The sequence below is a fragment of the Protomyctophum bolini genome (assembly GCF_963924005.1).
Source record: "Protomyctophum bolini genome assembly, chromosome: 11".
In the NCBI taxonomy this organism is placed as follows: Eukaryota; Metazoa; Chordata; class Actinopteri; order Myctophiformes; family Myctophidae; genus Protomyctophum; species Protomyctophum bolini.
Window position 1 is genome coordinate 1,861,430 of NC_137872.1, and position 106,713 is coordinate 1,968,142.

A 106,713-nucleotide genomic window follows, 5' to 3' on the forward strand; every position below is an offset into this window, starting at 1 on the left:
CCAAACCAAACCGGTAAAATAATAGGCTATAGCCTAACATACACAACAGGCAGCTAACCAGCTAACTATTTAAATGATTAGGCTACCTAACTCAATATAGGCTATATTGTTTGTCATATATTGTTTGCAAAAGCAAACGATCCCCGAGCTTACAATAGTCTTTTAAGTTAAGTGGAAGATAATTGTCACTGAACTATTCAACTCCAGGCTGTATAACTTACCTCCTCAAATTAGCGCTATGTACTGTAATGTTTATGAATCAATACAGAGCTGTATAGTGTATACAGGCAGGCTAACACCATGCAGGCTAACGTACACACAATTACACACACTAGCCTACTGCCGACAGGTGCTAACAGATGCTAACAGGTGCTAACGTGCTGTTCATAAAGCAGCGCCAAAACTCTGCTCTTCACGCGATGACAGCTCTGGTGCAGATGTACAGTAGCCAATCAGACGACGAGCAGCGGCATAGAGGCGGGCTAAGGCGGGCTGCTCCACTTAGACTATGGGGCTGCTGCAGCATGGCGTTGTTCATCCCATAGACTGGAGGGGCGGTGGTTCTGTACTGGGATTGGCTGCTTGGTTGTCATAGCCATTAAACGTATATGTCGGTCACTGGCCATAGCACACTGAGTTGAAAAATGTGCACCCTCAGTTTATGTTCTATGAAAAGTTATGAAAATACCAAAAAATAAAAATAAAAAAAAATTCCCCCCAGTAATAATTGTATCTTGCTCGTTGCGAGCTATCCAATTTAAAATCCCCCCACCCCCCTGGCCCCAACACATTGTAAAGCGTCTTTGAGTATCAAGAAAAGCGCTATATAAATCCCAGATATTATTATTATTATTATTATTATTATTATTATAAAATCACCTGCCCGCTGCGACTGCGCAGTCAGCAGCGCCACAGAGCTGTTTAGTGACGTCCTCTAGGCTACACCCACCAGGAAGTGGAAAGCGCGAAAAACAAATTTCTCTGTGGAGCCTACATACTAGAGACAGCAGAAAATGGACATTAGAAAGTGGTTAGGAGTAACTTAGGTAAGGTAGTAAAAATAGAAAAGACTGGCACTGCAACTATACCCGTGCGGAGGCAAGTAGCAGCACTAGCGATGAAAATAATAACACCACCGATCCCGCCGCCGGCCCCGAGCGAGCACTCAGAGACCGAAGAAATGCCGCCTCCTCTCCCCGGGGAAAAGCCCTCCACCTCGGCGCCGGTGAGCCAGCCACACCCGCTGCCTCAGCCCCGTCGCCCATACCCTGCTGCTAGTGCTGCTGGGGGTGTGCCGGTTGATTTGGGGCCGGAGAAACCACTGACCAGCACAGGTAGTAGTGCTACAATCATACCCAACTCGAACGTTTTGTAATAATTAAAAAGCACGCTCATTTTATTTAACAGAACCTGGTGGTATAATGAACGTGAGTGCCGTGGCTGGAATATTCTGTGGTTTCTGATTGCTGCCTTTTGTTATCCATGTTGTGGGAGATTTCATAATTCATATCGGTTCTAGTGGAAATTCAGGAAAACGGCGATGGAAAAATACAAAGGTTTTGCTATACATGCATCCAATGAAGGAATACTGTGCTCGTAAAGTAGCAGAGAGAGAGAGAGACACACACAGACACATCTTTTTTGTTTTTCATGGCCACATTAAAAGATAGGATTGTATAGCCTACTGTTTAATTGTTGTTTTAGAAAATGTTGTGTCTTGGCTGGGCAGCATATGGGCTGCAGCCTGCAGTTCAAATCCGTTTTGATTTAGGCCTATATTGATCATTCATTATTGAATAGGCTAAACGTTTGCACTTGACACTTGTTTGATTGATTCATGATTGAATACATTTTTCAATAAATGCTGCAGTTTCAGAAATTCAGTTTTTTTTTATTGATTAATTGGTTTGGTTGAATACTGTATTATTAACAGTTTGCAGATTGTAGGCCACCACTTAATTAAGTTAAATAAATAGGCCTATTTAACAGCAGTGCTAGTAAATGTTATTTTATTTCAGGATTCAGCTATTGCATTGTTAAATCAATCAACATATGGCTACAGGATGATAATCTACTGTTTTTTATATAAAATGTGTGCGGGGCTGGGCAACAGACTAGCTCTGGTCCATAGCTCTAAATGCGTTTCATTTAGAGCTATGTTACTCTCAACTTCCGCCGCTCGCATGAATGCAGACCAGCCTCTACTCTTTAGCGTAAATAGAAAGAACGTTTTTGCTACTCACCAAAACAAAGGCGGGTTGTGTCATTAGAAAGCCTACTTTCCTTAGTGGACGCACGTATAAATGGTACTTTTTGGCCAAAAGGGGATTTTGTTTCCACCGGGAAAAAAATACTTTTAGTTACTCCAAAGCGCCCTCTACTGATATTGCCCAGAGAACTGCCTCATAGAGAATATTTTCCCCTGGTGAAAACAAATCCCTTTCTGGCCAAAAAGTACCGTTTATCCGTGTGGTGGGGGGGGGGGCTCAGAGTGCGTCCACTAAGGAAAGTAGGCTTTCTAATGACACAACCCACCTTTGTTTTGGTGAGTAGCAAAAACTTTCTTTTTATTTACGCTATAAGAGGAGAGGTTGGTCTGATTTCGATTTGAGATTTTAAACTGAAAGTCCCATAGCCTTAACTGCGCACGGCAGAATCATAGAAGCAGTAGGAGGCTATGGACCAGATCGAGCTAGGCACAGACGAGCTCTCCATTCTTATTCTGTCAGATGACTTCTCCAAACCCCCACACAGTCCACTGTGCCTTCTAGAGGCAGAGGAATGTACAGGTCGCACCCTAGCCGTTTAATTTTAACAGCGCAATAGCTGTATGAAATGGGGGAAAAAAAAACAACACTTATTGTGCACCCTGGGAATTATTGACGGCACCCTCAGTCATTCCATTCTGTAGCCGGGCCTGGTGTGTGCGTGCGCGTGCGTGCGTGTGTGTGTGTGCGCGCGCGTGTGTCACTGTATATAGATAGATATATAATTTATATAGTGATCGATTGATCTGTCTGCCCAGATTAAATATTAATATGTCATATTATGTAATAACGGAGGGTAGCAACAGTAAGGAGTCAGGACACTTACTGCATGTAAACTTCTGCCTTCAAAGACAAGATACCTCTGAACTGTTACTGGGGGCATGACGATGAAAGATAAGAATAGAAATAGATAGAAAAGGGAGAAAGAAACAGCATGGTTGGTTGGTACAGTGGGAGCAAGAACGATTTAGAGAAGTTAAGAGATGTCACTTACCATGCCCAGGACCTTCTTTGCTCCTCCCTCCTGGCCCATCAGAAATAGCTTTCTTGCTCTTTTCCTTGCCAGCTTAATTGACCCCCTCTGCTGGTCATGTCGCCACCGGGAAACTTGCCTGCATCTGCTAAGCTTGAGCGACATGCTGGAGGAGAGGACATGATGGAGGAGAGGACATGATGGAGGAGAGGACATGCTGGAGGAGAGGACATGACGGAGGTAGAAATCACCTCAGACGGAGAGCTGCTCCGACAGCGGGGCAGAGAAACCAGGGCAGTTGCCACAGTTACCAGATTTCGCCACCGACGACTGCGCGGACGAGGGAGTCTGTCTGGACGGCACACCAGCACTGCTGAGAGAGTGTTGAAGCCAAAGGTGAGGTCAAACGCGTATCGAACAGTGAAAACGGAACATCATCGTGAATGCAGATGTGGTCTTTGTTGTTAACCCATTTTGACCTGGGAACGATTCTGCCAAATGTCTTCTAAATCCTGACTGTTTTCTTGAAAAAGCTATGTTTTTCTATGTCGGTCGTTCTCAAACACTTTCATGTCACTTTTCACGATTCTTCAAAAATGGCAGACCTAGCCCCCCATGTTGGTAACATCTTCTCCAGAGATGTCATCCAGGTTTCTGCTTGGATAAGCATCTCCTTCATAATAATTATAATAACTTGAAGTTGAATAACCTACCGGTATTCAAGAAATTGCTTAGAAAAATAATTTAAATTATATTAATTCATGGAAACGTATAATGATTCAAAACAAAATGTAGGACAAGTTAAGGGGCCCTTATAAATGGCCCCGGGACCCGTTCAAGAACACTGCTCGCTATAAACAACATTTGCATTTAATGTTAGCGACTCCTTTAGGAACGTTTAGGCCCTTTCAGTTCTGTTCAGACGAGCTGTCGATCGTCCATGGCTGACTCTCTGCAGTGTCGATCTGCATTCTCCAACCACTGACTCACAGCTTGAGCTTTGATCGCACCTCTGGTATCAGAAACTTCAAACACTGGCTGGCACCTGGTGAAACACTCACTGACACAGCATCCATTTGTATTCTATGTAAAAGTCCATGGATGGACAATATTTGTCTTTATCTTCAGTCATTTTTGACCAGTTAACACAGCATTAATTCATTGTGTGTGTGTGTGTGTGTGTATATTTATTTGGATCCCCATTAGCTACTACCTTATAGCAGCTACTCTTCCTGGGGGTCCACTCCACACATAAAATACATTACAATTACATCATATTAAATACATTTTACAAGACTGTAAGTGTTCAGAAAAAGTCAAAAGACACAGAAAAAGATAGGAGAGCGGCTACATCGCTCTCTCTCTAAAGTTTATACTGATTGTGTGTGTGCGTGCGTGCGTGCGTGCGTGCGTGCGTGTGTGTACAGTTACAGTATGCGTGTATGAGTTTAGAGTCCACATTCTCCCATCGTCCGCTGTTTGTGCTTCAACAACAAGGCCTTCAGATGTGTTCTGGCATTCCCTCTGTCTTATTAGCCTGAGTTTACAGCTTCCACTGTGGACTCACCATGCTGCCTGTACTGTCTGCCTGGCTGTCAGTGGATACAATGCGTGACCCGCCAATTAGGTGCCACATTCTGGGTTGTTTCCAAGCAACCTACATTACGGGTCCAACAACCGCTGCAAGGGATACAGAACATGGAAGCTTTGAAGTTTGAGTCTATGAGTTTGAGTCTGAGTGTGTGTGTGCGTGTGGCCGTGCGTGCAGCCGTGCGTGCGTGTGTTCGTATACAGTATGCTTGTGTGTGCCCGTGTGCGAAATGAGAGACAAATACTGAGATTGATTTCAGAATAGATTGGAAGACATTGAGAGCAATTAAACAACAGAACATACCCTGATCTCCTCCCTTCGTTTCTTTTGATCACAGGGTGCTCCATGATGTCCCAGGGACAAGCCAGTGGTCCTTGGATAGGTTCTCTGCTGAGTGATACACATACTGTAAGGTACTGTGCCTTTCTATTGCATGTCTGTCTGCCCACTGTCCTCTAAACCAGTGGTTCCCAAACCTTTTCATGTCGACGAGTAGGACCCCCAAATTGACACTAATTAGCCTGCGGACCCCCAATCCATTTGAAAAGATATGCCAGGGACCCCCCCATAAGAGAAGATTTTTACGGCTCTAGTAGTGATTCTCAACCCGTTTAATTTCAAGGTACGCCCCCAGTTTGACATGAATATTAGTCTACAGACCCCAATTTAATGGCATTTCTATCTCTGGGACCCCAATTTATATTGTGAAATCAATGTTAATTGTAACTCTGAGAGTGTACACATTTGTACAGGGTTTTAACCCTGCATATTCTGAATATCCTGCTTGCTGAATCATTCTCCATTTATATTCTGTACACTTTTATTTCTAAAGGTTTTACCACCGTCTTCTTAACCTCTATTATACCGTGGTATTGTGTTGTACCAGCTCAGTGGCCTTGTGGTTAGAGTGTCCGCCCTGAGACTGGGAGGTCGGGGTTCGATCCCCGGCCGGGTCATACCAAAGATTGTAAAAATGGGACCCAGTGCCTCCCTGCTTGACACTCAGCATCAAGGGTTGGATTGGAGTGTAAGTCCCTGTGACATACTAGCGTCATGTCCAGGGGGTGTACTTGTACATCAAGCTGCCTCACGCTACAGAAACAGGAGATTGGCTCCTGCCCCTATGGGCCTCATGGCTACAGAAACAGGAGATAGGCTCCTGGCCCTATGGGCCTCATGGCTACAGAAACAGGAGCTAGGCTCCTGCCCCTATGGGCCTCATGGCTACAGAAACAGGAGCTAGGCTCCTGCCCCTATGGGCCTCATGGCTACAGAAACAGGAGTTAGGCTCCTGCCCCTATGGGCCTCATGGCTACAGAAACAGGAGATAGGCTCCTGCCCCTATGGGCCTCATGGCTACAGAAACAGGAGATAGGCTCCTGCCCCTATGGGCCTCATGGCTACAGAAACAGGAGATAGGCTCCTGCCCCCTATGGGCCTCATGGTTACAGAAACAGGAGATAGGCTCCTGCCCCTATGGGCCTCATGGCTACAGAAACAGGAGATAGGCTCCTGCCCCTATGGGCCTCATGGCTACAGAAACAGGAGATAGGCTCCTGCCCCTATGGGCCTCATGGCTACAGAAACAGGAGATAGGCTCCTGCCCCTATGGGCCTCATGGCTACACAAACAGGAGATAGGCTCCTGCCCCTATGGGCCTCATGGCTACAGAAACAGGAGATAGGCTCCTGCCCCTATGGACCTCATGGCTCGGCAAGGCTACTTACTATTGTGTTGTTAACTTGTTGCACGTTTGGCATTGTCACTTTAAGCACAGTCTGTGTGTCTGCATGTCCACAATTTGCTGCTTCATGACTGACATGAAATAAACCACGTTGTGTCTTGGAGAAGTTTATAACTTAACGGTATAATGTCATTCCATGTTTTCCCAAAGTCTACAATATATAGCACAGCTAAATGCCTCAAGAAGGAGAAAGCTCACTCGCTGGCCTCTTCTACTGGGACCTGTTCACGCATGTAGCAGCCAGCGCACATGCATAATGTATTCTATCTTAAAGGAAGGTTCGCTAATTAACCCATTCTGCGCGGGAACCCCTTTTGGTGTTAGCATTACGTTATGCTTTAGCTATTTAAAAATAGCAGATCTACAATCTCTTGTAGGTCTGCTATTTTTTTGAAAATTCGAAGAGCGACTGACATAGAAGACATTTTTTTAGAATCTGATCTCAGGTCAGAATGGAAAACTGTCAGGATGTAGAAGACATTTTTAGAATCTGATCTCAGGTCAGAATGGAAAACTGTCAGGAGGTAGAAGACATTTTTAGAATCTGATCTCAGGTCAGAATGGAAAACTGTCAGGATGTAGAAGACATTTCTAGAATCTGATCTCAGGTCAGAATGGAAAACTGTCAGGATGTAGAAGACATTTTTAGTATCTGATCTCAGGTCAGAATGGAAAACTGTCAGGATGTATAGAAGACATTTTTAGAATCTGATCTCAGGTCAGAATGGAAAACTGTCAGGATGTGTAGAAGACATTTTTAGAATCTGATCTCAGGTCAGAATGGGTTAAGGACAACTTATACCGTATAGAAGCTAATTAACAGGGAGGGGGTTGTTGTTGCCTCTTGAGGAAATAAAAATGCTGAAAGCTGTAATGACGGTCACTTTAGAGCAGGAGATGAGTGGATGGTTTTATGATGATGAGGGTGAGAGGATGAAAAAGGATGCTCAGAGCGGGTGAAATAGAGTGCAATACATATATTGAAACATAGATCACAACATATTTACGGAGTGAGAGAGAGAGGGAGAGGGAGAGAGAGAGAGAGAGAGAGAGAGGGAGGGGGAGAGAGAGGGGGAGAGAGAGGGAGGGGGAGAGAGAGAGAGAGAGAGAGAGAGAGCGCAGGCTGCATTTTTCATTCAGTCTGAGCTCCATAGCTGGCTGTAAGTGGAATTTAATGAGACGTGGAATATTAATTCATTGGAATGGATTCCCCTCTCTCTCTTACTCCTTCTCTTTCTGTATGTGCACTGCGTACGTGCGTGCGTGTGTGCATGCGTGCGAATCACTGTGATTTTGTGCAGTGAATGTGTTTATAAATATTTGTATGTACTACTAACTAGGATATCTGTAAATGTATTTCTGTATAATGAGTACCGGTATATGTTTTAGTATGAATATGTGTGTCTATGTGCATGCATGCGTGTGTGCATGCATGCGTGTGTGCGTGCGTGCGTGCGTGCATGCATCACATGTCAACTGGTCTGACATCCAACTTGTCTTCATAAGGTGCAGACATAAAGTTCAGTGTTTCAGAGAGAGAGAGAGAGAGAGAGAGAGAATGCGCAACCTGAAATATACAGAGGCATCAGGAGGAATAGGCAAGTCAACAAGAGACCCTCTGAATGATGATGATGGAGGACGGGGAGGAGGAGGAGGAGGAGGAGGAAAGATTATATAAATGGGATGTAAAGAAAAACTTGAAAGCATTGAAAGAGAGAGAGAGAGATGCAGTCAGAGAGAGAGGGGGGGGGGGGGGTAGAATTTTGGAGGTGAACGGGTACAGGAGAGGAGAGGGAGAGAGAAGAGGAGAGGAGAGTGACAGGTGTAACAAAAACAATGTACAGACTGAGTGATCATAGTCTGGCAATAGAGAAGGGCAGACACAGACAGACCTGGCTGCCCAGAGAGGAGAGGCTGTGCTGTCACTGTGATGACGGAGCTATAGAGACAGAGTTACACTTCTTAACACAATGTAAAAACTACACACTGTGATGACGGAGCTATAGAGACAGAGTTACACTTCTTAACACAATGTAAAAACTACACACTGTGATGACGGAGCTATAGAGACAGAGTTACACTTCTTAACACAATGTAAAAACTACACACTGTGATGACGGAGCTATAGAGACAGAGTTACACTTCTTAACACAATGTAAAAACTACACACTGTGATGACGGAGCTATAGAGACAGAGTTACACTTCTTAACACAATGTAAAAACTACACACTGTGATGACGGAGCTATAGAGACAGAGTTACACTTCTTAACACAATGTCAAAACTACACACTGTGATGACGGAGCTATAGAGACAGAGTTACACTTCTTAACACAATGTAAAAACTACACAAATATTAGAGAGGAGTTCTTCCCAAAATTTGAAACAAATTTCCCAGAAGTATGACAGAAAGGGAAAGATTACCAGTCCTTCTGGGGGAACAGAAACAATGTGCAGTTTTGGCTGCAAAATATGTCAATTCCTGTCACAAGAAAAGGGACAACCAGTAGGACAACACATACAGTATGCCATGTTTTATTTTCTGCACCACCTGCTTTATTTTTTATGTCATTGATATTATGTTGTTATGTTGTTGTTTGTCATATCTGTGATTGTGCTTTGGCATCACTTGTAAAATGTCATGCCGATAAAGCCTATTGAATAGACAGAGACAGAGAGAGAGAGAGAGAGAGAGAGAGAGAGAGAGAGAGAGAGAGAGAGAAAACACGAATGGGATGATCGTTAAATAAATAAATGAATGCAAATGCTATCAAGCAGAAGAGTAGACACACTGAATATTTATTGTACAGTTATACTCAAAACAAAGACCCAGACGGAGCCACACTGTAAAATGACAATTGTTTTCGACACAATGAAGCATAAACTAGTCCATGAGCAGATCAGATGCACGTTAGAGAAAATAGTTACAGTATACATAAATTATGTTCATTACTAGCTTAAGTGTCGGGTGATCTAACTCGCTGGCAGAACGAAAACGCTAAAGGGAATCAATCCATTATTGAGCGACTCATGATGTGCCCCAAGGTCCCAGTCTGGGGTGAATTTACTCACATCTCTGTAGCTCTCAGAGAGGCCAGCAAGCTCTCAAGATGTATTCCCTGTTCTTCCTCTGTTCTCTGTTCTCTGTCAGGGGTAGTGGTTAGTGGTTAATGAGACACATCATCAAAGTTATCACTGGCATGTCAATCTTCTTTTCCCCTTTTTCCCTAGTTTGTTCCCAATTGTGTCCCAGGAATAGAAGAGAGAGAGAGAGGGGGAGAGAGAGAAGGGAGGGGAGGGGAGGGGGTGGTTATCCCATTCTGACCTGAGATCAGATTCTAAAAATGTCTGTTTGAAAATGACAGTTTTCTGAAAAAGCTAATGTTTCTATGTCAGTCGTTCTTCGATTTTTCAAAAATAGCAGACCTACAAGCTCGTAGCGCGCCACTCGGTGGCGCGCTATGAGCTTGTAGATCTGCTATTTTTCAATAGCTAAAGCGTAACATGATGCTAACACCAAAAGGGGTTCCCGGTCCCAAAATGGGTTATACACATTTCCTGGTTGTCGCTCTCTTCAAATGACTGCATCCATCACACTCACACACATTTCTACATGAGGGAACAGCACAGCACACAGCCTACCCTGAAGCTGATGATACATTTGCAATTGTCTTTCTTTGGGTGTCAGGGCCGTGTCAGCTGGCAATTGGCTATGATTACAAAAGATTGGGCCATGACTGAGAAGCTAAGAAGCCACATCGGGCCAATTGGAATCCACAATGATGTAATTAGTGTCTGCTGGAATGGAATGAGTACAGCAGGTGTAATTATATCAGCCCGTTAATAGTTGTTCGGTCTGTGTCGGTCAGTCAGTCAGTCAGTCAGTCAGTCAGCCAGCCAGCCAGTCAGTCAGTAAGGAAAGGTACTATGTTTACCTGGTAACTGGACTAAGCTCAAGAACTTGTTTACAGCCAGGCCCTGCTCATATAGAACATTTCATGGTAGTGGTTCAATGCCTTGCTCAAGGGCACTTCAGTGGTGGTAATTTAACGTGCCGGTCCGGGGATACGAACTATAGCGACCTTCCGATATCAAGACCGCTCCGCAAACCGTTCGGCCACCGCTGCCCCCTAAGTCAGTCAGTCAGTCAGTCACATATTTAGCAGCTAGCTGATCATCCTGCTGGTCCAGCCAAAAAAAGAGCGAGAAATACCTACTGGTCTATCTATAAGAACAGACCATATACAGTAGCTTATTGCAGAACAATCCCTCCAGGCTATGTGATGTAGCCTACTGTACGCAGGAGAGTACAGTACACGTATATCATGGACTCTGGCTCCTGACTGTGTGTGTTTGGGTTTCTGCCTAGATTCAGTAACAGCTTTGTTTATGTCCACCACCGTTAGCTCTTCCTCAGTGCCGATGTGTGTGTGTGTGTGTGTGTGTGTGTGTGTGTGCTGCTATTCAACTGCTGAACAGCAAATAGCACTTTATTCTTGCCCCTTTGCACATACTGCCCACTAATGCACTTTTGCTGACTTTGCTACTACTGTGTGTGATGAGTTCTCTGTCTCTAGTGCCCTGTTCTTACTCCTGTATTGAATGTTGTTGTTGTGTGTATTTCTTTGTGTGTACTTCTACTATGATCTGGCTGCAAACCAATTACCCGCAAGGCGAGGGACAATACAGCTAACCTTGAACCTTGAACCCACCCATGCGCGCGCGCGCGAGAGAGAGAGAGAGAGAGAGAGAGAGAGAGAGAGAAAGAGAGAGAGAGAGAGAGAGAGAGAAAAATACAAAAGTAAACACACACATCAAATTCTACTAAGGTTGATGTTTGGCTATATAATATGATTGCCTTTGGGGGTGGCAGTGGCTCCCAGTGGTTGTTTTTGCGATTGTGAAATCTGAGTTAACAGACAAGAGAGAGAGAGAGAGACACAAAAACAGAAGGCAATGCATTTTAGAGCTGTAGATCCATATGGAGCCAATGATCCAAGTCATTTTTTTATTAACCCATTCTGACCTGAGATCAGATTCATACGAGGTTTCCACTGGACACACACTGGTCTGATGAACCCATTCTGACCTGAGATCAGATTTAAAAAAATGTCAGTCGTTCTTCGGTTTTTCAAAAATAGCAGACCTACAAGCTCGTAGCGCGCCACTCGGTGGCGCGCTACGAGCTTGTAGATCTGCTATTTTTCAATAGCTAAAGCATAACATGGTGCTAACACCAGAATGGGTTCCCGTTCAGAATGGGTTAATGTTGAACATTTTAATTATATATTGAACATTTTAATTGAATATATTGGGCTATAGTCTATGGATTATATTTGTCCAGGCTGGTAGAAATGTCACCCTGCTATAGCTTGAGGTCTGGGCCTACCTAAAATTCTACTATCTGTCTTTCACACTCTTTATATGTGCACAAACACTGCATGTACGCACGCACGCACACACACACGCACGCACGCTCGCACGCACGCACGCACGCACGCACGCACGCACGCACGCACGCACGCACCAACAACAACAACAACCCAACACGGGTAACTTAAAGACCAATAGATCTCAATTGGCTTTTACATTATCCAAGCGCCTGCCTGGACTATGCGGGCTTGCCTGTACTGTAGTTCGACTTGTCAAGTTCATAGATACTTAAAATGTTCGGCATCTAAATAGGTTATGAAACCCCTTTAAAATGTGTTTAAGTGTACTGTACATTATATGGCCACTGAAAAGGTTACTCTACTACTGTATATGAGGACGTGGGCTATACAGGGTATAGTTTAGTCCATACTGTACATGGGGCAACTGGCGGCCCGGGGGCCACATGTGGCCCTCACCATCATGCAATGCGGCCCTCAGGTTAATATCCCAACATTGATATATTATTGATTTCAGCTAATTACTTATTAGTATAAAAATGTTATTGTCTAGTTTTTTTTTTATGTCCAATGTATTTGTATTTCATTCATACAGTTAAACTATAAGTAAATGCATTTGAAAAAAAAAAAAAAAAGTAACTTGTAACTAAAAAAATCTGGATAAACATGGACACTTTTTATCTCTTATAGTACTGGACTGATGACTATTATCTTGATACGGTGACACACCGACTGTAACTAAAGGACACTTTATTTAAGCAATAAGCCACGAGAGGTCTCAGGTTACCGTGTATGTTACACTGGCTGGGGGCGTAGGCAGACCCGACGCGCAGCCGAGGGTCTTCTACCTCCCAAACAGTGTAAAATACCCGGTAAGCTGGGGGGCCTCGAGTGGCTTATTGCTTTTCTAAAACGGTTACAAACATATAGCAATATTAACCTAATAAAACTATTACATTAACAAAAGTAGCTACGCTTTGCGCTACCAGAGCGAGCCACATCACTTCCTTGTTTTGCTCGGCAAGCATAGCCTATGTGACAATAGCGCTTGATGTATTTACGGGGCTGCCTGGAGCAACACATTCACAGTCGTATGAGCCGGGCGGTGCTTAGACGCCCGCCCGCACGGCATGTGTTTGTAAAGCAATCAAGCGCTCCCCTTCCCCAGTACAGCTGGAATCAGCTGCGAATGATATAAAGTGATTGAAGGAGTGGCTTATCGGTGGAATTTACACCGGTCACGTGACGGTAACCGCAGCCAATCAGAATCAAGTATTGGGACTACCCGTTTTAGAATCCTTTTTATCTTCATAACCAAGAAAGAAAGATCACGTCTGATGACATCATCATTATGTGATGTGTGACTTTAAGCCCGTTTTAAAAGACTCCATGGTCTGCGGTACTGTGGGGTCCATATAAGGACGGCTGTTCCACAGGCGCGCTGCTGCCCAGCAGAAGGAAGGCCTGGTCGGTCCCCCATGGTGTACATGGTTGGTATTTGGAACCTCCAGTAGGAATATATTTTCAGATCTGAGGGTGTGGGTGGTTTTCTGGAGGGTAGGGTAGGGTAGGGTAGGGAGGGGTGCCCCAGACAAACAAGTCAAAGGCACCGCTCACTTCACACAAGTGTAATTTTATTTTGCCGTTTTATGAATTTGTCAGATTTTTGAGGGGCCCTTCCTATACACAGGGTTAATGTTTGTCTTTAGTTTAGTTTAGTTTGTTTAGTAAACGCATCGACAATGAATGGAACATTTACGTCATGTGTCGTTTACGTCATATTGTCTCTTTACTGTTAATGGCGTTTAATGTTTTTGTTTGCACCGTTTGTTTTACATCACCCAATCAACATGACTGAGTTAGACTTTAATATATTAGCGCCCCTCACTTCACACGGGTGTGATTTGTATTATTTATATTTCCTTCTTTATCGTAGGCACGCTTTTATCATGTCGGCGTCGTCGGGTTGTTATTGTTGGTTGTCATGGCTGCCAGTTCCCACCTGATGTCGTGTGTGAGCTCCGACTGCTCCAGACCGTTCTGAATAACTGCCAGCTTGCATAATGTCTTGAGGCTCGGACTGAAGTCTAAGACGTACAGGTCACCAGGTGATCCTAGTCCTCCAAAGAGGAACATACGATCTCCCACCATGCATGCAGCATCATATCTCATACATCGTTCCCGGACCTTTCCCTTGGGCTCAACCTTCTTCCAGGAGAAGGTCTCTGGACTGAGTTTCCACACATCATTGTTGTTCCGGCCACCAAATATGTACAGCTCTCCATTGTAGGTAAATGCTGAATGATAGAGTCCTTCTCGATGAGGCTGTGGAGATGGTGTGCTCAGCCAGAGGTTGGTCTCTGTGTCAAACACTCTGAGGGGGTTGTACTGGTCCACATAGTCCCCAAATACAAACATCTTTGTCCAGATGATGGTGGCAGAGTAACGTCTGTAGAAGTATCTAGCAGTAGGTGGAGTTCCTCTGGTGTTAATTAAAGTCCAGACCATTGTGCTGGTGTCCAACTTGTACATGTCAGTAGTCCATCCAGTCAGCTTGGTCTGTCCTCCATGTATAAACATGACCTTCTCCATCACACAGGCTGAGTGGTCGTACCTCTCCTCTGGAACAGTGCCAGAAACCCTGGGTTTGAACCATATGTAGGCGTCAACATCAAATGCATAAAGCACATTGCAGTAAGGCCACCACCCTCCCCAGATGTAGACTATATCTTCAACCAACACAGCTGTGTGGCCAGAGCGCCTGGATGGAACCTCTAGGTGGCGTCCTCCTCCTCTTCCTGGGGTCAGCTTCCTCCAGCATAAAGACACTGTGTTGAAGACGTGAACATCAATGGGATCACTGTCTCCTCCAAAGCAGTACAGTTTGTCCTGCAGCACCACAGCTGCATGGCCACATCTCTCTGCTCCTCCTTTCAGACGGACGGTCCAGCCGATCATTCTAACATCAGGTTGTTCTTGCTTCTCTGTCCCACAATGCACTTCTGTCTCTCCGTCTCTGTCCCAGAATGCAGTTCTGTCGACCACACGGTATCTCTTATATCTCTACAGTGGTACAAACGTCATGTGACGCCTCTGGCCAATCCGTGAAGCCGGTGTGTTGCGTCATCCAGACATACAGTAGTCTATCTGTGTCCGTCACTCAGGGAAAAGGCTCCAGTTTTCAGTGTGACTCAAAAGATGGAGACCGAACCGGAGCGTTGATATATTATTGATTTCAGTATAATTACTAGTATTACAATGTTATTGTCTTCTCTTTTTTTATGTCCAAATGTATTTGTATTTAATTCAGGATTCCAATTAAAAAATGGCAAAAAAATAAATCAGGATTTAAATTTAAAAAAAAAATAGCTGATCTACAAGCTCAAAACGCGTCGCAGTGCTACGCGTTTTGAGCTTGTAGATCGGCAATTTTTTGCTACGACATTAATATGCAATGTGGTCCCACTGGAGTGAGTGTTTAAATATTGTGGCCCTCTCTCTATCGTCAAAGTTGCCCACCTCTGGTTTAGTCGGTTAATAATGCAACAGTTAGTTCTGTCATTATATTCATGACAGTCAGTGAGTCACTGATCAAACAGACTAAAAGATCAATCAATCAAAGTGTCATCACCAGCAGCCAGTGAACTGCACTGCAGATCGACACGGGTCACTGCGACCTGGCACTAGTGCACACTGATCTGTTTAAACCACCCCAAAGATAACATATCCTATGCATGCATGTGTGCAGAGAGGCGCTGGCACGCTCGCAAGCACACTCACACACGCATGCATGCAGTACTGGGAACAGACCAGGGAAAAGGGGAAAAAAAGGATTGAAATGTCAGTGAACTTTTTGATGATGTGTCTCATTAACCCATTTTGTGCGGGAACCCCTTTTGGTGTTATCATTTATAGCTATTGAAAAATAGCAGATCTACAAGCTCATAGCGCGCCACCGAGTGGCGCGCTACGAGCTTGTAGGTCTGCTATTTTTGAAAAATCATGAACATGTGGTGCAAAGCTTTGAATATATATATACTCTTTCAGAGCGAACGTTTTTAACTAAAATCTTTTGCTTCTGGGAGGAGGTGGTCCCTGACACAACACATTTTCAGATGGGGGGTCAGCGGCCAATTTCATATATTGTTGGGGGTCCTTGACATGAAATATTGAGAACCACCAAAAAAAGACATTTAAAAAAATATTTTTTTTCCATTTAGGTCAGGCCTCAATGGATTAACCACCACTACCCCTGACGGAGAACAGAGAGAGAGAGAGAGAGAGAGAGAGAGAGGGAGGAATCGTGACAGCTTTCCTCTGAGAGCTACAGAGATGTGAGTAAATTAACCCTCCTTCTGATCCAGACCGGGTCTTATGGGAACCTTTGAACCTACGTATAGGGCCAGGTTGAGTGGATCAATAATGGATTGATTCCTTTTAGTAGAGTTTTTCTTTCTCCCCATTCTGCCTGCAAATTAGACAAATTAATGATCGTCTGGCTGCAAGCTAATGAACATCCGATCCTTTCTCTATCAGTCCATTAATTCATTTGTATTTCATCATACGGTCCATGTTGTTGAAAAAGAATAGAATAAACCAATAGATTTTCTTTTCAGCTGAAAAAGATGACGCTTTCAGCTTTTTTTATTTTTTAACAATGACATGTTTTTTGCCTCTGGTGTTAAAGTCTATTTGCTCCCCAGCTTTCTCTCTCTCTCTCTCTCTCTCTCTCTCTCTCTCCCTCGTCCTTACTGTCTTTACTGTCCTCATCTGTATCAATTGAAAGTCTTATTTGTTTCTATAGAAAATGGGAGGATTGATCTGATACGTATATTTGTGAAATGTAAAATGGTGAATGGAGCATTTTTTTTCTTTATTGCTGTACTTTATGTGAGAACATCATATTGAACCTTTATTTAAACAAACCCTGTGTATTCACATACACAGGGTTTGTTTAAATAAAGGTTTTTTAAAAGCCAATTATGTCTTGTCTTGTCTTGTCTTGTCTTGTCTTGTCTTGCAGCATGTTGCGGAGACTCAGCTCTCGTTCCGTGTGCGTGGTTCTGGCGTGTGTCTCTCTGGCGCTGCACCTCCTGCTGGCTCTCTTCTGCCTCTCCGTCCTCCAGACGGCCTGCGTCCCTCCTCCTCCCTCGTCCTCCTCTTCCTCCTCATCCTCATCCTCTTCCTTCTCATCCTCATCCTCCTCGCCCTCGTCACCTGAGACGGATGTCCTACAGAGCCACCAGTCGGCAGTGGTGGAAAAAGTATGAGTCCAAATGGTTTTACTGAAGTCAAAGTATCAAGACTGCAATGTGGTTAGGGGCACGGTGGCACAGTTGGTAGTGCTGTCGCCTCACAGCTAGAAGGTCCTGGGTTCGATTCCCGCTCGGGGCGCTGTGGGTGCTGGCGGCGTGTTTCCTCCTCCGCGTCATCAGTGCCCATACATACCCGAAGGCGGGGTTGGCGAAAGGGCCTTTCTGTGTGGAGTTTGCATGTTCTCCCCGTGTCCCCTAGGGTAGGTACCCTCACATGTTCTCCACGTGTCCCCTAGGGTAGGTACCCTCACATGTTCTCCCCGTGTCCCCTAGGGTAGGTACCCTCACATGTTCTCCCCGTGTCCCCTAGGGTAGGTACCCTCACATGTTCTCCCCGTGTCCCCTAGGGTAGGTACCCTCACATGTTCTCCCCGTGTCCCCTAGGGTAGGTACCCTCACAAAAAACATGCAGTAATCCTGGTCACTAAACTGCCTCCCCCTGGCCAGCCGGGGCGCCTGATGGAGGGGAAAGGAACTGGTTGGAATAACGTGTTCCTTCCACGCGCTATACGTCCAACCAGGGAAACTCCCCCCTGTCAGGTGTAAAGGAGCAACTTGGACACTCAGGCTTGAAGGAAGCATGAGTTCAAGTCCGTTGCTCTCCCCTTGTCCCCCATATATGGGGACTAGGTTGGTCTCCCCTTGTCCCCCATATATGGGGACTAGGTTGCTCTCCCCTTGTCCCCCATATATGGGGACTAGGTTGGTCTCCCCTTGTCCCCCATATATGGGGACTAGGTTGCTCTCCCCTTGTCCCCCATATATGGGGACTAGGTTGGTGGAGGGTGTGTAGAGCCCAGGATCACATATAAGATGATTGACACAGGGGTGAAAAATGGGTTACAAAATCGTGGGATAAAAAATTATAAAAAAGAAAAGGTCCGGAAGTCAAAATGCACTTGATTAAAGGACAAAAGTATTTTGGCATCAAAATGTACTTGAAGTTCCAAAAGTATAGAAAGTATACTCATTATGCAGAATGTCCCGTTTCGAGGTTTCAAGTGTAATACAATATTTTTGAAAATAGCCGATCTACAAGCTCACAATGTGTCACGCATTGTGAGCTTGTAGATCTGCTATTTTCAAATGGCCAAAATATTCTGTCGAAGTGGTTAATGTACTGTATGTTATGTAATAATAATCAAAATCGACAAAGTAACTAAAGTTTTTTAAATAAATGTAGTGTAGAGTAAAAGTACAACTATTTGCCTCTGAGATGTAGTGGAGTAGAATTAAAGGTATTTTCAGTGATTTCACTCAAAAAACCTTAGGTTTCGTTTTTGGCTGTGGGACCTAAGCCTTTCATCCAATCAGGATAGAGAGCCAAAAACAAAACCTAAGGTTTTTTGACCCCCAGGGGTTAACTGGGGACAGGGAGGAACTCCTTGTATGGTCAGCACACTCTATAGTAGAGAGGATTATCACAACAAAACAAAAAAATAAGTGATATTTGAATTAAGTGAAATCACTGAATATACCTTTAAGTAAAAAGTACTGGAAATTGGAAATACTCAGGTAAAGTACAAATACCTCACAATTGTACTTAAGTTTACGGTACATAAGTAAATGTACTTTAAGTTTACGGTACATAAGTAAATGTACTTTAAGTTTACGGTACATAAGTAAATGTACTTTCCACCACCGCCAGTCGGCCTCACACGCTGTCATTTCCTCAGGTGACACAGAGGGTCAAAGGTCAAGGGTCCAAGCTGAGCGCGCTATTGGACCACCCGCTGTACAACGTGCCACGCCCCGCGCTGCAGGAAGACGATTGGCTGCTGAGGCTGAGGACGCCGGGGGATCCAGGAAGTAGCGCAGAATTGGGTGAAGACAAGGAAAGCGAGGCGCTTCCTGGCGATGACAGTGACAGTGATTGGTGGTGAGTGAGACACATGTGACACAGAACTATTTATTTTTTTGTATTTATTTATTCAGCTCAGTATAAAAAACAACAAAGTGAACATATAAATATGAGAAGGGTAGGGTGCTAGGCTGAGGCAAAAAAGCCCAAGGGGCGGGGCTTATACGAGGCCTCTACCTACCTATATAGATTATAATGAAACATTGTACATGAGATATAGAATATCCAGAAAACATGATTGCAGTATATAAAACATGAACAAAACAACAAAACAAAAACACAACAAGAACATGTTTAGAATTTTTGGTTATCTACATGGTTTTAGAGAAAATAATAGATGATACAAAGAAATGTAATTAAGTGATCTGGTCAATTAAGTGGGTCCTAAACTTAAGTTTGAATTTGTTAAATGAAGTAGAATTTGATGAGATTGCTGTATAGGTATTCCATAACTGATTCACCATTCATATATATATATATATATATATATATATATATATATTTATACTTATTTAACCAAGTCACACGGTGAGAGCTGTTGTGACAGAATGCCACATACATGTGTGAATAAATGTATTTCCATGTCCTGGTGTCTGTATTGAAAGTAAATGAAACATGATATAGCAAGGGAATATATAATATTGGTTAAACTATTTATCCCCGAGATGTAGTGTACGGAAAAGATGTTTTGTTTTGTGTAGTTAAACCATTTTCTGCTGACAAGGTTTGATTATCAGAATCAGAATCAGAATATCTTTGTCATTGTACAACGAAATTGATTTGCAATCCAGCTCAGTGCATTTAAAACAAAAGACATAATACTCTATATAAAATACAAACATTTAAGGCATATTGCACATTAAGTCCTTTTAGTCCATAAAGTGTCAAGTGTCAGAGTTCAAGTGTCAGTGTTTAGAGCTATGACTGCTCTGGGGTAGAAAGGGGACGCTGTGGGGAAAAACTAAGCGTGTTAGCAATAGTTCCAGGAAGTGAGGTACCAGGAACATCTATAAAAGTACAGGAAGTGAGGTGTGTCAAAGAGACTCATTGTTTTAATTTAACCATAATCTTTGTCGTATTAAATGTGCTTTATAAATACAAGTTGAGTTGAGACTCTTTGTCGTGTTAAATGTACTACAATATAAATACAAGTTCAGTTGAGTTGAGACTCTTTGTCGTGTTAAATGTGCTACAATATAAATACAAGTTGAGTTGAGTTGAGACTCTTTGTCGTGTTAAATGTGCTATAATATAAATACAAGTTCAGTTGAGTTGAGACTCTTTGTCGTGTTAAATGTGCTATAATATAAATACAAGTTGAGTTGAGTTGAGACTCTTTGTCGTGTTAAATGTGCTATAATATAAATACAAGTTGAGTTGAGTTGAGACTCTTTGTCGTGTTAAATGTGCTACAATATAAATACAAGTTGAGTTGAGTTGAGACTCTTTGTCGTGTTAAATGTGCTATAATATAAATACAAGTTGAGTTGAGTTGAGACTCTTTGTCGTGTTAAATGTGCTATAATATAAATACAAGTTCAGTTGAGTTGAGACTCTTTGTCGTGTTAAATGTGCTATAATATAAATACAAGTTGAGTTGAGTTGAGACTCTTTGTCGTGTTAAATGTGCTACAATATAAATACAAGTTGAGTTGAGTTGAGACTCTTTGTCGTGTTAAATGTGCTATAATATAAATACAAGTTGAGTTGAGTTGAGACTCTTTGTCGTGTTAAATGTGCTACAATATAAATACAAGTTGAGTTGAGTTGAGACTCTTTGTCGTGTTAAATGTGCTACAATATAAATACAAGTTGAGTTGAGTTGAGACTCTTTGTCGTGTTAAATGTGCTATAATATAAATACAAGTTGAGTTGAGTTGAGACTCTTTGTCGTGTTAAATGTGCTACAATATAAATACAAGTTCAGTTGAGTTGAGACTCTTTGTCGTGTTAAATGTGCTACAATATAAATACAAGTTGAGTTGAGTTGAGACTCTTTGTCGTGTTAAATGTGCTACAATATAAATACAAGTTGAGTTGAGTTGAGACTCTTTGTCGTGTTAAATGTGCTATAATATAAATACAAGTTGAGTTGAGTTGAGACTCTTTGTCGTGTTAAATGTGCTACAATATAAATACAAGTTGAGTTGAGTTGAGACTCTTTGTCGTGTTAAATGTGCTACAATATAAATACAAGTTGAGTTGAGTTGAGACTCTTTGTCGTGTTAAATGTACTACAATATAAATACAAGTTGAGTTGAGTTGAGACTCTTTGTCGTGTTAAATGTGCTACAATATAAATACAAGTTGAGTTGAGTTGAGACTCTTTGTCGTGTTAAATGTGCTACAATATAAATACAAGTTGAGTTGAGTTGAGACTCTTTGTCGTGTTAAATGTGCTATAATATAAATACAAGTTGAGTTGAGTTGAGACTCTTTGTCGTGTTAAATGTGCTATAATATAAATACAAGTTGAGTTGAGTTGAGACTCTTTGTCGTGTTAAATGTGCTACAATATAAATACAAGTTCAGTTGAGTTGAGACTCTTTGTCGTGTTAAATGTGCTACAATATAAATACAAGTTGAGTTGAGTTGAGACTCTTTGTCGTGTTAAATGTGCTACAATATAAATACAAGTTGAGTTGAGTTGAGACTCTTTGTCGTGTTAAATGTGCTATAATATAAATACAAGTTGAGTTGAGTTGAGACTCTTTGTCGTGTTAAATGTGCTACAATATAAATACAAGTTGAGTTGAGTTGAGACTCTTTGTCGTGTTAAATGTGCTACAATATAAATACAAGTTGAGTTGAGTTGAGACTCTTTGTCGTGTTAAATGTACTACAATATAAATACAAGTTGAGTTGAGTTGAGACTCTTTGTCGTGTTAAATGTGCTACAATATAAATACAAGTTGAGTTGAGTTGAGACTCTTTGTCGTGTTAAATGTGCTACAATATAAATACAAGTTGAGTTGAGTTGAGACTCTTTGTCGTGTTAAATGTGCTATAATATAAATACAAGTTGAGTTGAGTTGAGACTCTTTGTCGTGTTAAATGTGCTATAATATAAATACAAGTTCAGTTGAGTTGAGACTCTTTGTCGTGTTAAATGTGCTATAATATAAATACAAGTTGAGTTGAGTTGAGACTCTTTGTCGTGTTAAATGTGCTACAATATAAATACAAGTTGAGTTGAGTTGAGACTCTTTGTCGTGTTAAATGTGCTACAATATAAATACAAGTTGAGTTGAGTTGAGACTCTTTGTCGTGTTAAATGTGCTACAATATAAATACAAGTTGAGTTGAGTTGAGACTCTTTGTCGTGTTAAATGTGCTACAATATAAATACAAGTTGAGTTGAGTTGAGACTCTTTGTCGTGTTAAATGTGCTATAATATAAATACAAGTTGAGTTGAGTTGAGACTCTTTGTCGTGTTAAATGTGCTATAATATAAATACAAGTTCAGTTGAGTTGAGACTCTTTGTCGTGTTAAATGTGCTATAATATAAATACAAGTTGAGTTGAGTTGAGACTCTTTGTCGTGTTAAATGTGCTACAATATAAATACAAGTTGAGTTGAGTTGAGACTCTTTGTCGTGTTAAATGTGCTACAATATAAATACAAGTTGAGTTGAGTTGAGACTCTTTGTCGTGTTAAATGTGCTACAATATAAATACAAGTTCAGTTGAGTTGAGACTCTTTGTCGTGTTAAATGTGCTACAATATAAATACAAGTTGAGTTGAGTTGAGACTCTTTGTCGTGTTAAATGTGCTACAATATAAATACAAGTTGAGTTGAGTTGAGACTCTTTGTCGTGTTAAATGTGCTATAATATAAATACAAGTTGAGTTGAGTTGAGACTCTTTGTCGTGTTAAATGTGCTACAATATAAATACAAGTTGAGTTGAGTTGAGACTCTTTGTCGTGTTAAATGTGCTACAATATAAATACAAGATGAGTTGAGTTGAGACTCTTTGTCGTGTTAAATGTGCTATAATATAAATACAAGTTGAGTTGAGTTGAGACTCTTTGTCGTGTTAAATGTGCTACAATATAAATACAAGTTGAGTTGAGTTGAGACTCTTTGTCGTGTTAAATGTGCTATAATATAAATACAAGTTCAGTTGAGTTGAGACTCTTTGTCGTGTTAAATGTGCTATAATATAAATACAAGTTCAGTTGAGTTGAGACTCTTTGTCGTGTTAAATGTGCTACAATATAAATACAAGTTGAGTTGAGTTGAGACTCTTTGTCGTGTTAAATGTGCTACAATATAAATACAAGTTGAGTTGAGTTGAGACTCTTTGTCGTGTTAAATGTGCTACAATATAAATACAAGTTGAGTTGAGTTGAGACTCTTTGTCGTGTTAAATGTGCTATAATATAAATACAAGTTGAGTTGAGTTGAGACTCTTTGTCGTGTTAAATGTGCTATAATATAAATACAAGTTCAGTTGAGTTGAGACTCTTTGTCGTGTTAAATGTGCTATAATATAAATACAAGTTGAGTTGAGTTGAGACTCTTTGTCGTGTTAAATGTGCTACAATATAAATACAAGTTGAGTTGAGTTGAGACTCTTTGTCGTGTTAAATGTGCTATAATATAAATACAAGTTGAGTTGAGTTGAGACTCTTTGTCGTGTTAAATGTGCTATAATATAAATACAAGTTGAGTTGAGTTGAGACTCTTTGTCGTGTTAAATGTGCTATAATATAAATACAAGTTGAGTTGAGTTGAGACTCTTTGTCGTGTTAAATGTGCTATAATATAAATACAAGTTGAGTTGAGTTGAGACTCTTTGTCGTGTTAAATGTGCTATAATATAAATACAAGTTGAGTTGAGTTGAGACTCTTTGTCGTGTTAAATGTGCTATAATATAAATACAAGTTGAGTTGAGTTGAGACTCTTTGTCGTGTTAAATGTGCTACAATATAAATACAAGTTGAGTTGAGTTGAGACTCTTTGTCGTGTTAAATGTGCTATAATATAAATACAAGTTGAGTTGAGTTGAGACTCTTTGTCGTGTTAAATGTGCTACAATATAAATACAAGTTGAGTTGAGTTGAGACTCTTTGTCGTGTTAAATGTGCTACAATATAAATACAAGTTGAGTTGAGTTGAGACTCTTTGTCGTGTTAAATGTGCTATAATATAAATACAAGTTGAGTTGAGTTGAGACTCTTTGTCGTGTTAAATGTGCTACAATATAAATACAAGTTGAGTTGAGTTGAGACTCTTTGTCGTGTTAAATGTGCTACAATATAAATACAAGTTGAGTTGAGTTGAGACTCTTTGTCGTGTTAAATGTGCTACAATATAAATACAAGTTCAGTTGAGTTGAGACTCTTTGTCGTGTTAAATGTGCTACAATATAAATACAAGTTGAGTTGAGTTGAGACTCTTTGTCGTGTTAAATGTGCTACAATATAAATACAAGTTGAGTTGAGTTGAGACTCTTTGTCGTGTTAAATGTGCTATAATATAAATACAAGTTGAGTTGAGACTCTTTGTCGTGTTAAATGTGCTACAATATAAATACAAGTTCAGTTGAGTTGAGACTCTTTGTCGTGTTAAATGTGCTACAATATAAATACAAGTTGAGTTTAGTTGAGACTCTTTGTCGTGTTAAATGTGCTATAATATAAATACAAGTTGAGTTGAGTTGAGACTCTTTGTCGTGTTAAATGTGCTATAATATAAATACAAGTTGAGTTGAGTTGAGACTCTTTGTCGTGTTAAATGTGCTATAATATAAATACAAGATGAGTTGAGTTGAGACTCTTTGTCGTGTTAAATGTGCTATAATATAAATACAAGTTGAGTTTAGTTGAGACTCTTTGTCGTGTTAAATGTGCTATAATATAAATACAAGTTGAGTTGAGTTGAGACTCTTTGTCGTGTTAAATGTGCTATAATATAAATACAAGTTGAGTTGAGTTGAGACTCTTTGTCGTGTTAAATGTGCTACAATATAAATACAAGTTGAGTTGAGTTGAGACTCTTTGTCGTGTTAAATGTGCTACAATATAAATACAAGTTGAGTTGAGTTGAGACTCTTTGTCGTGTTAAATGTGCTATAATATAAATACAAGTTGAGTTGAGTTGAGACTCTTTGTCGTGTTAAATGTGCTACAATATAAATACAAGTTGAGTTGAGTTGAGACTCTTTGTCGTGTTAAATGTGCTACAATATAAATACAAGTTGAGTTGAGTTGAGACTCTTTGTCGTGTTAAATGTGCTATAATATAAATACAAGTTCAGTTGAGTTGAGACTCTTTGTCGTGTTAAATGTGCTACAATATAAATACAAGTTGAGTTTAGTTGAGACTCTTTGTCGTGTTAAATGTGCTATAATATAAATACAAGTTGAGTTGAGTTGAGACTCTTTGTCGTGTTAAATGTGCTATAATATAAATACAAGTTGAGTTGAGTTGAGACTCTTTGTCGTGTTAAATGTGCTACAATATAAATACAAGTTGAGTTGAGTTGAGACTCTTTGTCGTGTTAAATGTGCTACAATATAAATACAAGTTGAGTTGAGTTGAGACTCTTTGTCGTGTTAAATGTGCTACAATATAAATACAAGTTGAGTTGAGTTGAGACTCTTTGTCGTGTTAAATGTGCTATAATATAAATACAAGTTGAGTTGAGTTGAGACTCTTTGTCGTGTTAAATGTGCTATAATATAAATACAAGTTCAGTTGAGTTGAGACTCTTTGTCGTGTTAAATGTGCTATAATATAAATACAAGTTGAGTTGAGTTGAGACTCTTTGTCGTGTTAAATGTGCTACAATATAAATACAAGTTGAGTTGAGTTGAGGCTCTTTTACGGCCAATACTAAACCCTAATCAGACATTGATAAACCACAGAGTAGTTCAGGGGGCTGGAAAACTTTGAGATCTGGAAGAAGAAAAGTTTGGTCAAGAAACATTTCTGAGGGTTTAACTCTGAATCTGCTGTGGGCTCCTGACTTGAAGGTTGGGTGAGGAATACTTTTTTCCATTTTTGATTAATGCATTGCCTTTTCATTTGAGGATTTGTGGATTAGGCTAGTACAATCTACAATTTTGTGGTTCGATTACTTTTGGATTACCTTTGGGATTAGGCTATCTTTTTGATAGATTGCGGGACTTAAAGATTGAACATTTTTATTTGTACTTTGAAATCTTGATTGTTTTAATTTAGTGCTTAAATGCAGGAGCCTCTTCCTTCTTCCAGTGTGTCAAATTAGTTTTTTCGCTGTAATCAGACCATATGAGAAGAGTTGTTTCTGTGCTCTCGTCAACATAGGCATGGAGTCTAGTGACAAACCCAGAATCATTAGTACAGGATCGGGGTCAATATGAATACTCAAAATATCAGAGAGCGTCTCAAATATCTTAATCCAATATCTTTGTATCCGAGGGCAAAGGGCGAAGCTGTGAAGAAGATTTGCATCTATTGTATTACATTTGTCACAATGCGAAGAAATATCTGGGAATATGTTATGTCATTTTAATTTGGAATAATGGAGTCTATGTATGACTCGAAACTGGATAAGGCAATGTCTGGAATTGATAGAGCACGCATTAATTTCTTCAAGGCTGTCTTCCCAGAGCTCGTCTGAAATTGAAGTCCCCAGGTCATTTTCCCATGCCAGCTTAATAGCCGATGTATAGTAGGTAGGTTTGCCACTTGAAATGATTCATAAAGATGTGACACCCTCACGTCTGGTACTGTATTATTAAGAAGGAACCTATCTAGGGATGAAGGTGATTTTATAGTCTTTTTGCACCAGTTGGTACTATATGTGTCTCAATTGGAATTCCACCCCAGCGCCAATTCATAGGCTCATTCTGCCCTCCTTTCCTCCCATGCATGTCTTCTCCTATAGGCGGAGTGGGAGTGACGAGGAGGAGGAGGAGGAGGAGGAGAAGAAGAGGAAGGCCGGCTATGACAAAGATGAATGGACAGACGATTCCAAGTCACACCCTCTATGGCTGCGTTTCCACCTGGGCATCACTCGCTGGGGACTGTACGACCGGAAGGACCCCGTTCTGGCCCAGCTGACGCAGTATCTGGCAACGCAGCGCATTCTCAAAGCTGGTGAGTGGGAGGGGAGGGGAGGAGGGAGGGGAGAGGAGGGGAGGGGAGGGGAGGGGAGAGGAGAGGAGAGGAGAGGAGAGGAGAGGAGAGGAGAGGAGAGGAGAGGAGAGGAGGGGAGGGGAGGGGAGGGGAGGGGAGGGGAGGGGTACTTGGTGGGATGGCACTAGAATTGCATTTCATGTAGTCATAGCACTTTATAGTACACATGTATATTGTATAATATAGTATAGTATGTATAGTTGACATAGATACTCCACTGTTACGTTCTTAGTTCATACATGATTCATGAGAACTACTTTTTATATATGTGATGGGAGGGCCAAGTAAAACCAACGCAAATAATATTTACGAGAACAACACAGAAATTTGCTGCCAAAAACAACACTGCCATGCAGTGGCCTATAAATGCAGATAAAACGACACTAGTATGTAATATATGGGTCCTTGAAATGAAAAGGGTTGAGAGAATATATACAGTACAGGGCTTAGGACATCTCTTAAGCCCTAAGGCTTATGATGTCGTCCTGAGGAGCGTGGTACGGTATGCAATATGCATGCGCGGGAAAGTAAAGACCATGTAGTGAAGGTTATTTAATCCGCTCCATTCAACGCCAAACCCAAAAGAGAATTCAGGCAGTGTGTGATTTGATGGCAGGAGAAGGCATATCGATGTGTGTGTACATGCTTGCGTGCATGCGTGCGTGCGTGCGTACATGCGTGCGTGCGTGCGTGCGCGCTTGGCGAAGGATTATATCTACGAAGATCAGGCATGCAAGCAGGAGATTTAATTGTGATTTACGTCGATGTTCGATTATCTTGTCTTCCTGCTTTGGTACGAATTCTACGAAACACAAGACTGGTTCTTTGTAGTTCCAAATTAATTTGCATGCCTTCTGCTTCCAGCCATAATAAAATAACTATTTTTAGCTTCCAGCTTTTGTCTTCTAAGATAAAAATGTGTGTGTGTGTGTGTGTGTGTGTGTGTGTGTGTGTGTGTGTGTGTGTGTGTGTGTGTAGCATATAAGTGTGTCTGGATTTGTGTGTTCACATAATACTGTACACACATGTGCAGTGGTGGACTTATGTATCCAGTACATCATTTAAAACAACACTACAGTTATCTACAGGCTCACAATATACATTTTCCCTTCCGATAGAATTATAGTAGAGTAAAAAGTACTATTTGTCTTTGAAACAAAAGTGTACAAAAGTGTGAGTGTTTAGAACCCTGAGGGCTCATCATCCTGAGTGATGTGTTGTGCACTGTGCAGTGCTCCATAAAAAGAGAATGTCAATTTGTATTATTTTTTTCCTAACACTGTTTCTGTCGTCTCTGACAGTCAATAGAGAGATCACAGGAAAGCATGCACAGTACAAATAGCTTCATACTGTACTGTACAAGCATGCGTGTACAGTACGCACACACTCACGCACACACACACACACACACACACACACACACACACACACACACACACACACACACACACACACACGTGCGCGCACACGTCGCTGTGTCCTTACATGCCTCCTCCTTTTGTGCTTGGCGTAGCTTATTGTTCAAACTCCTCTCTGCCTCACGGCAGATCGGATCTTAGACACATCAAGCTTTGTTCCAAAACCTCCTGGGTTAGTCGTTCGTTTCATCCCCAATAATACAAGCCATCAGTAGAGTCTGTGGGTGTGTGTGTGTGTGTGCATATGTGTAGGTGTGTGTGTGTGCGTGTGTGTGTGTGTGTGTGAGAGAGAGAGAGAGAGAGAGAGACAGACAGAGAGAGAGAGAGGAAGCAAGAGGAAGAGCCTTCACTGCTGCCTCCAGCTCTTTACTGCTCTAAATGTAAACCGTGTTACAGAACTTGTCACACAGTCACACAGAATACTGCCGCAGTGCCGCTGGCCGTTTCTCCCAGACTGGTTTGTACGGAAGGGGAGCAGAGTTTTAATGAGAGCGCCTAGGCTGTGATTTGGACTGTAATTACGTTTTTTTAACCCACAGAGAACCTGCAGTTTAGAACCACAGTGTTGACACTTTTAGGGTATTACTGGTAGTGGGTATTGAGGTCTGCTTCAATTTAGTCTTTAAAGGCCTGACGTTGAAATAAACAAAATATATTTTTAATTTCTTTTTTTCTGATCAGTGGTTCTCAATATTTCATGTCAAGGACCCCAAAGATTATATGTAATATGCTACCGAGCCCCATCTGAAAATATGTAGTTCCAGGGACACCCCAGAAGCAAGGATTTGAGTTAAAAACGTTCACTCTGAAATAATATATATTCAAAGATTTGCACCACATTTTCACCATTTTTCTAAAATAGCAGACCTACGAGTGGCGCGCTATGAACTTGTAGATCTGCTATTTTGACCATAGGGCTACAGTATCAAGTTGGCCATACCGCCCGTGATCAATTTTAAAACAAAATGTGAGACGCCAGAGGGGTTTTATCACAAAATAACATGCCATATTTAACATCAAGGCATTTAATAGCAACTTATAAGTAAGACGCTAACCCTATCCCGTCCCACACAAGTGACACTTCTGTCCCTCAACTGAACAGTTTGGTGGTGGCGTTTCCTTTGTTTTGTGTACCTATACATACAGTACATGGGTGTTATGTATTTCTACAGAGTGAGCATATCATTGTGTTGTGTAGAGTTTCTGGGGATTCATTCTAGCCTGTGTTGGCACAGAATACCAAGCTAGATGGACATGCAAGGAGGCAGGTCTGCTGCTGCCTATGGAGATTTTCACTCCAAAATTAGATCTTTATCTACTTACTGCTTGAAAAGAAAAGCAGCACCTGTTCTTATACAGAATGATTGATTGCATAACGTTAAGAAACAGACTGCAGTAGAGGGGATTTTCTCTCTCTCTCGGAGTGGTATAAAGTTTACTTAGCTATAAAGCATTTGTTTGACAGATTTGGTAGCAGTTTCTCATAATAAACCTCTACATACAGTATATTGTAGGGCTATTTAAATGAACCTCCGTAATGTTAGATATAGTTATAAAACTGCTGTAGGGATAGTAGAACTCTGCATATATAGGCCAACTTCAACAACAATACATGTAGAGCTTTTGTACCTGCTTTGTGTGAAACGGTAAAGAGGGATCTCATTAGAGTGAACTCAGTTGGCGTTGACTGACGGATGGCATTAAACAATGGTTCTCAAATATTTGTCAAGGACACGTAAATGTAAATGTATACGTATTAGGCCACCCCCTTTTGAACAAATGTTGTGCCAGGGACCGACTAACTGACGCATATCTTTTGTTTTCGGATTCGATTTATTACATATTTCACTGTCTATACTGTAGGTGGGCAGATACCAGTGGAGAGATTGAAACCTGCGATCAGAATTGACATTCTTATACACTTCTCTCATTGGACTAACCTTTAGCTGGACTAACCCTTTTCAACACAGAAATTAAATGTCATAAGATTTTAGTCGACTGAATCTACAGGTGATTTAGTCGACTAAAATGTGTTCTGGCGGGCATTGATGCCGTCGTGAATGATGACTGATTTTTACACTCGCTGCGACGCGTTGTGAGCTTGTAGATCGGCTATTCTCAGCATGCAACTAATTGTAGAATGACTTATACTGGATCTCTTGTCCACTAGTCCCTTCCTAACATTTTAGTCTAGTTTTTATTTGTTGACGAAATTGTCAATATATTTAGTCTTAGTTTTAGTCATCATAGCTTAGTTTTCATGTACGGTAGTTTCCATTTCGTTTTCGTCAGTGGAAAAAGGTAGCCGACGAACATTTTTCGTTTTGGTTTTAGTCGACGAAAACAACACTGGTGCTTCAGTGGTTCTCAAACATTTTCATGTCAACGACCCTCTAGTATATATACATGTACACACGGTCAAAGACAAATAGTACTTTTTACTATAATTCTATAGGAAGGGAAAACTTATATTGCTAAGCTGTGACCTTAATGTATATTGATTGATTGATTGCAATATTTATTAACAGTTTTCAGAATTACAGTCTACATTTCAAGCACAAACTCAATACAAAGACTGTTAACTGTGAGTGGACGACCCAATTAAGCATTACCACTTGTTTACAACAGGGTCCACCATGTTCAATTCATTAAAACATTTAGAGACATACAAATAGACACTTCTATATATAGACAAAGAACAGAACAGGAATTCATCATAAAGGAGGTAAAAAGGGAAAATAAACATATACAGTGAGGGGGAAAAGGGGGGGTGCGGTGGGGGGGATTCAGATTTTACGGGGGCCACTTGTAGTATTGTTTTAAATGATGTATTATGATGTAGTCCACCACTGCACATTTGTACAGTATTATGTGAACACACAACTCCAGACACACTTATAGGCCGCACACACACACACACACACACACACACACACACACACACACACACACACACGCTTGCTCGGGCGTATGTATGTACGGTATGTATGTATGTGCGTGTTCTGTGACTGCTTCATCTTGATGTATAGCCTATAATGAACTAAATGAAGTACCAATAATGAGTGCATTATAAGCGTGGCGACTATATCTACTGTATCTTCATAGAGTACGTGTTGTCTTTCAGAACAGAAGACGGGAGGCACGCAGCTCAAGCTGCTCATGACCTTTCCAGACTACGGACAGGCCCTTCTGAAACCTATGAGGTGAGACATCACACTGCTATTCAACTGCTGAACAGCAAATAGCACTTTATTCTTGACCTTTTACACATACTGCCCACTAATGCACTTTAGCTGACTTTGTTACTACTGTATGTGATGAGTTCTCTGTCTCTAGTGCCCTGTTCTTAGTCCTGTATTGATTGTTGTTGTTGTGTGTATTTTTACTATGATCTGGCTGCAAACCAATTACCCGCAAGGGACAATAAAGCTAACCTTGAACCTTAACCCATTCTGACCTGAGATCAGATTCATACGAGGTTTCCACTGGACACACACTGGTCTAATTAACCCATTCTGACCTGAGATCAGATTCATACGAGGTTTCCACTGGACACACACTGGTCTAATTAACCCATTCTGACCTGAGATCAGATTCTAAAAATGTCAGTCGTTCTTCGATTTTTCAAAAAATAGCAGACCTACAAGCTCGTAGCGCGCCACTCGGTGGCGCGCTATGAGCTTGTAGATCTGCTATTTTTCAATAGCTAAAGCATAACATGATGCTAACACCAAAACGGGTTCCCGTTCAGAATGGATTGAACCCCTTGACTGACTGATGATAACACTCGTACATAATGTCCGATAACAAATACTTTTGCCAGCTGAACAATAGCAGATCTACAAGCTCATAGCGCGGCACTTACGAGCTTGTAGATCTGCTAGTTTAGAAAAGTCTTGAAAATGATGTGGTGCAAATCTTTCAATATATATATATATTCTTTCAGAGCGAACGTTTTAACTCAAATCTTTGCTCCTAGCTGGAACAACATGTGAATTACATGTGATATTTGGGGTCCTTGACATGAAATAGTTTGAGAACCACTGATATTTAGTTTTTTTTTTTTCAGAAAAAACTGCAGACATTTTGTAGAATCTGGTCTCGGTCGTAAATGGTTTAAGAAAAGCTGACCAATTAGCTGGGTGACTGCCTGGTCAGGTGACTGCCTGGTCAGGTGACTGCCTGGTGGGAGTGATGGTCAGAGAATTGATTAGGTTCTCACAGTGGGGTTGAGATCGGGACCCTCAGGGTTCCTTAAGAGGGTTCCAAATGGACCGGTACAGGTCTGTAACTCGGAGGAACCAAATGGACCCCTAAACGTAAACGGATCCATTTGGAGTGAAGGGGACCCCCCCCCCCCCACCCCTTAACAGCAAGTCGATCAATCAATTTGTCCCGCCAGTCACCTAATCATTAGGTGGCCGGTGGGGACAAATTGATTGATTGACTTTGCCGGCTGGCTCAATACTGTTCATCACACGTGTGTGTGTGTGTGCGTGCGTGCGTGCGTGCGTGCGTGCGTGCGTGCGTGCGTGCGTCCGTGCGTGCGTGTGTGCTTGCGTGCGTGTGTGCAATGTGCATGCATGTGTGTGCGTTTGGCAGGCAGTCCAGAGATGCAGAGACAAACCTCAACTTGTTCTACTTCTCAGACTTTGAGAGACACAATGCAGAGATCGCTGCGTTTCACCTGGACAGGTACAGTATACCGTTACACGTACAGTATAGGGGAGATGGGAATTACAGTATAGGAACTTACACCCTTTGCTATGATGCCAAGTCATGATTTCAACTGATACCAGATTATAATAATAATAATAAAACTTTATTTGTATAGCACCTTTCATGACATGAAATGCAGCTCAAAGTGCTTTACAGAAAAATGGAGAATAAAAGAAAAGCAAGGCAACAACATTAAGAACAAGCAGTAATGCAATACAGTGAGGACATGAATAACAAAAATAAATAAAAGATCAATTAAAAGCAATGTTGTAGAAGTGGGTCTTGAGCTGAGCTTTAAAAAAGTGATTTTAGTGTATATATTTCGATGTGATAAGCAGCATAATATCAAAGTGTAAATTCAGCTCTTGCCACAGACGGTATAGTATACAGTAAGAAAAGTAAACTTGTCTTAAAGTTGAGCCTTATCCACGACCCGTCTAATATATTGTATAAGGGATTAAGGGAAAGGATAAACCTTATGCTTGGCTGAACGCCCTTGTTTGCTTTAGAGGCAGAACGTTTTGGGAGAGAGAGAAATATAGTCCGTGTTGCAGGAGATAAGGGCTCTGTCTCTTTGATTAACCAACGTTCATACATCAACCCCAACGGCTGTGGACTATAAGAGACCACATTACTGCTGACTCCGTGCCATGCTTTATAATGTCTGGGAGCATTGTCAGGAGGCTGGGCACCACCAGTGTTGTTTTTGGCAGCAAATTTCTATTTTAGTTTTAGTCATAGTCTCTTGAATAGTTTTCACTTAGTTTTAGTAACATTTTAGTCACCTGGAATGTTCTAGTGTTTAGTCTAGTTTTAGTCGACTAAATGTCATACGATTTTAGTTTTTTGACAGGCCTTGATGTCGTTGTAATGACATATTTTACACATTTTATTCCCATCGAATATTGGCTATCAAAAGTGTTTGTGGCCCCACACATCTGACAGCTGCTTTTAATGATCAATCAATTGATTGATTGATTGATTGAAATATTTATTAACAGTTTGCAGAATTATTACAGTAAAATTGATTGTGTTCTGGTTTGGGTCAATGATAAACTCATGCAGTATAGGCTATACTTTAAATTTCTATTTTAAAGTATAGACACACACACACACACACACACACACACACACACACACACACACACACACACACACACACACACACACACACACACACACACACAGATGCATGCACGCGCGCACACATGTCAGGAAAGAGAGAGACAGAACATACATAAAAGCAAGGCTTTAACTTTTCTTCTGAAAAAAGGGGCCTTTAAGATAAAGGCAAAAATACAGCAAATAGATTTCATAATCATGTATCTGTTGTACACTATACTCAAGATTTGAGTCGGAGATAAGAAGAGAGAGACATACAGTACATAAAACATATGGATAGTAGCTTTATAAGCAAGGCTTTCGTTTTTATCTTTTTAGAATAAAATGGATTTTGTACTGTAACAAAGTTTGGACATGAAAGATTCTAATATATAATGGATGCACTTCATCTCTCTCTGTTTCAGAGTGTTAGGTTTCAACAGGGAAGTGGTGTGCACATATAGACACTAGGGGGTGCTAGAGCACCCTGTGCCCTTTTGGCAATGTGCTCTTAAAAAAAAAGAAAAAAACGTTACTTATTTTTCTTAATTTGTAGTGTGTGTGTGGACCATGGTGACATTGATCAATTGATAAAAAACCGCTTCTACTTATTTAGGTCCCCACAATCTAAAGCTATATGTTTCTATGTCAGTCGCTCTTCGATAAATAAATAAAATAGCAGACCTACAAGCTCGTAGCGCGCCACTCGGTGGCGCGCTATGAGCTTGTAGATCTGCTATTTTTCAATAGCTAAAGCACCAAAATGGGTTCCCAACCCAAAATGTGCTGCACAAGGTGCCCTTTTTTTCCACTTGAGCACCTGCCCCTCTAAATGTCTGTGCACGCCACTGCAACAGGGTGACTCCAGTAGTCTCTCTCTCTCTCTCTCTCTCTCTCTCTCTCTGTTTCAGAGTGTTAGGTTTCAACAGGGTGCCTCCAGTAGTCTCTCTCTCTCTCTCTCTCTGTTTCAGAGTGTTAGGGTTCAACAGGGTGCCTCCAGTAGTCTCTCTCTCTCTCTCTCTCTCTCTCTCTCTCTCTCTGTTTCAGAGTGTTAGTTTTCAGTAGTCTCTCTCTCTCTCTGTTTCAGAGTGTTGGGTTTCAACAGGGTGCCTCCGGTCGTCGGCCGTCTCATCAACGTCACCACAGAGGTCAAGGAGGTCACCACAGACCACCGCCTATCCAGAACCTTCTTCACCTCCCCTGGTACCGTACACACGTGTGTGTTCGTGCTTGTGCCTAATTGATATAGGCCTAGTCGTATAGCTGAGATTACTACGGGTCGATCCGTAGCATTCAACTGACAGTTTAATCACGTCAGGGTGTACTAGGCGGGCCTAAACATAGTGGGCTGTATTTTGCGTGTCTTAAGTACCAGGTCTTATTCCCTAACTTGAGTAAACTAAAGACATGGAGGCGTGGTCAATGCCATTTGGCTATTCTGAGTGGCCAAAGAGCATTGACCACGCCTCCAGGTCTTTAGTTTACTCAAGTTATAGGTAATAAGACCTGGTACTTAAGACACGCAAAAAACAGCCCAGTGAATATAAAGCCAAGGTTGGTGCAAGCAGTACAGTACGATGCTTCATGGTAATTTTATAAAAGAAACCTGTAATGGTCCATGTTTGGTGAATGTTTTGTTTGTTAGTGTAATGTGCAGGTAGGCCTACCGCCTACTGTGAGTGTTTTCCCCCTGTCTTCATGCCCATATATAGTATAGACTACTTTACTTTACTCTCTCAACACATTTCTGTCACTCTAGTCTAAAGTCTAAACTGTAGCAGGTAGTGGTACAGCATTAGCAGGACTTCAAACCCATGGTCTCTGTCTCCCTCTAGTGGGGAACGTGTGTTTCTACGGCCAGTGTGAGTACTACTGTTCCACAGAGCACCCTCTCTGCGGTCGGCCCCACGCGGTGGAGGTCTCCCTGGCGGCCATGTTGCCCGACCTGGACCTGGCCCCACGGAGGTCCTGGAGGTCACCCTGGAGGCGCTCGTACAGCCGCACCAAGCTGGCACCGTGAGTTACATTAATTATCATTCTGTCCCATTGATTGAATGATGATGCATGCGGGCTGCCATATCTGCCTGTCTTGTCAGTCCACCTGGCTGAATTCTGGTGGGCACCATTACAATAGCACACTGACACTGTATAATAATGATCACTATTATTATAATTATCAGTAGTATTATATTTATTTGGTATTCCTACTTCTTTTCCTTTCGGCTTTTCCCTTCAGGGGTCGCCACAGCACAGCGAATCATCTGCCTCCATCTCACCCTGTCCTCTGCCCCCGCACTTCTCTCACACAAACTATAACTTCATGATGACCTCTACATCCATACCGTACATCTTCTTTTTGGTCTTCCTCTCCTCATGCCTGCCAGGTCCAACCTCAACATATCCTTCTACAGATACACTCACTATCCCTCCTCTGTAGTCAGGCCCGGCACCACGGGGGGGCATAGGGGTTGTTTGCCCCCCCCTAGATCAACCTCTTTGCCCCCTTAGATCAAATAGTTACAGACAAAACAATGGTACATTTCCAGGCATTCAATTCAATTCTATTGCTTGAAAGGAAGGAAGCCAACGAAATGGTGCGCCTCTGCCCTCTATAGATATGCAAATGTGGCACATTGTCTTCTTGTCCAATACCTGCCCCCCGATTGCCCCCTCTGTCATTTCATCCTGGCGCCGGGCCTGTCTGTAGTACGTGTCTAAACCATCTCAGTCTGGCCTCTCTGGCTTTATCTCCAAAACATCTGACATGTGCTGCTTTGTGTTGTTTTTGGCAGCAAATTTTTATTTTAGTTTAGTCATAGCCTTTGGACTGAAACTTCATTTAGTTTTAGTCACATTTTAGTCACCTGGAAATGTTTTAGTTTTAGTCGAAAATTTTTTATTTTGGCCGGCCTTGATGCCGTCGTAATGAGTGTTTTTACACTTACTGAAAATAGCCGATCTACAAGCTCACAACGCGTCGTTGTGAGCTTGTAGATCTGCTATTTTCAGCATGCAACCAAGTGTAAAATGACTTATACTGGATCTCTTGTCTACTATAGTCCCTTCTTAAAATTATATAGTCTAGTTTTTATTTGTCTACGAAATTGTCAGTATATTAATTTAGTCTTAGTCATCGTAGCTTGGTTTTCATTTAGTTTCCATTCGTTTTTGTCAGTGGAAATAGGTAGTCGACGAACATCTTAGTTTTAGTCGACGAAAACAACACTATAGCTGTCCCCTCTGTTGTACTCCTTTAACCATCCTTGTTACTGTTACTCCCAGAGAGAACCTCAACGTTTCAATCAACCAATCAATTGTGGCGTCTCTGTAGGTCCCTGTCAGCCAAGAACACAACAAGCTTTGTGTTCAGAGAGAGAGAGGGGGAGAGAGAGAGAGACCAAGTTAAACTTTAGGCACATGGGATGTGCAATAAAACACAGTTCGTTGTATGGCACCTTTTGATTATGTCAAAGAATTGTCTTTTCTTTGTCACTGTGTGTTGTTCCCAGGTGGGAGAAGGACTCTGCGTACTGTGATAAGGTGAAACAGACCGCTCCATACAACCATGGCTCCCGATTGGTGGACCTGATTGACATGGCTATACTGGACTACCTTATGGGTTAGTATAAACACCTTGAAATCCACATTCCTACAGAGCATGATTCAGGATGCCATTCATTGTAATGCAACCTAATATAATGTAAACTACCTTTTCATTACCATTCAAAATGACCATAATATGGTCACAGATAAAGTCATTTTCAGGAGAGATTATTACATTCTTGGCTGTTGCTGAAGTTGGAAAGAAACATTAATATATTTATTTGTCAACGTTCAGGCCTTACGTTATAGGCTACTATTGAGGAATTTTATAATGGAATACTATACTATACTATAATGTAATTTTAGGCAGACGCATACCGGTATGCATTATATTATCATAGACATTTCAGAAAGTATTTATTTAAAGACCTTTTACGCCGCAGACAAAGCCAACTCTTGTCGTGACAAATCATGACAACAAACACAATGTTTTGGGCCAAACAAACAATTAGAAAGTAGTAATTATTTGTTTGGTCCAAAATATTGTGTGTGTTGTCATGATTTGTCACGACAAGACAAGAGTTGGCTTCGTACGACGCTTAAAAGGTCTTTAAATAAATACTTTCTGAAATGTCTATGAGGAAAATGCATTGACGCGACGCTCTATGGAGCCTTTGCATACCGGTATGCGTCTGCCTAAAATTCCATCCATTATCCCAGCTCAGTAGAATCATTGTATTTATTTTATTTGACAGGGACAAAGCTCATTAATCATTAATGTCAGTTTTTACATCAATGTAAATGGGCCAGAGTTAGCCGAAGCTACATTTCATCTGTAGTCCCTGTTGGGCAGGCTCTTAAAAAGTCAATGATAAAAGAAAGACAAAGTGTAGCGTGCCTGCACTCAGCACCATGCGTTGATGCCATGTGTGCACATGTGCAAGCACCCAACACCACGTCCATAACCTGGCCTCACCAGGCTTTCCACCGCCTCGGAGGAAAGCCTGGTCTCTGTTTCAAAAGTCTGTATGATCCCGCCTGGGGCCGGATGATGTGGTTACGTCATGTTGTAGTATTGTTTTGTAGTCGCCAGACAGGATGAACAGGCGGCGACAACTTCCTTTTCCCTCTCAATAAAAGCTCTCGCTTACGAGAGCTTTTATTGCTTTTATTCAAACAGGAAGCAACAAACAGCTTCCTGTTTGTTGTAGGCAAACCATTGCCTACAACATGACGTAAGCATATCATCCGGATCATATACCGAAATGAAATGGTGCCCAGGCTACTACGTCCATACAAAAAGACAGTCTATGAGTACAACAGATAAAAGAAAGACAAAGTGTAGGGCGCCTGCACACAACACCATGCGTTGATGCCATGTGTGCATATGTGCAGGCACCCAACACCACGTCCATATACACAATACAATAATGTCAATCATCACTAATATTATTTCCATTCGAAGGCAATATGGACAGACATCACTATGAGACGTTTGAGAAGTTTGGTAACGAAACCTTCCTGCTGCATCTCGACAATGGACGGGCGTGAGTAGTGAATTCATACTAATATTAATAAACACTCCATACAGTACATACTGTACAAATTCACATTTTGTTATGTTAATGCACCTCCAGATGGGCTAAATTCAGCTGTCTGAGTCATATATATATATTTATATTTAACGTAACATCTGTATCTTGTGATAATGTATACGTATGTCTGTTGTTGTTTGTTATGTATGTTCTACTGTTTGTAATGTCTTTGAGAGCTTTTATTATCTGCTGTAAAACCTCCATGCTGGTGGCGTATTTTATTTTGTGTGCATGCTTCCTAGGTTTGGGCGTCATTCTCGCGACGAGCCCTCTATTCTGGCTCCCTTGAAACAGTGTTGCAGGTAAAAGAATTATCTGAAATTTCATATTGATGGTAAGACTAAAACAAGAGACACATACAGTATGTTTTTATACCTTTTAAACATGGTCATGAATACTTTCTGCTTCCAGTCACTAGTTTAAAGTCTCATTTCTCATGTCATATTATTCTTTTTGCTTTCATCAGGTGATTATTTGTAAATGTTTTTAATATATAGGATCCGACGGTCCACTCTGCTGCGCCTACGCCTCTTGTCCCTCCCGGGCTTCCGTCTGAGTGACGTCATGCGGGAGTCCCTGTCCCAGGACCCCTTGGAGCGCGTGGCCCCGCCCCTCCTCTCTGACCCACAGCTCGCCGCCTTGGACCGCCGCCTGGCCGCCGTCCTGCGGGCGGTAGGCACCTGTCAGGCTCGCCATGACCACGTCCTCTACGACGACATGGAAGGATACTATGAACCGCCTGCATGACGATAGAGCACCGAAGTCCTGACGTAACTCGCTCATCCCTTCGATTCCCCTGTTTCGCGGAAGTAATTTCTCTATGGAGAATAACATGGGGTGATCTTAATATCGTCTACTATAAGCGTTGTGGTCCAAAAATAAACAAGCTGTCTCGGCGTTATTGTCAGGGAGGTGTCTCTGTATATCGTTTGCAACAGTCAGTCACTCATATATGATACAGTCTGCTTCTAGCGAAAATCTAACTAATTCAGCAGCAGTAACATTAGCGTTTTCTCTCAGTCAGTTGATTCTTCATATCCATATGAGTGAAGCGGCCGGGGTGACATGTTTATTTTTCAAACACAGTTCTTATATGAAGCAATCTAAAAATCCTCCTATGGCGATTTCAATGCAACTAAAATAATACATGAACCTGGGGACTGACGCCCTCTACTGTAAGTGACGTCAGACTTCGGTGCTCTATAAAACATATACACCTTTTCTAAACTCTTCACTAATTGTTTAATGTTGAGGATTGCAGTTCAATGCCAACTGTATGTGTTTGACAAATGGTGGCAATTAAGCAAGTATAGAGGTGGTTTGTGCAGCTATAAGGGGCAGTGGTGGCCGAACGGCAATTGCGGAGCAGTCTTGATATCGGAAGGTCGCTATAGTTCGTATCCCCGGCCCGGCACGTTAAAATTACCACCGCTGAAGTGCCCTTGAGCAAGGCATTGAACCTCTACCATGAAATGTTCTATGAGCAGGGCCTGGCTGTAAACAAGTTATTGAGCTTAGTCCAGTTACCCTGGGTAAACATGGTAACTTTGCTTTGCTTTGCTTAGCTGTGCTGCCGCCCCTCACATATGGCCATATACCGGTATATCAAATCAAATCAAGCTTTATTTATATAGCACATTTAAACACACATAGGCCATTACTTTGCAAATAGTTTTTTTTTTATTGTGTATAAGATTGTTTTCTCCCCAAATTCCTCTATTCAAACAGCTGGCCTGCATGGCAAATTAAAAATAATTCGATAGACTGGAATCAAGTTGCTTTAATTGCAACCATTGTTCCACTTTAAGACCAATAAATGATCCCATTTGTTGGAATGCGGAAGTGCTCATTCTATCTCATTGAGATAGTTCCAGCCATAGGAGTAATGTTTGGAACTATAGCCCATAGGCACTGTTGAGTGTTGTTGTATTACAATGATGTAATTACACCACTTAATAATAATAATAATAATAGCTCAAATTTATATAGCGCTTTTCTAAATACCCAAAGCGCTTTACATATAGAACACTAGGAACAGACTTTATTAATAAAAATACAATCTGATCTGTTCTTGTCGGTAAGAGATAGTGGGTGGAGACTAGTCCAATCCACTTTCGAAACGTCACCAAAAAAAGCAGGAAGTAAGGAGAAGTGGGAAGTGAAAGTACATTTGAGAGTGCGGGCGGGCGGGATCCAAACCTCGAAAACAAACAAATGATTAATGTTTTTAATGCGGAATCCGGATTTATATTCGTCGCCTGCTGTTATTCGCGCAGGCTAGTAGAATAATACAATTAAAGCTTAATATTGTAATTGTAAACAGAAAGTATATCGCGGCTCCAAATGGACCCGTTGGATTTTTTCGAGGAGGGACAACTTCTAGAGTTCCTTCACCGCAACAAGACGGAGATCTCCTTCATGGAGAAACCTCACACGTTCATCATGCAGCTCCGGGACCACAACCTGATCCGAGAGGAGAAATACAAGGTGAGATGATCAGATGTTGAATCCAGATCCAGTAGTTCGTACGTTAACTTCCTACAGTCAGATCATGTGTATTGTTAGCTCTGATCCATAGCCTTCTACTGCTTCTAAGATTCTGCCCTGCGCAGTTCTCTGGGCCATCAGTAGATGGCGCAGCGGAGTAACTAAAAATATTAGTTCCGGTGGAAACAAATTCCCCTTTTGGCCAAAAAGTACAGTTTATACGTGTGGGGGGGGGGGGGGGACTCAGAGTGCGTCCACTAAGGAAAGTAGTCTTTCTAATGACACAACCCGCCTTTGTTTTGGTGAGTAGCAAAAACGTTCTTTCTATTTACGCCAAAGAGTAGAGGCTGTTCTGCATTCATAAATTAAACTCATTAGGATTAGAGCTGTATGGACCAGAGCTAGTGTATTGTGTACTGTAGCCTACTCGCAAGTCGCAACACATGCATATAATAATAAAACAAAGTCCGCAAGACATGTGAGACAGGACCGCAGCACCTGTACGTAAGCTATATACTCTTGTGCACAGAGAGAGTATAAATGTCATCATTTTTTGTTTTACTGCCCATTACGGTATATGAAGAATTAAGACATTTATTTTGTAAAATGACAATCATCTGTGCTAACTTTTTCTGGTTAGAGGACTATGAAAAACTAGAATTTTGTTTTAGGAAAGGTATTTTTGCTTTAGCAGACTTTTTATGCAAAGCGTGGGAAAGAAGGCAGAATGTTTTGTTTGTGTAAAAAAGAAAAAACAACAAAACAAACCTGTTTCTTGTTCATAATGCAATATTGAAGCAATGATATGGTGTGTCCTGTAAGTCCATGTGGGCTGGGCGCCTTTGGTGCATGACACAAACATAAAGAAAGAATCTAAATCTAATCTGTGTGTATTCAGAACATTCAGAATAGACCAGTCAGTCAACTTAAGTTGTAGCTTGTACTATACTGATACCGGACTAGTTGTCTTGCAGACATGGTTTGTTCGTCTCTGATGATGCTGCAGAACCAGCCGTTTTCGTCCAAATACAAACCAAACCATAATGGCTATAATAATAATACAACTTTATTTGTATAGCACCTTTCATGACATGAAATGCAGCTCAAAGTGCTTTACAGAGCAATGGAGAAAAAAAAAGAAAAGCAAGGCATAAACATTAAAAAAAACAAGCAGTAATGCAATACAGTGAGGACATGAATAACAAAAAAATAAAAGATCAATTCAAAGCAATGTTGTAGAAGTGGGTCTTGAGCTGAGCTTTAAAAATGTCTACAGAGGCTGCCTGACGAATAGGCCTATAGTACTGTAACTGTTTGGACTCTGGTGTAAAAAAATATTATAATCAAAATTAAAATCTGGGTTATGGTTGGTAGTTGGACAGATATTTTTTCTTCTCCCCCCCCCTTCCAAATACCTTCCCAGATTGGTTCATAACAAGTAAAAAATAAATAAAAGAATAACTCTTGTTATTAGTGATACATGTATCATAATTGTATACTGTAATACTGCTCCTGTGTTTACTGTGTGTGCAGAAGCTGATTCGTATGAAGAGAGACAACATGAACTGCCTTTACGACGAACTGGACTGGCTGGAGCAACACACACCAGAACACATCCGTCTGTTCTGGGAGTGTGTGTTTAAGGAGAGCATCCTCAGCCGCTACCCCAAGCTGCTTATGCTGCGAAACAGCCTCATGGATGGTCAGTTCTGTGTCCACACGTGATGTTTATATGAACACTGAAGAATATCAGTGGTTTTCAACCCTTTTCACGTCCAAGGCCTATTATTTAGTCAGCATTTGAGCCACGGACCACCATTTGATGACGTTTAGCCTCTCAGACCCAAAACTAAAGAATGTTTTGGTATCGTTGACACAAAACACACACAGGGGCGGGGGTGGCTCAGGGGTAAGAGTGGCTGGATGGTAATCGTAAGGTTGCCTGTTCGAACCCTGTGGGCTCCCCCAGAGTTAGTGTCGAAGTAGCCTTGGAAACCCAGACGTTTTTATTTTCGGCATAGAGTAGCGCAAACAAGTTCTCACTCTCTGCTGATTTCTGATTGTCTGCACCTTTGTAAAATTGACATACACACGCACACATGTACACACACACGCTCCTCTCTCTCTCTGTCGCTCTAAGTAATTAGTCTCATGTCGCGCAGCTGCGCATAGTTTCTCCCGGCGGATCCTGCCAGGAGCTGCCTATGCCATAAAAAGCATAGGTGAGTTCCAGGCTAGTGTCGAAGTGTCCTTGAGCAAGACACTGAACCCCTAATTGCTCCTGATGTCCTGGTTGGTGCCTTGCGTGGTTTCTGGCTGCTGCCATCGGTGTGTGAATGTAATGCACATATCTATGTAAAGCGCCTTGGATAAAGGCGCTATATAAATGCACCATTTACCATTTACAGTTCCATGCTGTGTGTTGGCAAACGTTGATCAAAATAACAATCCTAACATTCTCTAATTGCGTAGACTTCTTGTAAATTAAGTAACGAAGAAGTCTAACAATAATGTAACTCTTGCGAGTTCTACGCTCTCAAGAGTTAAATATCTATAAAGGTGGTTGCACACCGGGCGCGTTTTTCGCGGAAAACCGATGGAGAAACGCTGTTTAAAAATCAGAATTCGTGCCCGGTGTGTGGAGACCTTAAGGGTTAATTTGGTTACCAACTCTACGTCATTTAGCTGGGGAACCCCCCCCTCAAGGTCCCCGGACCACTGGTTGAAATCCACTGCTGAAGGTGATGAAAATAATGATACTAGCGCATCATTTCTTCCATACTTCTCCATCTCCTCATCTGTATATATATATTCATGCAGGCTCCTTCCAGTTTTGCAAACTACCGCAGAAGGTGGAAAAAGTGGAGAAGAAGGAGACTCCGAAAGGTGGAGAGGAGGAGGAAGAGGAGGAGGAGGAGGAGGAGGGGACGAGAGAAAAGAAACGAGGGAAAAGGCAGAGGAAGAGGCAGAGAAGTGGAAGTGTACCTGCCGGTGAGGAGGAGGAGGAGGAACAGCCAGGAACCTCTTCTTCGTCCACCCCAGCAGCACAGAGGAAGAGGAAGAGGCCAACCTACAGTAAATACATTACACTATAATTATCACACTCACTGCTAAGTACGGGATAATGTCTCAGAGATTAAAATAAGGGTGCATTTTGCACATCACTGATGTACAGATATACATCACTGCTGTCTGTCTGTGTAGGTGGTCATTGTCGGGAGATAATTCACAGACAGGGGGTTTAACCACCCATGCAAATTATCCTGCTTATTACATTACATGGCTACTTAATACATACATTAATAAATTGACCCAAAACATAACAAAATTAGCCATTTCCTTGCTTGCGGTAATGGAAGTATAGCATAAGTGTCGCGCTGGCCCGCGTCTGCCCAGCTGCAAGGTAGTGAGTTGATCAAATAGAATCCATTTCCGGGTATTGCTTCGTCTAATTCTCGCTTAAATGTTTTCCAAAAAACAATTGAGAGCAATGTGTTGCTGTAAATGACATTGTGTGTGTGTTTACAACATGGCTGTCATGTTGGAAACGGCAGTAAATCAAGCGGGGCGCAGCAGGTGCAACGAGGGTTTGATTAGGCATCGATCGGTCTGTTATAGAGCGGAGAGCGGCCATTATCCAGAAATAACAGACCCAAAAGTAACGACAAAATGAGGTATTTCCTTGCTTAATATGGTAATGATTTGAAGGTATTGCATAAGTGTGGCTGTAGCGGCCCTCGGTAGTTGAAATGATGATAAAGATCGATGCGGTCTCAACGGGTGTTTATTTTGTTACAACACCCGTTGAGACCACATTATCATCATTTCAACTATCGAGGGCCGCTACAGTGAAAACTCACTCCGCTTTAGTCTGCTTATCAAGGGCGCTAAAGGGCTGCATGAACCAGTTGAACCTCAGGGCACATCATCAAACAGTCACAGGTACACCAAACATAGCGTGACAGGCGCTTGCTGTGCAGTGTAACAAAGTCACGCTGTCCAAACAAATGCTGGGGTGTGTCTCTTCGAATGGAATGGAATGGAAAATACTTTATTAATCCCCTCTGTCACTGACTCAGTGTGAGAATAGTATGTGTGAAGCTAGCAGCCTCAGCTAAGTGTGGTGCGGTAAAAGGAAGATTCAAAGTAAAAATGAACCGAAATACAGGAAGCTTCAAAATAAGATGAACAAAATAAGAAAAGTAAATAACAAAGCAGTTACAGTGGCACTGGCCGTCTGTCCAGCTACAGCACAGTCACCACGGAAAACAAGGAAGTGAGTTGATCAAATATAGAATACATTTACGGTTACCGCATCGTCTATTTCTCGCTTCAAATGTTTTTAAAAACATTTCTTGAGAGCAACGTTTAGTTGTAAAGGGCATGGTTTGTTTGTTTACGGGTGATGTCTCTTTTCTTACAGGGGTCCGTGGATTATTTCCATATTCTCCTAATGTAGCACGAAATGAGTTTGCCTGAAATCCCAGGCAAAGTCCATCATTTATTCAAATAAGGCATCTTCCATAGTTACATCAGGTTACCAGCATAACAAAGCAAAGCAAAGCAAAGTTCTTTGTTTACCCAGGGAAGTGGACTAAGCCAAGGACTTGTTTTACAGCCACACCCTGCTCATAGAACATTTCATGGTAGAGGTTCAATGCCTTGCTCAAGGGCACTTCAGCGGTGGTAATTTTAACGTGCCGTTCCGGGGATGCGAACTATAGCGACCTTCTGGTATCAAGACCGCTCCGCTCCGCAAACCGTTCGGCCACCGCTGCCCAACAAAGTCATCTTTCCGTAGTATAGCACATTAAGGCCAAGCGGTCCGTCATGGTCTTCCTCCGTTCTCGCAGTCCCTCCGTTAGTAACTCCCGGTTATTCTGTGTCCCCCATGCTTCTCCTACTCTTATCCTATTCTTCGTCCTACAACGGTGTCATGCAGACATACGAAAATAGTCTGACGTTTTGCGAGCCTGTTAAATCTGCTATTTTATGTATTTTTGAAAATATTTTATTTAATTAAAATATTGTATTTAGTTTATAATTAATAAGAACACAGAAAGGGGTGGTCAAATATAGCTGAGACATGGATATGAAGAATGTACCCCAAATAAAGTAATGCATTCCAAATGTATCAGCCAGAAAGACAATGTATAGCATAAGTTAAAATGCTCATGCATTCGTGAAATTTTATGTAAAATCTTTGCACCGTACTGTGTAGGTACTGGTCTTACATTTACACCATGCTGTACTGTACCTACAACAAATATTTCTACAAAGAAATATGTACCGGTAAATCCCCTCTCATTCCACTAGGTGGTGCACTTTAACCATAAACGACACATTGTTTGTATCTCAAAACATTGTAATCACTGCCGGTCTGCCTGATTCTACTAAAAGCCTAAACTTGAATGATTTCACTTTAAAACACACATTAACATTCTATAGTCTGGCTTTTGCATTCTCTCCCCAGACAGTTTTTAAGTTGCTTGATTTAATATTTAGATATTTATTTATATTGATTTGATGCAGACAAAAGTCCCCTTAAAACTAAATCTGAACCAATTTAGACTCGTTTAAAACGCTCATCCTTGTTTCTGGTGACTGATACTGTCCTACTGTAGATGTTTTATTTATTTTTTAACTTATTTTTTATTTTATTTTTCAACAAAGACAAAAGACAGAAGAAAAAATACAGTACAAACAACAACACCACAAACATACAAAAACTGAAAAAACTGAAATAAAAAAGGCATCGACATTGCGTTTCAAACTTTGCTTGTTACATTAAATCTTTCTAGGCATTCGCTATTGTCTCTCATTCCCCCATACTCTTAAATATTGTCCATTTGGACCATTTGTCCTCCATTTTTTCTTCCTGTAGCCTCAGCCTCAGTCAGTTTCTCCATGAAATGTATCTCCTGAATCAAGTCCTCCCATTGTCCCTGTGTTGGAGGTTCCATCTGTCCCCATTTTCTTGTGATAGCTTTCTTTCCTGCCGCCAATAAAATGTTTACCAAATATCTATCCTCTCCTCGAATCTGACCCCCCATCAAGCTTCCTAAATACAAAACATCACACTTCATAGGCACCTCATATCCCAATATCTTTTGTAGGATTGGAATAGACAGAGCTACTGTAGATGTTTTAAAGTGAAATTACCCCTTCAATATCAAGTGTAAGCCAGGGTCCAGTTCCAGAACAAGAACATGTTAATTAAAACCCCTCTTGCGTTCATTGTCCAGGTTCTCCTCTGAAGAAGGGAGATAAGAAGGACATCTGGACCTGGGCCCTCTATAAGGTCCAGATCCCCGTCACCTGTGGGGACAAAGAGGGGATGCTGAACAGAGCCAAGCTGGCTAAAGGTAAGCAGTCCGTGGTGTTGATGTGAGGATATCAAAGTAGTGATTCATAAACTGCCTCCCCCTGGCCAGCCGGGGCGCCTGATGGAGGGTAAAGGAACTGGTTGGAATAACGTGTTCCTTCCACGCGCTACGACGTCCAACCAGGGAAACTCCCCCCTGTCAGGTGTAAAGGAGCAACTTAGACACTCGGGCATGAAGGAAGCATGAGTTCAAGTCCGTTGCTCTCCCCTTGTCCCCCATATATGGGGACTAGGTTGGTCTCCCCTTGTCCCCCATATATGGGGAGTAGGTTGGTCTCCCCTTGTCCCCCATATATGGGGACTAGGTTGGCGGAGGGTGTGTAGAGCCCAGGATCACATTATATGATTGACACGGGTGAAAAATGGGTTACAAAATCGTGGGATAAAAAATATATATATAAAAAAAAAGTAGTGATTCATATTGAGACTGTTTCCTTCCTTCCACTTAACCCATTTAGACCTGACGTCTAAAACCCCATGTTTCTATGTTAGTTAGTTTATTTATCTCAGTCATTTACAGTACAGTACATTTCAGAATGAGGGTTTACACAGAATTACAGTTTGACTGAAAAGGTTTGGGCTGAAGCCGAAGCTTATTATTATGCCCACCTTATTAATGATTCAAATAATAGAAGGGGAAAAAAAGGAACAGAAAAAAAACAAAAACAGGAACAGTAGCGATGGGAAAACTGACTCTCTGTAGTGCTGTGCTTCTTACAGTATATACCAATGATGAACAGAAAATACATATTTAGCTTATATGTCCTTATACTAGTTACGCCCACATAGATTTAGCTTTTATTTTTTTAAAGCGTGCTTTTATATTTGAAGTGGTTGCTCACTTGTCAGTTGTTCTCATTCAAACATATTCATGTCAAGGAACCCCACATAATATATATGACAGTGGCCGTCGACCCCGATCTGAAAATATGTAGTTCCAGGGAGCCTCTCAGTAGCAAAGTTTTTGAGTTAAAAACTCGCTCTGAAAGAACATATATTGAAAGATTTCAAAAATAGGCGCGCTACGAGCTTGTAGAACTGCTATTTTTCAACAGCTAAAGCACACCGACTTCACGGATTGGCCAGAGGCGTCACATGACGTTTGTACCACTGTAGAGATATAAGAGATAGCGTGTGGTTGACAGAACTGCATTCTGGGACAGAGACGGAGAGACAGAACTGCATTGTGGGACAGAGACGGAGAGACAGAACTGCATTGTGGGACAGAGAAGCAAGAACAACCTGATGTTAGAATGATCAGCTGGACCGTCCGTCTGAAAGGAGGAGCAGAGAGATGTCGCCATGCAGCTGTGGTGCTGCAGGACAAACTGTACTGCTTTGGAGGAGACAGTGATCCCATCGATGTTCACGTCTTCAACACAGTGTCTTTATGCTGGAGGAAGCTGACCCCAGGAGGAGGACGCCACCTAGAGGTTCCATCCAGGCGCTCTGGCCACACAGCTGTGTTGGTTGAAGATATAGTCTACATCTGGGGAGGCTTTCCTTACAGCAATGTGCTTTATGCATTTGGTGTTGACGCCTACAGATGGTTCAAACCCAGGGTTTCTGGCACTGTTCCAGAGGAGAGGTACGACCACTCAGCCTGTGTGTTGGAGAAGGTCATGTTTATCCATGCAGGATTCACCAAGCTGACTGGATGGACTACTGACATGTACAAGTTGGACACCAGCACAATGGTCTGGTCTTTAATTAACACCAGAGGAACTCCACCTACTGCTACATACTTCTACATACATTACTCTTGCACCATCATCGGGACAAAGATGTTTGTATTTGGGGGCTATGGGGACCAGTACAACCCCCTCAGAGTGTTTGACACAGAGACCAACCTCTGGCTGAGCACACCATCTCCACAGCCTCATCCAGAAGGACTCTATCATTCAGCATTTACCTACAATGGAGAGCTGTACATAGTTGGTGGCCGGAACAACAATGATGTGTGGAAACTCAGTCCAGAGACCTTCTCCTGGAAGAAGGTTGAGCCCAAGGGAAAGGACCGGGTCCAATGTGAGAGATATGATGCTGCATGCATGGTGGGAGATCGTATCTTCCTCTTTGGAGGACTAGGAACACCTGGTGACCTGTACGTCTTAGACTTCAGTCCTAGCCTCAAGACATTATGCAAGCTGGCAGTTATTCAGAACGGTCTGGAGCAGTCGGAGCTCACACACGACATCAGGTGGGAACTGGCAGCCATGACGACCAACAATAACAACCCGACGACGCCGACATGATAAAAGCGTGCCTACGATAAAGAAGGAAATATAAATAATACAAATCACACCCGTGTGAAGTGAGGGGCGCTAATATATTAAAGTCTAACTCAGTCATGTTGATTGGGTGATGTAAAACAAACGGTGCAAACAAAAACATTAAACGCCATTAACAATAAAGAGACAATATGACGTAAACGACACATTATGACGTAAATGTTCCATTCATTGTCGATGCGTTTACTAAACAAACTTAAACTAAACTAAAGACAAACATTAACCCTGTGTATAGGAAGGGCCCCTCAAAAATATGACAAATTCATAAAACGGCAAAAAAATGACACTTGTGTGAAGTGAGCGGTGCCTTTGACTTGTTTGTCTGGGACAACTGCCCCTCCCTACCCTACCCTACCCTACCCTCCAAAAAACCACCCACACCCTCAGATCTGAAAATATATTCCTACAGGAGGTTCCAAATACCAACCATGTACACCATGGGGGACCGACCAGGCCTTCCTTCTGCTGGGCAGCAGCGCGCCTGTGGAACAGCCGTCCTTATATGGACCCCACAGTACCGCAGACCATGGAGTCTTTTAAAACGGGCTTAAAATCACACATCACATGATTATGATGTCATCACATGTGATCTTTCTTTCTTGGTTATGGAAGATAAAAATGATTCTAAAACGGGTAGTCCCAATACTTGATTCTGATTGGCTGGTTAATGGTTATACTGTCACGTGACTGGTGTAAATTCCACCGATAACCCACTCCTTCAATCACTTTATATCATTCCCAGCTGAGCATCTCTGTAGCTGAACTGGGGAAGGGGAGCGCTTGATTGCTTTACAAACCCATGCCGTGCGGGCGTCTATAAGCACCGCCCGGCTCATATGACTGTGAATGTGTGGCTCCAGGCAGCCCCGTAAAGACATCAAGCACTATTCTCCCGTCACATAGGCTACTTGCCGATAGAAAAAGTGGTTAAGAAAGACCACCCAATAGAAATCACTTACAATAATATTGTTGTTTGTTATTTCTGCCGTAGGCGAGAAGTGCATCGTGGTGCAGAACCAATGGTTCACGCCCTCTGGGTTCGAGGAGTTCGGAGGGAGGAAGGCCTACAGGAACTGGAAGCTCAGCATCCGATGCATGGACACCCCCTTGAGAGAACTGCTGCAGGTTTGGAACCAATTATATTATTATTATTATTATTATGGACACCCCCTTGAGAGAACTGCTACAGGTTTGGAACCAATTATATTATTATTATTATTATTATTATTATTATGGGCACCCCCTTGAGAGAACTGCTGCAGGTTTGGAATGATATGATATGATACAGTAATTTATTGTCAGTTCACACTGAAATCTGTCTTGCAGTATGCAGAACACATATACAAACATTTGACATAACACAAAGAACAAGACAATTTTACATACATAAAGACATGAAGACAAGAGCAACGTCCACCGCTTAGATTACCCGGTGGCTTCTACTACAGCTCCTGATTAAGCCTCAAGGTCGACTGGTGGACAAAGGACCTCTTTAGTCTGACCTTATTGTATGCTGGTACACCATATATCTCCTTCCTGAAGGTAGCAACCTATATTCTCCATACAACACATGCTTAGTATTAGAGGTGATATTCCTTGCTAACCTTAGGATGCTGTTATCATACGTGAATCAATGGAACACAATTTTATCATAGGTTACATGCAAATGATAGGCTAGTCATATTATCAACTCTTCAAGTCGTATACCTCCTCACAAGACTTTTTTCTTTTTTTTTGTGTTTCAGGATGGACACCTGACATGTCCAGGCTACAAAACAAATAAGGTATATGAAAATATTACTGCTGATAATAGTTTTTTTTTTTTGTGATTATTATTATTTGCAAACACGTTTTGTCTGTATTGTATCCCTGTGTTGTGTTACGCTAACCCTGACCATTACTAATTACTTTTTTTTCTTTCTTTCTTTCCATTGCTAGACCAAGAAGTCACTGTTTCGTACCGGGCGTGTTCGATGTGTGAAGAGCGTCTCTGCTGCTATTTCAGTGTCAAGTTCAGAGTCAGACAGTGGACTTGAGAACGAGGAACGAGATGAGGACGACCTAACAGATGCAGGTACTACACATAGACTTGGCCTGATTGTTATTTCCTATTGCTGCCCCCAGGCCACCTGTAATGGTAAATGTTATGATGAAGTTGTGTTTTCTTAGTTCTCCTAAGTACCGTAAATCTATGATTTACACGTTACATTTGTGTCAATCTTTATTAAGCAAACAAAAGACAATGATTTGAGGGAGAAAAAATACAAATAGAGCAAACAATCAAAAAATATATATTTGCAACCAAAAAATATATATATTTGAAAGTACAAAACCCTTAAAAAAACCCCCCAAAAATGACAAAAAAACGAAATACTTGTGTGTGTAGTAAAATGTGTTATGCTAAGCTCAGCAGGGGGGGGGTCTTACGCTGAAAGATTTAAGACACCTCTCCACTCGGAGTCTGAGTGACAGCTCCCCCCCCTCCCCGGGATGCTCAAAGCAGACCCATGGACCTGTTGTCATATTTAAAATAATATATCAACGTTCTTCTATTCACATAACCTAATACTAAAATACCACTCACTTTGCAATGGATGGCCTGATCAAATGATGGCCTACGTTGCAATCGGATTTTAGCAATAAGGAAATAGGCTATGGATAAGAGGAGAGAGGCACTGCCGTGGTCCTTGAAAACATGAAATTAAAAGGGAAAAAATCCTTTGTTGTGACGGCATGGCAAAGATCATTAAAATAGACCAACGCGTTTCGGCTATAGGCCTTCGCCAGGGTCCCATGGATGGAAACAGGCTACTCTTGAATCAAATTAATAGAAGAATGCTTTTATTCAATGCGTTATGGCGACTCTGTGGGTGTCTCCCGACTGTGCGCACACAATTTAGTTCACAAGCAATGACTTATTCTTTTTGTCACAACAGTCAGAAAGTCTGTCTGTCCATCCATCGTGCGACACACTGTACGTCCATTCAGTCAACATATATGACAACAAACAGTAGCCCTACTATATTCATTAATCCACTGCTTAACCCTACAACACTAAACACGGGTGATATTCACCCAGACGATTATTTTATGATAATGTTGTTGTTGTCTTTCAGTTCCTTCATGATGCTCAGTGACATCATAGAAGGTAGGTTTGTTTCCCTGCCCACATCCCTGGTTTTTACTACAGGCAGGTGTTTGGGTGGAATACTATCGCCATTTTATTTTATTGTGTCAACTAAATCCTCATTAATGCAAACTAGATTCAACATACTCAAGCCTGCACGCATTCTAAATATGCCCCCGAAATATTTTACAGAGCAAATGGACTGTTCCATCACCCTCAATGTCTTCCTTTCTGAAAAATAACGTTGTTGTAAAAAGATTCACGCGTTTACATATTCTATTTACAATGAGTTGCGGACGGGAGCTGGTGCCACTAGGACCCGGACGTAACGTAGCACTACGAAATGACGTCAGACTTAAATACTGAATAGCCTACCGGAGAGTGCAAGGTTTTAATTTGGCAGGGCAGAACATGCAGCTGAGCTGGGCCTTTCATTATAAACTTGAGAACGCCTGCCAGCCAGTGTTCTTCTTCTCCCCAAAATGAAGTACAAGCCAGCTATTGTCCTCCTTTCTCCCCAATCAGAGAAGGGTGCCTCTCCGTCTCGCAGCCGAGCAAGCCCCGAAAATGCCGCTGCATTCGTCGTGCCCACGGCGTCAACGTCCACCCAAACCGCCGTACCTAGCGCCGTTAAACAGGAGGTGAACCAGGAAGGACTTACTGGTAAATACCTGACAACTCTTTCAGCGCCACCTGGTGGTCACCAGTTTAGGCTTTGAGTGGCAATTCTCCCATTATAAAGAAAGAAAGAATTTTGTAATTCTATTATGCATGTAATGTGCATGATGTCATCACCCTGTACACCAGATTAGAGGAATTTTCTAAAATATGGATGAAAAAAAAAAGAATTCCCAAGGGAAGACGTCTTGTCGTCCGTCTGTGGCATCCGGTACTTAATTGGCAATTAGACGTCTTGACGTTTATGGCTACTAAACAGTTTTAAACCGGAACACAACGTTCTGTTCTGTTGTCCTGATAACTTTTGGCCTGCTGCTTTTACAATTATACTGTTAGTTAATTCTGAGGTTTGGAACGCTTGCTGTTTTAATTAGCTTTCATTACAAATCTTTTCTTTGTTGTTGCTCTGTTTATATATTTTTCTCTCTCACATCTAACCCAGGGGGGCAGTCAGACAGATATTTTGTGAAGCCACTATAAGGGAATGAAAGTTCATATAATGGCCTGTTGTGGCGCTGTCATTGGACCCAAAAAAACCCATAGCCCCATAGAGGTCCATGTATTTGGGCCCAACTTCACCTAGACTGTATTACCTTAATAAACATGGTCATGAATACTTTCTGCTTCCAGTCACTAGTTTAAAGTCTCATTTCTAATGTCATAATATTCTTTTTGGAAAATTATGGTCCCATTTATTAAAAAAAATGACCATAAAGTCGCGTATGTTCTGAGGGGCGTGGCTACCGTTACAGTCTATGAACGGGATCCCCCTCCCACTCGAGTCAAAATAAAAACCAACGGAGAAGAAGGGGGGGAAGTCCCGCCTCGTTGTCTGGGCCAGCCAATGGGCCAGCTGGGCCCAAACGGATCTGGAAAGATGTACAATACAAGGACTGACAGGCTTCATTTTACGTTCATGTTAGACCCGGGGAACACTTTGTCCATATTTTTTACAGTCTATGATCTAACCCCATATAAATGTGTGTACCTGTCTACCAGGTGAAGGAGACCAAGAGGAAGCAGGTTCAAATCTAACCCCATATAAATGTGTGTACCTGTCTACCAGGTGAAGGAGACCAGGAGGAAGCGGGTTCCAGCCGCCATGATGACAACGTTGACAAGAGAGTCTTCAATGTTAAATGTGGAGCCATGAAGGGCACATTACACAAACATCGATTTGCATCAGGTGTGTGTGCGTGTTGCTTGTGTGTGTGTGTGTGTGTGTGTGTGTGCGTGTGCGTGTGCGTGTGCGTGTGCGTGTGCGTGTGCGTGTGCGTGTGCGTGTGTGTGTGTGTGTGTGTGTGTGTGTGTGGGGAAATAGGCAGTGTACAGTGGAGAAAAACGCATCACAACACATCACATTCAGTGGCGTGCACAGATAGACACTAGGGGGTGCTGGAGCACCCCCTGCCCTTTTGGCAATGTGCTCTTTCTTAATTTGTAGTGTGTGGACCATGGTGACATTGATCAATTCATGATAAAACGCTTCTACTATATTATTTAGGCCCCCACAATCTAAAGCTATGTTTCTATGTCAGTGGTTCTTCAGTCTTTGTATTGAGTTTGTGCTTGAAATGTACTGTAATTCTGCAAACTGCTAATAGATATTTCAATCAATCAATCCACCCTGTTCCCATTGGTCCCTCTCAGGGTCGTGTGGGAAGAGCATCCGTACGGACACGCGCTGGTTCAGTCCCGTGGAGTTTGTGCGCGAGGCTCTGGAGCAGGCCGACGCCCCCTGGAAGAAGGAGATCCAGTGGGAGGGGAGACCACTCAGCGCGCTAATAGGAGAGGTGAGTGTGTCTGTGTGTGTGTGTGTGTGTGTGTGTGTGTGTGTGTGTGTGTGCTCACCACAGGCTAGTGGTCAGAGGCTTGAGGATTATAGGGTTGTCAAAGTGTAAGGCAAAGCAGCCTCGCAACATACTGTTCAATCTCCTCCATTATAGGCAGTCTTTTTGTACCCATGATTTACTTTCGGTGTCGGTAATAATATGACAGACTGAAGTGACCAATGTTGGCTGTGAATAAGTTCATGTGTTGCCTACTGTATATTCTGTACATTTAGGGCTTGTTTGGACTCCAGCACTGAGACACGTGATGTTTCGAGTGCGTAGTATATCAGAAGCAACTGAAAATATTTGTGCCCTTGATAATGTATTTTATAAATGTGGACTCAAATAAAGAAGTGTGTGTGTGTGTGTGTGTGTGTGTGTGTGTGTGTGTGTGTGTGTGTGTGTGTGTGTGTGTGTGTGTGTGTGTGTGTGTGTGTGTGTGTGTGTGTGTGTGTGTGTGTGTGTGTGTGTGTGTGTGTGTGTGTGTGTGTGTGTGTGTGTGTGTGTGTGCGTGTGCGTGTGCGTGCGCGCGTGCGTGCGTGCGTGCGTTTCAGACAAAGGCCTTGCGTATCCACTCGGTGCTGTGTAAATGCAGTCTGTGCAGACCAGAAGCCAAAGACCTGGTAAGTTGTTTAGTTTAGCTGCATCAGAAGAGACTAGACAAGAGAGGTCATGTTTCCAGTGTGTCAGAACGCGTGAATCTTTTTACAATGATGTTATTTTTCAGAAAGGAAGCCATTGAGGGTTAGAATGGGTCCTAATGCTTCCAACTCGAGTAGAATTGTTAATGTTTGTGTGACAAAAAAAGAATATGATGTGGACTTGTGGAGACAATAAAGACTATTATTAATCATTATTTTTGAAGGTGGTAACAGTCCATTTGCTCAGTAAAATATTTCGGGGGCATATTTAGTTGGTAAATGGACAGCGGTAAAATGATGATGCCTCAGATTTAGTCCGACGGAGCGTCACAGTATGACTATGGGGACACAAAAGCGACACAGAAGTAGGAACCCGGAAGTATCTCAGGACGGGGGCGCTCACGTCACTCACAGCTAAAATACTGAATAGGTGTCTGGTCTAAAATAACCTTTCCCAGTGTTTGTTTGTTTGACATTTCTTTATTTAGGAATACCCCATTGAGATACAGTATCTCGTTTTCGAGAGGCTCCTAACTACAATCGATACAATACAATACACGAAAAGAGAAAGAGAGAAACACAAAACAAAACAAATAAACAAACACAAACAACAGGGTATTACAATATGCAAGCATAATAGCAAAGAGATGGATAATTTGTTCTGTCAGATATGACAGAATTAGAGAACAGAGTACAGTTGATTAAACACAAATGTCATGGCCTCATGGGCATGTGCAGGAGGTCGTAAGGTAAGAAGACAGCGCACTTTTGAACATGTTGAAAGATGAAATTTTTCGAATATTAGTTGGTAAGTTGTTCCAGTCAGAGGGAGCTTTAAACATAAATGCATTCTTACCTAATGTATTGGAGACTATGGGAACAGAAAAATAAGGTTGAATGGAATGCCTCAGTTGGTAATTGGTGGTGGGTGGTCCATGCTGCTAATGATGAAACGGTCACTCTCTCTCCTGTGCCCTGGCAGGAGGATCAGGAGAATGATGACGAGTGCTTCGTCTGTAGGAGCGACAGACAGGAGGAGGGAGAGAGGGTGGTGTGCGACGGGCCTGGCTGTCCTCGCACCTTCCACCAGAGGTGCCACCTCCCCAACGTGGAGGATGAGCAGCTGAGGTGAGAGCTGCCAGAAGGAGATTCATTGTAGCACAATGTTGTCACTCTCTCTCAATTAATTTGAGACTTACATTTCCATATTTTTTGGCATATCATTGTATTTTTTATTACAGTATGTATATTAAAATAATTTATTCATAATTATGTTCACATGGATTAACCCATTTCTGACCTGAGATCAGATTAAAAAAATGTCTACATCTTCAAAAATGTCTACATCCTGACAGTTTTCTGAAAAAGCTATGTTTCCATATCAGCCGTTCTTCGATTTTTTTCAAAAATAGCAGACCTACAAGCTCGTAGCGCGCCACTCGGTGGCGCACTACGAGCTTGTAGATCTGCTATTTTTCAATAGCTAAAGCATAACATAATGCTAACACCAAAAGGAGTTCCCGCCCCAAAATGTGTTATAAGAGCTTGAAATAGAGGCTATAATTCTTCCTTTTCGTTGTATGACGAAAGTACCGTATATAGGGTTTCTAACCCATTTTGATCGGGAACCCCTTTTGGTGTTATAGCATCATGTTATGCTTTAGCTATTGAAAAATAGCAGATCTACAAGCTCATAGCGCGCCACTCGGTTGGTGCGCTACGAGCTTGTAGATCTGCTATTTTTCAATAGCTAAAGCATAACATAATGCTAACACCAAAAGGAGTTCCCGCCCCAAAATGTGTTATAAGAGCTTGAAATAGAGGCTATAATTCTTCCTTTTCGTTGTATGACGAAAGTACCGTATATAGGGTTTCTAACCCATTTTGATCGGGAACCCCTTTTGGTGTTATAGCATCATGTTATGCTTTAGCTATTGAAAAATAGCAGATCTACAAGCTCATAGCGCGCCACTCGGTTGGTGCGCTACGAGCTTGTAGGTCTGCTATTTTTGAAAAATCGAAGAACGACTGACATTTTTAGAATCTGATCTCAGGTCAGAATGGGTTAATCAGACCAGTGTATGTCCAGTGGAAACCTCGTATGAATCTGATCTCAGGTCAGTATGGGTTAAGTGGTTAAAAGAGCAAAAAAAAGGAATTGGAATGTATCTGAGATTGTGCATGTACACTGTACGCACAATATTAGAGGGAACAGACGCTGGTGTGAACAACACAGTCGTGTGTTTTCTTCATCTTTGTCCAATCGTGAGTGTGTCTGTTTTTTTTTCAGGGACGGTCGTGAGTGGTACTGTACGCTCTGTGTGTGGAAGATGTACGATTATCAGGAGCAAAGCACTCATAAAACAGTCCTGTCAAGTAAAATATCACGTCATCTGCTGGTGAGTATATACTCTGTCTCTGTCTGGCATTTTTTTGTTTTATATTTTCCACAATTTAGTCATTATTTAATTTACAATTGTGTGTGTAATCCCTGTCACTGCTAACCCCCCACATTTGCTTATTATGTGGGAAGGTGTTGATGAACATGCGTCTCAATTTACAATTTACAATTTAGGCATTTAGCAGACGCTCTTAATCCAGAGCGATTTACAGTACATTAAGCAAGAACAAAAAAAGCATGGGAATACATCACATAAAAAGCATTTATCATGAAACATGCGTAATCTAAGAACGTAACAGTGAAATATCTATATGTTAATAATGAAATGTATAATGAAACTATACGTCTCGATCTCCCAATATACACAATTGTTTAATGTTTATGGTCCATGCTGCTACTGCGCCCCGTACCGTACCGTTTGGTCTGGGGGAGACACCGGGAGGGCACAATGCACCGGGGAGGAACACGATATCCCATAATGCACTGGGGAGGAACACGATATCCCATAATGCACTGGGGAGGAACACGATATCCCATAATGCACTGGGGAGGAACACGATATCCAATTATCTAGAACACGTTCCATCCTTCATGGACACTATCTGCCCGTCCACTTCTTGCACGTTCCCATAACTCGGTTGTCACTCTTTGCAGGAATGTCAGTATCTTCTCCTCGCTCTGTACAGGGAAGACGAGCCTAAATGCTTCACTACAGATCCAACTGTCCATGTAAGTCTCTCATTCTCATAGGGGTTGTATGTATAGTCACTGGGACCTAAATGCTTCGCTACAGATCCAACTGTCCATGTAAAGGCTCATACATAGTCTGGATTTACGGTGGTGAGGTGACCACCGAACTACAACATGACGTCACTGAGGTGACCACCGAACTACAACATGACGTCACTGAGCCGCGGTGAAGAGCAAACCACCGCCGCCACCGCTCCAGCCCTTCTCTCTGTTTTTACTCACCACCGTTATTTCAGCTCCGGTGGTCGGCTCACCACCGGAGCGGTGGTCAGCTCACCACCGAAAATCCAGACTATGAATAGGCCTTAAGTCTCTCATTCTCATAGGGGTTGTATAGTCACTGGATTGATTTTAATTATTTTACTTGTGTATAAAGCTCTCAATGGTCTCGCACCTTCCTACCTACATGACTGCCTGCCTAAGTATGTCCCAAACCGCCCCCCTAAGGTCTTCCACTGCTGGCCTGCTCGCTTTGCCTAAAAAAAATGGCAACTAAAAAATACGGGGAAGCAGCTTTTTGCTTCTAGGGGCCGTCGGCATGGAACAAGCTCCCACTGTACCTTCGTCAGGCAGCCTCTGTAGACATTTTTAAAGCTCAGCTCAAGACCCACTTCTACAACATTGCTTTTAATTGATCTTTTATTTTTTTTTGTTATTCATGTCCTCACTGTATTGCATTACTGCTTGTTTTTTTTAATGTCGTTGCCTTGCTTTTCTTTTATTCTCCATTGTTTTGTACATCACTTTGAGCTGCATTTCATGTCATGTCATTTATCACTGGGACCAAAGTGTTGGACCGACCAGGCCAGCTAGTGGGAATAACAATGATCAGAACAGTGTGCTAAACTTCTAAATGAGAGTATCACCCCATCTCTTTATGTCTCCACCAGGTGAGAGACTACACGACGGTGGTCAAGTCTCCTATGTGGCTGGACAAGGTGGCCGAGAAACTCCGGCAGGACCGCTACCAGACCGTTAGTCAGTTTGTGTGTGACGTGTTTCTCATCTTCACCAACTGTGCCAAATTCAACAGGGTAAGAGACAGTACCAATACCATGCTAACTTCAACTAGTACCACGCTAACTTTAACTGATTTGAAGAGACAGTACCATACTAACTTCAACTAGTACCACGCTAACTTTAACTGATTTGAAGAGACAGTACCATACTAACTTCAACTAGTACCACGCTAACTTTAACTGATTTGAAGAGACAGTACCATACTAACTTCAACTAGTACCACGCTAACTTTAACTCATTTGAAGAGACAGTACCACGCTAGGGCTGACCTTAGATCACGCTTTTGATGATCGACGCTTCGAAATAAAACAATGTTGATCATCGACGCTTCGAAACCCAACTGGGGGGGGGGGGGGGGGTGGGTGTAAGGCTTTTTACAAAAGTTGTGGGGCATCTTATTGGTCTTTTATTTAACAATTAAACAGCTTTACCTCTCCATCAAATAAAAAAATATATAATCCAAACTCCTCTGTCAATTGTAAACGAACGGTAACATGAATGAACTCTTCAAGCCTGACACTTCAATCAAATGATCAATCAAATCAACCACAGTTGATTTGATTGATCATAAAGTTAGTGTGACTGTGAGGCATGGGAAAAAGCGATGCCGATGGAGAAATCCCACATAGTTAAATTACCTCATAGTCATGCTGCATGCGCTGTTGGTCGATGAAGAATTATAATCCAAGGTTTCTCAATCATATTATTATGGTTTATGGTTGAAAGTAAACCATAATAAGTAAACTTTAAGAAGAGATCTGCAGTCATTGTGCTGCAGACTGCAGTGCAGAGTGCATGAGAGCAGCTCCGCTTGCTAATTGATTTGACATTTCCGCAACTTCACTGCATGGCATTACAGTAATTAGTTATTTGCCAGCACCTGCTCCAATATAGGCCTAAATCAAACTGTATTTATATAGCACATTTAAAACAATAGAAGCTGACCAAAGTGCTGTAGGCCTACAGGCTGAAACAAGTGGAGCATCACCATCGGCGCACAAAAAGAACATAATTTAAAAAAAAAACACAGGCAAATAGTATAGGCTACATAATTACAATAATACGATCAGGTGCAATTCAATGTCAAAGAGAGAAGGTGTTTATGGTCTGGGTCTGTAGGAGCTGCTCTGCTGCATGGGAGTTCACAGTGATGGAACAGGTCAGTCTTCAGACAAGAAGAAAGATATCGCTGGCAACGGCAAAATCAGTTCTCCGCATCGCCAAAATAAATCTATAGGCCTAGTTTCATTCGTGCCATTATACTCAGCCTATGCACAACGCAGCGCATGAGATTGCAGATCTTTGAATTTTCGGTGCGCGCACTCACCATGTGAATCCAAGCAGGTCCTCACAAGTATAGGTAAAACACCGCCAGGCTCCACAAGGTTCTCAGTGCAATGGCGCATCGATAAAAGTTGGGATTTCACTAGTGGCATTATTCAGGCAATACTCAACAGATTGTTATAATTCCAAGTAATCTATAATCTGTGAAGTTTATATTTTCATTTGGGTGCAAGTAATTTTTTATCAAACATGGTAGCCTATATTTAATGTCCACTGAGCTGTGGTGCGCTTGCCTACACTCTCAATTTAGGGATTTTCCCAGCGGTTATTTTCACTCTCGTGTAGCCTACAACCTTTATTCAAATAGGGTATTTTAAAATGCAACCACACTTTCGATTTATTTTTCCTGGGACTGCAGCTGCACTTGTTCAGTTGACTTCCTTGTTGTTAACACGGGGGAAAGAGGAGGCGTTGCGAGGTGCTGCGAGGCGCGAGCATGGCGGACCAAAAGTTTAATATGACTATTCAATGTTTTATTTGAAAATCGATTCCCGTGCGTATTGATTGAACGTCGATTAATCAATTTTTTGGGGTCAGCCCTATACCATGCTAACTTCAACTCATTTAAAGAGACAGTACCATGCTAATTCAACAGGCTAAGAGACAGTACCATGCTAACTTCAACTCATTTAATGACAGTATCCTTCACTCTTCTAACTCCTGCTTCAATGAGAGGTTTTTCTGCTAGTGAATGGTCATGATTTAAAAAAAGAAAAAGGCAATTCATTGACATTTTTTCAGTTAATTGTTTTATGGTTTCCGCAGGATAATGCGGAGTTCCGGGCTTTAGGCAACAGTCTGAAGGAATTATTCGACAGTGAGTTTACCAAAGTATTCCGCATCCAACAGGACAACAACGCTCAGTGACCAGGCTGGCTTCATGGGACCTCTAGTCTGTACCCAGTCAAACTGAGGAGGCACAAATATGTCTTATCTTACTTTACTTGTATGAACAAAGTTCACAATTGTGCTTTCATCAGGTCTAAGAAAACAACTGACAGATTACAACTTGTCCAAAATGCAGCAGCCAGAGTTTTAACTAGAACTAAGATGAGAGAACATATTACTCCAGTTTTGGCATCACTGCACTGGCTTCCGGTTGTTTTTAGGATTGATTTTAAATTTATTTTACTTGTGTATAAAGCTCTCAATGGTCTCGCACCTTCCTACCTACATGACTGCCTGCCTAAATATGTCCCAAACCGCCCCCTAAGGTCTTCCACTGCTGGCCTACTAAACTAAACTAAAAAATACGGGGAAGCAGCTTTTTGCTTCTACGGGCCGTCGGCATGGAACAAGCTCCCACTGTATACCTTCGACAGGCAGCCTCTGTAGACATTTTTAAAGCTCCGCTCAAGACCCACTTCTACAACATTGCTTTTAATTGATCTTTTATTGATCTTTGTTATTCATGTCCTCACTGTATTGTAACATTCCCTGCTCCTTCTGTTCAACATTCCCTGCTGACAGGAAACTGTGCAACTGCCCATAGTACAGTATAGTACAGTATGTGCAATGACAAAACCTCCCTCGACCATGGGCCTTTTGTGTTTGTATAAATAGATCCTATGTTGTATAAATGAAATAATGAATATGATTTTTTGCATTGCATCTTCGTTCCTAAAAATGTGTTGTGGCAATAATAACTGTAGGCTATCAATCCAATCCAATCCAATCGTATTCATAGAGCACGTTTAAAACAACAAAGTTGACCAAAGTGCTGTACAATTAGGCAAAGCAAAACATAATACAATACAATACAATACAGTAATAAAAACATAATAATAATAAAATCAAACAATCAAGAGTACACATTATTCACGGTTTAAAAGCCAGGGAATAGAAATTAGTTTTAAGATGTGTTTTAAAAGCAGGTAGTGGTTGGAGCCAGCCTGACGTGGCTAGGAAGCTGGTTCCACAGTTTCGGAGCAATTACTGAGAAGGCTCGGTGAGTCGGTGCTCTCTTCTCACACACCTTGCCTTGGGGATGACATGTCTCGTTTAATATTGCTGTCTATTATAACCATAGACTGATTATAACTGATAATGGGGGCTGATACAAGTGGCATTTGACATTCTCATGGATGAATGCTGGCCCCTGCTGGTGGTAGACTGTAGTAGCAGCCTCTGACTGCATGCCAGGTCCTGCCAACAGTGAAAGTCAAATCGTTATAGCAGTAAAGTTTTTGTAAGGAAAGTAAAGGATTGGATTATTATATTATGGACATGTTTATCAATGTTCTTGTGTTGCTCTTCAGGGGAAAGTATGAAGAGCTAATTTACAAAATGTTCAGTTTTGAGGAGAATATATAATAAATATGTATATTTACCAAAATAAGTTTCTACAATTTAGATAATTCGGTTTTTTTAAAAAACTAAGCATGGTAAATTGTGACAGCTGATTGTAGTAATTGTCTTTTGGCATGTTATTTTTTTTATTCCATTTTTGTACAATAAGCCTGTATCTAGTATTGACCAAGTATGTTTTCATTTATACAAGGACTCGCATCGTGCAGCAACTAACACTTTTCTACCGGTTATAAATTGTTTTAAACTGTATATACATGTTCTGTATTTTGTGCTGGTGTCTGTTTCTTTAACTTTTTGTGTCTCATATCCATTTGCTGCTTTTAACCCATTGTAGCCTACTGCTGCTGTACTGCTAAAAAAATGTAATAAAATATATTCTATCAAACCTACAGTACAAATGTATAGTGTCGGAGCATATTGGGAGTCATAATCACTGTCATTAGGGCTGGTTCTGGAGGGGACAGGGGTGTGCAGACCCCACCCAAATGTGCGGCGATATGACCCAATCAAAAGTTATGGAGAATATTTATTTGTAGCCAATATAAAACATACCACAAAATATCAGTAGGCCTACCATTTATCAGTTCTGATTGGGTGGGCAGCATTTTTAGAGACATTGAACCATCTGAACACTGTTTGCCATAAGTGCTGTTAACCGACAGGAAGTGGCGTGCACATAAGACACTGGGTGGTGCTAGAGCACCTGCCCTTTTGCCCTCTGGACAGCAATGTGCCCTTTTTGAATGTTCATTTTATTTTTGTTTTGTACAGTATGTGGCCCATGGTGACATTGATCAATTCTGGATTAAAAGCTTCCAATATATTATTATAAATCTCACACTATTAAGGCAACCGGTGGTTCCACGCGCTCCACAAGGTGCCCTTTTTTTTCTTCACTTGAGCACCTGCCCCTCCAAATGTCTGTGCACGCCACTGCCAACAGGGTGCGGATGGAAATTGGGTTACTATTGATCAAAGAAGGAGAAGATAGATGGATAATCTGACATGATAGCATAGTTTTCTATGCATTTCGGGGGATTATTACGCTATGCGGTGCGTGCGGGAATGCACCCCCATATATCCGTCCTGCCCACCCTAGTGGGCCAGGCTACAGCCGGCCCTGCATGGTGCTCTGTCATTATGTTGGTCAGTTTATTCACAATTTACCAGCATCCATGCCTGGTAAGTCTCCCTGGTGGCTATTATTGTGTATTTATAATGAAGCCCAGATGTCATTCTTATTGCAATCTGGGAACCCATCTGCAAAAAATAAAGGGGGGGGGGGGGGGGGATTCTGAAACTATCTTGAGAGAGTATTCTTATTGTAAGTGTAACCTACTTTCAGACTACAATCTTGGCCTCTTCCCAAGTGTTTGTCATTTATTAATAATTAATCTTAAAGAACTGCATGTCCTTTCTGTCTAAACATAATGAGATGATTTAAAATATATATACTGTATATATATATATATATATATACTGCTTTGATGATATGCCTTATCTTTACTTCAGCATTACCTTGTGCAACAAATTATTGTATATTCAATTTACAGATCAAGTGGGTAAACTGTACACTGTAGTGACACTAGGGTATAGGGTTGGGCATTGACCTTTGTTCAATGGCTTTCATAGGCTGCCACATGACTCGTGTTTTTTGTGTTTAAATATCTTCGCTTTTCCTGTTTGTACTTCAGAATCAATATGGCTGAGGGAGAACGGCAGGTGCCGGCAGATTCGGGCAAAACGTAAGTAGAGGAAACAAATATTATTTAAATACAGGACTCAGTAGTTGTCAGTGTTAACTGACTTGGTTGGATCAGTGGTTATTGCAGCGTCTACATAGATAGGGAAATGCCTTTTTCTGGTGAATATATTGTCTTTATGTGATCACAGAAACGGGTTTATAACTCCAGGACAGTCAGAGGTCTTTAGTTTCCAGTAAATTAATCCGACCTACATGCATTTGACATTGTGAGCTTGTAGATCTATTTCCAAAGCAATTTGTTTTGTTTTAACAAATCTTAACGGGGGTCCCTGGCACAAAATATTTCCTGTCAGGATTAGCCTAGTATTACAACACTTGGGTGCTATCATAAGAACGAGACGTCAGTTTATTTTGTTTCTATTTTGCAATTTTGTTTGTTTTGCACAGGCTGACCTTTAGGTGCTAAGGTTAATTGCGAATCCAGTGAGCACTTACTATGAGACCTAGCAGATCCTGTCTGTCTGTCCCGCTTTTGTGCCCATATATGGAGCTGAGTGATTTGTTTGTGATTGATGCAAGTGTCTGTCCCGCTGTTACGTCACCATGACTCAGCCATAACCATATAAGGAGTCCCCAAAGCAGCTATACCTCCAAAACCCAAATATGTACGAGCTGCGTTCGCTTCCCGCGTTTGCGCGTCTTACTGGTGTGTTTGGTTGTAATTGCGAATGCAGTGAGCACTAACTATGAGACCCTGCAGATCATGTCTGTCTGTCTGTCTGTCTGTCTGTCCCGCTGTTACTCCATATTTGGACGTATAGCTGCTTTGGGGACTCCTTATATGGTTATGGCTGCGTCATGGTGACATGAGTGTGATAACTACGTTGCGTTCGCTTCCCGCGTTTGCGCGTCTTACTTGTTTTTCTGTTCTTATGGTCACTGTGAAATGTGGACATTTCTTGATGGGGGGGGGGGAGTGATTGTAAGACTGAACAGTTCCGAGGGAGAACAGGAGGGGGAGCAAGAGGAGAGGAAGAGAGGGACGAGAGAGAGCAGAAGAGAAAAGATTTCATTCATGTTTTTGTTCTTTCTTTCCTCCTTTTATGAAATGTAGACATAGGCTAACATTTAGATGTGGCGGCCATCTTGAAATAGCACCGCCATATTGTATTCTTGGATGGCTCGGTTAAAAAAGTTAAAGAGTTGACCCAAAGGAAGGTTCATGGCAAATGTCACGCTTGTATCACCAAGCGAACAACCGTTCCATTGATCTGCTATATTGCACGGATTTTGTGTGCGTGTGTACATCTGTAATCCACGTAACTCGAGAACCGTTTGCCCCACCGACTTCAAATTCGACACACACGTTCCACACCCCCACAGGGAGTGCAGTGCCCGGTCTCGAGTCGGCCGCACCCATGGTTGTCCAGAACCGCCACAAAAGGCCTTTTTTATTTGGCGGCCATCTTGAAAAATAGTGGAATATTGGATTTTTCGTTGGCTCGGTTTAAAAAGTTAAAGAGATGACCCAGAGGCATGTTCATGCCAAATTTCACGCTTGTATCACCTTGTGAAAGATCGTTCCTATTATCTTCTGTACTATCTTTTTTTTTATCTTTTTCTTTTTCAGCCGGCGGAGTAGCCTACCTGTTCTTGTTAATTTCGCTAGACAACAGTAAGTACTCACAAGTCCTCCTCTTGACGACGTTGAAACAGAGTTCAAATATTCCTCTGGGCCGGTTCTTTAGCACCGCTGCCACCTTATCTTTACTTCAGCATTACCTTGTGAAACCAATTATTGTATATTACTATACAATTTACAGATCAAGTGGGTAAACTGTACACTGTAGTGACACTAGGGTAGGGTTATTGGGCATTGACCTTTGTTCAATGGCTTTCATATAGGCCATTATATTAAAGCTGAGATTTGTGCACTCGAATGATAGGGATAGTTGGATGAACATTTATTCTCCTATCCACTTCTACAACATTGCTTTTAATTGATCTTTTATTTTTTTATTTTTGTTATTCATGTCCTCACTGTATTGCATTACTGCTTGTTTTTAATGTTGTTGCCTTGCTTTTCTTTTATCCTCCATTTCTCTGTAAAGCACTTTGAGCTGCATTTCATGTCATGAAAGGTGCTATACAAATAAAGTTTTATTATTATTATTTATTATTATTATTATTATTATCGTTTAATTTTTGGTAAATTAATGACTCATGCTTTTTGTGTTTAAATATCTTCGCTTTTCCTGTTTGTACTTCAGAATCCATATGGCTGAGGGAGAACAGCAGGTGCCGGCAAAACGTAAGTAGAGGAAACAAATATTATTTAAATACAGGACTCAGTAGTTGTCAGTGTTAACTGACTTGGTTGGATCAGTATACCGAAAATGGTTATTGCAGCGTCTACATAGATAGGGAAATGCCTTTTTCTGGTGAATATATATTGTTTGTCTTTATGTGATCACAGAAACGGGTTTATAACTCCCGGACAGTCAGAGGTCTTTCCAGTAAATTAATCCTACATGCTGTGTGTGTGTGTGTGTGTGTGTGTGTGTGTGTGTGTGTGTGTGTGTGTGTGTGTGTGTGGTTGACGTGTGTGTGTGTGTGTGTGGTCGACGTGTGTGTGTGCGTGCGTGCGTGCGTGCCGCAAATGTGTCAAGTTGCATCGTATGTGGTATAAATGCTACCCCCCAGCTTCTTTGCAACTGGATGGCAACACATGACTTTCTCAGCCATACAAATTCAATAAAATAACAGCTCCATTGCCCATATGCCATCATATCATTGTTGCTGGTGGTTCTGTTCTGTCTGTGAACAGGGAGGTTTCTCAGAGAAACTGGAGAGGTTTGGAGAGGTTGGAGAGAGAAATTTAATAAATCCCTGAGAGGGATTTATTGAATGTCCCTTGCTTTATTCATCAAGCTGCATGATGGGCAGGGATCTTCCATACTGGGCTTCCACAATGCTAATCAGAAATGTGTTTCAACGGGTACTGCTAAAGAACTGCTAGATGTTATCTTTGATGAGATATCAGGTATTTTATAACTACATTTGCTCTATTGGATCCACACTCTAGAAAGTTTACAACCCTTAGGTCTCAATGTAGATTTCGATATGAGTGTTGTTATATAAACAGATGACAAAAGACAAAAGATTACATTTGCTCTTTGCTTTATGATTTTTTTTGCATTTGATTGCATTATTGGCTTTTGTTTTTTGTTTTGTTTACTTCGTCTGTAAATAATTGTAATAACTTTTTCCTTGTGATGTTTTTCTCTTGTCTAAATGGACACTTGGTGTCTTTGGGTGCCTTGTAGTTTCACTGAGAACTACAACTCCCATGAGTTATCTTTCTAATTGAAATGTTTTGACATAGGTGTGATCAATCATCCAATCAAATGATGAACATATATTCTGTCCTCTGTCACTTTTTGATTATGCCTGAAGAAGGTCAGTAGACCGAAAGCTTGCTAATAAATCTGATTATGCGCAGATCTGAGTGTGCGGAGCTTCCCTTTATTTTTTCTATAACTAAAATTTACTGAATTCACAGAGAAAAAGCCCTTGAGGATCATGCTGCTTGGGAAGAGTGGAGCAGGGAAGAGTTCAAGTGGGAACACCATACTGGGGCGAGAGGTCTTTACGGCAGACATGAAGCTCAAAAGAGTCACTATGCAATGTGAAAAGGCCTCTGTGACCATCGCTGATGGATCCACTGTGGATGTGATCGACACACCAGGGTTCTTTGACACCGACCGACCGACCGACATGAAGGAAGCCGTCAGAGACATTCTAAAGCGTGTCAAACTCCAGGAGGGTGGACCTCATGCCTTTGTGCACGTGATCCCGTTAGGAAGATTGACTCAAGAAGATCAAGAAACCCACAAGCTGATCGAGGCCAGGTTCGGCGAGAGGGTGTGGGACTACACCATCGTCTTGTTCACCCACGGAGACCGCCTGGAGGGAAAGACCATAAACGACGTGATCACAGAAGGCGATGAGAGCCTCCGCAACTTCATACGCAAGTGCAGCGGTGGGTTTCACGTCTTCAACAACAAGAATGCCAAAGAAGACCCAAAGCAGGTGGAAGTCCTACTGTCAAAAGTCCAGACCCTGGTGGCTCTAAATGGAGGCGGCCATTACGAAACGTCCCTGTACCCACGGAAAGAGAGGAAGATCAGGGAAACACAGGAGAAAATCTTTGCAGAGAGAGAAAAAGAGATCCGCCGAGAGGAGAGAAGTCTACGGGAGCTCTACCAGGGTGAAGAGCTGGAGAAGGAGATAATGGAGATGTGGCATAAAGAAGAGAAGAATGCAAGACAGGTGGCTGAGGCCACCAACTGGCTCATGATGTTTGTCTTTCTACTCATTGCATTTGGGCTAATGGCAGTTTGTGTTTTACTGGGACCGATAGGACTGGCGATAGGCCTAGTAGGCCTATGCTTGTTCATGTACAAGCCTATGTTTGGACTAAGGGCCGATTCATACTCCTGTTTCGGCGCTGTAGTGCCGAAATGATTTCGGCTCGTCAGAAAATTTCAGTAGCACCGAAGAGCCGACTTTAGGACGGTACCCGCCCCCCCGAACCTCAAATGACGTCAAATTGCAGGCTCTACAGCGCCGAACCGACTTTTATTCGGCTCTAAAATAGGAGTATGAATCGACACAAAGTCCCTTTGAATTTTAACGTTTATATTATATAGTAGATTTAGTTAAGCATACTGGCATTTCTTCGTAAATACATACTGTAGCCTAATGGACATAGTCCATTCAGTCTCCATAACAATGACAATTATTTTACTGTATGCTATTAAAGAAAAAAGGTTTGTATGCCAAAGTACAGTAGTAGTGCAGTGCTTAAACTTTGTAACCAATAAAAAAAACAATTGTAGACCATAAAACATTGATCTCATTTGAGGATGGATGTATGGAACTGTGTGTGCTAGTGCCTCCTTGTGGCACAGCTGAGTAACATTAGTGGATGTCAGCTAATATTGTTACTCAATTGTAGAAATGTGAAAACCGTAAGTATAGACAGGCTATTTGCAACCTTAGGCTAAACAACACAAGAATCCCAAAGGTCATCGGTAGATATAAAGGATTGGAAAGAAGTCAGAGGATTTGTAACCTATGTAACGAAGCCATAATTGGAGAGGAGTATCATGTTTTGTTGGAATGTAAGAATACTGGCATTATTTCAGGCAAAAATACCTGCCACTTAATTTTTTTTACCCACCCTTCTATGTTTAAATTAATTGCATTACTAAAATCTGAAAAACAAAAAGTAATCTATAAATTGGGTGCTTTTCTGAAAAGTATTCTTCCACTGTACAAATAGGGAAAGCCTTTCCGATATGTCTATGTATGTATATCGTGTAATCTGTAATGTATTGTATACTTTCGATTGTATACTTTTATGAATCTGTGCTCCAAACCATGTGATCATGGTCGTGAGTTAAATAAATGATGATGATGAGAATGTAATTTCATGTATAATTTCATCCTGTGTGTGTATGTATGATGTGATTGTGAAGGTTTTACAATAATTAAGCATTACAAGAGGGTCCACCATGTTCAATTCAACAAAACATTTAGAGACGTACAAATAGACACTTCTATATAGTCAAAGAACTGCTGTACTGTATTGTACTATACAATTATATATTTTTTATTATTATAGTATACATTGTATAGTAAACCATATCATATATATTATTAATAGACCATTATTAGTAAACCACAACACATTATGTATAGTAAACCATATTATATATATTATAGCATTATCATCATTATTATTAACTTATTAGTATATATGAATATGTGTAGATGAATGTATATATTGTAGGCAGATGTCCCATCGGTCTGCCCTGTGCGTCATGAAGTCTTTACAGATCCTGTTCTCCTGTCCCGTGTAGCCACAGTTTCTGCAACGCCTGTCTGCAGGAGTGGTGGAGAACGACACAAATGAAGGAATGTCCGGTTTGTATAAGGAGAGACATGCAACGGCCCCTCTTAACCTGGCTCTGAAGAACCTGTGTGAGACCTTCACACAGAGGAGACTTCAGAGATCGACCGAGGTTCTCTGCAGTCTGCATGCTGAGACATTCAAACTGTTCTGTCAGGAATGTCAACAGCCAGTGTGTGTTGTGTGTCGAGATTCTAAAAAAAAGAACACACCGACCACAGATGCACACCTGTTGATGAAGCTGCACTGGATTACAAGGAGGAAGTCACTGGAAATCACTGGAGCCTTTGTGAGACGCAGATGAAGGAACAGTTTAAGAAGCTTCATCGGTTTCTACATGATGAAGAGGAGGCCAGGATCACCGAACTGAGGGAGGAAGAGCAGCAGAAGAGTCAGATGGAGAAGATGGAGGGTCTGAACAGAGACGTATCAACCATTTCACACACGATCAGAGCCATAGAGGAGGAGCCGACAGCTGACCACATCTCGTTCCTGCAGAACTACAAGACCACGATGGAGAGTCCAGCTCACACTGCAGGACCCACAGCCGGTCTCAGGAGCTCTGATAGGCCAAACACCTGGGCAACCTGGCCTTCAGAGTCTGGGACAAGATGAAGGACATTGTCTCCTACACCCCGGTCATTCTGGACCCCAACACTGTCCATCCAGAATACACCCTTTCTGATGATCTGACCAGCGTGACATGGGGAGAGATACAGAAGCTCCCTGACAATCCAGAGAGATTTGACCAGTGCGTCTATGTCCTTGGTTCAGTTCTGAGGGCTTTGATAGAAGTGGCCGAACACCTGGGAAACCTGACCGTCAGCCAGGGTCTGGGAATTAGAGATGAAGTTCATTGTGTAGACAGGCTACACTCCTGTCATCCTGGACCCCAACAACACTGCCCATCGAGGACTCGTCCTGTCTGTTGATCTGACCTGCAGTGTGAGTTATGGAGGAGGAGGGGGACAAAAGCTTCCTGACGACAACCCAGAGAGGTTTTTTGACTGGTGGCACGGCGTCTGTCCTGGGCTCCTCCGAGGGCTTCGACTCAGGGACTCACAGCTGGGATGTTGAGGTTGGAGACAACGCATTCTGTGAGCCAGGTGTGGTAGTAGAGTCTAACCAAAGGCAGAGTAGAGGCCAATACTGGGGAATAGACAGAAGTAGAAGTGGTTGTTATTATTATGCACGGTCCTCATCTGAGTTTCCAAACTCCAACACTTAGAAAAAACTATCACGGCACGGAATTTTTTTACAGAAAGTAGCTCAGAACATGTTTACGGTGGATTTTTATGAAACAAACACTTTGCAGTTTGAAAGAGGATAATTCAAGCTTTCCCTACAGCTGCACTGATGGCGAGTTTAATGTTGTTTAATCATGCAAGCAGATCGGAAAGGCAATTTGGATTAATTGACAATATTCAGACCGCAGCCATCTTGCCAGCAAGGTGCAACTTCCCATTGATTCAGATTTATTCATTCATTTAACAGAAAAGTCCTATCAAATTGTATTAAACAAACTCACCAATATTGGAGCTGTACAGAAATCTTGAATTATCCTCTTTCAATCTGTAACGTTTTTGTTTCATAAATTGCTCGTTGGATATCACTCAACAGTCCTTGTGTGCCACCTGTTTTGAACTTGCACATAATGCAGGAGGCAGCAGGATGTATTGTTGCTTTACTATAAACTAAACTCCAATACTTGTACAATCTCAGAGTTCAATTAACATTGATTTTACAATATAAATTGAGGTCCCAAAGATGCCATTAAATGGGGGTCTCTGGACTAATGCATGTCAAACTGGGTGTCCTTGAAATTAAACAGATTTAGAATCACTGATAGAGCCGTACAAATCTTCTCTCATGGGGGTCCCAGGGATATCTTTTCAAATGGGGGCTACAGGCTAATTAGTGTCAATTTAATTGGGGGTCCTTGATGAAAATGTTTGGGAACCACTGCTGTAATATTTGGAAGCACATGTCTCCTATAAGCGTTTTTGATTGATTGATTGAAATCTTTATTAACAGTTTGCAGAATTACAGTACATTTCAAGCACAAACTCAATACAAAGACTGTTAACTGTGAGTGGACGACCCAATTAAGCCTTACACTTGTTTACAACAGGGTCCACATTGTTCAATTCATCAAAACATTTAGAGACAAACAAATAGACACTTCTATGTAGTTAAAGAACAGAACAGGAATTCATCATATAGGAAGCGAAAAGGGAAAAAAAGTATATATACAGTGAGGGGAACAGGGGGATAAAAGAAAAGAAAACGAAAGACAGAGTGTAGGGCGCCTGCACACAACACCATGCGTTGATGCCATGTGTGCATATGTGCAGGCACCCAACATCACGTCCATACAAAAACATAGTACAATCCATAGTACAAAGACAGAGTGTAGGGCGCCTGCACACAACACCATGCGTTGATGCCATGTGTGCATATGTGCAGGCACCCAACACCACGTCCATACAAAAACATAGTACAATCCAGATACAAATTCAGCTTTTACAGAGGCCAGTTTCGAATTGCAGCCATCCGTAGGTGCCCTTTGAGAGCAGTTTTGAAGGAGCCAAGGGATTCACATGTCTTAATGACTGTTGGTAGGGCGTTCCACATTTTGGTCGCATAGGAGCGAAAAGAATTTAGTCCCTTGTTTGTGCCGAATCTGGGTTGTACATGGTTTGTTGCACTCCCTCTGGTGTTGTGGGTGTGGACTTCGTTTACATTAAGGAAGTATTTAGACAGGTACATGGGTATCTTGGTGGTGTATCTAATCTTGTGGACCAGACCCATTGCAAGATGCTGTACTCTGTCGTCGACCCTAAGCCATCCCAGCCTGTCAAAGTGGGCAGGGGTGAGGTGGGTTCGGGGGGTGAGGCCAAGTAGGAGCCTGACCAGTTTGTTTTGGGAGGTCTGGAGCCTTGTTTTAAGGGCCTTTGAGGTGCTGTGGTACCAGGAGGTGGATGCATAGTCAAAGAAACCTTGTACAAGGGCTCCTGTTAAGGTCTTCAATGTGTTTTTGTCGACCAGTGAGGAGATCCTGTAGAGGAATCTTGTTCTTTGATTGACTTTTTTGATTACGTTGGTGGCCATCTTATCACCGGAAAGATTGGCCTCCAGGATGGAACCTAGGTAGGTAATTTGATCCTTCCGTGTGATAATGTCATCACCAACTCTAACCAAGAAGCCATCTGCCTTTTTGAGATTACTATTTGATCCGAAGAGAATGGATTCAGTTTTTCCCAGGTGTAAGGATAGTTTGTTATCAGCGAGCCAGGTGCAGATTCTACCGAGTTCAGAGCTGAGGGTCTTTTCAACCTGCAGTTTGTTCCTGTCCGAGACCAGCAGTGCTGAGTCGTCTGCGAACAGGAACAAGTTGCAGTCACAAGCTGAAGTCATGTCGTTTACATATATTAGGAACAGTAAAGGCCCTAGTATGCTTCCTTGTGGGACGCCACAGCTCACTGGGAGGGGGGGGGACAGTGTTCCGTTCACTTCCACCATCTGTTCTCTCCCCTCCAGGTAGGATTGCATCCAGCTCACTGATGTGCTATCAAAACCAATAGCTTTAAGCTTGTTAACCAGTATGGAGTGGTTCACGGTGTCAAAAGCCTTTTGGAGGTCCAGCATGACCATGCCGCAGTATTTTCCAGCATCCACCTCGTGTTTGATGTGGTCGCTCAAATAGAGAAGGCATGTGTCAGTGGAGTGGGATGTTCTGAAACCAGATTGGAACTCGTACAACAATTTATTAGTGGCAAGATACTTTTCAACCTGTTCATAGACTATTTTTTCCATCACTTTCGAGATGGAGCTTAGAATAGAAATAGGGCGGTAGTTGCCGGGTTCTAATTTGCTCCCTTTTTTGTACAGGGGGGTTACTTTGGCCAGTTTAAAATCTCTGGGGACCTGTCCTTGTTTGATGGAGAGGTTAACTATGTGGGTGATGACTGGAGCTATGGAAATGGCTGAGTCTCTGAGAAATTTGGAGGGAATATTGTCATGGCCAGTGGCCTTGTGGGGTTGGAGGGCACTCAGTTTCTTAAGTACCTCCTCAGTTGTTACCATTGTCATTTTAAAATCATCTTTACAGACACCTAGGTTTTTGTAGAAGCCTTTGATGTGCTCTACACCAAAACGCCCAGAGTGGGAGGGCAGTTTGTTAACCAGCATTGTTGCAATGTTTGTAAAGAAGATGTTCAAGTGATTGGCTACATCAACCTTGTCAGTGATGAGGGTGTTATTTGATTTGATGTTTATGTTAGTAAACCTGGTTTTAAGTTTCTGACCACAGCCTAGTTGGTTGTTTAGTAGCTTCCAGAGCTCCCGAGGATTGTTTTTGATTTCCTCGGCTTTATCATTGATAAAGTTACTTTTGGCTGATTTGGTCATGGCAATTACACCGTTTCTTAGCTTGTTACATTGGGTTTTAAGGATGCACAGTTTGGTTTGGAGATCACTGTCGAAGCGCTTAGCTAGCTTGGACTTGCATTTAAGAAGTTCAGAGCATTTGTTGTCTCTGGCTTTCATTGCAGTCAGTATGTCCGAATTCATCCATGGCTCCGAGCGGGTTTTGACCCTGATGGTTCTCAGAGGAGCCATGTTGTTTAGTACTGTTGTAAATTTGGTTTTAAAGCCAAGCCATGCTTCTTCGACTAGTGAGCTCCTGAGCACATCGGACCAATCCAGTCTCTCCAGTTCTAGGTTAAAGGCCTCACTAGAGTAGGTTTTGAGGTCCCTAGATATGACTGTTTTGTGACAGTCAAATTTTAGTTTCTGTATTTTGCGGGTACAGAAAATCATAAAATGATCACTGAGCCCACATACAATCGTCGCAAAAAAATATTTTTACATCCATTAGACACCCCAGCATAGTAGCATTTAAAGTTGCATAATGTTGTGTTACAAAACATCAGGTCTGACGGAGAAAAACAACACATACCTCAAGGCTCATACATACTCCCGTTTGTGGATATTACGTCAGTCGCGGTGATGATCAGCGATCACCTGACCGCGGACACAGACCCATCTCTCTGTTTTTATATCAGACTAGCCTCGGTCCCAGGCTTACTTATCAGACAAGTCTTTTCACTCTGGAGTTATCACCCCCGTTCATTAATTGGTCTAGAAAGTTGGGTAAACCACAGGGAGGCGGGGTCACTCAATAAGCAATACGCTTGTTCAGTGACGTCATCCTAACCTCACGGAAAGTTGCGCAGCGGCGTTTGCGCATGCAGCACTGGCTGCACGACTGCACGGGCAGAGAGAGACACGCAGGCAGCCATTTCCCTCTCTCTCCCACGCAACAACAATCCGCGGCCAGCCAGCTGCACAGACGGCCTAATTACAACTAAGTATTTGCTTTTGGTATTGGTTTTCATATCTTTTTTTTTGTGTGTTATGTATTTATAACCAGAGCTCAGCTTGAGATAAAACTTTGTTTTGCCTCTCAATGCAATTGGAACGTGACAGTATTAGTAAACAACATGATGTGCCAAAATATACAACAGAGCGGTGGTTGTAGTAGTGGCGACGCTGCGATGATGCAGCAGCAGCAGATGCATGTGAAAATGGAAACGGTCGACGAGAATGCAACTGCGTTCGTGCTGGGCAGCCAGGAGTCGTCTGCGCCCTGCGATCAGGACAGCGCCGCTTACTGTACTTACACAGAAGCCGGAGAAGCCTGCCCGAGTCCGACTGTTGATAACCTGGAGCTGGCGGACACACAGCAGCACGCAGGCAGTACTATACTACTGTGTGAGTTGAATAACTAGTAGTAGTACACAAACATTTCATTGGTATAATTGTTGGCTAATGCTATGTAGGCCGCTATTACTTAATACTTCGTTCTAACTGGGATTGTTTTTAACAAGCAATATTAAGCCAGTAAAGAGAATACAAAGATAAGGTGCTAAACAGTTTGGTCATTTGGCTTTGGTCTCAGTTTAGGCTATAATAGTCTTGTTTTGACAAATGTATTGCTATTATTAATTGGACATCATATCTCATATACTAAGCCCTCACCAGCTGGTGATTGATGTTATTTCTAACTGTCACTGCAATACATTTACACATACTCTCTCTCTCTCTCTCTCTCTCTCTCTCTCCAATAGATCCTGTGAGCACAGAGAGGTTCTTCCCTGCCTCAGGTGATAAGAAAAACCTACTCAAAGTTAGCTCCAGATCAGTGTCAAAGTCAGAGGAATTGGCTTAAAATGATGTGTGTGTGTGTGTGTGTGTGTGCGTGTGACATGCTTGATGTAACCTTGCTGCACCATAATTTGTGTCCTTGTATACAAATGTATTTTGTGTGGACAAATAATACAAAATATATATAGTGTGTGTGTGTGTGTGTGTGTGTGTGTGTGTGTGTGTGTGTGTGTGTGTGTGTGTACTTTACTACAGTATAAAAACCATATAGTGGGCGGTTAATATATGAACTATATTGTTTCATATTTAATTTTCAAACTAAAGTAAATTATGTTAACAACAACATGCAATGCAATGTATAGTCGTCGTAAATGCTACTCTTGACTTCGACAGCTTTTAACCCATTTTGGGGCGGGAACCCCTTTTGGTGTTAGCATTACGTTATGCTTTTAGCTATTTAAAAATAGCAGACCTACAAGCTCGTAGCGCGCCACCGAGTGGCGCGCTACGAGCTTGTAGGTCTGCTATTTTTGAAAAATCAAAGAACGACTGACATTAGAAACATAGCTTTTTCAGAAAACTGTCAGGATGTAGAAGAACATTTTTAGAATCTGATCTCAGGTCAGAATGGGTTAATCAGACAAGTGTGTGTCCAGTGGAAACCTCGTATGAATCTGATCTCAGGTCAGAATGGGTTAATCAGACAAGTGTGTGTCCAGTGGAAACCTCGTATGAATCTGATCTCAGGTCAGAATGGGTTAATTCAATTTCCTGATATCTTTGAACCCCCCCCCTCCGCAGCCTCAGAGAAGACCTTCTCCCACAGCTCAGACTTCTGCTCCAAGGCCGTCATGTATCTGATCGAGGGGGTGGGCCGCCGCTGGGGGCTGTACGAGACCCGGGAACGCTCGCAGCTCTTCCAGAGCGTCCAGGATGAGATGGCGGCCAAGGGATACGTGCTTCCCGTGGAAAAGATCCGCCGCAAGTGGAACAACCTCATCGTCACCTACAAGAGGGTGAAGGACCGCAGCCGCGAGACGGGCCACGCCAAGACGTCCTGGGAGTTCTTCGATGTAGGTGGCGCTGCAGAGCTAGTAGAGTTTATTTATTTTGGTCATTATAATAACAAATCAATACAGATCCTGCTTCTTCTTTTTTTTTGCAAAAGAAACATTGCTAAACACATGCTAAATGCAAAAACTATCCCGCACATGTCATTGATTATTAATTATTCCACTGGACACACTTTGATATCTGTGCAATTACTTCAGTTATATCATGGCCTGGAGTTTAAGAGAACATTTGTGGTCAGGTGTGTCAATTCTGCTAAAATCGATTCCTCCCCTGATCTCTTGTTTCCATGTCTCTCTCTCTCTCTCTCTCTCTCTCTCTCTCTCTCTCTCTCTCTCTAGCTGATGGATGCTACACTCAGTGACACTGTTGGTGTTCAGGTCATGCACAGCAGCAAAAGTAAAAAGACGAGCAAAGCCGTCTCTGCGCCGGGCTCCGTTCCTCTGTTGAAGATCGCCGCCCTTAAACCACACGGCGTGTCGGAGCCCGGCGCCCCCGACGACATCCCCCCCTACGATGACTTCACCCGCCCGCTGTCGCCCGCCGAAATCAGCAGCGACAGAAACACCGTGCCTGTGACGTCCGTTTCCCTGGAGACGACAACGGCGCCAGAACTCAAGCCCGGCCTCATCCTCCTGAACGGTGACGTCACCACCACTGCTGGCGTACAGCCCTCGGCCGCCCTCTCTCTGTGTCCGTCACTCGTTCCTTCAGCGTACGCCACAGAAACGCTTCCTCCTCCGGCTCCTCCTTCCCGTTCCTTTGAACTGACCAACAACAACAACAACAACTCGCATCCCCCCCGTGTTAGAATCCGCAGCAGCGCCAGACTTAAAGCCCCGCCGCTCCGGCCTGTAGGCACCGCCGCGGGGGGCAGGAGGAGGGGCGGAGGAGGGCAGGAGGGCCGGGCTCCTCCTCCTCCGCAGCTGTCGCAGCGCAACCATCACAACATCCATGCCCTCTCCTCCTCCTCGCCTTCCACGTTCTCCTCACAATCCCCCTTTTCCGACCTCTATGACGCGTCGAGGACAGACGGACAGCCTCAGACGGACAGCACCTCCTCCTCCCTCCTGCAGGAGGTGCTGCGGAGGCAGGAGGAGCAGGCCGACCTGGAGCAGGCGGCCGGCCGAAGGGCCGACGCGCGGGAGAGGAGGCGCGAGAGGAGGGAGGTGCGCATGGCGGAGTCACTGGGCAGGATCGCCACGGCCCTGGAGCTGCTCTCCTCCAAACAGGACACGGTCATCGCTTTGCTACAGAGACTGGCAGAGCGGAAGTGATGCCTCCTTTACCCCTCTCCTCCTCGGTCACTTTGCTACAGAGACTGGCAGAGCGGAAGTGATGCCACACAGACAGTGGCATCCTTTACCCCTCTCCTCCTCAGTCACTTTTCTACAGAGACTGGCAGAGCGGAAGTGATGCCACACAGACAGTGGCATCCTTTACCCCTCTCCTCCTCAGTCACTTTTCTACAGAGACTGGCAGAGCGGAAGTGATGCAATACAGTCAGTACTGCCACACTGTCAAAAGAGCGGCGGACGTCCTCGGCTGCGGACAGCCGAAAAAAACGGGTTTTTAGACAGCTGGTGGATGGAAAAAAAAGCTCCACTTCCGCAGACGACTTGCGCGACGGCTTGCGGACGACATGCGCTCTCCTCAGCTTCATTCGTCCGCGGAGGTGGAGCTTAATTCCCGTCCACCAGCTGTCTAAAAACAGCTGCGCACCACGCCGCCACAGCTTCTTCTGTCCACAGCGCAAAACGGTTTTCCGCTCAGGTGTGGAAACCCGGAGTGGCATCCTTTACCACCTCTCCTCCTCGGTCACTTTGCTACAGAGACTGGCAGAGCGGAAGTGATGCAACACAGTGGCGTCCTTTAAGGCCTATTCATAGTCTGGATTTTCGGTGGTGAGGTGACCACCACCGCTCCGGTGGTGAGCTGACCACCGGAGCTGAAATAACGTTGAGCGGTGGTGAGTAAAAACAGAGAGAAGGGCTGGAGCGGTGGCGGTGGTTTGCTCTTCACCTCTCTCTGCTCTTCAGTTCGGTGGTCACCCCACCACCGTAAATCCAGACTATGTATGAGCCTTTACCCCTCTCCTCCTCAGTCACTTTGCTACAGAGACTGGCAGAGAGGAAGTGATGCCACACAGTGGCGTCCTTTACCACCTCTCCTCGGTCACTTTGCTACAGAGACTGGCAGAGAGGAAGTGATGCAACACAGTGGCGTCCTTTACCACCTCTCCTCGAGGCCGTTTTGACCCTTACTTAAATAAAAATGTAATACTTATCAATTATTTTCTAGAATCAAGCCATCCAGGATCCTGGTGATTAATTTATCATGACCATAAAACCTTTATGATAAATATTCTTTTTGAAATCTCTTTGAATATTTAATTATTATATAATAAATATGCTTTGTTTTAGCATTTTATATTTTCACAATTTCAAAAGGTGCTGTATGTATGGTATGGTCATGGCTTATTCACCAGGATCCTAGATGGCTTTGATTCTATAGGCTTAAAATCATTGATATAAATATTTTTGTAAATCTCTATGCGAAAAAAAAACCGAATGGCAGATTGTTCAGTTCAGTGGTGCCAGAAACTCACGCCCACTAAAATGGCCACGGTGGTAAATATGGGCCTTTGGCTCCTCCCCTATTTTGTATGCTGTCATTTCTGACTCGTATCGTCACTCTGGAGTGACGTTTCAGTGACTCGTATCGTCACTCTGGAGTGACGTTTCAGTGACTCGTATCGTCACTCTGGAGTGACGTTTCAGTGACTCGTATCGTCACTCTGGAGTGACGTTTCAGTGACTCGTATCGTCACTCTGGAGTGACGTTTCAGTGACTCGTATCGTCACTCTGGAGGGACGTTTCAGCTGAGCAAATGGCTCCGCTATTTGTGCTCCTTTTGTTTTTTATTGTTTTTTAAAACAAATCTCTCAAGTGCCACCACTAGCGTTCCGGAACTAAAGGGTCCACTCTTCTGAATATCTGGCTGACCCGGTTGGCAATATTATAAAACTTTGTACACAGTGTGTGTGAGACCTTGCATATCGGAATCTACAGTATAAAAACAATAAAGAACCTTGATCTCACTTTGTTATTATAACGCTTAACATTATTGTAAAACCTTCACAATCACATCATACATACACACACACACAGGATGGAATTATACATGAAATTACATTCTACAAAGTTCTTTGCAGACATTGACATAACAATATTAGCTGACATCCACTAATGTGTTACTCAGCTGTGCCACAAGGAGGCACCAGAACACACAGTTCCATACATCCATCCTCAAATGAGATCAATGTTGTATGGTCTACAATAGTTATTTTTTTATTGGTTACAAAGTTTAAGCACTGCACTACTACTACTTTTGCATACAAACCTTTTTTTCTTTATAGCATACAGTAAAATCATTTTGTCATTGTTATGGAGACTGAATGAACTATGTCCATTAGCCTACAGTATGTATTTACCAAGAAATGCCAGTATGCTTAACTAAATCTATTGATTGATTGATTTAACCCTTTCTGACCTGAGATCAGATTCATACGAGGTTTCCACTGGACACACACTGGTCTGATTAACCCATTCTGACCTGAGATCAGATTCTAAAAAATGTCAGTCGTTCTTCGATTTTTCAAAAATAGCAGACCTACAAGCACGTAGCGCGCCACTCGGTGGCGCACTATGAGCTTGTAGATCTGCTATTTTTCAAAAGCTAAAGCATAACATGATGCTGACACCAAAACGGGTTCCCGGTCAGAATGGGTTAAATATTTATTAACAGTTTGTAGAATTACAGTACATTTCAAGCACAAACTCAATACAAAGACTGTTAACTGTGAGTGGACGACCCAATTAAGCATTACACTTGTTTACAACAGGGTCCACATTGTTCAACTCTTCAAAATATTTAGAGACGTACAAATAGACACATCTATGTAGTTAAAAACAGAACAGGAATTCATGATATAGGATGCAAAAAGGGAAAAGATACTATACTACTATATAAACGAAATACAAAGGGACATTATGCTCTTTGTGCAAACATAGGCTTGTATACATTAACAAACATAGGCCTAACTAGGCCTATCGGTCATATCCCATTAAAACACAAACTGCCATTAGCCCAAATGCAATGAGTAGAAAGACAACAATCATGAGCCAGTTGGTGGCTGGATTCTCAGCCATCTGTCTTGCATTCTTCTCTGCTTTATGCCACAGCTCCATTCTCTCCTTCTCCAGCTCTTCACCCTGGTAGCGCTCCCGTAGACTTCTCTCCTCTCGGCTGATCTCATTGTCTCTCTCTGCAAGGATTTTCTCCTGTGTTTCCCTGATCTTCCTCTCTTTCCGTGGGTACAGGCCAGGGCCGTGTGGTACTGGTAATGGCCGCCTCCATTTAGAGCCACCATGGGTCTGGACTTTTGACAGTAGGACTTCCACCTGCCTTTGGGTCTTCTGCATTCTTGTTGTTGAAGACGTGAAACCCACCGCTGCACTTGAAGTGAATTGAAGTGTTTATTAACAGCTTGCAGAACTATTTCAAGCACAACTCAATACAAACTGTGAGTGGACGACCAATAAAGCACTAGACTTGTTTACCTTGTTCACTTCATAACATTTAGAGACAAATATACACTTCTAGAGAGAGCGAGAGAGAGAGAGAGCAGGTGAAACTACATGTTTAAAGTAGTTTGTCATGGACAGACTGGGAAACCGACGTTTTGCTTCCATCTAGTGTTCACCAGCAGACACTGCATGTGTCTGAAGATTATTATGGATGCAGCCGTTCTTGACAAACCTTTTCATATTATATAATTTGTGGGTCCTTATCAAGGACCCACAAATTATATAATGTATACACTGACTGTCTGTCTGTCTGTCTGTCTGTCTGTCTGTCTGGCGTGCGTGCGTGCGTGCGTGCGTGCGTGCGGCTTGTAAATCCACACTCTGACGGACCAATGACCGACGGTCTAGATCCGGATACAGTAGGCGGGGCTTATGATTTAAAATGGAGGCGCACACGGTGCATGGTAGTGTTTGGGGCGAAGCTGTTGCAAGGTAAGGACATTTGTTTGGGGACCGCATGGTATTTTAGCCAACATTAACTCCGTTATGTGTTATTGTTTAAACATTAGTGTTGTTGGAAGGACTGTTGGTTGTTTATTGTGACTCTAAAAGGACAACAATATGAGGAATGTGTTGGTACTTTTTGAGACACAAACAAATAAACAAACAGGTGGAAAGTAAATAATTACATCTACTGAAGTACTGTGGACAATATATTGTACTTTTATATTTTATTTGGACACTACTAGTTGTTTTGTAGATTTGGATTATTTTAAAAAAAATATCCCTTTGGCTACATTGGCTACACAATTTACCACTGGGCTAGCTACAACCACATTTTGGCCATTTGGAAGTAGCTGATCTACAATCTCACAATGCATTGTGATGCAATGCATTGTGAGATTGTAGTTCTGCTATTTTCAGATTAATTTTTCTTTCAAACATTTGATATGGGACATTTCTGCGTAATGAGCTACATTTGGTCATTTTTTAAGTGCATTTTGATGCTATACCCTTTTACTTTAGTACATAATGGTAAAACAAGTTGTAACTGTGGCTCAGACACTTCACCCCTTTTGCAACCAGATCTTATTTGAATGATTTTTGAGACACACTTTCCTGGGGTTTTTATGTGTTTTTAAGATATTTTAGTATTTCAAAGTGTCCATGGACTCCATGATGTCATGGACACCGGGCTCACTTCCTTCCTGAACTACAATTCCCACAATGCTTTGGGCCACTGCTCCTCCTTGTGGATAGGGGGAGGGCTGTCTTACTGAGACAACATTTAGTCCAGGAAGGAAGTGAGCCCAGTGTCCATGATGACATCATGGACTCTTTGAAATACTGAAATATCTAAAACGCATAAAAACCCCAGGAAAGTGTTTTTTGACTCAAACATCATTAAAATAAGATCTGGTTGCAAAAGAAAAATGCAAGAATTTCCTAAAGATGTGTTTTCTACAATGTATAATATCTGGATAAAGAGTAATGTTGGTGTATGTTTGTGTCTTACAGGTTGATCATGTGACCTTGGTGTCATGCGGTGACCTTGGCTGCAGTCTTCAGGAGATAGCTGGTATTGGTAATAGAGTGTCTACTCGGCTGAGCTGAAACTTATAACGGTGTCAACGAACGCTCCCTGAGATTACGAGGCGTACGGTGCTCGGGACGTATTGTGCCATACAACCTACGCGGCTCTATTAATACCGGCTATCTTCAACCGAGTGACGGAAGACCCCCCATGGTAATTACATACAGAACTTTTTAGCTTTTAGGCTTCATAAAAGAAATGGTTGCACAAGGCAGATTATAGCCCTAGAATGTGTGTAATAATGGTGACACAGCTCTGTCAGTGACTGTTATGACTTCCAAAATGTCATCCTGTAGGCCGACAACTAATTTTCTTTTCCCCTGCCATTTCAGAAAGTGAACTGGACTGGAGGTGTGAACTCTATGCTGTTGCCACTGCTGGGTGAACTCTATGCTGTTGCCACTGCTGGGTGCTGTTATCAGTGAAGGTTAGTTAACCGTCTGATTCCTGCTGCTTGTTTAAGTGGGCTACATGCTACCATACCATAGGTTGTCTTTCGCGCCATGTATAATTTCACTTAATTTGTGTGTATAATGCCAGTCCACATCACAGTTATGTGATGTTTGTGGAGGCATGTGATTTATTTATCGTTTAACATCATTTACGGGTAAAGTCTGTCCACATCCACATCACATAATGTATGTTCTCTTGTGTCTCCTCTCTATTCTTTAATAAAGTTGTTTATTTTTTCTTGTCATAGTTTTTAATCGCATTTTGCTTTATTTTATTTAGGTAATTTCTTTCTTCTTGCCTATCTTTCCCTAGTTCTTCACTAGTGTTTTATGTGATGTGGAGGTGTGTGCTTTATGTCTTGTGTCATTATGGTAGCATGTAGCCCCTTAACACTGTGTTTACAGCTTACTATGCTGTAGGTCTGTGGAAACTAACAAGAGGAAGCAAATGATGGCCGCTGTGTCATTTGCTTTCTTCGTTGGTGTGTGTATTTTGTTTAGTGCTGATATTGAAGGTAAGTGAGTGTAGTTTATTATCCTTGACTGTTGGGCAGAAACCTTGTATCTCCATAGTTCAACCTTTTGTAAATTAATTTCCTTACTTGGTCATGCTACAGTGTCACACACAAGTAGCAAATGGCCAATCTCATGAGGCAAAGATAATCCATTATTGAATATTTAACATGTAGTATTCTGTTTTTCTAATGTATCAAACCAGTGAAGTATCAGCAAGAGCTTGACTAAATAATAACATTGGAACACACATTATTATATTAATAATATTGGATCACAGTTGTTTTGGTCCAGAAAAGTAACCGTTTTGGACGTACAAGGTTTCTACCCAACCTTCATCTTTTCTCTCTTCTTTGCTTTAATAAAGTTATTTGTTTTTGTGGTCTCAGAGTTTTTAATCGCATTTTGCTTTATTGTATTGTAATTTCTTATTTCTTTCTTGCCTATCTATGACACTAGTTCTTCACTAGTGTATGTGTGACTCAGGTTTTGTCTCGCGTACAGTTTCTCATTTGGAGCTGTTTCATGTAATTTACCAGTAAAGCGTCATCACGTTAGTTCACATCAGATATGAACACAGGCCTGTTATGTGATGTGCATTTATGTGGTTTTCAAAGGTGATTTTTCACAGCAATTGCGGCTAGCTCGTCATTCTCGTCTGTTGGCATTGCGCCATACGAATTGTGTTTATTGCTGTTCATGTTGTGTACTAATGTTCATAGTATTGCTGACAAATACTGGGGCGCAAAGAATGCTGCTACCTTGTATAATTTATGTCAATCGTCCACAAATGGCATAAATTGTACAGTCTTGCCCCATGTTTCCTACATGGGACAAATAGATAGAAAAATACTTGCGCCACGAAAACCTAAAGGCCAACTGCTTGGGCAGAGACCAAGAAAATCTATTTTGTTCATGTTCATAAAGCGCTCCAAGTGCTTAAAGTGAAAAGTGCAGCAGGAAACATCTAGGTCATAAGACCATTGTTGGTGCTATATTATCAGATCTAATTTGTGAGTAAAGCTTCATTACGTAAGCCCACATCACCTATGAACACAGGCCCGGTATGTGATGTGTGTTTATGTCTTGTCTCATTTCACATTTGTGAGTAAGGCTTCATGTCATCCCACATCACATAATGAACTTAGGGTTAGGGTAGGGCTAGGTATGTGATGTTGGTTGATGTGATGCATGTCTTATAATGTGAAAGCTTCATCGCGTCAGTTAACATCACATTATGTGGTGTGTATTGATGTGATTTATTTATGCTGCCATTTGCAGCTAAAACTTCATCCATGCCGGTCAGTAGGCGAGGCATTGACGATGGGCCTATGACCCAAACGTTTTCTGATGCACGTTTCACTTCTAGCACTTTTCAGCACTTTATGAGCATGACCAAAATAGGATATTCTTAGTTTATGTCTGAGGAGTTCTTTAAGGTATTTGTGGAGTGAGTCTTCTCGTTTTCAATTGTATTAAGACATGATCATGGCTATCATTTATAGTCATGATTCAAATTGGCTATCTTTTTTTTAAATTATCTTGCCGGTCGGCAAGAGTACGTTTAAAATCATATTTTGCTAAATTAAAACTAATGACTGATTTTGGACCTGTAAATTATAAAACAAAAACTAAGGCACTGGTGTGGTACTCCTGGTTTACCAGAACGGGGTTCAACTCCCTGCGGTGCCCTCAATTTGTTGTATTTACATGGTTCATTTTCTGCTCATTGTGTTGCCTTTTCATAGATGATAACCCCCAGGTTCTTTACTGTGTTTGTACTCTCTACAGTTGGGTTACAAGTCTATTTAGGCACCAAGCCCGAAGGGACTCTTGGTCCCTTATTTTTCTCTTCTCCTTCCACCAATAATGTCAGTTCTGGCTGAACTGTGCTGTCGGGTTTCCGTGAAACTTGGCAATATGGTAGCCCTCTACTTTTTTTCTCCCCAATTCCAATCATTTGAAAATGACTATTGGCCCTGATTACCGATCACCCCATCTGATGGGGACAACCTAGAGGGCAATGCCAAACGGTGAGGACGCAAAGCCCACAACCATTGGCCAATGGGTGGCGCTAGAGCACTCAACTGAACATTCAAACTTTAAACTGGCATAGCTCATGAACCTTAATACATGAACTTATGACACATGGGCACAACATACGACACTTAAAGGACCACTTTTCAACCTATCTATCTCCGACCAAACCACACTTCCACCACACATCTCTCTATGCAAAATAAAACCTGCACACTCCCACAAAACATATAGACTACATTGCATTCGCCAAAAATGTCTTATTTACTGTTTAAATATTACTTTTCTGACCTAATAGACAGGGGGTACATGAGCACATGGCCGTTCATTCGTGCTCTATCTCCGACCAAACCACACTTCCACCACACATCTCTCTATGCAAAATAAAACCTATAGACTACATTGCATTTGCCAAAAATGTCTTATTTACTGTTTAAATAACTTTTCTGACCTAATAGACAGGGGGTACATGAGCACATGGCTATAGCCTATATGGTACGGCATACTATAGCGCGCCGTTTTTCATCATTTTTGAGGATTTGAAAAAAACGGTGGGTTATAGCCCATGTTTTTTGAAAAAAAAAAGTTAGCCTCGTTTCTCATTTTGGACCGTGGGCTATAGCCCATATCGTACGGCATACTATGGCACGCCGTTTTTCATCATTTTTGAGGATTTGAAAAAAATGAAAAACGAAAAAAACGGTGGGTTATAGCCCATGTTTTTTGAAATTTTGAAAAAAAAAGTTAGCCTCGTTTCTAATCATTTTGGACCGTGGGCTATAGCCCATATCGTACGGCATACTATGGCACGCCGTTTTTCATCATTTTTGAGGATTTGAAAAAAATGAAAAATGAGAAAAACGGTGGGTTATAGCCCATGTTTTTTGAAATTTTGGAAAAAAAAGTTAGCCTCGTTTCTCATCATTTTGGACTGTGGGCTATAGCCCATATCGTACGGCATACTATGGCACGCCGTTTTTCATCATTTTTGAGGATTTGAAAAAAATGAAAAATGAAAAAAACGGTGGGTTATAGCCCATGTTTTTTGAAATTTTGAAAAAAAAAGTTAGCCTCGTTTCTCATCATTTTGGACCGTGGGCTATAGCCCATATCGTACGGCATACTATGGCACGCCGTTTTTCATCATTTTTGAGGATTTGAAAAAAATGAAAAATGAAAAAAACGGTGGGTTATAGCCCATGTTTTTTGAAATTTTGAAAAAAAAAGTTAGCCTCGTTTCTCATCATTTTGGACCGTGGGCTATAGCCCATATCGTACGGCATACTATGGCATGCCGTTTTTCATCATTTTTGAGGATTTGAAAAAAATGAAAAATGAAAAAAACGTTGGGTTATAGCCCATGTTTTTTGAAATTATGAAAAAAAAAGTTAGCCTCGTTTCTCATCATTTTGGACTGTGGGCTATAGCCCATATCGTACGGCATACTATGGCACGCCGTTTTTCATCATTTTTGAGGATTTGAAAAAAATGAAAAATGAAAAAAACGGTGGGTTATAGCCCATGTTTTTTGAAATTTTGAAAAAAAAAGTTAGCCTCGTTTCTCATCATTTTGGACCGTGGGCTATAGCCCATATCGTACGGCATACTATGGCACGCCGTTTTTCATTATTTTTGAGGATTTGAAAAAAATGAAAAATGAAAAAAACGGTGGGTTATAGCCCATGTTTTTTGAAATTTTGAAAAAAAAAGTTAGCCTCGTTTCTCATCATTTTGGACCGTGGGCTATAGCCCATATCGTACGGCATACTATGGCACGCCGTTTTTCATCATTTTTGAGGATTTGAAAAAAATTAAAAATGAAAAAAAACGGTGGGTTATAGCCCATGTTTTTTGAAATTTTGAAAAAAAAAGTTAGCCTCGTTTCTCATCATTTTGGACCGTGGGCTATAGCCCATATCGTACGGCATACTATGGCACGCCGTTTTTCATCATTTTTGAGGATTTGAAAAAAATGAAAAATGAAAAAAACGGTGGGTTATAGCCCATGTTTTTTGAAATTTTGAAAAAAAAAGTTAGCCTCGTTTCTCATCATTTTGGACCGTGGGCTATAGCCCATATCGTACGGCATACTATGGCACGCCGTTTTTCATCATTTTTGAGGATTTGAAAAAAATGAAAAATGAAAAAAACGGTGGGTTATAGCCCATGTTTTTGGAAATTTTGAAAAAAAAAGTTAGCCTCGTTTCTCATCATTTTGGACTGTGGGCTATAGCCCATATCGTACGGCATACTATGGCACGCCGTTTTTCATCATTTTTGAGGATTTGAAAAAAATGAAAAATGAAAAAAACGGTGGGTTATAGCCCATGTTTTTTGAAATTTTGAAAAAAAAAGTTAGCCTCGTTTCTCATCATTTTGGACCGTGGGCTATAGCCCATATCGTACGGCATACTATGGCACGCCGTTTTTCATCATTTTTGAGGATTTGAAAAAAATGAAAAATGAAAAAAACGGTGGGTTATAGCCCATGTTTTTTGAAATTTTGAAAAAAAAAGTTAGCCTCGTTTCTCATCATTTTGGACCGTGGGCTATAGCCCATATCGTACGGCATACTATGGCACGTCGTATTTCATCATTTTTGAGGATTTGAAAAAAATGAAAAATGAAAAAAACGGTGGGTTATAGCCCATGTTTTTTGAAATTTTGGAAAAAAAAGTTAGCCTCGTTTCTCATCATTTTGGACCGTGGGCTATAGCCCATATCGTACGGCATACTATGGCACGCCGTTTTTCATCATTTTTTGAGGATTTGAAAAAAATGAAAAATGAAAAAAACGGTGGGTTATAGCCCATGTTTTTTGAAATTTGGAAAAAAAAAGTTAGCCTCGTTTCTCATCATTTTGGACCGTGGGCTATAGCCCATATCGTACGGCATACTATGGCACGCCGTTTTTCATCATTTTTGAGGATTTGAAAAAAATGAAAAATGAAAAAAACGGTGGGTTATAGCCCATGTTTTTTGAAATTTTGAAAAAAAAAGTTAGCCTTGTTTCTCATCATTTTGGACCGTGGGCTATAGCCCATATCGTACGGCATACTATGGCACGCCATTTTTCATCATTTTTGAGGATTTGAAAAAAATGAAAAATGAAAAAAACGGTGGGTTTTTTTTTTTTTTTTTTTTTTGTTTTTTGTTTTTTTGTTTTTTGAAATTTTGAAAAAAAAAGTTAGCCTCGTTTCTCATCATTTTGGACCGTGGGCTATAGCCCATATCGTACGGCATACTATGGCACGCCGTTTTTCATTATTTTTGAGGATTTGAAAAAAATGAAAAATGAAAAAAACGGTGGGTTATAGCCCATGTTTTTTGAAATTTTGAAAAAAAAAGTTAGCCTCGTTTCTCATCATTTTGGACCGTGGGCTATAGTCCATATCGTACGGCATACTATGGCACGCCGTTTTTCATCATTTTTGAGGATTTGAAAAAAATTAAAAATGAAAAAAAACGGTGGGTTATAGCCCATGTTTTTTGAAATTTTGAAAAAAAAAGTTAGCCTCGTTTCTCATCATTTTGGACCGTGGGCTATAGCCCATATCGTACGGCATACTATGGCACGCCGTTTTTCATCATTTTTGAGGATTTGAAAAAAATGAAAAATGTAAAAAATGGTGGGTTATAGCCCATGTTTTTTGAAAATTTGAAAAAAAAAGTTAGCCTCGTTTCTCATCATTTTGGACCGTGGGCTATAGCCCATATCGTACGGCATACTATGGCACGCCGTTTTTCATCATTTTTGAGGATTTGAAAAAAATGAAAAATGAAAAAAACGGTGGGTTATAGCCCATGTTTTTTGAAATTTTGAAAAAAAAAGTTAGCCTTGTTTCTCATCATTTTGGACCGTGGGCTATAGCCCATATCGTACGGCATACTATGGCACGCCGTTTTTCATCATTTTTGAGGATTTGAAAAAAATGAAAAATGAAAAAAACGGTGGGTTATAGCCCATGTTTTTTGAAATTTTGAAAAAAAAAGTTAGCCTCGTTTCTCATCATTTTGGACTGTGGGCTATAGCCCATATCGTACGGCATACTATGGCACGCCGTTTTTCATCATTTTTGAGGATTTGAAAAAAATGAAAAATGAAAAAAAACGGTGGGTTATAGCCCATGTTTTTTGAAATTTTGAAAAAAAAAGTTAGCCTCGTTTCTCATCATTTTGGACCGTGGGCTATAGCCCATATCGTACGGCATACTATGGCACGCCGTTTTTCATCATTTTTGAGGATTTGAAAAAAATTAAAAATGAAAAAAAACGGTGGGTTATAGCCCATGTTTTTTGAAATTTTGAAAAAAAAAGTTAGCCTCGTTTCTCATCATTTTGGACCGTGGGCTATAGCCCATATCGTACGGCATACTATGGCACGCCGTTTTTCATCATTTTTGAGGATTTGAAAAAAATGAAAAATGTAAAAAATGGTGGGTTATAGCCCATGTTTTTTGAAAATTTGAAAAAAAAAGTTAGCCTCGTTTCTCATCATTTTGGACCGTGGGCTATAGCCCATATCGTACGGCATACTATGGCACGCCGTTTTTCATCATTTTTGAGGATTTGAAAAAAATGAAAAATGAAAAAAACGGTGGGTTATAGCCCATGTTTTTTGAAATTTTGAAAAAAAAAGTTAGCCTTGTTTCTCATCATTTTGGACCGTGGGCTATAGCCCATATCGTACGGCATACTATGGCACGCCGTTTTTCATCATTTTTGAGGATTTGAAAAAAATGAAAAATGAAAAAAACGGTGGGTTATAGCCCATGTTTTTTGAAATTTTGAAAAAAAAAGTTAGCCTCGTTTCTCATCATTTTGGACTGTGGGCTATAGCCCATATCGTACGGCATACTATGGCACGCCGTTTTTCATCATTTTTGAGGATTTGAAAAAAATGAAAAATGAAAAAAACGGTGGGTTATAGCCCATGTTTTTTGAAATTTTGAAAAAAAAAGTTAGCCTCGTTTCTCATCATTTTGGACCGTGGGCTATAGCCCATATCGTACGGCATACTATGGCACGCCGTTTTTCATCATTTTTGAGGATTTGAAAAAAATGAAAAATGAAAAAAACGGTGGGTTATAGCCCATGTTTTTTGAAATTTTGAAAAAAAAAGTTAGCCTCGTTTCTCATCATTTTGGACCGTGGGCTATAGCCCATATCGTACGGCATACTATGGCACGCCGTTTTTCATCATTTTTGAGGATTTGAAAAAAATGAAAAATGAAAAAAACGGTGGGTTATAGCCCATGTTTTTGGAAATTTTGAAAAAAAAAGTTAGCCTCGTTTCTCATCATTTTGGACTGTGGGCTATAGCCCATATCGTACGGCATACTATGGCACGCCGTTTTTCATCATTTTTGAGGATTTGAAAAAAATGAAAAATGAAAAAAACGGTGGGTTATAGCCCATGTTTTTTGAAATTTTGAAAAAAAAAGTTAGCCTCGTTTCTCATCATTTTGGACCGTGGGCTATAGCCCATATCGTACGGCATACTATGGCACGCCGTTTTTCATCATTTTTGAGGATTTGAAAAAAATGAAAAATGAAAAAAACGGTGGGTTATAGCCCATGTTTTTTGAAATTTTGAAAAAAAAAAGTTAGCCTCGTTTCTCATCATTTTGGACCGTGGGCTATAGCCCATATCGTACGGCATACTATGGCACGTCATCATTTTTGAGGATTTGAAAAAAATTAAAAATGAAAAAAAACGGTGGGTTATAGCCCATGTTTTTTGAAATTTTGAAAAAAAAAGTTAGCCTCGTTTCTCATCATTTTGGACCGTGGGCTATAGCCCATATCGTACGGCATACTATGGCACGCCGTTTTTCATCATTTTTGAGGATTTGAAAAAAATGAAAAATGAAAAAAACGGTGGGTTATAGCCCATGTTTTTTGAAAATTTGAAAAAAAAAGTTAGCCTCGTTTCTCATCATTTTGGACCGTGGGCTATAGCCCATATCGTACGGCATACTATGGCACGCTGTTTTTCATCATTTTTGAGGATTTGAAAAAAATGAAAAATGAAAAAAACGGTGGGTTATAGCCCATGTTTTTTGAAATTTTGAAAAAAAAAGTTAGCCTTGTTTCTCATCATTTTGGACCGTGGGCTATAGCCCATATCGTACGGCATACTATGGCACGCCGTTTTTCATCATTTTTGAGGATTTGAAAAAAATGAAAAATGAAAAAAACGGTGGGTTATAGCCCATGTTTTTTTAAATTTTGAAAAAAAAAGTTAGCCTCGTTTCTCATCATTTTGGACCGTGGGCTATAGCCCATATCGTACGGCATACTATGGCACGCCGTTTTTCATCATTTTTGAGGATTTGAAAAAAATGAAAAATGAAAAAAACGGTGGGTTATAGCCCATGTTTTTTGAAATTTTGAAAAAAAAAGTTAGCCTCGTTTCTCATCATTTTGGACCGTGGGCTATAGCCCATATCGTACGGCATACTATGGCACGCCGTTTTTCATCATTTTTGAGGATTTGAAAAAAATGAAAAATGAAAAAAACGGTGGGTTATAGCCCATGTTTTTTGAAATTTTGAAAAAAAAAGTTAGCCTCGTTTCTCATCATTTTGGACCGTGGGCTATAGCCCATATCGTACGGCATACTATGGCATGCCGTTTTTCATCATTTTTGAGGATTTGAAAAAAATGAAAAATGAAAAAAACGGTGGGTTATAGCCCATGTTTTTTGAAATTTTGAAAAAAAAAGTTAGCCTCGTTTCTCATCATTTTGGACCGTGGGCTATAGCCCATATCGTACGGCATACTATGGCACGCCGTTTTTCATCATTTTTGAGGATTTGAAAAAAATGAAAAATGAAAAAAACGGTGGGTTATAGCCCATGTTTTTGGAAATTTTGAAAAAAAAAGTTAGCCTCGTTTCTCATCATTTTGGACTGTGGGCTATAGCCCATATCGTACGGCATACTATGGCACGCCGTTTTTCATCATTTTTGAGGATTTGAAAAAAATGAAAAATGAAAAAAACGGTGGGTTATAGCCCATGTTTTTTGAAATTTTGAAAAAAAAAGTTAGCCTCGTTTCTCATCATTTTGGACTGTGGGCTATAGCCCATATCGTACGGCATACTATGGCACGCCGTTTTTCATCATTTTTGAGGATTTAAAAAAAATGAAAAATGAAAAAAACGGTGGGTTAAAGCCCATGTTTTTTGAAATTTTGGAAAAAAAAGTTAGCCTCGTTTCTCATCATTTTGGACCGTGGGCTATAGCCCATATCGTACGGCATACTATGGCACGCCGTTTTTCATCATTTTTGAGGATTTGAAAAAAATGAAAAATGAAAAAAACGGTGGGTTATAGCCCATGTTTTTTGAAATTTTGAAAAAAAAAGTTAGCCTCGTTTCTCATCATTTTGGACCGTGGGCTATAGCCCATATCGTACGGCATACTATATCGCGCCGTTTTTCATCATTTTTGAAGATTTGAAAAAAATGACGAAATGACAAAAACGATGGGTTATAGCCCATGTTTTTTGAAATTTTGAAAAAAAAAGTTAGCCTCGTTTCTCATCATTTTGGACCGTGGGCTATAGCCCATATCGTACGGCATACTATAGCGCGCAGTTTTTCATCATTTTTGAAGATTTGAAAAAAATGACGAAATGACAAAAACGATGGGTTATAGCCCATGTTTTTTGAAAATTTGAAAAAAAAAGTTAGCCTCGTTTCTCATCATTTTGGACCATGGGCTATAGCCCATATCGTACGGCATACTATGGCACGCCGTTTTTCATCATTTTTGAGGATTTGAAAAAAATGAAAAATGAAAAAAACGGTGGGTTATAGCCCATGTTTTTTGAAATTTTGGAAAAAAAAGTTAGCCTCGTTTCTCATCATTTTGGACCGTGGGCTATAGCCCATATCGTACGGCATACTATATCGCGCCGTTTTTCATCATTTTTGAAGATTTGAAAAAAATGACGAAATGACAAAAACGATGGGTTATAGCCCATGTTTTTTGAAATTTTGAAAAAAAAAGTTAGCCTCGTTTCTCATCATTTTGGACCGTGGGCTATAGCCCATATCGTACGGCATACTATAGCGCGCAGTTTTTCATCATTTTTGAAGATTTGAAAAAAATGACGAAATGACAAAAACGATGGGTTATAGCCCAAGTTTTTTGAAATTTTGAAAAAAAAAGTTAGCCTCGTTTCTCATCATTTTGGACCGTGGGCTATAGCCCATATCGTACGGCATACTATAGCGCGCAGTTTTTCATCATTTTTGAAGATTTGAAAAAAATGACGAAATGACAAAAACGATGGGTTATAGCCCATGTTTTTTGAAATTTTGAAAAAAAAAGTTAGCCTCGTTTCTCATCATTTTGGACCGTGGGCTATAGCCCATATCGTACGGCATACTATGGCACGCCGTTTTTCATCATTTTTGAGGATTTGAAAAAAATGAAAAATGAAAAAAACGGTGGGTTATAGCCCATGTTTTTTGAAATTTTGGAAAAAAAAGTTAGCCTCGTTTCTCATCATTTTGGACCGTGGGCTATAGCCCATATCGTACGGCATACTATATCGCGCCGTTTTTCATCATTTTTGAAGATTTGAAAAAAATGACGAAATGACAAAAACGATGGGTTATAGCCCATGTTTTTTGAAATTTTGAAAAAAAAAGTTAGCCTCGTTTCTCATCATTTTGGACCGTGGGCTATAGCCCATATCGTACGGCATACTATAGCGCGCAGTTTTTCATCATTTTTGAAGATATGAAAAAAATGAAAAATGAAAAAAACGGTGGGTTATAGCCCATGTTTTTTGAAATTTTGAAAAAAAAAGTTAGCCTCGTTTCTCATCATTTTGGACCGTGGGCTATAGCCCATATCGTACGGCATACTATGGCACGCCGTTTTTCATCATTTTTGAGGATTTGAAAAAAATGAATAAAACGGTGGGTTATAGCCCATGTTTTTTGAAATTTTGAAAAAAAAAGTTAGCCTCGTTTCTCATCATTTTGGACCGTGGGCTATAGCCCATATCGTACGGCATACTATGGCACGCCGTTTTTCATCATTTTTGAGGATTTGAAAAAAATGAAAAATGAAAAAAACGGTGGGTTATAGCCCATGTTTTTTGAAATTTTGAAAAAAAAAGTTAGCCTCGTTTCTCATCATTTTGGACCGTGGGCTATAGCCCATATCGTACGGCATACTATGGCACGCCGTTTTTCATCATTTTTGAGGATTTGAAAAAAATGAAAAATGAAAAAAACGGTGGGTTATAGCCCATGTTTTTTGAAATTTTGAAAAAAAAAGTTAGCCTCGTTTCTCATCATTTTGGACCGTGGGCTATAGCCCATATCGTACGGCATACTATATCGCGCCGTTTTTCATCATTTTTGAAGATTTGAAAAAAATGACGAAATGACAAAAACGATGGGTTATAGCCCATGTTTTTTGAAATTTTGAAAAAAAAAGTGTTTAGATTACCCCACCTGAAACTAATCTATAATACGATATGGGCTATAGCCCATGGTCCAAAATGATGAGAAACGAGGGAACTCTTTTTTTTCAAAATTTCAAAAAACATGGGCTATAACCCATCGTTTTTTTCTTTTTTTCATTTTTGTCAAATCATCAAAAATGATGAAAAACGGCGCGCTATAGTATGCCGTACGATATAGGCTATAGCCCACGGTCCAAAATGATGAGAAACGAGGATAACTTTTTTTTCCAAAATTTCAAAAAACATGGGCTTTAACCCACCGTTTTTTTCATTTTTCATTTTTTTTAAATCCTCAAAAATGATGAAAAACGGCGTGCCATAGTATGCCGTACGATATGGGCTATAGCCCACGGTCCAAAATGATGAGAAACGAGGCTAACTTTATTTTTCAAAATTTCAAAAAACATGGGCTATAACCCACCGTTTTTTTCATTTTTCATTTTTTTCAAATCCTCAAAAAATGATGAAAAACGGCGTGCCATAGTATGCCGTACGATATGGCCTATAGCCCACGGTCCAAAATGATGAGAAACGAGGCTAACTTTTTTTTTTCAAAATTTCAAAAAACATGGGCTATAACCCACCGTTTTTTTTCATTTTTCATTTTTTTTCAAATCCTCAACAATGATGAAAAACGGCGTGCCATAGTATGCCGTACGATATGGGCTATAGCCCACGGTCCAAAATGATGAGAAACGAGGCTAACTTTTTTTTTCAAAATTTCAAAAAACATGGGCTATAACCCACCGTTTTTTTTCATTTTTCATTTTTTTCAAATCCTCAAAAATGATGAAAAACGGCGTGCCATAGTATGCCGTACGATATGGGCCTATAGCCCACGGTCCAAAATGATGAGAAACGAGGCTAACTTTTTTTTTCAAAATTTCAAAAAAACATGGGCTATAACCCACCGTTTTTTTTCATTTTTCATTTTTTTCAAATCCTCAAAAATGATGAAAAACGGCGTGCCATAGTATGCCGTACGATATGGCCTATAGCCCACGGTCCAAAATGATGAGAAACGAGGCTAACTTTTTTTTTTCAAAATTTCAAAAAACATGGGCTATAAACCCACCGTTTTTTTTCATTTTTCATTTTTTTCAAATCCTCAAAAATGATGAAAAACGGCGTGCCATAGTATGCCGTACGATATGGGCCTATAGCCCACGGTCCAAAATGATGAGAAACGAGGCTAACTTTATTTTTCAAAATTTCAAAAAACATGGGCTATAACCCACCGTTTTTTTTCATTTTTCATTTTTTTCAAATCCTCAAAAATGATGAAAAACGGCGTGCCATAGTATGCCGTACGATATGGCCTATAGCCCACGGTCCAAAATGATGAGAAACGAGGCTAACTTTTTTTTTTCAAAATTTCAAAAAACATGGGCTATAACCCACCGTTTTTTTTCATTTTTTCATTTTTTTCAAATCCTCAAAAATGATGAAAAAACGGCGTGCCATAGTATGCCGTACGATATGGGCTATAGCCCACGGTCCAAAATGATGAGAAACGAGGCTAACTTTTTTTTTCAAAATTTCAAAAAACATGGGCTATAACCCACCGTTTTTTTTTCATTTTTCATTTTTTTCAAATCCTCAACAATGATGAAAAACGGCGTGCCATAGTATGCCGTACGATATGGGCTATAGCCCACGGTCCAAAATGATGATGAGAAACGAGGCTAACTTTTTTTTTTCAAAATTTCAAAAAAACATGGGCTATAACCCACCGTTTTTTTTCATTTTTCATTTTTTTTCAAATCCTCAAAAATGATGAAAAACGGCGTGCCATAGTATGCCGTACGATATGGGCTATAGCCCACGGTCCAAAATGATGAGAAACGAGGCTAACTTTTTTTTTCAAAATTTCAAAAAACATGGGCTATAACCCACCGTTTTTTTTTCATTTTTCATTTTTTTTCAAATCCTCAAAAATGATGAAAAACGGCGTGCCATAGTATGCCGTACGATATGGCCTATAGCCCACGGTCCAAAATGATGAGAAACGAGGCTAACTTTTTTTTTTCAAAATTTCAAAAAACATGGGCTATAACCCACCGTTTTTTTTTCATTTTTCATTTTTTTTCAAATCCTCAAAAATGATGAAAAACGGCGTGCCATAGTATGCCGTACGATATGGGCTATAGCCCACGGTCCAAAATGATGAGAAACGAGGCTAACTTTTTTTTTCAAAATTTCAAAAAACATGGGCTATAACCCACCGTTTTTTTTTCATTTTTCATTTTTTTCAAATCCTCAAAAATGATGAAAAACGGCGTGCCATAGTATGCCGTACGATATGGGCTATAGCCCACGGTCCAAAATGATGAGAAACGAGGCTAACTTTTTTTTTCCAAAATTTCAAAAAACATGGGCTATAACCCACCGTTTTTTTCATTTTTCATTTTTTTCAAATCCTCAACAATGATGAAAAACGGCGTGCCATAGTATGCCGTACGATATGGGCTATAGCCCACGGTCCAAAATGATGAGAAACGAGGCTAACTTTTTTTTTTCAAAATTTCAAAAAACATGGGCTATAACCCACCGTTTTTTTCATTTTTCATTTTTTTCAAATCCTCAAAAATGATGAAAAACGGCGTGCCATAGTATGCCGTACGATATGGGCTATAGCCCACGGTCCAAAATGATGAGAAACGAGGCTAACTTTTTTTTTCAAAATTTCAAAAAACATGGGCTATAACCCACCGTTTTTTTTCATTTTTCATTTTTTTCAAATCCTCAAAAATGATGAAAAACGGCGTGCCATAGTATGCCGTACGATATGGCCTATAGCCCACGGTCCAAAATGATGAGAAACGAGGCTAACTTTTTTTTTTCAAAATTTCAAAAAACATGGGCTATAACCCACCGTTTTTTTTCATTTTTCATTTTTTTTCAAATCCTCAAAAATGATGAAAAACGGCGTGCCATAGTATGCCGTACGATATGGGCTATAGCCCACGGTCCAAAATGATGAGAAACGAGGCTAACTTTTTTTTTCAAAATTTCAAAAAACATGGGCTATAACCCACCGTTTTTTTCATTTTTCATTTTTTTCAAATCCTCAAAAATGATGAAAAACGGCGTGCCATAGTATGCCGTACGATATGGGCTATAGCCCACGGTCCAAAATGATGAGAAACGAGGCTAACTTTTTTTTTCAAAATTTCAAAAAACATGGGCTATAACCCACCGTTTTTTTCATTTTTCATTTTTTTTCAAATCCTCAAAAATGATGAAAAACGGCGTGCCATAGTATGCCGTACGATATGGGCTATAGCCCACGGTCCAAAATGATGAGAAACGAGGCTAACTTTTTTTTTTCAAAATTTCAAAAAAACATGGGCTATAACCCACCGTTTTTTTTCATTTTTTCACTTTTTTTCAAATCCTCAAAAAATGATGAAAAACGGCGTGCCATAGTATGCCGTACGATATGGCCTATAGCCCACGGTCCAAAATGATGAGAAACGAGGCTAACTTTTTTTTTCAAAATTTCAAAAAACATGGGCTATAACCCACCGTTTTTTTTCATTTTTCACTTTTTTTCAAATCCTCAAAAATGATGAAAAAACGGCGTGCCATAGTATGCCGTACGATATGGGCTATAGCCCACGGTCCAAAATGATGAGAAACGAGGCTAACTTTTTTTTTCAAAATTTCAAAAAACATGGGCTATAACCCACCGTTTTTTTCATTTTTCATTTTTTTCAAATCCTCAAAAATGATGAAAAACGGCGTGCCATAGTATGCCGTACGATATGGGCTATAGCCCACGGTCCAAAATGATGAGAAACGAGGCTAACTTTTTTTTTCAAAATTTCAAAAAACATGGGCTATAACCCACCGTTTTTTGTCATTTTTCATTTTTTTCAAATCCTCAAAAATGATGAAAAACGGCGTGCCATAGTATGCCGTACGATATGGGCTATAGCCCACGGTCCAAAATGATGAGAAACGAGGCTAACTTTTTTTTTCCAAAATTTCAAAAAACATGGCTATAACCCACCGTTTTTTTTCATTTTTCATTTTTTTCAAATCCTCAAAAATGATGAAAAACGGCGTGCCATAGAATGCCGTACGATATGGCCTATAGCCCACGGTCCAAAATGATGAGAAACGAGGCTAACTTTTTTTTTCAAAATTTCAAAAAAACATGGGCTATAACCCACCGTTTTTTTTCATTTTTCATTTTTTTCAAATCCTCAAAAATGATGAAAAACGGCGTGCCATAGTATGCCGTACGATATGGCCTATAGCCCACGGTCCAAAATGATGAGAAACGAGGCTAACTTTTTTTTTCAAAATTTCAAAAAACATGGGCTATAACCCACCGTTTTTTTCATTTTTCATTTTTTTCAAATCCTCAAAAATGATGAAAAACGGCGTGCCATAGTATGCCGTACGATATGGGCTATAGCCCACGGTCCAAAATGATGAGAAACGAGGCTAACTTTTTTTTTCAAAATTTCAAAAAACATGGGCTATAACCCACCGTTTTTTTCATTTTCATTTTTTCAAATCCTCAAAAATGATGAAAAACGGCGTGCCATAGTATGCCGTACGATATGGCCTATAGCCCACGGTCCAAAATGATGAGAAACGAGGCTAACTTTTTTTTTTCAAAATTTCAAAAAACATGGGCTATAACCCACCGTTTTTTTCATTTTTCATTTTTTTCAAATCCTCAAAAATGATGAAAAACGGCGTGCCATAGTATGCCGTACGATATGGGCTATAGCCCACGGTCCAAAATGATGAGAAACGAGGCTAACTTTTTTTTTTCAAAATTTCAAAAAAACATGGGCTATAACCCACCGTTTTTTTCATTTTTCATTTTTTTCAAATCCTCAAAAATGATGAAAAACGGCGTGCCATAGTATGCCGTACGATATGGGCTATAGCCCACGGTCCAAAATGATGAGAAACGAGGCTAACTTTTTTTTTTTCAAAATTTCAAAAAACATGGGCTATAACCCACCGTTTTTTTTTTCATTTTTCATTTTTTTCAAATCCTCAAAAATGATGAAAAACGGCGTGCCATAGTATGCCGTACGATATGGCCTATAGCCCACGGTCCAAAAATGATGAGAAACGAGGCTAACTTTTTTTTTCAAAATTTCAAAAAACATGGGCTATAACCCACCGTTTTTTTTCATTTTTCATTTTTTTCAAATCCTCAAAAATGATGAAAAAACGGCGTGCCATAGTATGCCGTACGATATGGGCTATAGCCCACGGTCCAAAATGATGAGAAACGAGGCTAACTTTTTTTTTTCAAAATTTCAAAAAACATGGCTATAACCCACCGTTTTTTTTTCATTTTTCATTTTTTTCAAATCCTCAAAAATGATGAAAAACGGCGTGCCATAGTATGCCGTACGATATGGCCTATAGCCCACGGTCCAAAATGATGAGAAACGAGGCTAACTTTTTTTTTTCAAAATTTCAAAAAACATGGGCTATAACCCACCGTTTTTTTCATTTTTTCATTTTTTTCAAATCCTCAAAAATGATGAAAAAACGGCGTGCCATAGTATGCCGTACGATATGGGCTATAGCCCACGGTCCAAAATGATGAGAAACGAGGCTAACTTTTTTTTTTCAAAATTTCAAAAAACATGGGCTATAACCCACCGTTTTTTTCATTTTTCATTTTTTTTCAAATCCTCAAAAATGATGAAAAACGGCGTGCCATAGTATGCCGTACGATATGGGCTATAGCCCACGGTCCAAAATGATGAGAAACGAGGCTAACTTTTTTTTTCAAAATTTCAAAAAACATGGGCTATAACCCACCGTTTTTTTCATTTTTCATTTTTTTCAAATCCTCAAAAATGATGAAAAACGGCGTGCCATAGTATGCCGTACGATATGGGCTATAGCCCACGGTCCAAAATGATGAGAAACGAGGCTAACTTTTTTTTTCAAAATTTCAAAAAACATGGGCTATAACCCACCGTTTTTTTCATTTTTCACTTTTTTTCAAATCCTCAAAAATGATGAAAAACGGCGTGCCATAGTATGCCGTACGATATGGGCTATAGCCCACGGTCCAAAATGATGAGAAACGAGGCTAACTTTTTTTTTCAAAATTTCAAAAAACATGGGCTATAACCCACCGTTTTTTTCATTTTTCATTTTTTTCAAATCCTCAAAAATGATGAAAAACGGCGTGCCATAGTATGCCGTACGATATGGGCTATAGCCCACGGTCCAAAATGATGAGAAACGAGGCTAACTTTTTTTTTCAAAATTTCAAAAAACATGGGCTATAACCCACCGTTTTTTTCATTTTTCATTTTTTTCAAATCCTCAAAAATGATGAAAAACGGCGTGCCATAGTATGCCGTACGATATGGGCTATAGCCCACGGTCCAAAATGATGAGAAACGAGGCTAACTTTTTTTTTCAAAATTTCAAAAAACATGGGCTATAACCCACCGTTTTTTTCATTTTTCATTTTTTTCAAATCCTCAAAAATGATGAAAAACGGCGTGCCATAGTATGCCGTACGATATGGGCTATAGCCCACGGTCCAAAATGATGAGAAACGAGGCTAACTTTTTTTTTCAAAATTTCAAAAAACATGGGCTATAACCCACCGTTTTTTTCATTTTTCATTTTTTTCAAATCCTCAAAAATGATGAAAAACGGCGTGCCATAGTATGCCGTACGATATGGGCTATAGCCCACGGTCCAAAATGATGAGAAACGAGGCTAACTTTTTTTTTCAAAATTTCAAAAAACATGGGCTATAACCCACCGTTTTTTTCATTTTTCATTTTTTTCAAATCCTCAAAAATGATGAAAAACGGCGTGCCATAGTATGCCGTACGATATGGGCTATAGCCCACGGTCCAAAATGATGAGAAACGAGGCTAACTTTTTTTTTCAAAATTTCAAAAAACATGGGCTATAACCCACCGTTTTTTTCATTTTTCATTTTTTTCAAATCCTCAAAAATGATGAAAAACGGCGTGCCATAGTATGCCGTACGATATGGGCTATAGCCCACGGTCCAAAATGATGAGAAACGAGGCTAACTTTTTTTTTCAAAATTTCAAAAAACATGGGCTATAACCCACCGTTTTTTTCATTTTTCATTTTTTTCAAATCCTCAAAAATGATGAAAAACGGCGTGCCATAGTATGCCGTACGATATGGGCTATAGCCCACGGTCCAAAATGATGAGAAACGAGGCTAACTTTTTTTTTCAAAATTTCAAAAAACATGGGCTATAACCCACCGTTTTTTTCATTTTTCATTTTTTTCAAATCCTCAAAAATGATGAAAAACGGCGTGCCATAGTATGCCGTACGATATGGGCTATAGCCCACGGTCCAAAATGATGAGAAACGAGGCTAACTTTTTTTTTCAAAATTTCAAAAAACATGGGCTATAACCCACCGTTTTTTTCATTTTTCATTTTTTTCAAATCCTCAAAAATGATGAAAAACGGCGTGCCATAGTATGCCGTACGATATGGGCTATAGCCCACGGTCCAAAATGATGAGAAACGAGGCTAACTTTTTTTTTTCAAAATTTCAAAAAACATGGGCTATAACCCACCGTTTTTTTTCATTTTTCATTTTTTTCAAATCCTCAAAAATGATGAAAAACGGCGTGCCATAGTATGCCGTACGATATGGGCTATAGCCCACGGTCCAAAATGATGAGAAACGAGGCTAACTTTTTTTTTTCAAAATTTCAAAAAACATGGGCTATAACCCACCGTTTTTTTCATTTTTCATTTTTTTTCAAATCCTCAAAAATGATGAAAAACGGCGTGCCATAGTATGCCCGTACGATATGGGCTATAGCCCACGGTCCAAAATGATGAGAAACGAGGCTAACTTTTTTTTTCAAAATTTCAAAAACATGGGCTATAACCCACCGTTTTTTTCATTTTTCATTTTTTTCAAATCCTCAAAAATGATGAAAAACGGCGTGCCATAGTATGCCGTACGATATGGCTATAGCCCACTGTCCCAAAATGATGAGAAACGAGGCTAACTTTTTTTTTCAAAATTTCAAAAAACATGGGCTATAACCCACCGTTTTTTTCATTTTTCATTTTTTTCAAATCCTCAAAATGATGAAAAACGGCGTGCCATAGTATGCCGTACGATATGGGCTATAGCCCACGGTCCCAAAAGATGAGAAACGAGGCTAACTTTTTTTTTTCAAAAT

General features: G+C 41.0%; 4 protein-coding genes across 5 annotated transcripts; all 4 read left to right on the plus strand.

The window, feature by feature from the left end:
- Positions 1–16,989: 16,989 nt before the first annotated feature.
- LOC308324401 (extracellular serine/threonine protein kinase FAM20C-like) lies at positions 16,990–40,396 on the plus strand (the record flags this gene model as incomplete). Its single annotated transcript, XM_080776445.1, has 11 exons — positions 16,990–17,127; positions 18,957–19,159; positions 27,023–27,234; positions 31,816–31,894; positions 33,294–33,386; positions 35,599–35,714; positions 36,347–36,527; positions 38,021–38,130; positions 39,520–39,601; positions 39,892–39,951; positions 40,147–40,396. 11 exons carry the CDS (start codon positions 16,990–16,992, stop codon positions 40,394–40,396), a joined length of 1,524 nt encoding a protein of 507 aa, XP_080632571.1.
- Positions 40,397–41,814: 1,418 nt separating this feature from the next.
- On the plus strand, positions 41,815–65,263 carry LOC308324730 (uncharacterized protein). Of its 2 annotated transcripts, XM_080776970.1 has the most exons (16): positions 41,815–42,136; positions 43,670–43,838; positions 44,957–45,211; positions 48,382–48,501; positions 51,804–51,937; positions 52,558–52,596; positions 52,751–52,886; positions 54,465–54,602; positions 55,684–55,803; positions 56,268–56,410; positions 57,004–57,072; positions 58,073–58,218; positions 59,381–59,489; positions 60,146–60,220; positions 61,132–61,275; positions 63,371–65,263. In XM_080776970.1, the coding sequence occupies exons 1-16, from the start codon at positions 41,993–41,995 to the stop codon at positions 63,470–63,472; spliced, it is 2,043 nt and encodes a 680-aa protein (XP_080633096.1). In that variant the 5' UTR covers positions 41,815–41,992; the 3' UTR covers positions 63,473–65,263. The 2 variants fall into 2 exon arrangements, with proteins under 2 accessions (XP_080633096.1, XP_080633097.1); XM_080776971.1 differs by lacking the exon at positions 54,465–54,602.
- Positions 65,264–68,897: 3,634 nt separating this feature from the next.
- LOC308324402 (GTPase IMAP family member 7-like) lies at positions 68,898–73,212 on the plus strand (the record flags this gene model as incomplete). Its single annotated transcript, XM_080776446.1, has 3 exons — positions 68,898–68,931; positions 70,183–70,981; positions 72,819–73,212. 3 exons carry the CDS (start codon positions 68,898–68,900, stop codon positions 73,210–73,212), a joined length of 1,227 nt encoding a protein of 408 aa, XP_080632572.1.
- A 4,712-nt stretch (positions 73,213–77,924) lies between these two features.
- LOC308323578 (uncharacterized protein) lies at positions 77,925–82,516 on the plus strand. Its single transcript, XM_080775312.1, has 4 exons — positions 77,925–78,372; positions 78,729–78,764; positions 79,567–79,838; positions 80,178–82,516. Exons 1-4 carry the CDS (start codon positions 78,102–78,104, stop codon positions 81,111–81,113), a joined length of 1,515 nt encoding a protein of 504 aa, XP_080631438.1. The 5' UTR covers positions 77,925–78,101; the 3' UTR covers positions 81,114–82,516.
- Positions 82,517–106,713: the final 24,197 nt, after the last annotated feature.

Bases quoted from the DNA above. Each gene is read 5' to 3' on its own strand.
- LOC308324730 (XM_080776970.1), top strand. From the start codon at position 41,993: ATGGACCCGTTGGATTTTTTCGAGGAGGGACAACTTCTAGAGTTCCTT. The intron at 51,938-52,557 runs GTTTGGAACCAA...TTTGTGTTTCAG, and splicing joins CCTTGAGAGAACTGCTGCAG to GATGGACACCTGACATGTCC. The intron at 61,276-63,370 runs GTAAGAGACAGT...TGGTTTCCGCAG, and splicing joins ACTGTGCCAAATTCAACAGG to GATAATGCGGAGTTCCGGGC.
- LOC308323578 (XM_080775312.1), top strand. From the start codon at position 78,102: ATGATGTGCCAAAATATACAACAGAGCGGTGGTTGTAGTAGTGGCGAC. The intron at 78,373-78,728 runs GTGAGTTGAATA...TCTCTCCAATAG, and splicing joins AGGCAGTACTATACTACTGT to ATCCTGTGAGCACAGAGAGG. The intron at 78,765-79,566 runs GTGATAAGAAAA...CCCCCTCCGCAG, and splicing joins GAGGTTCTTCCCTGCCTCAG to CCTCAGAGAAGACCTTCTCC.